The sequence below is a fragment of the Rana temporaria genome, chromosome 7, assembly GCF_905171775.1.
Source record: "Rana temporaria chromosome 7, aRanTem1.1, whole genome shotgun sequence".
NCBI lineage: Eukaryota > Metazoa > Chordata > Amphibia > Anura > Ranidae > Rana > Rana temporaria.
Genome location: NC_053495.1, coordinates 154,240,520 through 154,384,698, shown reverse-complemented (window position 1 = coordinate 154,384,698; position 144,179 = coordinate 154,240,520). Strand labels below are relative to the sequence as shown.

The following is a 144,179-nucleotide window of genomic DNA, read 5'->3' as shown; positions in this document are numbered from 1 at the left end:
ACGCCGAAACACGTTCTGCCACTGTCTGTGTACTCATTGCTATGGCAAAATAAAACACTTGAGGATTATGGAGTTGCCAGCTGTCTTTTTCTGATGTCCAAGAGTTTGAAATATTGGGGTACTTTTCTGCATAATTGGGCTTGCAGTATTTTTTACTGTACAGTACTAAACAGACCTTGGGACTTTGGGACCTTCCTTCCCTCACTGCTCTCAAGGAGTATATTTATGACATTTACTAGCTAGAGAAAATATGTTTTATATTTTTTTAATCAATATATTAATAATGTAGCTTTTCATGCTACAAGTAGTGATTTTTTTAAAGTAATTCCATAGTTGCCACCAGTTCTAAACATTTCTTGAGACACTTTCCTGTTCTTGTCTTGATACTAAATTGCAAACCATGAGCGTAGAAGAAATTGGGAACAGTTCTGAAGTGGTGGGAAAACAGGTCTTTCAACCTATGTAATGGGGTTTAGGGAGAAAGAAATTCTCAGCCCTTATGTTTAAGATTATAGGCAAAATTAGAGCCACGATAGCTGACTCAGAATGGAGGGCCACAAGTGTGTTTTCATGCCTGTAATTGCTTCTGCGCAGTCCACTGAGGTTAAGGAGGACTGTGCCCTTTCCTTATTTGAGGAGACACAGTTATTACTCCAAAACGTAAGGATACCATCTCTGTCCTTACTGATGAAGTTTGCTCATGCCTAGATTGAGAGCTGCCTGCATTGGCTACACCTAAAGTGACTAGATTGGGTCCTCTAAAGAGCCTTCATTCTGTTAGAACCTTTCCAGTTGCATTTGGCCCTGTATGGTGATTGCCCTAATCAGGAAAGGTCTTTGTTCAGTGTAGCGTAGGCAATCCGCGCTACCCCCAACAAAACAAAGTGCACATGTGCAAAAAAAGAGAAAAAATTAAAAGCTGATAAGTAATTTGATTAAATATGTGAAGGTGCTGCACCTGACTAAAAAAGCCTAAATGTTGGGCTTGTGAATTATGTAAAGAAAATAAAGGTAAGTGTGCAACCAAATTGAAACAATAAAAATTGTTATGCAAATGTCCTTATTCCAATAATGGAATATACTGTACGTGATAAGAATTAATAAAAGTGTCCTTGTGGTATCACACCGATGCGGAGGCTTTGTCCTCTGTCTATTAGCAAGGATGATGCACGTAACTTAAACACAGTTCCACGGACAAGTGTAATAAATGGCCGCTTACCAGATCCGTCGGGTCCCCAAGAGGATAATAAGGGCTCTGCACAGAGATGTCCTCAGCTGGTTCCAAGTAATCCCTCCCGGTCCGCTCCTCTGTTGGAAATCCGGAGACAGTGCTTCTACTTTCTCAGAGAGTGGGATCAACCTCAGGAGATGGTATGGGAACGTGTGGATAGAGAGGAAAAAAAGTGCTTCATAGTGCAGTATTTGGGTAAAAAACTTTTACTTTATTCCACTCAATGGAAAAAGAACTGACATCTAAAAAGGCTTCATAGATACAAAGTGTCAACTTGGAAGCACAAAAATCAAACCAGCTTCAGCTCAGGCCGATCAGCTGGGGGCGTGGTGACATCAGCAGCTATTGCTCCACCCGACGCTGCGTTTCTCCCTATTGGGCATCGACTCGGAAAGGAGGCCTCCTGTAACGCTTCTCCCAGGAGAGCCGGGCCCTGGGATCCATCGCCCTGGTCACATTTCTATACCACAGGTTGTTCTTGAAGGCCTGGCAGGACTCCATGATGGGTGAAGATTGGGTCACTGTGCTAATTCCAGTAGTACCCTGCGGCGGGAATGGTAAGTTAAGAAGATCCTTTTGGACTACTTTTAATGAATAGTTGATGTCTTGCCTGTATTCTCTCCTACAACTAGAGGGTGTAAAGTAGCATACCTGGTGTCAGCATCCCATGCCTGCCTGGTTGAAGGTCTGTCAGCAGCGCTTGTGGAGGAGTTCTGCCTTCCCTCTCAGTTCATCAGCCTCCTAAGGAAGGGGAGGGAGAGTTTGGTCCCACCAGCAGTCTTCCCCCCTCCCCCCCTGGGATCCCTGTGTGGATCGCCGCTTGCGCACGTGTGAAAATAATCTCTTGTTTGAAAAGAGACGCCACAGGGGCGGAGAGCAGCGCTGAGGGCGTGCACGTGTTTCAGCGTGCACGTTGACCTATGGCGCATACGTGAACCGCCATTTTTATCAATTTAAGCCGTGTGTGTACAGATGTGCGATGGAGAGACACAGACACTATTCACAGGGCATGTAAGCGCTGGGGTGCTGGGGACAGGCATTTTCAAGACTCATTTGTTTAGCATCTGAGCTGTGGCATTTGATAGCAGCATATTAAGATTGCTTAGACTGAGCTCAGCAATAGATGCATAATAACTAGTACCTCTGCTTTGTGCCTAGGACTATGTATTCCCGAAGGAGAGGGTCAAGAACAGGGAGAAGGGGTGCAAAAGCGCAGCGGTCAAGCTCTGGGAACCCTAGCCGCGCCTATAATACCTGAAACGGTTGATCAAGCTAAACTCTTGTCAGGCATTGTAGTTACCTCCAACACCCCAGCCTCTGCATATGTCACTAAAGATGACTTGGCTATGGCTCTGGTTGGTTTGGAGGGTAAATTGGCTAGTCTGATCACGTCCACCTCCCAGTCTGGAAAAAAACATGACAGGTCCCCTTCCCCTGCTCCTGGGCCATCGGCTGCAGATCAGGAGTGAGTATAGGATTTGGATATGCCTCTAGAGGACACATTGGAAGGGCAGGAGGAGAGTTCCTCATTAGAGGGCTCAGCCCCAGAGGAAGCCTCCACAACCTCACAGTCTCAAAGGTTGTTAATTCAATCGCTCACTGAGTCAGTACGTATTGGTTATAAATTGCCCTTAACAGAGTTGGCTGAGGCTCCCTTTTCCTCTCTGGGTTCTCTAAGGCCTCCTAAGGGGGCACATGCTTTTTCTATGCACCCGGTGCTGGAACAGCTTATTTATGCTGACTGAGAACATCCAGACAGACATTTTAAACCCCAAATATCTCCTCTGGCCTCCCATGTAGGGAGTCTGATCGGCTACTTTCCTGACTGCTTAGGGCCCGGTAAAATAGAGGCAAAAGCGGAAGTCATGACATACTCATAGCTAGGGATGAGCCAAACACCCCCCCCCGCTCGGTTTGCACCAGAACCTTCGAACGGACCGAACGTTCGCGCGAACATTTAGAACCCCATTGAAGTCTATGGGACTCGAACGTTCGAATTCAAAAGTGCTAATTTTAAAGGCTAATATGCAAGTTATTGTCGTAAAACGGGTTTGAGAACCCGGGTCTTGCCCCAGGGAATATGTATCAATGGAAAAAAAAAGTTTTTAAAACGGTCGTTTTTTCTGGAGCAGTGATTTTAATGATGCTCCCCCCAGGTCATTACCAGACCTTTTGGCCCTATATACTTTTAACAGCAGTATACAGGCGGTACAAACAAGACAGGGACTGTAGGTTTGTTGTTAAGTATAATCTGTTTGTTATTTTGAACTGGTAATTTTTTAAAGTGTAGCTCCAGCCAAAAAATCTATTTTTTAAGCTTTTTGGAAAACATAGAGAGGGGTTATCACCCCATGTAACATTTGTTTTGCTGTCTGTGCGCATCTGTTCAGAAGATTGCAGCTCACTTTCTGCCCCAATGACAAATGATTTTTTGAAAATTTGGGTTTTTTGGTTCCCCTCGGCCTCCTGACTGTGATTTAAAGGTTCAACTTCACATCTATGCGATGCATTAGAGTATGTGCCTTGCTGCAGAACAGCCTATTAATTTGAGAATGAACTGCCTGCCACCCCTCAATAGCACCAAAGTGCATGGGCCTTTTTTTCATTTTATTTTTTAATGCCGCTGCATCAAAATGCATGGTGCTTTTGTTAGCATGCATTTTTATTTATGATATTTTTTTTATTTACACACATTATATAAATAAAAAAAATATCAAAAAAATAAAAATGTATGCTAACAAAAGCACCATGCATTTTGATGCAGCGGCATTAAAAAATAAAATAAAAAAAGGCCCATGCACGTTGGTGCTATTGAGGGGTGACAGGCAGTTCATTCTCAAATTAATAGGCTGTTCTGCAGCAAGGCACATACTCTGTGCGTGTAAATAAAATAAAAAATCACAAAAATGCATGCTAACAAAAGCACCATGCATTTTTTTGAGAATCGTGATAGAATCCCGATCTTCATTATAAGCAAAAGAATTGTGATTCTCATTTTTCCCAGAATCGTGCAGCTCTACTGCCTTTAGGAATTAATATGAGAAACGTCAGCAAATCTATTGACGTAGCTTTAGGTGCACACAGTACAGAGGACACAGACAGTACACCACGTGAAAATACTGCAGCTAGCACAATCACCTGCCTGCCTGTCAGTAAATTAGGAAGAGTGGATCTAGCTAAACTCAATACAGTGTATGAATATATATACAACACCTGGGATGCATATATATCCTCTACACACTGTAACTCTAACTGACTAGCCTGCCTGCCTGCCTGCTCTATCTAACTCCAAAAAATGACATTCTCTCTCTCTCTGTCTCCCTCTGTAAACCACAACACACTACACAAGGCCGACTTCCAGGCAGCATTATATAGTGTGGGGCGTGTACTAAACCCCCTGAGCCATAATTGGCCAAAGCCACCCTGGCTTTGGCCAATTATGGCTCTCTGTTTTTTGCATGCTGTGATTGGCCAAGCATGCGGGTCATAGTGCATGCTTGGCCAATCATCAGCCAGCAATGCACTGCGATGCCGCAGTGAATTATGGGCCGTGACACGCCACTTGAATTTGGCGCGAACGGCCCAAAACGTTTGTAATTTGATGAACGATCGAACATATGATGTTCGAGTCGAACATGAGTTCGACTCGAATACAAAGCTCATCCCTACTCATCGCTCCTGGTTTGCGGGGTCACAGAGAGAGAGGAACAACATTAGCTCCTCTCTCTCTATTCAGTGCAGCCATTGTCCCCAGCCACAGTGTTCCTGGGCTCTACTGTCCAATCGCAGGCGGCGGCAGAGGCAGGAGGCGGGTGGGACCCCCTTCCACCACCCACAGAAGTTATCAAGTGGCTATTTAGCCCTGTCATTGTTCTGCTCTCCTCTATGGGGGGATCGGATAAACACGGGCCGTCTGTCCGTGTTCACTCGATCCGATCTGCAGACGGATGGAAAAATAGGGGTTTCCTGCGTCTGCAGAATTGGAGGAATGCGGAACCGGGCGAGATCGGGTGTCAGCGGATGTTCATCCAGTGACACCCGCGATCTCATCTGTACACGGATGGATGAAAAAGCGGACATACGGTCTGCCCGTGTTAAAGAGCCCTTATAGTTCCACAACAGCTTAAGGGCCATCAGTTTGACACCTGTGAGTTAATCCATCCAGTCAGTCATTGCTTTCCTCTATCCAGGAGACATCCTGGCCTCTGTGGACATCAAGGATGCCTACTTGCATGTCCCCATCTTCCTGGCAGATCAATGCTACCTGCATTTTGCTGTGGGCAGACAACATTAACAATTTGTTGCTCTTTCCTTTTTTACCTTTCCACTGTACCTTGGGTTTTCACCAAAGTACTAGCACCGTGCACACAAATCTGAATAACCTTCTGAGGAAACAGTCAGCTTAGGTTTTGTCAGCTAATGTCCAACACACTGCAGACCCTACAGAGATTTGATCCTACTTTTTTTAGGTCAATGCTGTAATGACACAACCTTGTCCAAGGTTTTCTTCTCCCTGCACAAACTCCAATTCTTTACCTTCCATGTTTGGATTCTGCAGTCCAAGAGCCTTCCAACCACCTGTTTTGTCATGAGGGTCTTCAGACTGATGGTGTCCTCTTTCAAGGCAGTTCCATATGGCCAGTATCACTTTGAACTGTTGCAACACAACAGTCTTGCAACGTGGAACAAGAGGGTGACATTTTTAGATCATCCTATATTCCTGATCAGCAGGACCAAGCTTGCTTTGGCATTGTGGGTCACAAGTGCCTTGGCAGTGTCTTCTATTGACAGTCAGGTAGGCCCTAGCATTTGCGGCTCAAAGAGAAGTGGACTAGATTCTGGCTTGGACAAGATTTAATATCCAGCCGTGACCGCTATGCACATCTTAGGCATGAAAAATTGGCAGTAGAACTTACTCAGTTGCACTTACTCACTCCGGAGAGTGGTCTATTCACCCAGAGGTAAGGCAGGGGATGCCAGTAACAAACTGAACAGATTTGTCTCAAGATCTGGGGATCCTCCTAAGGACCCTAGATTTGTTTTGAGATCTAAAGATCCTCCTAGAGCATCCACGACCTTCGCCGCATATGCTGCAGGGAATCTGTGGGATCAGCTCAACCTGATCCATGCCTTTTCTCCTCTGAAGCTTTTTGTTGCCTATTCCACAGGATTGAAATGGATGGCAATTTGGAGGTGGTGCTCAGACCTTGTCAGGCCCCTTGAATACTCTCCATGAGCCTTATCAGATCATCCTCTCTCCCAAAGGCTGGCTTACTACTCTGCTTCTTAGTTGTTGGCTTTAACAATTACTCAGTTAAAGCGGTGGTTCACCCTAAAAAAACTTTTTTTTCCCTAGCATACCATCAAGCATACTAGCGCGATCTACAGTACGCCTTTATTTATTTTTTTGGCGCCGTACTCACAGTTTACTGCCGTAGTGAAGTTTCAGATTCCCCGCGGGGAATGGGCGTTCCTATGCACAGGGAAGATGATTGACGGCCGGCTATGGCGCGTCACGCTTCCCGAAGATAGCCGAAATAGGACTTGCCTCTTCACGGCGCCTGCGCAGTCAGCACCGATGTCTGTGCGCAGGCGCCGTATAGCGCCGTGAAGAGGCAAGTCCTATTTCGGCTATCTTCGGGAAGTGTGAAACACTGCTTTAAGGCCTAGACCCATAGGGAAAGGGGCTTATCAGATTTAGCTACCCCTAAGCTCTTGAAAGCTAGGAACTCAACTTCTCACTAAGTCTACAATGTCACTTGGAAAACAAACATATTTCTATTGGTGCAGGACACTGAAATTCCATCTCAGGAAGCTCTCCAGTTTGGTCTGGATCAGAATTTGGCCTCCAGTACTATTACGGGTAAAATCTTGGCTTTAAAGCAGAAGTAAACTCTGCAGTCCCTATGGTGCTTTTTGATCTATATCCTTCTAATTACTTTTTAGCAAGCATTACATAGTCTAATTCATCCACAATCGCCTATTACTTGAAATTTTTTCAAACTTTAAAAAATGTTGTTTTTCAGGATAAGGCAGTGCCATCTTCAGTACTGTTTTCTGAGTCCGCTTAGAATATAATTTACGCCCTTTCATGTTTCCCTTTGCCATAATCTTGCGCATGTGTGATTCAACGTTACTGTGAAAACCGAGCGCTGCCACTCATAGTCGACTTCACCTTTTACCCAATCTGGATATATGTGTGCCTTTCGGTCCTGCTGCAGCTGATCGCTGCTCTAGGATGCAGTATGATTGCCAAGGTTTACTCCCCATGTGACATCACATGGTCACATGGGGAGGATCAGGATGCTAGGAAACACTCTGCAGTCTTGCGAGCTTTAATAGCTGCACTACTGAAGGAGGAAATCCCGTTCACGTGACCCTCTCAATGGGCAGACTGCACACAGAGTGTGCCGTGAATCAAGGAAAGGGAAGCACAAGTTTCAGTGACGTCATTAAACAAAACAGGATGGATTACACCAAATCAAAACAAGTAAGCAATCATTAGTGTTTTTTATGAGGATTACAATACAATAAAGGTGTGTGGGAGAGTTTACAACCACTTTAAGGGTTCTTTTTTCAGAGACTGTATGTTCCCCAGTGACCCAGTATGATTTCACCATGGCCCCTTTGGTTCTTCAAAGACCACCCTTTGAAAGTATCAAGGATATTCCTCTATCTGTTCTTACTTGCAAGCTTACCTTCTGCATGGCAAGTTTTTGAATTGCTGGACTAAAACTTTAAAGAACGCCTTCTTGTGCTGCACATGGACAACGTTGTTTTGAGGCCCAGAGCCTTTTCTTCTCAAGGTTATTCTTTCTTTCATCTCAACCTCGCTGTTGAGCCACCTTAGTTTCCTTGTTGGCTTTTGTAGTTTCATTTAGCCCTTGTTTGCTCGGTTGCCCACCTGTCACTTGGACTACTTTTGGACCCAATATTCTGGAATACTTATCCTGTGTCCAGTAATGTACTCCAAAAAAAAAGGATTTTAAGTCAAAAAGCCTATTTTTTTGTACCTGCAGAAAATGTTCTTACCATGAACAAGGAAACTAATGCAGCCACCACATCTAAGGAATGCTAAGCTACAATAGTTAAAAAAATATGTGTTTGGATTAAGTTGAAATTGGGCTAGGTAAACATGACCTGTTAGATCTTCATTAAAGGGCAAGAACTATTATTTTTAAAGTACCTATAAAATGGCAGCTACTCACAGTTTTTTTTGTTTTATCTATTTTCAAATGATGTCCATTTACATGACAAATAGAGAATTAAACCCACGTGAAGCTTTTAACTAACAGATAGTCTCTCTGCTCTCTCTGCTCAGGGAAATGAACATAAAGGCTCTAGTTGGAGTCCTAACGCTGCTCTGCTTTTGGCAGTCACTCACCAAAATGTATTATCTCAAAGGTAACAGGCAGTAATAAGCAGTTAAAGGCAGACTTAGAACCACAAAGTGCAGTCTGGCTTGGTTAAAATTATGTTGCTACAAGGTGCCCTGAGAGCATCTGAATTGTAGTCATCTACACTATGTGATTTCCAGGATTCAGCAATAGCATTAATGTTAGATGCCTCTCAAGGGGGTGATGTAGGCACCTATGGCATTGTTGAATTGTGCTGTGGGCCTTATTTACATACTGCAGGTTCCCAGGGTTGCTTCCTGGGTATACATGTACTTGAGACATCGGCAAATGTATCCAATAATATGCTTGTATGTAATCAATCATGATAATAAGGTTCATGTTTTCACAACAGTTGTACAAAATGTGTAATTGGATAGTACTGGGATTACATCTCAAAAATGTATTGCATTTTCATAATACTTTGAATGCTTGCTATGGGACATTATTGTATTATAGTCTCCAACTAATTTAACCAATTCTCTAGACAATTGTATGCATGTGAATAAAGATCTATTCAATGATGAAAGGTTGTGGGTGTTTTGTGTGGTTCTTTATCCTGATTCTAATGTCAGTTTCCTTACAAAGCTCATGCACCCCAATAAATACAAAACACAGGACTGCAGTAAATACGTCTCTATAAAATCAAATTGGCCACTGCTACAGTATCATCTGCCTTTGTGCCAGTACACCTAACATAGCAAACTACATTTTATCACAGGCAAAGAGTAGACCATAAAGTGGTCCCTTTAAAAGATCAAGCATTGTGGGTTTCAGCCACCTGTGATCTGCTATGGTACACATATATGGCCACATAGTTTCTGATGCAATTTATATGCCACACTTGCTACTGAAGAACTAAATATACTTACTACAAAGAACTCAAAACAGTGAATTGATATTTGCTCTGCATTACCGAATCCTAGGAACCATGTCAACATATGACTGCAATGAGATTTACATTCGTTAATACATAAAAATAGTTTTAGATAAAAATCATAGAATGCAGTAGGTGATTTAAATTTCCATTTGAGAGATAGTGGTTTTCATATAATAGAGTTTATCATACTTCCATCTGTCATCATTTTCCTATTCTTTACCTATAATGTTATTTGTTTTTAGAGAAAGAACTGGACTTGGGAGGTGTTGTGTATATTAGCAACTTATTGATAGCATTATTCTGCCTGATGTAACATTTGTAGGTTATGACTGTAGCTACATAGCAATAAACTCAGTGACCTACCTACCAGGCTTGCACTGTGAGTAGGGATTCAAACATATCTTGGGTTATTTTTCTGCTTTTGTAGGGGGCCACAGTATGTTTCCTGAAATAAGCAATTTAATGACCTTGGGACCTTTGGGCCTTCCTTCCCCCATTCCACTTGAAGTGAATATTTATGATATTTAATAGCTAGTGAGAGTTTTAGACTTTTTCCATTATTCCATATACATGGATTTCCATGCTACAAGTAGCAACTTTGGAAAGTAAATTCATAGTTGCCAAAATTCCTAAACATTTCCTGGGATATTTTCCACTTCTCATGCCCTGAGAGTAGAAGAATATAGGAAAGGTTTTAAGGTTGCAGTAAAACAGTGGCAGGTCTTTCAGGCTATGTATTAGGCAGAAATGAGGGGTTCATATTAAGAGTGAGTTTACAAATTTAAGAAAGTTTAGACGCTGAATCCTAACCCAATAAAAGTCAGTGGGAGCTGAATCTTAGAAGACAGAAATAATAATTTTCTGGGTTAATAGATAATATAATTTGTCACTGCATTTGGTGACATGTTTTTAATGTAGTGGTAGTAAGAATTACTTAAATTTGCTCCATGTGCCAGTAATGCTATCAACACTGGTGCAAATGCTCGTCGCTGTACGTTGGCTCCTTTAAGTGGGATAGCAGGCGCGCGTGTGCTCATATTAAAAATAGCAGAGATGATAAAATACTGCCAAAAGAAAGGTCTATTTGTGGGGAAAAAAGGACGTCAATTTTGTTTTGGTACAGAGTCACACGACCGTGCAATTGTCAGTTAAAGTGATGAAGTGCTGTATCGCAAAAAATGGCCTGGTCATTGAGCAGATAAATCTTCTGGGGCTGAAGTGGTTAAGTTTGTTGCAGGTAGGTCTTAAGGTGATTATAAAGGTTGTAATTTAAAACATATATATACAGTGCCTTGCGAAAGTATTTGGCCCCCTTGAACTTTGCGACCTTTTGCCACATTTCAGGCTTCAAACATAAAGATATAAAACTGTAATTTTTTTTTTTTTTGTTTACAAAAGTTTTATTTGGAAGACAAGAAATACAACGGTTACATAAATTGCATGACATAGATACAGAGATGGTGAGATTTATGGGTACAGGATATACATGAGTATACAGTAATGAAGATTGCTAAGCCATCTATTCGACAGGAGGGTTCGGAAAATGGGTAAGTATGTGGGGCAAAAGGGAGTTATCTAGGCTGAATAGAAGGTGTAGACCAGTAAGACCATTTTTCGTTAAATTTCTGCATTCTATCAAACAGTGTATAATGTATTCTTTCTGATAGTCTAATCATTTCCATTCTGGATTCGACCTGGGACCAAGGTAGGTTTTGGGATCTCCAATTAAAGGCTATCATCCAGTGGATGGAGCTGATCAGGGAGTGGATTAGCCCATTGCAGGGGAGAGGGATGTCTGGAACAGTGTCAAACAATAAACAAATCTGGGGTGATAGGGTGATTCTCTTTTTTAGAACGCTTTCAAGTCTGGTAACCATAGCACTCCAAACTTGGTCTAGATGCTTGCAGCTCCAAAAAATGTGGAGGAAATCGCCCTCCTCCGGACAGCCCCTGAAGCAACCCGAGGGGGATGCAGGATAGAAGGAATGAATTTTAGATGGAGTCATATACCATCTAGTTAGAAGCTTCAGGGGTGATTCTCTATATGCTGCTGCACATGTACTTTTACGGAGGTTGTCTATCATGTTGGACCAGGACTCCACAGATATTGTGCAGTTTAAGTCAGCCTCCCATCGCAGCATGGGACCTGACTTTTCTGATTGGGTCAAGTTATTGAGGTAGTTATACATTTTAGAGATCAGACCCTTGTCTCTAGAAGAAGAGATGCAGATATGCTCAAACAATGTACTAGGGGGTACAGTAGGCAATGAGTAGTGTCTAGTATAAAAGTCTTGGATTAAAGAGTACTGAGGGAGTTCCGAGAGGGGGAGGTCGAACCTGGTCTGTAGAGAGGAGAAAGGGACAAATTTGGCGTTGAAAGTGAGAGATTTTAAAGTGGTGAGGTTATGGTTGATCCACTGGTGGAATAGAGTGGTGTCAAGGAATGCCTCAGGGAATCTAGGTTCTCCTAAGAAGGAGGCCAGTGGGGGGACACTGAGGAGAGTTTAAATTTAGTTTTAAGTCTATTCCACAACTGGATTGATTGAGCAACAATCGTGTTGAGCTTGGGAAGCGTGTGGTGTGGCTTTGAGTTAGTCCATAGAATGCCTTTGAGGTTAATAGGGTGAGATGGAGGCCGACTTAAACCTCAGCCAGGGGATACTATCATCCGGGGAGGACCACTGTGCCATGTGAATCAGTCTGGAGGCTACAAAGTATAGCCATAGGTGCGGGAGTCCTAATCCTCCTTCGCGTTGGGATCTATGCATTGTGGAGTATCCACATCTAGGTTTCTTGTTGTTATAAATAAATTTATTGATTTCACGCTGTAATGCCTCCAGTCTGGTTTTAGGGACGTTAATTGGTAAAGATCTAAAAAAATATAATAGTTTAGGGAGGATAGACATCTTAAATGCACAGATCCTACCCAGAAACGAAATATGATACGTAGACCAAATTTTCAACAATGCGCTGATTTGGGAAAAAAGGGGGAGGTAGTTGGATTTATACAATAGATTATGGGAGGCTGTGATATTTACGCCGAGGTATTTAAGTGATATAGGGGACCATATAAAATTGAAGTTTTTTTGTAATTCACTTAACAGGTCTGGGGGCAGTTAATGGGGAGAATGGAGCATTTGTTGGTATTAACCTGCAGGCCAGAAAGTTTGTGGAATGTGTGAAGTTCTGAAAGAAGATTAGGGATCGAAATAAGTGGGTCAGAAAGGGAAAGTAGGGCATCATCGGCATATAGACTAAGTTTAAATTCATATGGGCCCTTAATGTAACCTTTAATATTAGTATTGTGTCTTATGGCGTGAGCCAGAGGTTCAATGGCCAGGGCAAAAAGGAGGGGGGAAAGGGGGCAGCCCTGCCTAGTGCCCCTGCTCAGGGGGAAGAATTCCGAATTGTTTCCAGGGATTTTTATTCTGGTTTGAGGGAAGTGGTATAGGGCGTTAAAGCCATGAATGAATTTGTCTGAGATACCGAATCTAGGCAGGAGGTGATTTAAGTAGGACCAGTTTACACTATCGAATGCCTTGTATATGTCAAGGCTAAGAAAACATAGAGGGCGGGAAGAGAGGTTGGCGTCCTGGATCAGATTAGTAACCAATCTGATGTTGTCCACTATTTGCCTACCTGGGATAAAGCCAGTTTGATCTGTGTGGATCAATGATGTGATAACAGAGGCCAATCTATTCGCGAGCAATCTGCCGAACAGTTTGAGGTCATTGTTGAGAACCGAAATAGGGCGGAAATTTTGTGGGAGGGAATGGTCTTTCTGTGGTTTAGGTATAAGGGATAGGTTAGCAAGTAACATTTCTGTGGGGAAATAACCACCATGCAGGATGTGATTGAACATTTTGGAGAGGCTAGGGGTTAGGAGAGATGTATATTTCTTGTAATATGTGGTTGAAAAACCATCGGGGCCAGGGGCGGTTGAGGTTTTAAGGGATTTTATTATGTTAGAAATTTCTTCTGTGGTGCATGGTTCATTAAGGGAGGAAATTTGTGAGTCAGTGAGTTTTGGTAAGTTAAGGGAGTTCAACCACTCTAAGGTGGAGGGAGGAGGGTTTGTTTTAGGGCCTGAAAGGAGGTTCTCGTAGAAAGACGAGAAAATCTGGAGTACATCCCGTGGGTGGGTTACCATATTTCCATTATTGTCTCGGAGTTTGTATACATGGGGGGGTTTAATGTCATGTTTCAGCTTCCTGGCAAACATTGCCGAAGAAGAATTGCCATGGAGTAGAAATTTTGCTTTGGAAAATCTAAGGGATCGTTCAGTGTCCTCTGATAAGATTGTATTTAAGGCTTGGCGTTTAGAGAGTATGGATTGTGTTATTTCTGGAGAGGGGTTACTGCCTAGCTTGTTGTAAAGATCCCCTAGTTCCTTGGTGAGGCTTTTAATTTCCATTAGTTTGGATTTTTTTTTAGCTGTGGCAATATTGATTATATGGCCTCTCATGACGGCCTTGTGGGCTGCCCAGACCGAGGTTGGCAGCACTTCGTCAGAGGTATTGTCCTGGAAGTATTCTTCTATATGTGTATAGATTTGTTGAAAGGTTGTTGGGTCCGAAAGAAGGGAGTCGTTGAGACGCCAATTAAAGGAAGTAGGGGGCATCCCCACCTGGGAAGTCTGAAATTCTACTAAATTATGGTCGGACCATGGGCAAGGGTGGATGAAGGCTTTAGATGAGTTCGCTAAAAGCATAGGAGTGCAGAATATGTAGTCTAAACGTGCATAGCAGTCATGTGGATGTGAATAGTGAGTGTATTCTTTGATTCCTATATTGTGTGCCCTCCAAGAGTCAATCAGTTGGAGTTTACTGAGGGAACGATTTAAGGATTTGGGAAATGCTTTAGAAGAGGGTAATACTCTGCTTCTGTCTAGCGCTGGGTGAGACGCTAAGTTGAAGTCTCCTCCAATTATCATGTGAGGTGAACTGTATTGGTCAAGAGTGTCTAAAAAGTTGGTAAAAAAGGCTGATTGAGCTTCATTGGGAGCATAGACCGAGGCAATAGTGACATTACGTCTGTCAATGGAACCCTAGTATTAAAAATCTGCTATCAGTATCTTTGTATATGTTTTGTATTTCAAAAATTATATTATTTCTGATGAAGATGGCTACTCCTCTGGATTTGTTGGCATATGTTGTATAGTGGAATTGGTTGAATGATTTGTCAAAATATTGTGGGTGACTGGCCGCGGAAAAATGGGTCTCCTGCACTAATATAATATCTGCCCCCAATCTCTTGTAGTGTTTAAAGGCCTTTTTACGTTTGTTGGGGGAGTTGAAGCCTTGTACGTTGTGTGAGAAAATTTTAAGACCCATCTTTAGGTAGTCTGAAATTGCTAAGTGAGGGGGGAGTGATCGGTTTAAGGGGGGTATTGTCATCAACATTGAGGTGGGGGGTCCAGAAAAAAAAATTCCGGTATATCCTTATTATCGCAACAATGATAGGGAGTCTAAAAAGGGCGCCAGGCACCCATACCATTATAAGGTGATGGGAGGTGTGTCATTTCTGAAAAGAATAACGTTTTGTACCATATCTACCAGGCCCGGACTGGGACAAAAAATAGGCCCGGGCATTTTTAGACTGAGCAGCCCGGTCACTGGGGGGGGGTTGTCGACTTTCATGGGGGTGGCTGGTGTCGGTCCTCCACACTGTAATGGGCAGGGACACTGATATAAAGGGGACTGCACTGCAAAGGGGCCCTGCTATGATTACATTGCCCCTTTACAGTGCAGTCCCATTTTTATCACAGTGTCCCAGTCCTATTTTGGCCATAAAATGCTAGTACTCTCTGTCTCCTATTGTCCCCACACTGCCCCGTGACACTGACCTGCTCTCTCTCTGGTGGTGCTGGACAGCATGGCGCTCTCTCTGGTGGTGCGGGTACAGCGTGGCTCTCTCTGGTGGTGCGGGTACAGCATGGCTCTCTCTCTGGTGGTGCGGGTACAGCATGGCTCTCTCTCTGGTGGTGCGGGTACAGCATGGCTCTCTCTCTGGTGGTGCGGGTACAGCATGGCTCTCTCTCTGGTGGTGCATGTACAGCATGGCTCGCTCTGGTGGTGAGGGTACATTGTGGCTCTCTCTGCTGCGGGTACAGCGTGGCTCTCTCTCTGGTGGCGCGGGTACAGCGTGGCTCTTTCTGGTGGCGCAGGTACAGGGTGGCTCTCTCTGGTGGCGCAGGTACAGCGTGGCTCTCTCTGTTGGCGCGGGTACAGCATGGCTCTCTCTGGTGGCGCAGGCACAGCGTGGCTCTCTCTGGTGGCGCAGGCACAGCATGGCTCTCTCTGGTGGCGCAGGCACAGCGTGGCTCTCTGGTGGTGCAGGCACAGCGTGGCTCTCTCTGGTGGTGCAGGCACAGCGTGGCGCTCTCTGGTGGCGTGGGCACAGCGTGGCGCTCTCTGGTGTTGTGCAGGTACAGCGTGGCACTCTCTGGTGTTGTGCGGGTAAAGCGTGTCGCTATCTGGTGGTGCGGGTACAGCGTGGTTCTCTCTCTGGTGGCGCGGGTACAGCGTGGCTCTTTCTGGTGGCGCAGGTACAGCGTGGCTCTCTCTGGTGGCGCAGGTACAGCGTGGCTCTCTCTGGTGGCGCGGGCACAGTGTGGCTTTCTCTGGTGGCGCAGGCACAGCGTGGCTCTCTCTGGTGGTGCAGGCACAGCGTGGCGCTCTCTGGTGTTGTGCGGGTACAGCGTGGCGCTCTCTGGTGTTGTGCGGGTAAAGCGTGTCGCTATCTGGTGGTGCGGGTACAGCGTGTCGCTATCTGGTGGTGCGGGTACAGCGTGGCGCTCTCTGGTGGTGCAGGTACAGCTTGGCGCTCTCTGGTGGTGAGGGTAAAGTGTGGCACTCTCTGGTGATGCTGGGGCTATTTGTTCCCCTAGCACAGTCCTCTTTCTTTTTCCATGTCTCCTGTAGTAGCTGCTCAGCCTATTTCCTGGTTTTCTCTTTCCCCCCAACAGAGTGCATGCTGGGGACTGTAGTCTGCTCCCCACTGATAACAACTGGGCCACCTATCTCTGGGACTACATTTCCCATGATGCCCTCTCGTTTTCTGTGATTGGTCTCCGCTGTGGCCAATGGGGAGGGGAGAAGAACGGGCTGGAAATACTTCTCTTTTCATGCTGCCGACATGAGGAGAAGGAGAGGGGGGGCCAGCGGGGGAAACATTCCGGACTGCAGCCTGCAGCTCTCCCCACCTGTGCGGACGCTCATGGCTGGACGAGGAGGAGTGGAGAGCGGAACTGTCAGCGCGGCTCTGAGGCTGAGCTGTGTGTGAGAGAGACACACAGCCCAGCCCATGCAGCCGCTAGTTCCGCCAGATTTGACAGGTATGGCCGCATAGCGGTAGGCGAGCGGCAGCCGCGGCCTGTGTTAACCCTGTCCAGGCCGCGGTCGTCGCTTATCTCCCGCTGTGCGGCCTGATCGGCAACATGTCACGGAGCGGGTGGCCGCAGCCCACCGGGCATTTGCCCGGTCTGCCCTATGGCCAGTCCGGGCCTGATATCTACTAAAAATCATACATAGAGATATAACATGTCTTCCATAGTTTAAAAATTTTAAGTGCGATGCCCTATGGGCCAAAATATTAACAACAAAAAAATACAAAAGTAGGAGGCATGGGGATTGCGAGTCGCCCAGCCTAGACAAAATACCTGAAGGACTACATAGTCCTAATTCTCCCTGCAGGGCCAGCGACCCCCCCCTATGCGGGGTGGGGCAGCAAGCCACACAGGCAGAACGGGGGTCAAACCAACGACGACGGATGAACCAGGCGGATATATAAAAAGGATAAAACATTATCTGGATGGTGCAAGAAATGGAGAAAAAGAAATACAAATAAACTATTCAGCATAATTAGTGTACGAAGATATATACTGAAACCTTCATTGAAACTAGACAAACAAAAACTGCAGTCTTATTGATAAGTAGCCAAAAGAAAATTGACCGTCTGTGCTTGAACATGGTCGGTGTGGGATTTATGGGCCAGTGTGTAGAAATGGGTCACAGGCCACCTCAAAAAAAGAAAAAAGAGAAAAAAAAAATTCAAGATTAAAGTCCCTCTTCATTCCACCCAGCTCAAGGGTATGGTGGAAGCAGCCTGTATAGGAGAAGCCCCTGGATGGGCCCAGTGTAACAGTACAATTGCTGCCTCCATGAGGAGAGGGGTTTGTAGCTGTGAGGGTAAAAGGGGTTAAAGATGTCCTTTATGAAAAAAAAAAAAAAAAAAAAAAAAAAAATGAAAATATGGAAAACCCAACAAAAAAAAACAGTGGATCCGTGAGGCACTTAATGTAATGGTATAACACCGTCTTCAGCAACAGAAAGTCGGGGATGACTTGGAGATCTCGCCTTATTGCAAATGCAATGATCCAAAGGGTTTTGAAGAACTTGTTAACGCCGTGCATAGGGGCCAGCACTGTGAAAAAAACAAAAAAAACAAAGAAAAAAAACAAAAGAACAAAATGTGTAGTAGAACCGGACTGCAGTCAATTGAAAGAGAGGAGCATGAACCACAAGTAAGCAGCGTGTAAAGCTCTGATAAGCTAGGAGACCTGTTCCCGAATAGAACGCAGCTGCCATCTTCTGTCTTCTCTCTGATTACGCCTGGAAGATGGGGTAGACCAAATAGGTGATGATCTGGGGGTGACAGGAAGACGCTGGGATGGTTGTTGTTCTAGCAGGCCAAGCTTGACTAACAGCTCCTCTCCCTCAATGACATTGTACACTATGTACGTTGTGCCATTATGCATTATTGATAGCTTGAAGGGGAAGCCCCATCTGTATTTGATCCTGGCTGTCTGGAGAATGCTTGTAACCTCTTTCATCCTGCGTCTGCGATCTAAAGTTGCAGGGGAGATATCATGGTATATCTGCAATCTAATTCCATCCAGCTCAATGCGGGGGGAGTTTCTGGAGGCTCTCATAATATCCTCTTTAGTGACAAAGTCTCTCATGCACATTATCACATCCCTGGGGGGGTTTTCTGGTGTTGGTTTAGGCCTAAGAGCTCTATGCATTCTGTCACATGCAAATGCTGACAATGGTTTGTCAGGGACTAGGCCATGAAAGAGCTTATTTATGGCTTGAGGTAAATCTGTGATAGATTCTGGGATACCACGCACTCTTATATTATTGCGTCTGTTTCTGTTGTCCAAATCCTCTATGTGGGCTTGCATAAAGGAAAAGCTATCAGCCAGGGTCTCATAATCTTTCCTGAGATCATTATGTGCAAGAGCTAGTTCATCATGCTTGGTTTCAAGTATGTCTGTGCGTCCTCCAATGTTAGCAATCTCCTGGGAGAGAGCATTAGTAGATTTGTGGAGCTCCTGTTCTAACTTATCTACAAGTTTTTCATAGATGGCAGTCAGGCTAGCGTCCAGATCAGCCTTAGAAAGTGGCTGTGTGTACTCACTGTTAGGAGCAGGGAACGCTGGGTTGTGTATGGAGCTGTTGCCTGAGGCCGCATGGTGACCGGCGCCATTTTGGGTCATCTTCTCCACCGTGAGAAGAAAGTTTGTCAGCGAGTGCTGGGAGCGGCGATTTCACCCTTTTTTGCTGGATGGCATGCACCGGGATGTCCCTCGGGGGTGATGGGGTGTTTTGAGCCGTTTCGGTGAGGGAATAGCCCCGGGAATCCTGCCTGGACAGCCTGGTCAGACGGAGCTCTGCTCAGCTACGTCTGTCCCGCATCACGTCGCGCATGCGCCCCCCAACTGTAATTTTTTTTGAAGAATCAACAACAAGTGGGACACAATCATGAAGTGTAACAAAATGTATTGGATATTTCAAACTTTTTTAACAAATAAAAAACGGAAAAATTGGTATCTCTATTGATTAGAGCGTACAAACTGTTCTTCATATTCTCTAGTAATGATCTCAAAAAAGAACATTGGAAATCACCCATAATAGTAGATGGTACCCAACTATACCACACAGATTTTTTTTTTTTTTAATTCACACATCCCCCGCATATTGATCCTATGCCACAATAACAATATTACCCCCTTATCAAAGGGTTTAATGACCATCCCTAAGCTCTTGGAAGTTAAGAACTTCTACTTCTCACAAAGTCTACCATCTCACTTGGAAAACAAACATATTTCTCCTGGTGCAGGACTCTGAAATTCCATCTCAGGAAGCTCTCCAGTCTGGTCTGTATCAGAAAATTGCCTCCAGTACTATTACGGGTAAAATCTTGGTTTTAAAGTGGAAGTAAACTCTGCAGTCCCTATGGTGCTTTGGATATATTTTGTTCTAATTACTTTTAAAGGGGTTGTAAAGGTTTGTTTTTTATTTTCTAAAAAGGTTCCTTTAAGCTAGTGCAATGTTGGTTCACTTACCTTTTCCTTCGATTTCCCTTCTAGCTTAAAAGGAAACTATTTAGAAAATAAAAAATGAACCTTTACTACCCCTTTAAACATGTATTTCATGGTCTAATCCAGCCACAATTGCCTATTACTAACTTATTTTTCAAAGTTTGAAAAATGTTGTCTTTCAGGACAAGGCGGTGCCATCTTCAGTACTATTTTCTGAGTCTGCTTAGAATATAATTTGCGCTCTTTCATGTTTCTATTTGCCATAATCTTATGCATGTGCGATTCGACGTTACTGCAGCAACCGAGCGCCACCACTCATAGCCGACCTCTTTTACATCGTTTTCGTGCTTTATATTTCTAGAGCCGTTCTGGGTATATGTGTGCCTTTCAGTCCTGCTGCAGCTGATCGCTGCTCTTGGATACAGTACGATTGCCAAGGTTTACTCCCCATGTGACATCACATGGGGTTGACCAGGATTCTAGGAAACATTTTGCAGTCTCGCAAGCTCTAATAGCTGTGCCACTGGGAGGAGAAATCCCATTCATGACACCTTGTCAATGGGCGGACTGCACACAGAGCATGCCCTGAATCAAGGAAAGGGAAGTGCATGTGTTAGTGACATCGTTAAACAAAACGGAATGGATTACAACAAAACAGAATGAGGAAGGAGACAGTTACAAGCAGCAATCATTAGTGTTTTTTTTATAAGGATTACATTACAATAAAGGTGTGTGGGAGAGTTTACAACCACTTTAATGGTTCTTTTTTCAGAGACTATATGTTCCGCAGTGACCCAATAGAATTTCACCCTGGTCCTGTTGGTTCTGCACCTTTGAAAGTATTAAGGTTATTCTTATATCTTAGGCCCTGTACACACGGGCGGATATCCGATGAAAACGGTCCGCCGGACCGTTTTCATCGGATATGTCCGCTGGCGGATTTTGATGTGATGGCTGTACACACCATCAGATCAAAATCCCTGTGGAAAACATCCGCTGTGACGTGGCCGCGCCGTCGCCGCGACGATGATGCGGCGACGTGCGCGACTCTGGAAGGTAAATACTTCCACGCATGCGTCGAATCATTTCGACGCATGCGAGGGATGGGGATCGGACGGACTTATCCGGTGAGTCTGTACAGACGACCGGATAAGTCCGAAGGACAGGTTTCCAGCGGATAGATTTCTTAGCATGCTAAGACATTTTTATCCACTGGAAAACCGTCGGCTGGACAAATGTCCGCTTGAAAATGTCCGCTAGGCCCTACACACGACCGGATCTATCTGCTGGAACTGATCCGCGGATAAATCCCAGCGGACAGATCCGGTCGTGTGTACGGGGCCTTACTCGTAAGCTTACTTTCTGCATGGCAAGTTTCTGAGTTGCTGGACTAAAACTTTAAAGAACCCCTTCTTGTGCTGCACATGGACAAAGTTGTTTTTGAGGCCCAAGGCCCTTTCTTCTCAAGGTGATTCTTTCTTTTATCCCAACCTGGCTGTTGAGCCACCTTAGTTTCCTTGTTGGCTTTTGTGGTTTCATTTAGCCCTTGTTTGTTCTGTTGCCCACCTGTCAGTTGGACTACTTTTGGATGTCTTAATTTTTTGGAATACTTATCCTGTGTCACGTACAGTAATGTACTCCAAGAAGAGGATTTTACATCAAAAAGCCAATTTTTTTGTAACTGCAGAAAATGTTCTTACCATGAACAGGGGAAAAAAGGCAGACACCATATCTAAGGAATGCTAAGCTACAATAGTTTAAAAAAAATGTGTTTGGTTTAAGTTGAAATTGGGCTAGGTTAACATGATCTGTTAGATCTTCATTAAAGGCCTACAGTTTTAAGTTTCAACAAAAGTTGTCAGACTTTCCTTGAAGGGGGACCCATTGTACTAGAAAAGTAGGTTTCTCAAAGTGCAAGAACTATTAATTTTAAAGTATCTATAAAATGGCAGCTACTCAAAGTTTTTTTTTGTTTTTTTTGTTTTATCTATTTTCAAATGATGTCCATTTACATGACAAATAGAGAATTCAACCCACGTGAAGCTTTTAACTAACAGATAGCCTCTCTGCTCTCTCTGCTCAGGGAAATTAACATTAGGGATGAGCTTTGAGTTCGAGTCGAACTCATGTTCGACTCGAACATTGCCTGTTCGCCGAACAGCGAACAATTTGGGGTGTTCGCGGCAAGTTTGAAAAGCCACAGAACACCCTGTAAAAGTCTATGGGAGAAATCTAAAGTGCTAATTTTATAGGCTTATATGCAAGTTATTATCATAAAAAGTGTTTGGGGACCTGGGTCCTGCCCCAGGGGACCTGTATCAATGCGAAAAAAAAAGTTTTAAAACTGCAATTTTTTTTAGGAGCAGTGAATAATGCTTAAAGTGAAAAATTCCTTTAACTTTTGTACCTAGGGGGTGTGTAAGGTATGCCTGTAAAGCAGCGCTTGTTTCCCATGCTTAGAAATGTCCCTGCACAAAGTGTCATTTCTGAAGAAAAAAAAGTCATTTAAAACCACTCGCGACTATAATGAATTGTCGGCTCCCGGCAATACAGGGAAAAGGCATTGAATGTCATTGAGAATAAAAAATGTGTGGGGGTCCCCCCAAATTCAATTACCAGGACCTTCAGGTCTGGTATGGATATTAAGGGGAACTCTTTTTTATCAATGACTTTTCTCTGTATTGCCAGGAGCCGACAATTCATTATAGCTGCGAATAATTTTAAATTACTTTTTTTCCTTCAGAAATGACACTTTATGTAGGGACAGTTCTAAGTACAGGAAACAAGCCCTACTTCACAGGCATACTATACACCCCCCTAGGTATGAAATTTAAAGGAATATTTCACTTATATTGTTTCACTTTAAGCATTATTAAAATCACTGCTCCCGATATAAAACTAACTTGCATATTAGCCTTTAAAATTAGCACTTTAGATTTCAAATGTTCGAGTCCCATAGACTTTAATGGGGTTCTAAAGTTCACACAAACTTTTAGTCTGTTCGCAGGTTCTAGTGCAAACCGAACAGGGTTTTTTTCGGCCCATCCCTAATTAACATAAAGGCTCTAGTTGGAGTCCTAACGCTGCTCTGCTTTTGGCAGTCACTCACCAAAATGTATTATCTCAAAGGTAACATGCAGTAATAAGCAGTTAAAGGCAGACTTAGAACCACAAAGTGCAGTCTGGCTTGGTTAAAATGATGTTGCTGCAGGGTGCCCTGAGAGAATCTGAATTGTAGAATCAACTACAATATGTGATTTCCAGGATTCAGCAATAGCATTACATCTCACTGCGTAATGTTAGATGCCTCTCAAGGGGGTGATGTAGGCACCTATAGCATTGTTGAATTTTGGTGTGGGCCTTCTTAAATGGAAACGTTTCCAATCGTTGCAATTTACATACTGCAGATTCACAGGGTTGCTTCCTGGGTATACATGTACTTGAGACATCGGCAAATGTATAAAATAATAAGCTTGTATGTAATCAATTAAGATAATAAGGTTCATGTTTTCACAAAAGTTGTACTAAAATCATACTAAATGTGTAATTGGATAGTACTGGCATTACATCTCTGTATTATAGTCTCCAACTAATTTAACTAGTCCTCTAGACAATTGTATGCATGTGAATAAAGATCTATTCAATGATCAAAGGTTGTGGGTGTTTTGTGTGGTTCTTTATCCCGATTCTAATGTCAGTTCCCTTACAAAGCTATTGCACCCCAATAAGTACAAAACACAGGACTGCAGAAAATAAGTCTCTATATAATCATATTGGCCACTGCTACAGTATCATCTGCCTTTGTGCCAGTACACCTTATGTGTTGTTTTTCATATATGAATGACCGGAGGTCTTATGTACTGGATTATCATATCTTAGTGATATACATTTTCAGCCCAATCAGGTAATAAAATATGAACATACCCTGCTGGATGAAAGGTCGGATCTGGTGGCAAATGATCAAGACAACATAGCAAACTACATTTTATCACAGGCAATGAGTAGACCATAAAGTGGTCCCTTTAAAAGATCAAGCATTATGGGTTTTAGCCACCTGTGATCTGCTACGGTACACATATATGGCCACATAGTTTCTGATGCAATTTATATGCTGCACTTGGTACTGAATAGCTAAATATACTTTCTACAAAGAACTCAAAACAGTGAATTGATATTTGCTCTGCATTACCGAATTCTAGGAACCATGTCAACATATGACCTAAATGAGATTTACATTTGTAAATACATAAAAATAGGTTTAGATAAAAATCATAGAATGCAGTAGGTGATTTAAATTTACATTTGAGGAATAGTGGTTTTCATATAATAGAGTTTATCATACTTCCATCTGTCATCATTTTCCTATTCTTTACCTATGATGTTATTTGTTTTTAGAGAAAGAACTGGACTTGGGAGGTGTTGTGTATATTAGCAACTTATTGATAGCATTATTCTGCCTGATGTAACATTTGTAGGTTATGACTCTAGTTAAATACATAGCAATAAACTCAATGACCTACCTACCGGGCTTCCTCTGTGAGTAAGGATTAACAAATATCTTAGGTTATTTTTCTGCTTTTGTAGGGGTCCACAGTATGTTTCTTGAAATAGGCAATTTAATGACCTTGGGATCTTTGGGCCTTCCTTCCTCTATTCCACTTGAAGTGAATATTTATGATATTTACTAGCTAGTGAGAGTTTTAGACCTTTTTCCATGTATTATTAACATGGATTTCCATGCTACAAGTGGCAACTTTGGAAAGTAAATTCATAGTTGGCAATATTCCTAAAAAATTTCCTGGGATACTTTCCACTTCTCATGTCCTGAGAGTAGAAGAATATAGGAAATGTTTTAAGGTTGCAGTAAAACAGTGGCAGACCTTTCAGGCTATGTATTAGGTAGAAATGAGGGGTTCATATTAAGGGTGAGTTTACAAAGAGTGAGTTTTGAAGACAGTAATAATAAATTTCTGGGGTAATAGATAATATAATTTGTCACTGCATTGGTAACATGTTTTTAATGTAGTGGTAGTAAGAATTACTTGAATTTGCTCCATGTGTCAGTAATGCTATTAACACTGGTGCAAATGCTCGTCGCTGTACGTTGGCTCCTTTAAGTGGGATAGCAGGCGCGCATGTGCTCATGATAAAAATAGCAGAGATGATCAAATACTGCCAAAAGAAAGGTCTATTTGTGGGGAAACAAGGACATCAATTTTGTTTCGGTAAAGAGTCACACGACTGCGCAATTGTCAGTTAAAGCGATGCAGTGCTGTATTGCAAAAAATGGCCTGGTCATTGAGCAGATAAATCTTCTGGGGCTGAAGTGGTTAAGCTAGTTGCAGGTAGGTCTTAAGGTGATTCTAAAGGTTGTAATTTAAAAAATATATATATATGTAGCGCTACCCCAGAAGGAGCCGCTGATTGTTTTGGGATCGGCGTATTAAGTTACCCTGCAGTGTGTCTAGGGGTGATAGAAGTGAGTCAAAACAGTGAGCGAATGTCCAGTCATCAAATGGATTTTCTTGAATGCTTTATTCCAAGGCCCAACACGGGCAACATCAACATAAGGCAGGATAGGAAAGGTTGATGAAGCATAGAAAGAACGAAAGTATCAGGCCTTAGATATGAAGAGAGCAATCCTGCTCTCAGTAACAGTGAAATCAGTTCGTCGCCACTCTAGCCAGAGTGAATGAAGTGCCCCCGGACAGACCTCTGCCACAAGCCTGGCAGCCGAAGTGTCAATTGTAGATCGCTGGGAGGAAACAGGCCTCTGCCACAGGCTTAGGAATTTAATGAGCGATGGTTGGATTGAGCGTATCCTCCCCGAAAATTTAGTTAGAGTTACCGGTAGACAGCTGCACTGTACCTGTCAGTATTTCGGTAACCAGACTCCTGATGGTTTGTTCAGAACTCCTGGATAACCTCTCTCTGGGTCCTCCCTGAGCTGATACCCCACCGCGCAGCCTTCAGCCTAGGATCTTCCTAGTAAAGTTCAGGACCCAGCAAGTCGCTGTGGCCCCTTTCAACGTCTGGATGGAGCTCCGCATGGTGCGCAACTCTGGCCAGGCAGGCCATGGTGGCAGGGTCCATGGATGCGCGCACCCCAACTCAGACCCCGCAAAGAGAGACGAATCAATGGTGTCTGCCACAGATATACCCCTCCCCAGCATGCCCAGCGAAGGAAAACTCCTCTAATTGGCTGCTGGGGAAAAGTGGCTCTGTCAGAACCTCTCTAGCGCCAACTGTCACCATGGGGTGGGATCGCACCCCTGGAATGCAGACTGACCCAAAGGACAGTTCCGGAATGACAGCAGCACAAATTTAACAAATCGTGAATGGGAGCAAAAATGAACTCTCCCATTCCCCACTAACTTTAGTGTAGTGCCCGTACTGAAAGTAAGGGGGTGCTACATGTATATTCTTATCTGTTTTGTGCAATAGTTTCTTTATCACATCTCACATCAAATCAATTTGTTGATTATACTTAACGATAGGATGGATTTTCCTGAAATCTTAATTTTTCTCGCCCTGAAATCGAATCGTTTTGTGGTCTGATTTTTTCCCTGTAATAGGCACCCTTGAGGGTTTTTTTTTTTACTAATGCCACGTACACACGATCAGAAGTTCCGACAAGAAAACCGTGGATTTTTTCTGACGGAATGTTGACTCAAACTTGTGTTGCATACACACGATCACACAAATCTTGTCGAAAATTCTGACCGTCAAGAACGCTGTGACATACAAGACGTACTACGACCCGAGATCAATGAAGTTCAATAGGCAGTTCGGCTCTTCTGCTTGATTCTGAGCATGCATGTTTTTTTATGCATTGGAATTGCATACAGACTAGTGGATTTTCCAATAGGAATTTTTTTCGTCGGAAAAATAGAGAACCGGCTATCAATCTTTTGTTGGTGGAAATTACGACAGCAAAAGTCTGATGTAGCCCACACACGGTCGGAATTTCTGACCAAAAGCTTGCGACTGACTTTTCTTGTCGGAATTTCCGATCGTGTGTTCGCGGCATAAGTCCTCAACTCAGGAATCAATCCCTGTATTTCCTTGCTGGAAAATCAGGCATCATCTGTACAATTCTTCCTGACTCTAAAGTACTGACGTGTGGGGATCTCTCTAATGACAAGACAAGGATGTGCACTATGACTTTACAATAAGGAATCCTGCAGTGGATATCTGATAGAGGCCAGTGGAGATAACCCCACTAGCATCTTTGAAAATGATTAGGTCCAAAAAGAGTAGTGATTGAAAACTCCAATTTAAAGTAAAGGTTAAATTAAAGTCACTAGTATTAATTGTCTCCACATACTCAAATAGCAAGGCTTCAGGACCCACCCCAAAGATCAAAATGTCTATTATGTACCTCTGCAAGAGAGAAATATGACGGAGGTACATAGACAAATGCTCAAAAGAGAAGATGGACCACTCCCACCCCCCAAGTACAGGTTTGTGCATTATGGGGGACATATCATCCCCATTGCCACACCCTGTACCTGGAGGTAGTGGGAGCCATCAAGCATAAATACGCTGTGTGTTAGAATAAACTTTGAGAGTTCAACAACAAAATTGCTATAATGTGTGGACTCTGCACTTCTTTCCTTCAAAAAAGACATGATCGTGTTGATTACATTTGAATGAGGGATGTTGGAATATAGTGCCTCAACATCAATTGAGACTGAAATTGTCTCCTCATCTGCATGTAAAATGTTCAAAATCATTAGTAAGTGAATTGTATCCTTCAAATATGAAGGTAAGCTCTACATATAGGTGTGTAAATAGTCATCGTAAAAAAGTTTGCTTGCGCTATGAGTCAAACTTTGTATACCTGAAACGATTGTTCTGCCTGGAGGCGCCTTCATATTTTTATGAGTTTTCGGGAGTGCATAAAAGGTGGGGGTAGTAGAATGTTTAACTTTCAAGAAGTCTCTGGTAGGGGGGTGTGGCCGACCGGAGCTGAAGATGGCAACTAAGCTTCAGAGCTCGGCAGCCCAGAGAGAACATCGACGCAGCAACAGCCCTCTCAGCTACTTCATCCACCGCCATCCTTGCTCCTAAAGCACCCAGGACCACAGGAGACATGTCCAGGAAGAGGCTGACCGAATACAAGTCTCAGAAACTGACGGAGTTCTCCTTCAAGCCGGCGGGAAAGGTCAGTGAAATCAAAGATGGCACCGGCCAGGCCACGCGGCGGGACTCATAGACGGACCTCCCGGATGATATTCCGGAGGGATCGGGCAGCCAGTATCCCCCTGTACCCTCCGATCACTCTCCTGACAGAGACCCCCTCACCAGCAGCCCAGCAAAAGCTAAAATGCGGCTTGACACACCGCCAAAAGGGCCGGCCCCGCCATTATTGAGGCCGCGGCTTTCAATCCCCTCCTTTCCAACCAGGCCTTACACTCATCAATGTCCTCTTTCCCCACCTCAGGCCAACCTGTACTGGATTCAACGCTAAAGGATATGCTCCTGTCTCTGCAGTCCTCCCTAATGACTGATCTCTCCTCACTCTTCACTAAGATCACCTCAGATATCCATTCTCTGGATGACAGAGTAACACACATAGAAAGAAGCATGAATGAATGTGCCTCCACAGTAAACAGAGTCATTGATGTGTATGATGATGTCAGAGAGGAACAAACATGGATGCACCTCAAGCTGGCCAATTTAGAAGACAGATCTCGCAGGAATAATGTAAAACTCAGAGGTGTTCCTGAATCCATATTGCCTGCAGACCTACCCAAGTACGCAAAATAACTCATGCATATCATAGTCCCAGAGGCACCACCCTGTGACATAATAATTGATAGGATCCACAGGATCGCAAAGCCTTCCCATCTTGCTGCCACTGTACCCAGAGATGTACTGATGCGAGTACACTTCTTCCACATCATAGAAAGACTCATGTTTGGATTTAAGGCTAAAACGCCCCTGCCCGCCCCCTATGCGGGTATCCAACTCTTTCCAGACCTCTCCAAATATACCCCCCAGCTGTGGAGACAAATGAGCCCAGTCACCAAAGGCCTTCAAAATCACAACATTCAATACAAATGGAGGTACCCGGCTTCGCTGCTCATCACCAATAACGGAAAATCCAACGTAGTCACCAATCTTAATAAGGGTCTTCACCTCCTACACACCTGGGGTATCCTGCCTGATCCCCCCAACCCACTCCCACCTCGCAGTGATCGCTCCCGTCATTTTAGACTGTTATTACCCCCTGACGGAGGTCGCAGCTGAGTTCAGCTCCACCTCCTCTCTTGTACTACCTTTCAACGTTGGTACTCCAAAAGCTTTGCCACTCAGCTAACTGCTCAGACTCTTTTTTTTTTCTTCCCTATTTTTCCTTTTGTTTTGGTTTTATTGCTTTGTCAGTTTATACTCCGCATTGACACTGCTTCAATTTTTTCTCTGTTGTAACATATTGTTTTATCCGCAGCTTCCATTCTGTAGACGGGTCCTGGTCCTTCGCTGGTCTCCCCTCTCCTTCTTGTCTTCACATGCTCGTTAGCTCCTGTATCAAACCACCTAACTGTAAGTGTTTTGCCTTTCGATTTACCTGCATTGAACACCCGAGATGCCACTCAACATTCTATCACTTAACGTCAATGGGCTTAATCACCCGGCTAAATTGCATTCACACTGGAAAACCATTGAGGCTCTTCACAGTGACATTGTCTTTATTCAGGAGACTTATCTCCTTCAATCTGACACACATTTCTGCAACAACCTTCAATTCCCCCACATCTACCATGCCCACTACCAAGTCCAAAGGATAGCGGTCAACGGCACTACTGACTTCCAGTCCCTTAATGTAACCCTAGATCCTGAAGGCTGCTACATCATTTTGGTTTGCACCATCAACAAAAAACAGCGTTCACTCTTATAAACTTGTATGCCCCCGAATACCCGCCAGAGGAAGTTTCTCCACAAAGTTTTAAGTACAGCCAAACCTTTACAAAAAGGTCACCTGGTACTAGGAGGGGACTTCAACCTCGCTCCCGATTTCCTCATGGACACCACGTCTGCAGCTAGAAGGCGAGATTCCCCGCTGAAAAAAAAAATTCTTCCCACAACTTGTTTGATGTCTGGAGATGTCATCACGGAACTGAGAAAGACTTCACCTTTTTTTCCCCTAGACATAACTCTTAGGCCCTGTACACACGATCAGTCCATCCGATGAGAACGGTCCGAAGGACCGTTCTCATCGGTTAACCGATGAAGCAGACTGATGGTCTGATGTGCCTACACACCATCAGTTAAAAAAACGATCAAGTCCAACGTGGTGACGTAAAACACAATGACGTGCAGAGAAAAATGAAGTTCAATGCTTCCAAGCATGCGTCGACTTGATTCTGAGCATGCACGGGTTTTGAACCGATGCTTTTGCATACTAACCATCGGTTTTGACCTATCGGTTAGGCGTCCATCGGTTGAATTTTAAAGCAAGTTCTAAATTTTTGGACCGAAGGATAACTGACCGATGGGGCCCACACACGGTCGGTTTGGACCGATGAAACTGAACTTCAGTCCATTTTCAACGGTTTTGTCCGATTGTGTGTACAGGGCCTTACTCGCGTATTGATTTGTTCCTAACGGACAAAAGGCTTTTGCAACAAATCTCTGCCTCAGCGATCCACACCGCCACATGGTCAGACCATGCCCCAATCTCGATCACCATTGAAAACTCCAAACGCCCCCACAACACTTTTATGTGGAGAGCAAATAATTACATATTACAACATGAGGAATATGCACTAGAGATTGCTGACCAGATCAAAGAATTCTTTACACTTAACAAAGGCTCAGTGTCTGGCCCTGATGTGGTGTGGAGAGCGCACAAGGCTTACATGAGGGGTATATTGATGAAAATTGGCTCTATACACAAAAAGAAGAGGACGCAGCGCATTGATGAGATTACATCTCAGATAACATCTCTAGAATCGCAAAACAAAACCAATTCCCAATCCTCACTGCTCGACCAACTAATGTCCCTCTGATGGGAACTCCGAACAATACTCCTTCACTCCTATGAACACCTTCAAAGAAAAGTAAAAGCTACTGCTTATTCCACGTCCAATAAGGCTGGAAAAAGACTTGCACAATTCATTAAAAGTAGGCGTTCCAAGACCAATATTTCACAACTTTTCCACCCGCACACTAACAAATCTCTGACGAACCCGCAAGACATAGCCAATGCATTTAGCAACTACTATAAAGATCTATATAACCTAAATCAAGACCCTCACACTCCGCAGCCTACACAAGATGACGTTAACCATTTTCTCCAACACATTCAACTGCCCACCCTGACTACTGAACAAGTCTCATCCCTAAATGCCCCGTTATCTAACCAGGAGATACTACTGACTATTAAATCACTGCCTACAGGCAAAGCTCCTGGGCCGGATGGTCTTTCGGGAGAATATTACAAACAATTCTCTGACCACTTAATTCCACACATGACCGAGATGTTCAACAGCGCTGCCTCCTCTTCCCACTTCGCACCTGAATCTCTAAATGCTCTAGTAGTAACGATACCAAAACCAGGGAAGGAGCCGACCGTACCCTCAAAACTTCCGTCCAATATCCCTACTTAACCTAGACTTGAAAATATATGCCAAGGCAATAGCAAATAGGCTAATAGATATCATGCCCACCCTCATTCACAGAGACCAAACTGGTTTTACTAAAGGCAGACAGGCATCGGATGCCACTAGAAGATTGATCAATCTGATCCACCATGCAAAGATGACTGGGACGCCTTCTCTGCTCCTTTCTTTGGATGCAGAGAAGACGTTCGACAGAGTACACTGGTCTTATCTCAGATCGGTGCTCCAAAAATTTGGCTTCCATGGATTTATTCTTAACGCCATTATGGCACTATACTCAACCCCTTCGGCCCAAGTGTTCACAGCAGATATGACTTCCCGTCCATTCCCCATCACTAATGGTACACGACAAGGTTGCCCCTTATCCCCTCTCATTTTTAACTTACTCATGGAACCCCTAGCAGCACAGATCAGAGTCACCCCCTCCATCTCAGGAATGCAAATTGGACACACCTCCTCACTCCAGGTCCCATTAAAAAAAAGGCAGAAGTTGTACTTTGTGCAAAATGTGGAGGTGGAATCAGGGGCGGGCCATGGGTGGGGTCTGACAGGGGGCCCTTACTTTATTTTGTCGGGGGGCCCTGAGTGTTGTCTGTCCGCCCTTGCCTGTGTGCCAATTAGGGAGGTTCACCCCCTCTGACTGTTCTTTTTTCCATTATAAGTGAAAGGAAAAGAAAATCCCAAAGTTTTTGTTGTCACTAGAACAGGAATAGAGGTCAAATCTTCCAATGGTGACCCTGGTGTCACCAGTGATTACCTCACTTTGGAGGGATATCCTTTCAGTTCCTGTTTGATTGTTACAGTTTTAGAAAATATAGTAATTAACCCCTTGCCACCCAGGCCAATTCTGACACTTCTCTCCTAGATGTAAAAATCATCATTTATATAAATTGTTTTAGCAGACACCCTAGGGAATAAAATGGTGGTTGTTGCAACTTTTTATGTTACACAGTGGGAAAGAAACTGTTTCATGAATAAATAAAAAAACACTGAAGTTAGCCAGAATTTTTGTATACTCTAAAAGATGATGTAACGCCAAGTAAATAGATACTTAACATGTCACGCTTTACAATTGCGCACACTTGTGGAATGGTTCTAAACTTCAGTACTTAAAAATCAAAATGTTTTACAGGTTACATGTTTAGAGGTACAGAGGAGGTCTAGTGCTCGAATTATTGCTCTCGCTCTAATGATCATGGTGTATGTAACCTGTGTATATCTGGCTCTGATACTAGCCAGTGCCTCACCAGCCACTGACCTCACCACACGTCCCTGACCCAAATCTTAAAAATACATTTGGACAGGGCTATACGAATGCCATAGCTGTGCTGCTTTACTTCACAGCTGCAACTTTGTTTTTTTGTAATTTCTTTAGCTGCAGCATCTTTAACTCAGCCTGCAGAGTTTGATAGGCAGCATCCATTGGTATACCCTCCATACTCCTCTCCTGTACATAGTGCCCGCTGTTATACCCTCCACATTCCTCTCCCTCACCTGCAGATACTTCTCACTTTTATACCATCCATACTCCTCCCCTAGGCCTCTTACCCACAAAAACAGTTCTTTAAAATTATATTGAATATCCTCAATGTTACCAGCTCTAGAATGGGCACACTTTTGTTAGTTCAACTAAAGGAAATCTTCTCAGTCCTCATATTCTTCTGCCCATTATTATTACTCATTTAATTTTGGGATTACTATTGTGATGTATAGAGGAACATAGGGGATGTCAGCTAACCTACACAAATCATGCAGGCATAGGACACACCTCTTGCCTTCATCACTTCTTCACTTGCACAGATCTGCATGGTTTGAAGTCGTCACCATATTTTGAACTTTGTCAACACCAAAGTTTGATCACTCTAAGGACAGAAAGTCTTTGCATTTTTGCACCTGTTTTGAATTGCCTGCATATAGACTTTAATAGTGTGCTTATGAGGACATTCCTGTCAGAGTCCAACCTTCTCTCTGTAAGCAAGGCCTAGTGCACATAATTATTATTCTGAACACAATCTCACAGTTTTGACTTTCATCTTTTACTTGTAGCACTACCCCAGAGGAGCTGCTGAATTTTTGGGTGGGGTGTTACCTCTTGGCTCCTCCAAAATTCCTAGGGGTGATTGATGTATAGTACATCTAGTAGAAGTAAAAAGAATGTCCAGACAGGTGCTGTTTGCAGTGCTCTTTATTACCCAGCCGGGTAAAAACAGTAAACTTGTGGCGAGGAAAGTAAAGCTGAGGAAGATAGGAGAATAGCAGATTCAGGCGTAATGGTTGGAAACAGTCCTGCTCCCAAACGTAACACTTCTTAGCACCACTCCCGACAGAGTGGGTTTAGTGTCCCCGGACAGGCCTCTATCACTGACCTGACAGCCGGAGTATCACTCTGACAATTGTAGGAATAAGTCTCTGCCACAGACCCTCCTAGGTGAACTTGGATTTGGGAGAAAGTCTCTGCCACAGACCCCTCTCAATGAGCCTCAGAATATACCTCTGCCACAGGTCCCCTCTGGGTTGAATTCCTGGAGATATGCCTCCTGAATTGAGTTACATCTGGATCTCCTATAGCTTGTCGCTCAGGTACCGACTGACAGGTGATCAGTCCCACAGTATCCGGCTACCTGTGATCCCCGGTGGTTTCATGCAAGCCCTATTGGACTGCCAGCCTCTCAATGGTGCTCCTCAGACCAATTCCCCCACTGAACAGCACACAGCTTGGGATCTTCGAAAGAGGGAACCCAGTCGCTCACTGGATCCCCATCGCTGGTTCAGATGCTCTTGGCCAACATTGTCCCGGAACACCGCATGGCACGCACGCCCCGGCCAGGTAGGCCATAGCGCCTGGGTGCCGTGATGTGGCCCCTAAAGGTGGGTGCCACACTCGATGAAGAAGGAACCAGAACCAATGGCGTCTGCCCCATAAATACCCCTCCCCAGCATGCACAGCGAGGACAAACCCCCGTGATTGGCTGCTGGAAAAAGAGCACCCAAACCTTGACTCCACTGCTGCCACCTGCAGCACCGGGGCTGGAAGAACACCCCAATACAGCAGAATGGACTCACAGAACAGCCAAGCTGAGACAGAGACTGCATAATTGCTCTAACAATCAGGATCAGAGTTTAACTACACTCTGATCTACACATAAATTTAGATAGCACTAGTACTATATAGTACATAGGCGCTACATACTTATTTCTCAGGTTAAAATAGTTAACATTTTTGCTGTTTTCTGCAGACAGATGTGCATTTGCTGCTGCCTGATGTTGTAGATTCCCTGATACATACATATACATCTTCAACATTGAAAAAAACTGCGCCAACTCAATATAGCCAGCTGTGATGCCGGAACAAGGTAAATAAATTGATCAAGGTGAAACAGTCCTAAAAAATGTCCCAGTGATAATGAAGCAATAAATGTAGCAATAAATGGTATTCAGCTGGAAACTGACAACACCGCAGTGCAGGATAAAATCATCAGTGAAACCGCCACCACATAGACAGCCTCTTACCAGATCGATAAGAGGGAATAGCCTTAAGCAGATTTAACCGCACAGTGATAGCACTGGGTCCGGGGGAATCCAGATCCAATCCTCCACAGGAAAAAAACAGCTCCCAGGGGAATCCAGATCCAATCCTCCACAGGAAAAAAACAGCTGCCCCTTCACTCGGAAGTTCCATGGGTCACCAGAACAGAAAACAGGCCATAGCGTGATACCGTTTAGGGGTTTTTATTTCAGTAAAAAAGATTGTACTTACAATTAAGCAGAATCATAAAAACGCTTAAAATTGGTGCCGGCCGGCAACGGAGGAGCCCTTCCTCATTCAAAATGAGCACGGTGGCGTCACTAAGCGCATGTCCAGACGCGTTTCGTCATAGGTTGACGTTTTCAATGGGGATGGGCTAGACAGTGACACACCGCTATTTATACCAAACCTCGTTCTGACATGCAAGGAGAGGCCTGAACATAAACCGCCATCTTAAAAAGCATTGTTTTAGAAAAGGAGTCCCCTCTCTACGAGGGCTTATTGCACCTAATGTTCTTAATCCTCCAGTCTCTACTATGTTTTTTTTTTACCAGCTTTCAGGTTTTTACCAATGTAGGAGGTGTAGGGTGTGTTCAATTAATTCCTGTACAAATAGGAGGTCTACGTCCTTTGTATGTACTGCCACTCAAAAAACACATACTATAAAGCCCCTTATCACTTGTGCCACTGAGGGAGTGGTCTACATGCTGCAGTGCCCATGTGGCCTGCAGTATGTGGGCCGGACTAAGTGTCCACTTAAATTACGTCTCAATGAGCACATCACTAATATCCTTACTGGTTTCAAAAACCATTCAGTGTCTAAGCATTACTTCCTGGAGCATGACCGGGACCCCACCGGGACCATGTTCTTGGGGATTGATAAATATAAACCTAATTGGAGGGGTAGTTCCTTGGTGAGAGAGATCTCAAAATGTGAAATGGCCTGGATATACTGATTAAAATCATATACCCCCATGGTCTCAATATAGACACTGATGTGAATGCTTTTATAAACAATGCTTGAGGTATTTTTTATGTATTGTTATGTTATATGCTTGATTTTTGACCTGGTTGTGATATGCAGGGACTGGCTGTTTTTTGGTAAACCACCAAGCGTTTTGAAAAGTTTGTTTTTCTCAAAGAATATATTTTTCTGCCATGTCCTTCCTGTTCTTTCCTGTTTTTCACTTATAATTGGATCTTGGGCACTTCGCACGGGGAGTCAGTTCCCCCCCTGTTTTCTGAAGTTTTTTTGTCACTATTTTTTATTTATTTATAGCCCATTGGTCATTCACATATTTTTCTATACATAATATTTTCAGTGGCGGTTATTTAATTCTGGCCATCACTACACTTTTATTGCACTAAATAATGATTTTTTTCTAAAATGAATGAATTTTTTCTAATACAATCTCTGATTGATCAGTATTAGGCTGGGACACATTTTTTCTTACATTTATATTTATATCTCACACAATATATATATATATATATATATATATATATATATATATATATATACATATTTTATTATTTTCACGGATATTATCTATCTTTATACAGTATTTGTATCAACTTGATTTTTATATTGACATTTAGGTGTTGTCATATATTTTCCTCCCACTAGGGGTCGGTTAGAACGTTGTATGGAATACCACCTTTTGGTTTACTATTTCATACCAAATAATATTTTTTGGTCGTTTTTATAACTTGTTTTAAAACTTGTTTATAATAATAATTTTTACTTCACCTTTTTTATAGTGGTGTGGTACCGAATGTTGTCTCACACACATTTGGGATGCCTATTCATTGTTTATTATCTATTGTCTTACGCCTACCTTGTGACTTAGGTGAAAATTTCTATCTTCCCAGTCCGATGTGGGCAAGTTTTGCCATTTTTCCCTCAGTTAAGATGGTGGTTTATGTTCAGGCCTCTCCTTGCATGTCAGAACGAGGTTTGGTATAAAAAGCGGTGTGTCACTGTCTAGCCCATCCCCATTGAAAACGTCAACCTATAACAAAACGCGCCTGGGACGTGCGCTCAGTGACGCTACCGTGCTCATTTTGAATGAGGAAGGACTCCTCCGTTGCCGGCCGGCACCAGTTTTAAACGTTTTTATGATTCTGCTTAATTGTAAGTAAAATCTTTTTTACTGAAATAAAAACCCCTAAACGGTATCACGCTATGGCCTGTTTTCTGTTCTGGTGACCCACGGAACTTCCGAGTGAAGGGGCAGCTGTTTTTTTCCTGTGGAAGATTGGATCTGGATTCCCCTGGCAGCTGTTTTTTTCCTGTGGAGGATTGGATCTGGATTCCCCTGGACCCGGTGCTATCACTGTGCGGTTAAATCTGCTTAAGGCTATTCCCTCTTATCGATCTGGTAAGAGGCTGTCTATGTGGTGGCGGTTTCACTGATGATTTTATCCTGCACTGCTGTGTTGTCAGTTTCCAGCTGAATACCATTTATTGCTACATTTATTGCTTCATTATCACTGGGACATTTTTTAGGACTGTTTCACCTTGATCAATTTATTTACCTTGTTCTGGCTTCACAGCTGGCTATATTGAGTGGGCTAAGTTTTTTTCTTTTTTCTATTTGTATTTATGTGTGTATGCACTATTTACTGCCGCCTTCTGGTTTAGCATACCAATTTTTTATTAATTTATATTCTTGGGTTAGCGCAAAGTTTCTTGTCTCCACATCTTCAACATTCCAACCACTAATGACCAACTTAGTCTGTTAGTACTGAAAGCCATACTAGTTGAGCAAAACAATTCTTGTATCGCTACACAGAAAAGGCATTTTCTTTGAATTGCCTTACAGGCATTACAGAACAGGACCAGTGCTTAAAGAAGACATGTCTGCACACAAAATAAAATGTTCTACAGTTGTTTGAGGCATACCTGAGCAATACATACTAGATTTGTTGCATTCTAAATAGGTAACACTTTCATGTTTGGTTCACCCCTTTTTGTTTTCTCTAAATATGCTTGTTCGGTCACATGCTCAGAAAAGTTGACCTTAGAAGTAGAAATGTGTTTCTGCATGCTTATTTTTACCTAACCAGAGGCTGATCCTGATTTTAACAGCCTATAATCTCCTTTGGGAACCTGTTTTTCTTTTGTTTAACCTTTTCACTCTCCTGACTTATAGATAACATTTTAGAAGGCATGCAAGTGCCTTGGTAGCAGAAAATATATTATTATTTGAAATTCCTCTGTAAAATGTATGTGTACTAGTGTAGTACCTGCTTTCTGTAAATGTTGGCACTTACTTCAGCACTGTCAGATGCCATTTTTTAAGGGTTGTGTTTGGCTTGCTGCCTGCCAAAGTGGTGATATGCTTACAATGCAAAGACTGGTAAGCTTACCCCAAAACAAACTCTACACATTTTCTACTTCTGGAGGACATCGTGGGGTAGATTCACAAAGAGATATGACGGCGTATCTCCTGATACGCCGTCGTATTTCTGAGATCCGACGGTCGGATCTATGCGACTGATTCATAAGAATCAGTTACGCATAGATCTCCCTTAGATCCGACAGGTGTACGTGACTTACACCGTCGGATCTAAGGCTGCAATCTTCCACTGTCCGCTAGGTGGCGTTTCGTGTTTTACTCGCAACGAATATGCAAATGAGGAGATACGCCGATTCAGAAACGAACGCCCGCCCGTTGCTTTTTTTTACATCGTTTGCGTTCGGCTTTTTCCGGCGAATAGTTACCCTTGCTATATGAGGGGTAGCTAATGTTAAGTATGGCCGTCATTCCCGCGCCGAGTTTAGAATTTTCACGTAGTTTGCGTAAGTCGGTCGCGAATACGGATGGCCGTAATTTACGTTCACGCCGAAAACAATGACGTCCTAGCGACATCATTTGGAGCATGCGCAGTTAAATCGGCGCAGGGACGCGCCTGATTTAAATTGTACACTCCCCCTAGCCGCGGAATTTGAATTCCGCCGGGGGAGTTACGATCCGCCGTCGCAAGTTTGGAGGCAAGTGCTTTGTGAATACTGCACTAGCCTCGCAAAATTGCGCTGGCGGATCGTAATTCAGATAGATTAGCGGATCTAAAGATCCGCTAATCTATGTGAATCTACCCCCGTGTATCTGTGCTACATTTTGATTGCCAAACTTTGATCTAGGGAACAACATCGGAAATGGGGCACTGCTGCTAGAGGACATCACTATGTCACAGCATACTTGTTGTACAAGTGGACAATTCACAACTTGTGGCAGGTGACATGGCAAGTGGACAATCCACAACTTGTGGCAGGTGACGTGGCAAGTGGACAATCCACAACTTGTGGCAAGCGACATGCTCAATACAAGTACGCTGCTGCTACTCACTCCGGTCTCACAAAATGGCTGAAATATTTAATAATACTGCTTTGAGCTTAGGGAGGGTCCTTATACAGGTGGTTCTCAAAAAATTAGCATATTGTGATAAAGTTCATTATTTTCTGTAATGTACTGATAAACATTAGACTTTCATATATTTTAGATTCATTACACACAACTGAAGTAGTTCAAGCCTTTTATTGTTTTAATATTGATGATTTTGGCATACAGCTCATGAAAACCCAAAATTCCTATCTCAAAAAATTAGCATATCATGAAAAGGTTCTCTAAACGAGCTCTTAACCTAATCATCTGAATCAACTAATTAACTCTGAACACCTGCAAAAGATTCCTGAGGCTTTTAAAAACTCCCAGCCTGGTTCATTACTCCAAACCGCAATCATGGGTAAGACTGCTGACCTGACTGCTGTCCAGAAGGCCATCATTGACACCCTCAAGCAAGAGGGTAAGACACAGAAAGAAATTTCTGAACGAATAGGCTGTTCCCAGAGTGCTGTATCAAGGCACCTCAGTGGGAAGTCTGTGGGAAGGAAAAAGTGTGGCAGAAAACGCTGCACAACGAGAAGAGGTGACCGGACCCTGAGGAAGATTGTGGATAAGGACCGATTCCAGACCTTGGGGGACCTGCGGAAGCAGTGGACTGAGTCTGGAGTAGAAACATCCAAAGCCACCGTGTACAGGCGTGTGCAGGAAATGGGCTACAGGTGCCGCATTCCCCAGGTCAAGCCACCTTTAAACCAGAAACAGCGGCAGAAGCGCCTGACCTGAGCTACAGAGAAGCAACACTGGACTGTTGCTCAGTGGTCCAAAGTACTTTTTTCGGATGAAAGCAAATTTTGCATGTCATTCGGTAATCAAGGTGCCAGAGTCTGGAGGAAGACTGGGGAGAGGGAAATGCCAAAATGCCTGAAGTCCAGTGTCAAGTATCCACAGTCAGTGATGGTCTGGGGTGCCATGTCAGCTGCTGGTGTTGGTCCACTGTGTTCTATCAAGGGCAGGGTGAATGCAGCTAGCTATCAGGAGATTTTGGAGCACTTCATGCTTCCATCTGCTGAAAAGCTTTATGGAGATGAAGATTTTATTTTTCAGCACGACCTGGCACCTGCTCACAGTGCCAAAACCACTGGTAAATGGTTTACTGACCATGGTATTACTGTGCTCAATTGGCCTGCCAACTCTCCTGACCTGAACCCCATAGAGAATCTGTGGGATATTGGGAAGAGAAAGTTGAGAGACGCAAGACCCAATACTCTGGATGAGCTTAAGGCCGCTACCGAAGCATCCTGGGCCTCCATAACACCTCAGCAGTGCCACAGGCTGATTGCCTCCATGCCACGCCGCATTGAAGCAGTCATTTCTGCAAAAGGATTCCCGACCAAGTATTGAGTGCATAACTGAACATAATTTTTTGAAGGTTGACTTTTTTTTTTATTAAAAACACTTTTCTTTTATTGGTCGGATGAAATATGCTAATTTTTTGAGATAGGAATTTGGGGTTTTCATGAGCTGTATGCCAAAATCATCAATATTAAAACAATAAAAAGGCTTGAACTACTTCAGTTGTGTGTAATGAATCTAAAATATATGAAAGTCTAATGTTTATCAGTACATTACAGAAAATAATGAACTTTATCACAATATGCTATTTTTTTGAGAACCACCTGTATATATAGATAAGACAGATATGAAAGCACATATGGATATATATATATATATATATATATATATATATATATATAATGAGCAAATTTCAGTTAAAAGTGGTAAAGTGGAGCAATCATCAAGGGGGACACCAGAGCTTCTGGGAATGTGGGGGCTCTGGTGGCCAGAGACCACTTTCCGCAGAAAGAATACACTAAGGTAAGGGGGGGGGGGTGGTGTGTTACTGATATAAGGGGGAAACTTTATATCAGTGCCCCCTTACATCAGTGGCCCCCCTCAGACTGGCTTGGCTGCACTGATGCTGACCTCCTCTCAGGTGCAAGAGATCAATGCATCTAATGCAACCTATTAGTGTCCACCTAATGCAGCCACACCTATGCAATGCCCACTTAATGCAGCCCCACCTATGCAGTGCCCACCTAATGCAGCCCCACCTATGCAGTATAAAACAAGTGTAACCCACATTTGCAGTGCCCACCTAATGCAGCCCACCTGCGCAGTGCCCACCTAATGCTACTCACCTGTCCAGTGCCCACCTAATGCAGCCCACCTAATACAGCCCACTTAAAATGTATCCCACCTAAAATGCAGTCCACCTAATGCTGCTCAGCTGTTCAGTGCCCACCTAATGCAGCCCACCTAAAATGCAACACCCCTAATGCAGCCCACCTAAAATGCAACACATGTAATGCAGCCCACCTAAAATGCAACACATGTAATGCAGCCCACCTAAAATGCAACACATGTAATGCAGCCCACCTAAAATGCAACACATGTAATGCAGCCCACCTAAAATGCAACACACCTAATGCAGTGCCCACCAGTACCTGGTTCACGATCTCCTCATGAAACTTGGATTTCTTTTTTTTTTCATATTTAAATCTTTTATTTTCTTTTTCTTTTATGGTAAGGTTCACAGAAGGTTAACATATCTTATACAATGGATACATAATCATATAGTTCTTATCACTACACACTTATGATGGGCTAGCAAATAAACAGGTGGGGATTCAGAAACTTAAGAATAAACCAAAAGCAGTACCTCCCCGGTCCTCTTGCTCTATTCCCAAGCCCGCCTGCCTTTTATCAGTAACTTATTTTCCCGTTTCCTAGTACCACTGTATTGACCTCACACTTCTTCCTCCCCTCTGTTCCCTTGTCCATTCCTATACCCCACCTAACCCCCCCTTAAACCTAGAATCAACATAATCCTCAACAAAACAACAACCAAAAAAAAAAGAGAAAACCCCGCCAACCCCCTCCCCTCCTCTCCCTCCCCTACCTCGCCGGAGACGGACGGATCCTCCCTTACTTCAACCCTTCGGCCTCTCCCTTTTCACTTCTACCCAAAAAGGAATCTTCTCTCCCCTATCTATTCCACCAGTAATCTCTTCCCCTCTTCCGTACTCATAAACTGATTCCAACCTGTCCAAGTTTCTACATACTGTTCCCTTTTGTTCCGGGCTGAGAGGATCAGGTCTTCTATAGCTCCAGTCTCTCTCACTCTATTGAGCCATCTCGCAATAGAGGGTGATCTACTGTCTCTCCATTGTAATGTTATTCCATTTCTGGCAGTATTTATCATGTGACATATCACCATCTTTTTGTACTCTCGCACTGGGATTTGTGAGCAATGGAGCAGAAAAAAAGCTGGATCCTCCTGAATCTGGTGCTCCGTAAATTTTTGAACAATTCTCTGGACTTCCTTCCAGTAATCTCTTACTTTTGCACAGGACCAAAATATATGCAGCAAAGTTCCCTGCTCCACACCACATCTCCAACAATACTCTGAGTAGCCTTTAAAAAATTTATGTAACCTTACTGGTGTATAATACCATTGGAACAATAATTTATAATTGGATTCCTGTATTCGCGTAGATATTGAGGAGTTTAGTGCTAAGTGAATTATGTGTTTACGTTGAGTCTGTGAGAAATTTCTCCCCAGATCTCTTTCCCATTTCCCCAGTCCCGGCAACTCAAAATCCTCCTGAGGGGAATTCAATAGTCTATACATCTTTGAGCTCACTCTTTGTATTGGTTCCTCCTCGTCGCAGTATTGTTCAAATTTTGTTAGTTGTCGCCGAAAATTAGATGGTTGTCCCAGGGATCTTAAAAAGTTGCTTATTTGAAATGCTTGCCAAAAGGATAACTCATAATTCCCTCCTCTCTTTGTTAGGGCCTCCAATGATGGCCACATACCAGTTTGCAGAAAATGTGATACCTGTACTTTACCCCTTTGTTTTAATTTATTAAAAACTGCTCCTGCTGTACCTGGTATGAAGCCTGGGTTCCCTAATATAGGGAACAGGGGAGAACACTTCGATGAGAATTTTGGATTTTTACATATTTTAGCTGCGATTGACAACGTTGGGCCAATTATGGGATGTTTCTTCATCTTACTTGGCAATAACTTATAACACCAAGGGGCTCTACTTAGTGTTATTGGACAGGTCTGCTGTTCTACCTCAACCCACCTTTTATAGTGTCCGTTTCTACACCAGTCTATCAATCTCGTCAAATGTGCCGCTTGATAATATTTGGCAATATCCGGGACTGCCATCCCCCCAAAACACTTGGGTAACCTCATCACCTCTTTCTTAATTCTTGCCTTTTTCCCTGCCCAGATGAATTTCATCAGGAGGGCACTAATTTGCCGTAGGAAGGCCGATGGTATCAATATCGGCAGTGTTTGAAACAAATACGTAATCTTTGGCAAGATGCTCATCTTGACTATATTATTTCTGCCGAACCATGAATGTAGTCCATGTTGCCATTTCTCTAGTAGCATTCTTATTGAAGTAAGAAGAGGTGGAAAATTTATTTTAAAAACTTCTTTTATGTTTGCTGGAATCAGGGTACCCAAGTATTTTAGCGCAGTCTTCCACTTAAAACCAAAGTTTTGTTGTATAATTGACTGTTTCTGGGGTGTCATTGACACACTCATTGCTTCAGATTTTGCTTGGTTTATTTTTAGGTTGGAGAGCTCTCCGAATTTAGCGATTTCTTTGACGAGATTGGGAAGAGATACGTGAGGGTTTGATATAGTAAACAGCAAGTCATCTGCAAATGCGGTTATTTTATGCCTTCTCCCCCCTATCTGTATACCCTGTATATCCGGATTTTGGCGTATTTTATTTAATAAGGGCTCCAAAGATAGCACAAATAGTAGCGGTGACAGGGGACATCCCTGGCGCGTTCCGTTTGTGATTTGGAAAGTTTTAGAGAACATCCCGTTAACTCTCACTGAGGCACGTGGGTCTGTATAAACACTTCCTATCCACCTTAACATATTCTCCCCCAGGCCCACGTGTCTCAGTACTGAGAACAGGAAATTCCAGCTCACTCTATCAAAAGCCTTCTCGGCATCAGTATTTAGGAACACGCAAGGGATGTCCCCGTCAGTGGCCTCCTGCACCAGATTAAGAACCCTTATTGTACCATCTCTTGCCTCCCGTGTAGGTACGAATCCGACTTGATCCATATCGACTAGCTCGGGTAACCATACTTGGATCCGTCTTGCTAGTAACTTCGTAAAGAGTTTTAAATCAGAGTTTAACAATGAAATCGGCCTATAGCTGCCGCACTCCGCCGGATCTTTCCCATCTTTGGGAATGACTATAATTTGAGCTAGTAATGCGTCCGGCAGGAACCCAGCCGTCTGGCCTACTGCATTGAGAAACTCTGCTAACTGCCCTCTCAGTAGTGTTACAAATTCTTTATAGTATCTTATCGTATAGCCATCCGGTCCCGGGGCTTTCCCTTCCTTCATAGTTTTTAACGTTGCCTCTATTTCTTCTATCGAGATGGGGGTGTCTAAACTGGCCTGAGCTATTGATGGTAACCTAGCTAAGTCCATTGCTGAAAGATATTCTTCTATTTTGGGTGGGGCTACTGGTAGCTGTGCCAAATTATATAGAGAGGAATAATATCTCCCAAACTCCTCCACTATCTCCTTTGGCGTACGTTTTAATTGTCCCTCCTTCCCTTTGATTTGCGGGACATACGTTTGTTGACTCTTCTCTTTCAATTTCCCAGCTAGTAGTTTACTACACTTGTCTCCAAATTCGTAATTTATTTTCCTTCCCCTTTGTATTATTGCTTTGGCCTTATAGCGTAAGATCTCTGTCAACTGCCTTCTCAGGTGGCTCAATTCTCTGCCTGTTTGAGGGGTATGTGTCTTTTTATGTTGTAGTTCTAATTCCTGGATCTCTGTTAGTAAATTTTTAACCTGCTGTTCTCGCTTCCTTTTTAGAATCGATCCATGTCTGATAAGGACCCCCCTGATCACCGCTTTGTGCGCTTCCCACACCATCCCTAGATTACTCCCGGGGGTAGCATTCATTTGGAAATATTCTGTAATTTCCCGAGCAACATCTTCTCTCACTTCCCTATTCTGCAAGAGGCTTTCATTTAGACGCCACCTTCTCTCCTGTGCAAGCCCTATGCCAGATAGTGAGATACGCAGGCTAACTGGGGCATGATCCGACCATGTAATACTACCAATGGACACCTCCTTCACAGAGGAGATCAGATAGTGAGGTATCATGAAGAGATCTATCCTGGAGTACACCTGGTGGGGATTGGAGAAAAAGGTGTAGTCCCTCTCTTCCCCATGTAACATCCTCCATGCATCCACCAGCTGGATTTCGTACAGTCTACGTAGGACCTCCCGTCTGACCCCCTCTGTGATAGACGAAATTCCCCTTGAGGTATCTATCTTTGGATTCAGGGGGATATTAAAATCCCCCCCCAAAATCAATTTGCCTTCTGAAAACTCCATCAATTCTTTGAGAGTCTTCCTCATAAAGGTATCTTGATGTACATTAGGCACATACACTGTAGCTAAAGTCACTTTTGTTTCTCCTATCTTCCCTTTTAAAAAAAGGTATCTCCCTTTTGGGTCTCGATAGCAATTTTCTAATGTCCATGGGATCCTATTAGAAATCAAAATAGAGACCCCCTTGGATTTTGCTTCCTGGTTCCCTGCGTGGTAGGCCGAAGGGAAGAACCTATTTTGCAATAGTGGGAGCCCCCCCGTCCTAAAGTGAGTCTCCTGTATGTAAGCAATATCTGTCTCTGAATGTCGCAAATCGTTCAGCAACATCCTGCGTTTTTCTGGGACATTAAGTCCCTTTGCGTTCAGGGAGGTTATTTTTAATCCCTCCATCTCCGACGTTGAGGGGAAGGGAGAGAAAGTGGAAACGAAGAATAAGAGAGAAAAAAAAAAAAAAAAAAAAAAAGGGGGAGAGAAACCCCCCCCAAAAAAAATACCAACCCCTCCCCCCCCCCAAAAAAAAAAAAAAAAAAAAAAAAAAAAAAAACCCTAGAAAAAAATAAATTCCCCTAATAACTCGACAACCAACCCCTACTTGGCCGCACAAGTCAGTAAAGCTTCTTGCTTTATACACTCAATTCCCAACCTATAATTGAGTGTTGGCCTATTGAGGGGTTAGGGTAGAGAGCAGCTGAGTCAGAGCGGACTCTCCGTCCGTAGCCCACCTATTTATATATATATATATATAAACAATTTAATAGCATTATTCATTCTGTCCCATCAAACCACAAACAAAAAAAAAAAGAAAAACCCCCTCAGGGGGAAAAGACCCAATATCTTCATTAAATCATACGCCTCCTTTTCCTCTCGTCTCCCCTAATTTCCCCTCTCCTCCTTCCCCCCTCTCATCACCCTCCGCCCCCCTCCCCCTCTCCTCCTCCCCCTCCTCTCTCCACCTGCCTCTCATATCTCTCATTACCCATATTTCTTAACCATCCTCTGAGTACTATTCCTATTCCTGTGACTCCATCTCCTCTCAGTGTAAAAAAAAAAAAAAAAAAAAAAAAAGGGCTATCTTACCATTTACATTTAGCCAGTTAGAGGGGTCCCCCCTAATCCCCCATGTGACCTAATTATTTCCAGTGTCCGTGTTCAAATAACATCACAATCCCCTACTCCTCCCTCCCCTCATCTATCTATCTATCGTGTACCTCCCCCCTCGCTCTTACTAGCTAGGTGGGGGGGTCTCCTCTACGCCCATTAGTACCCACTTGTGTCCAGTGTCCTGTGATAGTGTACAATAACATCATTGCCCCCCTCCCACCCTCCCCCAATAGTATATCTCCCCCCTCCCACCTACCAGACCCCCCACCCCCCGCCCCTCCCTACCCTCCCATTTCGAGGTAAATCTCCCAATAGGGACATATTCCCATTTCTTATCCCCAAATCTCAACCAAACCAAAAAAGAAAAAAAAAAAGGGGTGATTCATAATGTGCTGTGATTTATCCCTTAGTGGCCTACCCCCGCCCTCCCCCTACCAATTATTAGAATTATTAATATTATTACTATATCATTGTACCAACTCATTCCTATCTTCCCCCCCTCCCCCCTCCCCCAACCCCTACAACTAGCCAATATCCAATGTAATAATCACCCAACATTTAAAGTCCATTCAATTACATTATATCATATATCGTAATTTTGGTCACATCTTAAAGCGGTGGTTCACCCTCCTTAACAACAGTACAGCACTACATTCGGCACAGCAGCGCGAGCCACAGCACGCCCGACCGCATCCCCCTACCCCCGCACCCACAGCGCCACCGCACATCCAGGACTCCGACTCCCGCGGGGAATGGGCGTGCCCATGGAGAGGGTGGGTGACCGACGGCATGAAACTTGGATTTCAATTACCCGCCCAGGCGGCCGTTGTAAGAAATTACTGCCTTCTGTGACACACGTCACACTGATTCAATGCCCCATTGGATAATTTTTTCGTCAATCACAGATGCCGGTCTAGGGAGCGGGACTTTCTTACAGCGCTGCCAAACAGTTCAGACACAGAGCAGGAGCCGAGAGAACGCTGCTATATGTGTGTGTCACACACACACACACACACACACACACACACACACACACAGAAGATGGAGTGCAGGAGGACAGCCACAGTGCTCAAAGAGGCCCCAGACCAAGCAGCCATCCGGGATATTTCCCAATATCCCGGTAGGCCAGTCCAGCCCTGGGTGAATGAAGCAAGAAGGGAATGAAGGAAAGGCATCTATATGCTACTGGAATGGGAGCATTCAAGAAAACGTGTTACTTTGCCCAACATCCTATACATAGGATAAAATTGTTCAATGATACAAATGCTTCTTTCATGATCTCACTGTACATAATAGCCAGAAACCTTGGAGATTAGGTTATCCAGAGGGCATCTACAGACTAGACATTCCCATTAGAAAAGCATTGTTAACCTCCCTAGCGGTATTCCCGAGTGTGGCTCGGGGTGAATTTTCAGTACCAAAAGCGGTAACCCCGAGCCATACTCGGGATCTCATTGCAGAATCCTGGTACAGTTCTTACTTACCTTGTCCCCTGGATCCTGCGATGTCTCCCTGCTGTGTGTGCGAGCCTCCATGTCTCACTCGATTCCCAGTGCCAAGCTCCGTTCCCTGCGAGCGTTGCAATGCACGGGGACGGAGCTCAGTGCCAAATTCAAAAAGTGAAAATATATATATATATATATATATACACATACAGTACACTGTAATCTTACAGATAAATACACACCCCCTTAGTCCCTAGTGGTTAGTCCAGTGCCCTGCATGTATTTTCATATTATAAAGACTGTTCTTTCTGTCTGAAAACTGGAGATTGCCCATAGCAACCAAAAAGTGTCCATTTACATCAAAAGTGGTTTTAGACCAGCTAGAAAACAGCGATAATAAATTAGAATCACTTGCAGAATTGAGCGATAGTGATTAGTGGGGAAATTCATTAAACACTTTTGCATTTGCCTGACGAAGAGGTCCTGTGCGACCTCGAAACATTGCTGTTTTTGATCGTTTCTATGCATTAATGAATTTTTGGACGTTTTTTTAAATGATCCTCTGTGTGCTGGCGAATATGTTTGCATGATTGCCTTTCCGGTTCCCAACTGGTAATCACTTCAGCACCCTCCTTTCTTATCGGCCATTTTCCAGGAAGGTGTGCAATTGGAATATTTCTGTACTGGACTACAGACTAAGATCTTGCTCTGAAATGCATTTGTCCATCTGCCCCGTCTGCTCAGTTGTTCTTGTTGCTGCACCATTCTCCTCAGGCTAGCAGGGGGAAAGCCAGGTCACCTAAAGCCTATAGGTGTTTGCAGTTTAGTAAGACAGTAATTTCTGCAGATACCAACGTCCTATGTGTGTGGCATTCCATACCTGTTGGAACGAGACACTTGAAAGATCCTGGGAGTTGGCAATGCGTTTTGGCTTAAATAGTGAGGATTCTACAGAGACCAGTGCCTCCTCCATTCCCAGCTGATTTTTTCTGCAGCACCTATTTAGTTCTCAGCCCATTCTCGGAATGTGTGCAATGTGAATATTGATAGAATTTTCCATCCACTGATACCAACAATGGGGCGCTATTTCTCCCACTGACATAAGGGCATTTTCTACTCACTGACCTCTAAAAGTATGAAGGACAGTAAACTACTAATTTCTTTAAAAACTTTTGGAGACCCTTGTTCTAGGGTTACAATGCCGAGCATTGTTCCTCAAAGCAGCACTTTTGTATGTATCCGAAAAGGGGCGTATTACATTTTACTGTATGTAGTTGGGCTGCCGTGCATAATTCATTAACCCAAACCCGACAAAGGAAGATTTTTTTTTTTAATTCACTTCAGTATTCCGTACTGTAATGTGTTTTTAAACAAACATGTATTTACTGGAAGACGAACACAGAAGGAGTTACACTACTTTGAAAAATAGAATTTAGCCCCATCAATACAGTTTATAAGATGAGATGTCCCCCTATAAACCGCATTACCAGTAGTTTTGTATGTTTGTGTTACTGATTGCATTTATATGCACAAATGTATGTGACCAAAAGCGTAACTGAGACAAGTCTATCGGTAAAAGCATAGAAACCATAATAAAGAATTAAAATATGGGGTTGATTTACTAAAACTGGAGAATGCAAAATCTGGTGCAGCTGTGCATGGTAGTGAATCAGCTTCAGCCTAGCCGGGTTCACATATGCGCAGCCCCAATTTCGCGCCTGAGGTCCAGTGCATTTCTGTTCACCAATTTAGTACTGATATTTTGCCTGAATTCGCACCAGAACTGGACCACAAAAAAAAATGCACAGGACCCTTTTGCAATCTGCTCCCATTGAAAGCCGGACACACTTGCCTGTCATTCGAATTGGATGCACTGAAAAACGCATCCAATTCGCACATATGTGAACCCAACCTTGAGCTTTGACAAAAAAATATAAAGAAAAAAAAAACCCTGTAAGCTGACTGGTTTCTATGCAGAACTGCATCAGATTTTGAACTCTCCAGTTTTAGTAAATCAACCCCTAGGTCTTAAAAAATAATAAGCAGGGACATGTGCCTAAATTTTTAATGTGCTAAAAAATAAATAAATAAATATTAGAATCTACACAGATTATTTTTATAAAACAAAGTTCAAGGTTTATATAAAAACTTAAGTACAATTTTGACATGATTTTTGTAAATACAGTCATCTGTCCCAGTGTTTACTCATTCATGCTAAAATATCAGTCATTGTAAACACTTTACATGCATTCTGAACAATGAAAATGCGTCTGAACACATTGGATATGGACATTGGTTATTTACAAATGAAGATGTAGCAAGCCATTAGCTTATGAGAGTAGAAGCAAATTATTGTAAACAGTCTTTTGGCAAATAAAAATTATCCTTCCAAATAGCAGTTCTTATACTACGATTGTCCAATGCCCACCAGTAGGGCTATAAGAAAGGCCACATTTCCAGCGATGAAAACAATGAGGACACTTGTTTCAGGCTGCAAATACAGAATAAAGTAAATTATTAAATGTTGAATGTGTGGCTGTTCCTTGAATGGCTAATTTGGAATGATTGTACATTTAATTTAAAGTGGTATTAATCCCAGGGCCGCCATCAGGGGGGTACAGGCAGTACACCTGTAAGGGGCCCAGAGGTCCCCAGGGGCCCGGATGGCAACCCCCTTTAAAAAGTTTTTTTTTTTAGGGGTCCGGAGGTCCCCAGGGGTTTGAAGGCCCCCAGGGCCCTGGATGGCAACCCCCCCCCTTTTTTTTATAAAAAAATTTTTTTTTTTCTAATATATTTTTTTATTAAAGGGCCCATTATAAGGACACTTTATTTCTTCTTTTTTTTGTAAAGGCCCCCCCCCCGCTTCTCAATTTCAGGCGGCAGCACCCCCCCCCCTCTGGTTCTCTGCTCCAGGGTGCCCATGCCTGAAGCTGTGTAAGGGGCCCCATAATTCCTGATGGCTGCCCTGATTAATCCCAAAAGCAAAATTGCAATATATAGCAGCTTACCAATCAGATGTGGTAGCTGCATTAGTTTCCTTTTCGTTTTTTTTTCTCTCTGCTTTCACCTGGTGATCTGACCAGTAACACACGTCCTGTATTTAAGTACCTACTCTCTGGATGTCCCCTGAAAACAAAATATGTTGGGTGGGGACGTCGCCACACATGTGAATGCGATAGTGTGGCATTTTTGTACTCTCTATGCCATTTGTTTTAATGCACAAGTAGCTTTTTATTTAAAAAAAGTGATTGTTTAACGTTAATGCACTGTAGTCCCTCTGTTCTTTCTGGGGCCATACTGTTGTCTTTGACCCATGGGGTGCTGGTGACATTGTTTCCAAAGGGGCTTAGCGGAGGATATGCTTGTTATGTGATCCTTGGCGGTCCAATTACATTTAGACATGTTTGGCACTTGTTACTCACATGACACATGGACTAGTATTAACATTATGCTTATGTTTTTGATATTTGATACACTTTGTCACTAAAGTTTGGTATTTTTATAGTATACCATTGTATTTTTTTTATTATATGTATTAAATTGACTTCCCAGAGCATCAGGACATGTGAGCTATTCGCTGGCTGAGCCCTCCCTTTCCGATCTTGCAGCATCTCAGTACCAATTGCTGATGCCCGTCACAGTCCCCTGCCTCAGAACTCCTCTGCCTGCTCAGAATACCCTGTTCTCACGATGTGCTGCAAGGCTATGGGGTAGGCATCCTCTTTGTGGACAGGCTTCTCTTTCTTTGACAGCTGATGAGGAGTCACCCCCTTACATTAAAACAAATCACCAGGACAGCTGCCCATCCTGTTCCCCACCTGCCCCAGCCCTACAGGTCATAATTTTGAGAACGTGAACATATCAGATTATGTTGTATGGAACTACTCCATCTAACCCAACACAACAAGTATGCAACTCCGAGATGTAAATTACTGTAGCAAAAATTACAATGTTTTTTTTTCTATTGAAAACAGATACCGGTAACTTACCCTTATACTATCATTTTCATACACACCTGAAAGACAGTAAATAAACACATAAAATTTAAGCCTTAATATGTTATCTTTATATTATTAGTTCACACTAATCCAAAATCCCTTATGCTGGCCACATGATGATTTTTAGATAATGATCCAGATGCTGCAATATCTTTTGTTCAATTTATCATTTTAGCTTTGCAAAATAGAACAACAAATTCAAACACTCCTTGTTTGATGATAATTGGTTAAGGTTAACTACTCAAAAGGAAATAAAATGGTTTGAATAATAGATTCTTGTTGCATACAGATTTTACAGATCTGTTTATGAGTAGATGAGAGGACAGGCATCTTACCGCTTTTCATTCTTGGGGACATTTACCATCTAAAATGCAGTGATCTTATTTATGAAATTAACAAGGAACTAGTGATTAGAAAATCTGTCCAGGTTTGGTTTGCAAACAGTTTTCACAATTTTGACTTGAAGTCTGAGCAATTGTGGCCAACTTTATTGAAGTCTATGGAGGTGCAAACCCTACTCAATTCTGGCCAATTGTATAGATAATAAGCAAGATATTGCCAACGAATAAATGATAAATGTGCATGGGAAGCTGGGCACTGCCAGATAGGACATGTACCCATGTCAGATTACATGTGCTTTTCAGGGTGACTTTGAAAATGTTCAAATACTTTAAATGGCAGGCTTGGAGAATGGTTTAAAGCTGTACATGGTATTCCAGAACAGCCAATTTTACAATGACTTCTGCAGCAGCAACCCCAACCTGTTTTGCTTTTTTTTTTTTTTAACTAAAATCAAAGCTTTCAGGTAATTTTAGAAGCAGGTATTAACCCTGTAGACGTATCAGCTGTGAAAGAAGATTTAAAGGCCTTCGAAGTGTTTTCTTAAAAAAAAAAAAAGCCAAAGCAGGTATAGTCTGGTAAAAATTGCCCAATGGCATCACAGTTTGATACCATAGTTTGTTAACTCCTTTTTATCATCACACATAAAAAAAAACAACAACAACATTTCTATCATTTGAGGCCTGGTTCAAAAGTCCAGGAACCAGCATAAGGTTAAATATAACTAAGTGCAGAAGTCTTTTTTGGTTTCAGAGCAGTGAGGTATGAGAACAATTGCCTGTTTTTTTTTTTTTTTCTTTTTTTATGGTTGTCTGTGCCCCCATTAGGTAGTGTCAATCTTATTGTCCCATTTTCCGTTATCGCTAAAAGTGAAATAAAATTCAAAATTTTGAGTTGTCACCAGAATAGAGGGGACATCTTCCTTTTACAAAAGTTTTATTGTCATACAAACCGACAGTACAGGTATACAATGAATTGTTAAAGTATACAGTATACAAAGCTAATCTGGACCCGAAAGCCCTCATCCGCATGGGGGAAGCATGAGCCATGATTTTATGCTATATTCAAATAAAATGTAAAATGAAGAGTCCTTAGGACCAGGTGGTCTAGAACCCAGGCCATGCCTAGCTGACTGTAAACCTGCAGTATGAATGTACAATACACAATAGAACCTGAAGGATAGCATCCTCTAGAGAGGGAGAGAAAAAAAAAAAAAGAAGAAAAAAATTAAAATAAAAGAATGGAGCAGAGCAAGAAGGCAAAGAGAGAGGAAAAGAAGAGGGGAGTAGGAGGTCCACGGGGTGAGCGCAGGAGGAGTCTTTTAATGATAGTAATGCAGTGTCAAACCTAGAAGGGTGATAGTATGTGATTAAGGGGTGCCAAACCTTAAGAAATTTGTCATGCGTGTCAGAAAGGACAGCCGTTAGTTTCTCGTTATCCATGACATTGTTCAGGCGGTTTTTGACTGCCTCAAAGCTAAGTGTGGGGGTTTTCCCATGCTCTCGCAATTGTCAACCTAGTTTCTAGGGATAGCGTACCCCCCCCCCCACCCAGAGATCACAATAGCTCCACAGGAGGGATTCCCCCCCATCACCAGGGAATCATTTGTACCAAATCAGCAGGTAATAATGTAGACTACAAAACAGACAGATAAGAAAAGGTACAGTAATTCTAGGAAAAGGATAAAAATATAAATAGATGTAAGTGTGTTTGGCACATGAAACAAAAACGAATTTCTAAGACACGCTTGTGTGAGCACCAGAATGATAGGCATGTACAAATTGCCATACCAAAGTGTCAGGAACTACCAGAAGGATATAATGCTCAGGAAATATCTTTATTTGCTGCCTTGTGAAGCCAAAGGCCTATGTGTGCCTGAGCCGATTTATTTTATTTAGACAAACAGGTGGCAGACACACTAGCAATCGCTTCTCCATTGTTAGCAAGAGTGATAGTATGAACATATTATGAACGAATCCTGTAGGAAATAAAGAAAATTGTAAAAATACAAAAACAATGCTTTCAATACAAAAAGAGCTGGCCCCACAAGCTAGTTTTGAGCGTCCTACAAATTATAACAAATGGTTAGTGCTTCATCATCGTAGTTTTAGCAGGCTTTAAGGAATCCATATGACACTTACTTTCTTTTTTCAAGTTTGCCATAATCTCCAGGATGATATAAAAAAGAACCTCCCATGCAAAAAATCCACCCATAACCTTAGGCATCCAATTGTTGGAGGTTGTGTCTATCAGAATCAGCCCAAGAAAGATGGTGGCCACTACAGAAAAAGATCAAGTTTATGATAATTAGCACAGGGTGTTATTTAACAACACTAATCAGTTTACTAAAAAAAAACAAAAAAAACGTATTCTTCGTGTGAAGATTACTACACTCTTACCTGCAAGCACTTTTATAACCAGTGCATTGAGTCTGTGTCCCCAGTTGAAGATTTGGCGCCTGCAATTATAACAGATGAAAATAAGCATGACAATAATACAGTTTTCTTAATTGCTTTGAGGTTCTTTCATTGCCTTTAAAGAAGAGTGTTCTGGAAGCAAAAGACAGGTGGAGGGCAAAGGACTGTTCAACATTGCTTGTGCTCTTCCAGCAGCTGATCTTTCCCTATTACTGACTTTCAGAGCCTTGATCTGTATTGCGTCTTTGTGTGGGCTTTGCTTCCTCATGTCAGAGCCTCCAGGAGAACAGTGAGCAGCCCAGTAGCAGAATCACCAAATCTCCTGAGACTATTGCAAGCCATACATTATACAACCGATGCTTGAGGGAAAGAAAATTGCTGGATTCCCTCATCACAGTGTTGATAGGGGAATCCCTTTCGCTGCGCTATTTTATACTGACAGCAGGAGGTTTCCCAGCCACCAGAATACAATAATCATTGTAGGTAGCTTTTTATACAGTGACCCATAGATGGATCGAAATTACAATCAGTTGTTGCTGAACAAGCTAAATAGCTAAATTTTGATCTGTCTGTGGTTGGCCTATTAGTGGAAGCAGTGCCTAAATCTGGCCATACACTCAGTTTTTTTAGTTCAGCCTGCAGACTGAACATAAGAAAATCTAAAAAGAATCCTCAATTCCTGCTATACAGCAAATAAATTCTTTCCAAATCAGACAATGTGATTGTCTGCATTTGTTTCCACATTTTGTCTCTCATAGTTGAGGTATACCCATGATGACAATTACAGGCCTCTCTCATCTTTTTAGGTGGAAGAATTTGCACAATTGGTGGCGGACTAAATACTTTTTTGCCCCACTGTATGTTAGTAGGGATGAGCTTCACGTTCGTATCGAACTAACATTCGCCATGAACATTGCATGTTCGATCGTTCGTCGAATTACGAACGTTATGGGCCGTTCATGCCATATTTGAGTGGCGTGTCACGGCCCATAATTCACTGCAGCATCGCAGTGCATTTCTGGCTGATGACTGGCCAAGCATGCACTATGACCCGCATGCTTTGGCCAATCACAGTGCGCAAAAAATGGAGAGCCATAATTGGCCAAAGCCAGGGTGGCTTTGGCCAATTATGGCTCGGGGGGTTTAGTACACTTCCCACACTATATAAGGCCGCCTGGAAGTCGGCCTTGTGTAGTGTGTTGCGGTGGTTAAGACAGAGAGAGTGTCATTTTTTGAGTTAGATAGAGCAGGCAGGCAGGCTAGTCAGTTATAGTTACAGTGTGTAGAGGATACATATGCATCCCAGGTGTTGTATATATATTTATACACTGTATTGAGTTTAGCTAGATCCGCTCTTCCTAATATACCGACAGGCAGGCAGGTGATTGTGCTAGCTGCAGTATTTTCACTTAGTGTACTGTGTCCTTTGCACAGTGTGCACCTAAAGCTATGTCAATACATTTGCTGGTGTTCTCATATTAATACCACAGAGTATTAGCTCCAACTAGAGTATCTGTGAGGGGTTGCAGTGTTGTGGCACCAACACTAGTGCCCAAGGCCCAATTTTTTTGCCCCTGTTTAACAGGGGCGTGTAAATACAATTTTTGATGCAATACTTTGCAGCAGGGTTCATTAGTGCGCTCCAACTAGAGTATCTGTGAGGGGTTGCCGTGTTGTGCAACCAGTGCCTAAGGCCCAATTTGTCTGCCCCTTCAACAGGGGCATGCAATTACAATTCTTGATCTAATATTTCACAGCAGGGCCCATTCCTGCGCCCACCAAGAGTAACTGAGGGCTTACAGTGTCGTGGCACCAGCACCACCACCACCAAAGTCCCAATTTGTCTGCCCCTGTTCAACAGGGGCATTTAATTACAATTCTTGATTTAATATTTTACAGCAGGGCCCATTCCTGCACCCACCAAGAGTAACTGTGAGGACTTACAGTGTTGTGGCACCAGCACCAAAGGCCCAATTTTTCTACCACTGTTCAACAATGGCATGCAATTACAATTCTTGATATAATAGTTCACAGCAGGGCGTTCCAGCGCCCACCAAGACTAACTGAGGGCTTACAGTGTTGTGGCAACACCAAAACCTAGGGCCCAAATGTCTGTAGAGTATATACGGCAGGCCTCTACTTTCAAACATCCAACTTACAAACAACTCCTACTTGCAAACGGAAGGAGACAACAGGAAGTGAGAGGAAATCTACCCCTACTAAGGGAAATTCTCTTCTATAAAAGAAGTGTCCCCTGTCCACTGATGCTTTATCACCAATCCTTGTTTCACTAAAAAATCCAAATTTTCAAAAAATCATTTGTCATTGGGACAAAAAGTGAGGTGCAATCTTCTGAACAGATGCGCACAGACAGCAAAACAAATGTTACAGGGGTGATAACCCTTCTCCATGTTTTCCAAAAAGCTTAAAAATAGATTTTTTGGCTGGAGCTACACTTTAAAAAAGTACCAGTTCAAAATTACAAACAGATTCTACTTAACAACAAACCTACAGTCCCTGTCTTGTTTGCACCGCCTGTATACTGCTGTTCAAAGTATATAGGGCCAAAGGGGCTGGTAATGACCTGAGGAGAGGGGGGGGGGGGAAACCCATGCCATTTTTCTCAATGATTTTCATTCATATTGCAGGGACCAGACATTACATTTAAGCCGCAAGAAGTTTTAAATTACTTTTTTCTTATAGCAATGTCATTTTGTGCAGGGACAGTTCTAAACACGTGCCACTTCACAGGCATACTATAGACACCCAGCAGGTACGATATTTAAAGGAATTTTTCAAATTTTTCTTCACTTTAAGCATCATTAAAATCACTGCTCCCAAAAAAAAACGTCAGTTTTTAAAACTTTTTTTCCCATTGATACATGTTCCCTGGGGCAAAACCCGGGTCCCCAAACCCGTTTTAGGACAATAACTTGCATATTTGACTTTCAAATTCGCACTTTTGATTTTGAACGTTTGAGTCCCATAGACTTCAATGGGGTTCCAACGTTTGCGCGAACGATCGGACCGTTTGAAGGTTCTGGTGCGAACCGAATGGGGGGGGTGTTCGGCTCATCCCTAGTTTTTAGGCCCTCATACTACCCCAAAGTATTTCTACAAGGCTATAAGCCAGTCAGAACTTCAGCTGATTGGCAATTTCTTCCACAAAATTACTGTATCTGCAACATATTTCAGCATGTATACATATACAATATAAAATGAGCATGTTTGGAGTGGAGATTGGTTGGGAATCAGATTTTTATATAGCTTAGGTTATATTGGTATGTTAGCTAGCTTGCTCATATTACATTCAGGATCAGGATAAAAACATGGATGACAGATGCCATACCTCCCAACTTTTTGAGATGGGAACAAAGGACACTTATTAGCAAACGTATGTAGGCATAGGACTCCCCCTTAAAAGGAGAATTAACTATGTGAAAAAAAAAAATTGTTAACCCAAAAGTGCTTCTTTTTACCACTACTATTCCTTTATATTGGCTTTTGAAATTAACAAATGTAGAAATTGGATGAAAGGTTTAGCTCTGGGAAATACTTTTTGAAAGATAAAAAGTGCATATTTTATATACAACTATACAGATCAGACCAAAATGAGGGACATATGAGAAGGAAAGAGGGACAGAGGGACCTTGTTCCAAATCAGGGACAGCCCCTCAAAATCAAGGACAGTTGGGAGCTATGCAGCTACTGTTTGTGTAACAATGTTTACATCCTTTAAAACACTTTTCTTCTTTAGGCTATTGCTTTAACCATGGGAAATGTGTAGAGTCAGGAGATGGAAACATTTACCTTTTACTCTTTGGGTCTGGACGGAACATTGCAGCAATTGGTTGAAAGAATGACAGGATCATTACAATGCATCCAAGAACAGGATGGGCCCCTGCATCCTAAAGAATAAAAATGTTCAGTTATATCCTTGGCTGCCATCATATGCTTATGTAACTTGTTAAACTTAAAGAGGAACTGTGGTCTGCTCACATAATGTGTAATAAAAACATCTTCTGAAGCTCCCCTTTAACCAATTTGCATATTTTATATATACACCATGATTCTGTGCTTGCCAAATATGTGGCAGAAATCTCACTCCACCGAGTCTGGCTGCAACCATTTTAACTGTGGGCAGCTGAAGTTGCTGCCTATTCACAGCCTGGATTTTCACAGAGGCACACCTCCTGCTCTGCAGCTCTCATTGGCCCTCTTATAACTCATCCTCCCTCCTTTCCTGGAAAACTCTCACGAGAGTTAGAGAGCTGTGCATTATGTCATAAGCCTAGGCCAGTGATGGTGAACCATGGCACCCCAGATGTTTTGCAATTACATTTCTCATGATGCTCAACTATACTGCAGAGTGCATGAGCATCATGGGACATGTAGTTTCAAAACATCTGGGGTGCCAAGGTTCACCATCACTGCCCTAGGCTTATTACCAGACAAGAAACAGGAAGTGGGCTTAATAAGGCATTTACTGGCAAAAAATAAATAAATGTCCAAAGTTAAAACAAGGGCAGAAGATTTAATAGATGGAAAGATGAAAAAATTACTGAAAGATGAAAAATTAAAGAGTCAGAACTAAAAACCTACTAGGTAGTCAACCCTGTCTTATATGTTTTAAGCCTGGTACATATGATGAAATTATGGGACGAATAATCATCCATTTTTTGCATGCTAGCCTCATCAAAAATCAAGAGGTTTCTGAACTTTCTCGTACGACAGAATACAACCAGAATTGATGAATTATCTTGAATTGTTTTGTGATTTATTCTAATGCATAGTCTTGCTCTTACAATTTTTCCAAAAACTAAAACAGTACTAAAGTAAACAAAAATTAGACTGGGTGCTCACGATAAAAATATTTTAGCCTGCACCTTTAGTTTTGGTCGTACAACAAGTTGGAATCAGCTGTCGAAAGCACTATACTAACGATCAGATAATCACTCGATTGTTCGACCTACAATATATTTCTTCCAATCTCATGTGTACTGGCCTTTAGGCTCCATTCACACTTGTGCGACTTGTCATGAATCTTTGGACATCAAAGTTGCATGACAAGTCGGTCCTCATATTTTCTAATAATAACTATTCATATGTGCATGACTTAAAGTTGCAGCAACTTCAAAAGTAGTTTATTCACTACTTTTGTCTGACTTTCATACAACTTGGAGGGCCATAGACTTCAATGTTAACCTAATGTTGCACGAAAGTTGTACCTGAATATTATACAATGCAACGTTTGTTCAACAGTTGTCTATTATAACTGATTAAAGCAAAAGTCGTATTCAAGTTGCACCCATTCAAATTTGCGTCAAAGTTGCACTCCAAAGTGGGCACAACTTTGGAGTCATACAAGTGTGAATGGAGTCTTAGGCTGGCCATACATGTACTTCTTTTCAATTCTGTACAATTTTCCTTTAGATTTACCTTAAAGTGATTGTAAAGTCTCGGTTTTGCACAGAGCAGCCTGGATCCTCCTGGCCCCTCCCTCCTATTGAGTGCCCCCACAGCAAGCAGTTTGCTATGGTGTCACCTGAGCCGATTCGCAGAAATGTCACAATGATCAAAGTGTCAGTAAAAGAACTTTGCAAGCTGGTTGGGTGAAGAAGCTTGGTCTATAACATTGCATTTTGCAGGAATATTTATTTACTGTTCCTACAATGATTACTGATTTGAGACTTCAACACCCAAAAACATTCTAAGACGTAAATAGAAATAATATGGTACATTAATTGCATCTACATATTTTTTTTACATTGGTCAGTAACTAAAAGCTTCATTCACAGCAGTGTTGTAGGAATGAGTGCAAAAATGTATGCTTTCCTGCAACACACAAAATGGCACTGCCCCTTCATAAAGGTACAGAACCCACACATCTTTCAAATGTGTGCACGTTCATGCACCTTTTTCTCACACATAAGGAAGCCAATTGAAAATGCCGGTTCTAATCGCCAACACACAAAAATGTGCAGACGTAAAAAAAAAAAAAAAAGATACCTTCACAGTGTGAACGGAGCCCAAGGAAAATACAATATTTTATATCTTCAAGAGAAGATATTTTTTAGCAATTACAGAAATTTTCTGTTGATAATGCGAGAAATGCCAGGCTCTTTTCACTTCTTGTAAAATATACTGGGAGCAAAATAAAAAAATAAAAAAAAAGGGAAGAAAACTAAAGAACACTATTGCCGGCACCCCATTTGTAAACTAGTAACCTGCAATTTATTACTATTTTTCTTTTGGTTTAGATACACTATAACTCTTACTATGGCGGTAGACTTTCAAAACGAACCCAAAGGTAAAATGGTTTTAATCAAGTAGAAAATACATACCCCACTCCATCCAGAAACCTCAGCAAAGACCATGATAAATGCTATTATGGTTAGAACTACAGTCAAAATCATCAAGAAGAAGTGAGTCTGCAAATAAAATAAAAAAAGTAACAATTACAGCCTAACAACTAAGACAGCATTAAGTTTAAATGTGAAATTAATAGTAATTTATTTATAATTTCAAATAAAGCTTTACTTTCTCAAAACATGTAAAAAACAGTTAAATTATAATTCATAAATTATGATTCATGGAAATGGGAGGTCAGCGCTGGGTTAATGAAAGGGTAAATACCAAGTCAATCCAACAAGAGAAGTAATAAAATGAAGAGAAAAGTTTATTTTCTGGCGGTAGAATTGTCAGATTTTTAATGCTGAAAGCGGTACATTGTTTTGCATAGAAATTTGGCATTTTATATTGTAGGCCTGCAATTCTTTGGAACACACTTAGGCTGCATTCACACTATAACGCGGCGTATTTTGCCACGACAAATTGCGGCGTATTGTACCGCGATTTGCCGCGACAAAACGGGTCTTTTTTTTTTTTTACAACACATTGTTGTCTATGCCAAACGACGAAAGCCGCCTGAAAAAAAGGGTCCGGGACTTGTTTTCAGGCGGCAGGCGTACGGCGTTTTGCGGCGTTCGGCGTGAGATGTGAACCATCTCCATAGACAAGAATGTAAAATCACCCCTCCAGCGGTACGAGCGTCGGGCGTAAATACGCAAAGGTGTGAATGCAGCCAAGTATGGGTTAAGTGTGACCTTATATGTGTTTCTAACTGCAGGGGGCGGGGCGGGGCTGGACGTGCGACGTCAGTGATAGTCTTTTCCTATATCAGGGAACAGACGATCACTGACATTGCCATAATGAAGACCGGGGAAGGTGTGTTTACACCTCTCCCCGTTCTTCAGCTCCGGTGACCGATTGCAGGACACCGGTGGCGATCAGGTCCCGCAAGTGCACTCACGGAGCTTCGGACCTGTCGCTCGCGACCCCCACGACTTGGCACTTAAAGAGGACCTACAGGTATGTTCTTGTGCCTAGCCGTTCCATTCTGCCATCGTATATCGGCATGAAGGGGTCCTTAAGGGGTTAATATATGTTTGTGCTCATAAGTTTACATACACTGGCAGAATTTATGATTTCTTTGCCATTTTTCAGAGAAAATAAATGATAACACAAAAATTTTTCACTCATGGTTAGACTGAAGCCATTTATTATCAATCAACTGTGTTTACTCTTTAAATCATAATGGCAACAGAAACTACCCAAATGACCATGATCAAAAGTTTACATACCCTGGTGATTTTGGCCTGATAACATGCACACGAGTTTACACAAAGGTGTTTGAATGGCTATCAAAGGTAACCATCCTCACCTGTGATCTTTTTGCTTGTAATTAGTGTGTATATATATAAAAGGTCAATGAGTTTCTGGACTCCTGACAGACCCTTGCATCTTTTATCCAGTGCTGCACTGACGTTTCTGGATTCTGAGTCATGGGGAAAGCAAAATAATTGTCAAAGGATCTGTGGGAAAAGGTAGTTGAACTGTATAAAACAGGAAAGGGATCTAAAAAGATATCCAAGGAATTGAGAATGCCAATCAGCAGCGTTCAAACTCTAAATCAAGAAGTGGAAAATTAGGGGTTCTATTGAAACCAAACCACGGTCAGGTAGACCAACTAAAATTTCAGCCACAACTGCTAGGAAAATTGTTTGGGATGCAAATAAAAACCCACAAATAACTTCAGGTGAAATACAGGACTCTCTGAAAACATCATTGAGCGCTAACCTTCTAACATGATCTACGGTTTAGCGCTTGAGGACCTTTTCTTTTGTTAAGGTAGGTTTGTAGGCAGCATAAAAGACTTTCTTAAAAATTTGTGTCATGATCAGATATTTTATAATTCACTTGATGCCAGTTCATGAACCAGTTCATGGTTCTTAGGCATGGATCAGGAGAATGCACAGCTAAGGTGCTGCAAAAAAAATAAAAATACCTTATTTCTACAGATTTTGGCCACCTGTCCTCCATTTTGCATTGTAATGCCGCCTACACACGATTGGACATTCCGACAACAAAATTTGTGGATTTTTTTCCCTGCGAATGTTGTCAGAAATTGCTAACGTCAAGAACGCAGTGATGTACAACACTACGACGAACCAAGAAAAATGAAGTTCAACGATTCCGAGCACGCGTAGGATTTTTGTGCGTTGAATTGTGTACACACGGTCAAAATTTTCGACAACAACTTTTGTTGTCGGAAAATTTAAGAACCAGCTCTCAAACATTTGTTGTCGGAAATCCCTACAGCAAATGTCCGAAGGAGCATAAACACGGTCGGATTTTCCATCAACAAGCTCACATCAAACATTTGTTGTCGGAAATTGCGACCGTGTGTACGCAGCATTAGCCTTCTAAAAGTGCTGCTAGTTCTAAGGCAGAACTCATCTTTGCATCATCTATAATGAGAAGGTTTCTTCAGACATAGCACCGTTTTTAGGAATCGGGTAATGGTAGCCTCTAGCTCTGGATGGGGACTCAGGTGTGCAAGATAACACTTACCCTTTCGTTTAAATAGGGCTTTCAAGAGTGGTAACCACACTCGTTATTGTCTGATTTCAAAAGTAAATTGTTTAATCATAACTTGATTATAGCAGATATTCAAAATTTTGAAAAGGTTTGTTAAAGGGCTTAAGTAAAAAAATAAATCTAAAGCAGCTTATAGGATTAATGTGCTTGTGCAGATAAACCTTTTGAGAATAGGGAAAACAGAGTTCAGAGGACTTAGAACAGGTAAGCCTTAGAAATCTCTTCATGGCAGATTGTAACAAAGGCATACCCTGCTTTAAATATCGCTAATAGTAGTAACATAAAAACTTTCTGAAAAGCATTCATATACTGACACTAGCACAGGCCATCACTTACTTTGTATTATACATCTTTTATATGTTGCCACCTCGTGGTCTTTTGGTTTGCTAGCTGCAACTCTAAAAACAAGCCCTTTAAGATTAGGAATCCTAAAGCTTTGTAGAAGGAGATTGAACATATTGGATTTAGTCTCACAGAACCCACATGGGAATGACGGGTAACACCCATATAGAGATTATGGACTTCCATGTCTGCTACGTGGCTTATGTCCTAGCAAATTGCTATTTGGAACACTTCCAATTCTTCTATGGGAAATCAGTGAGATTTATCCAAATATCTAAATTGTGCAGGGCTATATATGACAGGCATCGGTAATGTGGTCAGACAGTGAGAGCATACATGGCACAAAAATTATCTTTTGAGCATGATTTTAAAGGGGTTGTAAAGGTAAAAAAATAAAAATAAAAAATCCTAAATAGCTTCCTTTACCTTAGTGCAGTAGTCCTCCACTTACCTCATCCTTCGATTTTGCTTTAAAATGTCCTTATTCCTTCTGAGAAATCCTCACTTCCTGTTCTTCTGTCTGTAACTCCACACAGTAATGCAAGGCTTTCTCCCTGGTGTGGAGTGTCGTGCCCCCCCTCCCCTGGAAAACAGGAGAGTCAGGATGCTCTCTACGTTGCATATAGAGAAAGGAGCTGTGTGTTAGTGGGCGTCCTGACTCTCCTGTATTCCAGGGGAGGGGGTCGAGCACGACACTCCACACCAGGGAGAAAGCCTTGCATTACTGTGTGGAGTTACAGACAGAAGAACAGGAAGTGAGGATTTCTCAGAAGAAATAAGGACATTTAAAAGAAAAATGGAAGGATGAGGTAAGTGAAGGAGGACTGCACTAAGGTAAAGGAAGCTATTTAGAAAAAAAAAATGATATATATATATATATATATATATATATATATATATATATATATATATATATATATATATATATATATATATATATATATCTCTCCTTTACAACCCCTTTAAATCAGTGGTTACATTTCAATTCAATTTAGTTTATATATTTTTAATCTGTGTGTTTTTTCGAAAGTTGCTTATTACATTTATTACTGCTGGACAATGGGTTTTCCAGAAATTAGCTTTTTTTACATTAAAATAACTGTCTTTGAATAAAATCTTGTATGGGGCCATCTGAATGAAGGGTGGAGGAAGAGGATGACTTCCTGCTCATGTGTCTACATAAAGTGTCAGCTGTAACTATTGAGCTCTATAAAACAGGCTATTTTAACCACTTCAATACCGGCGTATAGACATAGGACATCCACAAGGTGGCTCTGCTATCCTGGGTGGACGTCATATGATGTCCTCGGGCCTCCCGCTACGATGTCAGCCAGGTACCCGCGATCGGCAGTTACAGAGCCAGGAACGTGGATCTCTGTGTGTAAACCGCCATTACTAGTAAAAAAAAAAAAAAAAACACACAACATAAATCGATCCCCTAGGCCTATTTTGTAGGCGCTATAACTTTCACGCAAACCAATCACTATACGCTTATTGCAAATTTTTTACCAAAAATATGTAGAGGAGTACATATTCGGCCTAAACTGAAAAAAAAAAATGGGATAATTATTATAGCAAAAAGTAAAACATTTTTTTTTTTTTTTCTTCAAAATTGGTCACTTTTTTGTTTACAGCACAAAAAATACAAAAACTGCAGAGATGATCAAATGCCACCAAAAGAAAGCTCCATTTGTGGGGGGGGGGAATAAACACGTCAATTTTGTTTGGGAGCCACATCGCATGACCGAGCAATTGTCATTCAAAGCGTGACCGTGCTGAAAGCTGAAAATTGGCCTGGGCAGGAAGGGGGTGAAAATGCCCAGCAGGGGCGGACTGACCATTGAGTCACTCGGGCACTGCCCGAGGGCCCCATGCCACTAGGGGGCCCCATCAGGGTTGCCAGGCTCAGTAAAACCAGGGACAGTATGTAAAAATCTGTTTTTTTTTAGATCTGTCCCTGATATGTCCGAAACTGACGAGCTTTTAATGTGAATATCCCAAGATTTTAGCTGCCCTGCCTCTGCACTGCCTCCTGGCGTGGTGGCCATCTGTAAGCCAGAGGGGCCCCATAATCTTCTATTGCCCGGGGGCCCCATGAGTTGTCAGTCCGCCCCTGATGCCCAGTATTGAAGTGGTTAAAAAGGACTTAAGAAGATCATTTGAACTTGAGCTAGGAGTTCAATCTCCTAGCTACATAATAAAATTATTCCAATTCAAAATTCTATATTTACCTGACCAACTTTGATTTGTATTTTTTATTTTTATTTCTGACCATAATAAATTAAGAAAAAAATGCAACTTCAATGATGGAGCCTTTCCCTGTTTTTTGTGAGGTCAGGCACTAATGTGGACGAGAAGTAAGGATGAGCTCCAGCGTGTTTGCATGGTACACGTGCAGAGCCCGCCAGGAAGTCTGCATGGCGCTGCGCCAATCACAGCCTGGGAGACATTTCCCGATCTCTGCAGCCGAGCATCGGGAAATGTCTCCCTGCCTGTGATTAGCGCAGCGCCATGCAGACTTCCTGCCAGGCTCTGCACGTGTACCATGCGAACACGCTGGAGCTCATCCATAACGAGAAGGCCTGGCTCACAGTCCAATTCATCCCAAAGTTGTGCCTAGTTTCCACTGAGTGGAACGGTTCGGGTCGGTACAGTTTGGAACAGTTAGAATGGTACGGTCTATTCTGGTGAGTGTTTCCACTGCAAATCGGACCGTCAGGGGCCATACAGAGTTTAGAAAAAATGCCTAGCGTGTCCACCAATCAGTGGACTGTATTGTAGCTCCGCCCTAACCAAACCGTTCCATTTTGTATGGCCCCACATCTGAAGCAGGACCCAGAATGGTGCGGTATGGTTCGGTTTTATGGCACACTTTCATAATGGAAACTAAAATAGCGTAACGAACCGATCCGCTCAGTGGAAACGAGGCATTGGTCTATCAGGTTGAGGTTAGAAGAACTCTGTGCAGTCCTCCACCCCTACTATGTCAATTTAGTTTTTGGCTGGGCTGTAGTTTGCTTAGACTGATTGTATCGTTTTTCACCTGGTCCCCCCCCCCCCCCCCCAGCATAAATTGGCTTATGATTTCTCAAGCCTCATATACACATACGGGTTTCCCAGCAGACTTTTTACCTCTGGAAAACCTGTGGGGGAAACCGAGAACATGATCGGTAACTTTTTCCCCCGACAGACGACCGGGTTTCCCGACAGTAAAACTGCCATTAAAGCTTTGGTTGGGAAACCCAGCCGTGTGTATGCTCCACCGCAGTCTTTTCCCATAGGAAAACTGCCAGCTTAAAGGATGCGCTGAAGTTTGGGTATGTGCTTGTAGTGTTGCTGTCTCAGCTTAAATGTTCTGACACTGAAGCTGGACATTGATCTGGAGAGTCTGAATGATCTGCTATGGTATCTGGGATTCCTAACCCTCATCTACTTACCCCTCCTCCCCCTTGAGCCATAGACTCAGCCCTGGAGTGAAATGCTAGCCCACCCCTGCTTCTGGAGGTGCTATCCTGCCTTTAGGTTGTCAGAGAGGTGCAACAGTTAGATACAACTGAAAATTTTTTTTCCAGTGGCAATAGACCGATATGCAACAAAAACATAATAACTAAATTAAATGTATGTCTTATCCATGAGAGATATGAATGAAAGCACATTATTCAGAAATTGCCCATGGTTATCTAAGAGCCAGTGTGCTTAATGTTGCCAAGTTACTAGCTGCCTCTAGAGAATGCAGGTGTTGATAAAGCACTGAAAGACGCGTCAGTGAGTAACACCTTAGATGCTAAGTGCACCACATGAGATGTGTTCTATAATAAATTATGTGCAAGCAGTATATACCTCTATTCCCCAGAGAGAGACAACACATAGGTAGCCAAAAAAAAAAAAAAAAATGGATGATATTTCAAAGTACCATTTTATTAAAAAAATCTGCTAATGATCACATACCTAAAATATATACCTTATCACATAGCCAAGAAAAAAAAAGTATTATAATACAACAGAGCTGATAAAAGTTATTAAACATATACCACTTGGACACAAAGAAGAAAGCCATAACATTAATAGGATTATTCAATTTAAATGCACAGACAGATCCTATAATGCCCCTCCAGCCAATAAAGCATTTAAAGCGGTAGTTCCCCCTCCAAAAAAGTTTTACCCTTGGTCTGATGCTCATTTTGTCTAGGGGAATCTGCTAGCTGTTTTAAAATCGACGCTGTACTTACCGTTGTAGAGAGCGATCTTCTCCGTCGCTTCCGGGTTTGGTCTTCGGGACTGGGCGTACCTTCTTGATTGACAGTCTTCCGAGAGGCTTCCGATGGTCGCATCCATCGCCTCACGATTTTCCGAAAGTAGCCGAACGTCGGTGCGCAGGCATTCGGCTTCTTTCGGCTACTCGTGACGCGATGGATGCGACCGTCGGGAAGCCTGTCAATCAAGAAGGAACGCCCCCACTCCCGAAGACCCATACCCGGAAGCGACGGCGAAGATCGCTCTCTACAACGGTAAGTACAGCGTCGATTTTAAAACAACTAGCCGATTCCCCTAGACAAAATGAGCATCAGACTAAGGGTAAAACTTTTTTGGAGGGGGGAACTACCGCTTTAAGCTCACCTTTCAGGGAAAAATATATGTACAGAAAAATAAAATGTTAATGTATTAATTTTCCCAGCAGGAACCTGCAAAGCATTGCACCTGCGAACAGTGGCTTGTGAGTGCAATATCAGGCTCCTGCAGATTCTCTCTAGCTTTCTTATCCATACCTCTTTTCAGGTTTTCAGTTTGAAAGCTGGAGGAAGTGAATGAACTATTAGACCCCTTTCACACTGGGGCGTTTTTCAGGTGCTTTTGGGCTAAAAATAGCACCTGTAAAGCGCCTGAAAAACACCTCTGCATTCCCAGTGTGAAAGCCAGAGTGCTTTTACACTGGGGCGATGCGCTGGCAGAACGTTAAAAAATGTCCTGCAAGCAGCATCTTTGGGGGGTGGAGGAGCAGTGTACACACCGCTCCTGCTCATTGAAATGAAGGGGCACTGCTGCCAAAGCGCCTGCAAAGTGCCTTTGCAGTGGTGCTACACGGGGGTATTTAACCCTTTATTCGCCCACTAGCGGCCAAATAGCGGGTCTTAGGGTGTGAAAGAGGTCTAATGCCGCGTACACACGATCGGTCCATCCGATGAGAACGGACCGATTTCATCGGTTAACCGATGAAGCTGACTGATGATCAGTCTTGCCTACACACCATCAGTTAAAAAAAACGATCGTGTCAGAACGCGGTGACGTGAAACACAACGACGCGCTGAAAAAAAATGAAGTTCAATGCTTCCAAGCATGCGTCGACTTGATTCTGAGAATGCGTGGATTTTTAACCGATGGACGTGCCTACAAACGTTTTTTTTCTATCGGTTAGGAATCCATCGGTTAAATTTAAAACAAGATTGCTTTTTTTTAACCTATGGATAAATAACCGATGGGGCCTACACACGATCGGTTTGGTCCGATGAAAACGGTCCATAAGAACATTCTCATCGGTTTAACCGATCGTGTGTACGCGGCATTAGAGTGTTCATAAGCACTCTCGTAGTTCATCAAGAGCTACAAGCTGTCTGCTGCGGTGGAAGACTAGACTTGTAGTTTATTTATTCACAGATCTCTGAATTAAAGACGGAGCTGTGTGGGCAGAACTCCACACAGCCATGCTTTTTTTAAATGTAACAGTAGCAGTGAAGAAGAATATCCCCAGTCTGCTGACACAGGGAAGATGGGGGGTAATGGGGTGCTGCTGGAACATGTTACAGCCTAAATATGGGTGTAACCTGTGACGTGTTTCAAAAGGTGAACCTTTCCTATATTTGTAGAGTGGGGATTTCCAGGTCAGAAGCTATAGTTGCCTAATTAAAATTTTGATCATGACCAGTAAGTGACTTAGGCAGACGCGACGTAACCAAAGTATCGTCAGACTCGACGTGGTGGTGAGATCCCAGCTGGTAGAGCATTTGCAGTTTCTATATGACTGCCAGTTACGATTTGATTTTTGCAAAACTTGGTGTGTTCAAGGGCATTTGATCACTTTTGATATTTATTTGCCATTTTATTCAATGGTGTTAATTACAAATATTTTTTCACAGCGCTACTAATAATTAAACACTTTGTTATTTATTTATTCATACGGTGATAGTTAAAAAGTCAGGAGGTACACTACAGTCCAAAGCCAACCGCAGGAAGTGCTGGTTAGGATGGGAGCCCATCCTGGCACCAAGCTTCAATATAGAAGAAAATATGTCCATGAGTCGGACATCATGAAGCAGACCCATATAAAAAAAAGTGAATGGCAGCCTCAGGCCGGGCTCTGGCCAGGCCACTCTTATAGGGTCTGCTTCTTTAAGTGTGGCTCACGGGCACATTTCTGCTATACTGTGATAGTTATTTGATATCAAAGATCTGCACACAGCAGGTCCTAAAGAGGACCTAGGGAGTCCTCTAAAAACACTACTGCCAAACTTCTGTTATGTACAAACATTTTGGCTACCAATGATTGACTACAATGTGAGTGATCCGAAACATAGATACAAAATGTGTCCAACATAAAGAAGGTCTCATGGTTATAAATTGTAATGATTTTAAGTCTGATTGTTGGTACAGGTTTGGAATTTGTTAGAAGCTCCTTTGGAGGACTTCTCCAGGGTGCAGATGTTTGATATTAAAATCAAATAAATGTAAATCTTCCACCTCGCAATCCTCACTGTGGTAAAAGGGGTTGTAAAGGGTTGTTTTTAATTTACTAACTAGGTTCCTTTAAGCTTGTGCATTGTTGGTTCACTTACCTTTTCCTTCAATTTCCCTTCTAAATGTTTTTCTTTGTCTGAATTTCTCACTTCCTGTTCCAGTAAGCTGTTCTGGCTGACTAAACACTGCTCGGATGATGGGGGCAAGCTTACTGAGGAGAAACAGGAAGTGAGAAATTCAGACAAAGAAAAAAAAAACATTTAAAAAGGGAAAATTTAAGGAAAAAGGTAAGTGAACCAACAATGCACTTGCTTAAATGAACCTATTTAGAAAAAAAACAAAAAAAACAAAAACACCTTTAAGCTATTCAGAGTGAAATGCATTAGAGGCTGGAGGGGTAGGTGGATTTGTCTGTGCACTGAATGGATTACTTACATTTTTGTAAAGTGTTTATAATGGAGAACAGTTTCCTTTTTTCCCCAAGTGATAGGTTTGTAATGCCTACAGTGGGCTCCTGGAGAGCTGGCACCAATTAGTCGGGAGGGGGCACAGTGTTTAGAGCAGGAGGAGTGAACTCTTATTTTTTAATCCCCAATTAAAGATACTCTATTGTGCTTTAGATTAAATTACACATTCAATTTACATGGCATGTTAAAAGAAAAATTGTATGATTACCAGGGAACTCTGGGGATGCCATGGATTTTTAAGATGTTTATATCAATTTCCTTTAGTTATAACCATGTTACCTCTTCAGACTAGTATAGTATGCCTTTAATATTGTGCTATGTAGTGTAGAACAAAAGGTGGACACTGTTTGGCTGTGCTGCACACCTGCTCAATAGCAAGTCAAAAAGGTACCCTACAAGGTACATACACAGACAGTATAATACACACTGTGTAGTGTATTAATTCAGGGTCTTTGTGTAGTCTTACCTGGTACCATATGGCCTTCCCAAATATTGGTTTGCCAGCGGCACTTTTCATATAGCGAGCCATGATCATCCCAATACCACCAGTAGTCATCCAGGCAATGAGCATTAGTGCACCTAAGAAACAGACAGACATTCTATGAGATACAATATACACCTTGTTATAACTTATATAGATGCTCAAACAATTAACCATCAGCAACTGGAACCTCATGTTCTTTGTAAATGTTGTGAATTACTGTAATATGTTTGTGTATATGTTTGTGATGTACAGTATATACTCTGAAAAAACATTGTCTGTTCTAATAAAATACTATATGCAACTGCTATTGTAGATTGTAAGAGAAAAATGTGGATTTACAGGCACTTCTCTGAAGCTTTCTTCCCTATGGAATTATGGCTGTTTTTTCTCACCACACTACCAATTTGCCACCCCAAAACCAATGTTCCAACAAAGGGGAAAACTCTAGATAATTTTTCTGCCTGTATTGTGTACAATAATGACTTGATACACAACCAATAATTGGAGTTTTGACTCCAATCCCTTCTGGAACACACTATTGCAAACACTAGGGCAATGTAACCAACGAGCCATCCTGTGCCAACATATGAGATGAGGTCTTCAAATTATCTAAAGGTACAGTAACCTTTTACAATGGCATGTCAATGACGAGGGCCAATTGACACATACAATATAAAATCTCTCATTTTCCAACTACTGCTGCCATATGCGATTAGCTGTTTTTTGAAAGGATCAACTAAGTGGATGATTACCATAGGCTTGAGCAAAGGCTGCGCCATGTGCGCCTGGGTGCACCCTAATCACTCTGTGTGCGCCTGGGTGCACCCCCTACTGTCCAGGCTTCCCCTCGTGTTGGGCTCCCACCCCAGTGCTGCTGCCTTACCACCTTTCCTCTCTTGTTCACCACGGCTGCTACGGGGGGGAAGTTTAAGGATGGAGAATGGGGGAAGGAGCTAATCAATATGTAATTTACTGGCCCCTTCCTTTTCTAAATGAACACAGTGCTCACTCACTGTGTTCAATCATAACTGAAGCATAGTAAACAGTTTACTATGCCTAAGTTTGTGAATGAACAGGAAGCCGCTCAGCACAGAGCATGTCCCATTTATTCACTGTCCAGTGCAGCTGTGGCTGTAGAGAAAGGCATTTGTGTTTGAGCTTTGGGGTGCACACCCTAATGCAATGGGCTGCACACACCTATGATGATTACACTCCAATCTTGCACTTTGTGAGCTGAAGATAGTGGGAGGATTTTTGGAAATACCCCATTACTTTACTACTCTGAACATTGCCCCAGAGGAAACAGGTTTATCCTATGCCATAACTGGAACTAAAATAAAAAAAACAACATTAATGAAGGGACAATTGAACTCTCACCATGACCAAGAACTAAAGGGCTCGATCCACTTGCTGCAACAGTCACATTGGAAATTGACACCATATCAACTGTAGTTGTGGATATCAAGGTCTTGGTGTGTTTCTCAATTTGTCCTGTTTGCAATGGATTAGAATTGAAAAATTACATACAATATATTAGTAAATTTGAGAGATATAATTTCCAGGTCAAAACTTTTAAATGCTGTCTACGTATTGATTAGGGAGAGTTTCCCTCACTTCCTCATAGGCATCAACAGAAAGTAAATGGAGCTCTCCAAACAAGTTTAATGCCGCGTACACATGGTCGGAATCTCCAACAGCAAATGTTTGAGAGCTGGTTCTCAATTTTTCCCCCAACAACAAATAGTCTCTATGCAATTCCAACGCACAAAAATCCTACGCATGCTTGAAACCAATTTGACGCATGCTCTTCGTAGTGTTGTACGTGACCGCGTTCTTGATGTTTGGAATTTACGACAACATTTGAGTGACCGTGTGTATGCAAGACAAGTTTGAGCCAACATTCCGTCTGAAAAAAATCCACAGCAAATATAAGGACAGATTTTACGTTACCACCCTATAACACTTGGATTCAATTTAGTTTGCTGTAGAACCAGATGGATTCAGATCTGAGTACAGAGCCCAAAAGTATGATAAAAAAGAAAAAATAGCACAGAGGAGATGCATCAATTGAATGGACTATGCATTGGTTGAACTTTAGATACACGCGTTTTATACTTACCACTAGCAATTGATGGGCCACTGACTAGAAAAATGTAAAAGCTTGAATTGGCACTAGATCGTTGCTGAGTAGAAATGCTACTCTGAGTAATAAAGGAACATTTCAATACACCATTTATATAGGATGTGACAATATTCCCTGCTGTATTCTGAAATAAAAAAAAAAAAAAAAAAAAAGCTACATTAAAAAAGGTTAGAACTTCAGACTGAACATTTTTGAAGCTTTGTCAAATAAACACTTACCGAGTTGCTGAGTTGAGGAGCCACAGTTCCTGTGGTGTACCCATGCTGTACTAGAATGTTTCCTGATGAGTTTGTGGTACAGATATAAACATCATCATTGCCCTGGAAATGAAAATAAGTCATATGTAGTACAGGTGAACGTATGAGAAATTTGCCAATTACTGTATTATGGAGAAATTGAGGAGTTCTGGACTCTATGATTTGTGAGGAGAGGTATGTGAAGATTGGTTGGCAGCTCTTTGGTCCCAGGGAACCTTTTTTAGGATGTCTCTTTGGAACTGTGACAAGAAATTGGAAGATAAAAAAAAAAAAGAAAAAAAAAAAAAGAAGAAGAGCTTTCCACTGGAAATACCAGGATAGGCTTTGTATTCAACAATAAGGGCCAGATTCAGGTAGAAGTGCGGCCGCGTAACGTATCGTAGATACGTTACACCGCCGCAAGTTTTCATCGCAAGTGCCTGATTCACAAAGCACTTGCGATGAAAACTACGCCGGCGGCCTCCGGTGTAAGCCCGCGTAATTTAAATGGGCGTGTGCCATTTAAATTAGGCGCGCTCCCGCGCCGGACCTACTGCGCATGCTCAGTTTCGGAATTCCTGCCGTGCTTTGCGCGCAGTGACGTAATTTTTTCGAACGTCGACGCGCGTAGAGTAATTCCGTATTCCCGGACGGCTTACGCAAACAACGTTAGTTTTAAAATTTCGACGCGGGAACGACGGCCATACTTTATACAGCAATACGATTGCTGTGTAAAGTTAGGGCAGGTCAAATAACGACTAAAATTGCGACGGGAAACTTGACTATGGACGACGTAGCGAACGCGAAAATCCGTTGTGGATCCGCCGTAACTGCTAATTTGCATACCCGACGCTGGAATACGACGCAAACTCCACCCAGCGGCGGCCGCGGTATTGCATCCTAAGATCCGACAGTGTAAAACAATTACACCTGTCGGATCTTAGGGCTAGCTATGCGTAACTGATTCTATGAATCAGTCGCATAGTTAGAAACAGAGATACGATGGCGTATCAGGAGATATGCCGTTGTATCTCTTTTGTGAATCTGGCCCTATGTACCTAGGGATCGACCAATATCGTTTTTTTCAGGGCCGATACCGATATTTCGGCTGCCTTTAAGCCGATAATCTGTACATTTCAATTTTTTGATTTTTACACCAAGCTGAGTGGTGGAAGGTGGTAGGAGGGGGAGGAAGTCAAGGGCTACAGGGATCCTTCATCAGGGACTGGAATATTACACTGTTAGAGTCTGAACTGGGCTCAGTAAAAATAAATAGTTGCCGGAAACAGTGTATATTTCTTGTTTCAGCTCACCTGCCAAGTGGAATGTTGGAAAGAAATTAGAAAACAAAGGGTTGATTTACTAAAACTGGAGAGTGCAAAATCTGGTGCAGCTGTGCATGGTATCCAGCTTCTAAGGTCAGGTTGTTCAATTAAGCTTCGACAATAAAAACCTGGAAGCTCATTGGTTTCTTTGCAGAGCTGCCCCAGATTTTGCACTCTACAGTCTTCGTAAATCAAAGACATAACTCCACTGGTAAAAGAGCAGAATACATTTTGTGTTCAACAAGTGCCAATGTATTTTGGGTCTACATATAACTATGGTTCTAGTCTGGATTGAGTTCAGGGATCAAGGGAACAAATAGTTGCCAATGACTGTGTAAATTACCTGTTTCAGCTCAATTTTGGCTACCAACAGCAAGAACAGGCATTATACAGGCCCATGCACGTATTTTTTTTTTTACTGCTTCACTGCTTCAGCCCAGTCCAAACGTATCTACTATTACAACCTTGAGTACATGGTGCAAGGTGCCGCTTCCATTTTTACAAAAACTGCATTTTAATATGCTCATATTTAAATTGTCAACGTCTGGTGTTTAAAAAGCAACGTATTTTTTCAAAAAAAGAACTTATGTTCCAAAAAAAAGGCAGCTTTTTGTAAACGGAGCTTAGAACTAATTGTTTTAGCTCTTGGGACTAACACAAGAAGCTTGTCAACACAGACCTTCATCAAAAAATTCCACCCAAAAATTGAACTTCCACTGTCTGGATTCCTCCCCCCCCCCTCCGGTGTCACATTTGGCACCTTTCAGGGGGGAGCAGATGCCCAACACAGGTATTTGCTCCCACTCCTACTGCAGTATCCGCGCTGATCTATGCCATGTCTGGCCCCTAGGCCATCTTCTGGGACCACTCAGAACGCGCAGCATGACTCGCGAATGTGCAGTAGGGAACCAGGCTGTGAAGCCGCAAGGCTTCACTTCCCAATTCCCTTACTGAAGATGCCGGCATCTCCACCCGGGAGCAGAGGGACGTGTCGGCTTTGGGTGAGGACATCGCAGGCGCCCTGGACAGGCAAGTGTCCTTAAATTAAAAAGTCAGCAGCTGTAGTATTTGTAGCTGCTGACTTACTTTTTTGGGGGGGTTTTCGGCGGAAATTTTGCTTTAAGCTTTTACTACATTGACTGAAAATGGTTAAATAGTTCTTTGGATGAAAACACCAAGGTCTTTTGTAAACACAGTGCTTATTTTTTTCCATTTAGCATGCTGAATTAAAAAAAATTGTCAGTTCCTTTTAAAAACAGCATCAGAAACCATTTATTATGCCGCGTACACACGATAATTTTTTGGCATGAAAAAAAACGTTGTTTTTCAAAAACATCATTTAAAATGATCGTGTGTGGGCTTCACATCATTTTTCAGGTTCTGAAAAAAAACTACAAAAAATGCAGCATGTTCGAATTTTTTTTTATTAACGTAATTTTAAACGATGTCGTTTTTTGGGTTGTAAAAAATGATCGTGTGTGGGCTAGAACGACGTAAAGAAACCCGCGCATGCTCAGAATCAAGTGAGACGGGAGCGCTCGTTCTGGTAAAACTACCGTTCATAATGGGAGTAAGCGCATTCATCACACTGTAACAGACGAAAAAGCGCAAATGGTCTTTTACCAACACGGAATCAGCTAAAGCAGCCCAAAGGCGAATGGAACTTCCCCTTTATAGTGCTGTTGTACGTCACCGCGCTTTGCTAGATCATTTTTTTAAAACGATGGTGTGTAGGCAACATCGTTTTAGTGATAAAGTTGAAAAACTACGTTTTTTTTTCATGCTGAAAAATGATCGTGTGTACGCGGCATTATTCTTAAATTATTCCTAAATCCTGAAAAAATAATTAAAACTAAAAAGCAGCTTTTAGTACACGAAGTCTGGGAAAAAAATCTGCAGATTACTTTTTTTTTCCTTCAACATTCAACCTCTCTTTTCAGTACCATTAGTATTTTTATGACTGAAAAATTCAGCTTTTACTACACGATCGTGGATATAATATTTATAATTGGCATTTACTCTGGCCACTTTTAGGTGATCCCTAAGGCCTCATACACACGACCGTTTTCCTCGACAAAATCCATCAAGAAACTTGGTGGCAGAGCTTTTTTCCCTGAGGAAAACGGCCGTGTGTATGTTTTTGGTCGAGAAAACTGTTGTGGATCTCGACGAGAGAACAAGTTCTCTTTTTTCTCGTCGGGAGTCTCAATTTCCCTGTCGTGTTTCTCGTCGTGCTGGTTTAAAACGAGAAACACGTTCGCGTGTATGCTTAGAAACCCGCGCATTCTCAGAATAAAGTATGAGACGGGAGCGCACCTTCAGTAAAAGTAGCGTTCGTAATGGAGATAGCACATTTGTCACGCTGTAACAGACTGAAAAGCGCAAATCATCTCTTACCAAACTTTTACTGAACACGCAGTAACATGAGATTAGTAAAAGCAGCCCCAAGGGTTGTGCCAGTGGAATCTAACTTCCCTTTTATAGTGCCGTTGTACATCACCGTGTTTGAGAACAACGAGATTTTGTCTTGACAGTGTTTACGCAAAGAAAGTTTGTCAAGATTCTCGACAAGCCTGATAAGGAACTCGTCGAGGAAAACGATGTTTCATTTACGACGAGTTCCTCGGTCGTGTGTACGAGGCCTGAAAACTCATCTGCTTAGGGAAGTCCATTACACCTTCACCTAACTGAAATTTTTAATTCTTCCATGAGCTCATCTCACAGTTATTAACTTTTGTACCCCCTGTCCCACCCCATTAAATTGTAAGCTCTTAGGAGCATGACCCTTTTAACCCTCTTGTATTTTATTGTATTGTAACTGTACTGTCTCACTTTATATTGTAAAGTATTGCTCAAATTGTAGGTGCTAGATAAATTCTGACTAATAATAATAATAATAGTTTGATACCAGGACTTCAACAGCCATGCATTCTGTTAGGACAACATTTTAGGACTTTAATAAAACGCAGGAACAGATGTTCAGCTCCTGGGACTTAAACAGCAGCAGATTTCATCAAATTCGCCAAACAGTTCAACTTCTAAAACAAGGATTCTGGGAAGGAAATGTCAAAAAAGTTGGGACTTCACATACTATATATCTAAACCAAAGAACAAGCATTTAAGCTTGCAAGTCCTTAGATGACTGCATTTGTTTTATTGTTTCAGCCTAATTTTATTTTCTGCAAAGAAAGAAAATGCTTGCTGATACTGCTAGAAATCTCCCTTGTAATTTTCTGTGCACTGGACTGACTTATTAAATAAAGAATCCCAGTAATTTGACGTTTTATAAATCTGCTTGCTTATAAGGGGTTAAGTCCAATGAAGTGCACGCCACCATCTAACTATTTACATTTTTACAGCTTTTGCTGTACTCCCAGCATTCTAACAGAAAAGAGGAGGCTGCTGAGCGACTGGCGACCCCTTCTCTCCGCTGTCCATTCAGATTTGTATATGGTCAGAGGTGGACTGACAACTCATGGGGCCCCCAGGCAATAGATGATTATGGGGCCCCTGGGCTTACAGATGGCCACCACGCCAGGAGGCCGTTTAGAGGCAGGGCAGCTAAAATCTCAGGATTTTCACATCAAAAGCATGTCGGTTTCGGACATATCAGGGACAGATGTAAAAAAAAAAAAAAGATTTTTACATACTGTCCCTGGTTTTATTGAGCCTGGCAACCCTGATGGGGCCCCCTAGTGGAATGGGGCCCTCGGGCAGTGCCCGAGAGTCCCAATGGTCAGTCCGCCCCTGTATATGGTCTTAAATGATAGAAAGCCTTTTGTGATGGACAAGACAGAGGGGCTACAATCAACTCTGCAGCCTGTATCCCAGACCCAAAAGTTTCATATTTGGAGCACCGGAAATATATAGTGTTAGCTATACTCCCAGCACTTAAAGTGGATTCATGAAATTTGGGCTGGGTACATACACCATCTCACAAAAGTGAGTACACCCCTCACATTTTTGTAAATATTTATTATACTTATCTTTTCATGTGACAACACTGAAGAAATGACACTGTGCTACAATGAAAAGTAGGTGTAAAACTTGTATAACAGTAAATTTGCTGTCCCCTCACAATAACTCACACAACCATTAATGTCTAAACCACTGGCAAAAAAAAAAGTGAGTACACCCCTATGTGAAAATGTCCAAATTGGGCCCAATTAGCCATTTTCCCTCCCCGGTGTCATTTGACTTGTTAGTGTTACAAGGTCTCAGGTGTGATTGGGGAGCAGGTGTTATCGCTCTCACTCTCCAATACTGATCACTGGAAGTTCAATCTGGCATCTCATGGCAAAGAACTCTCTGAAAATAAAAAAATAAATGTTACTCTACATAAAGATGGCCTAGGCTATAAAAAGATTGCCAAGACCCTGAAACTGAGCTGTAGCATGGTGGCCAAGATCATACAGCAGTTTACAAGGACAGGTTCCACTCAGAAGAGGCCTCTGCATGGTCGACCAAAGAAATTGAGTGCACATGCTCAGCGTCATATCCAGAGGTCTTTGGGACATAGACGTACTAGTGCTGCCAGCATTGCTGCAGAGGTTGAAGGGGTGGAGGGTGGGTGTCAGCCTGTCAGTGCTCAGACCATACACTGCACACTGCATCAAATTGGTCTGCATGGCTGTCTCTAAAAGGAACCCTCTTCTAAAGATGATGCATAAGAAAGCCTGAAAACAGTTTGCTGAAGACAAGCAAACTAAGGATTACTGGAACCATGTCCTGTGGTCTGATGAGACCAAGATAAACTTATTTGGTTCAGATGGAGTCAAGCGTGTGTGGCAGCAACCAGGTGAGGAGTACAAAGACAAGTGTGTCTTGCCTACAGTCAAGCATGGTGGTGGGAGTGTCATGGTCTGGGGCTGCATAAGGGCGGCCAGCTCTGGGGAGCTACAGTTCATTGAGGGAACCATGAATGCCAACATGTACTGTGACATACTGAAGCAGAGCATGATCCCCTCCCTGGAGACTGGGCCACAGGGCAGTATTCCAACATGATAACGACCCCAAACACACCTCCAAGATGACCACTGCCTTGCTAAAGAAGCAGAGGTTAAAGGTGATGTACTTGTCAAGCATGTGTCTATACCTAAACCCTATTGAGCATCTTTGGGGCATCCTCAAATGGAAGGTGGAGGGGGACGAGGTCTTCAACATCCACCAGCTCTGTGATGGCATGATGAAGGGGTTGAAGAGGACTCCAGTGGCAGCCTGTGAAGCTCTGGTGAACTCCATGCCCAAGAGGGTTAAAAATGGAAGTAAACCATCGTTTTTAGCCAAGGAAGCTACCATCTTGGCCTCCGTTTATTCTACAACTGCCATGATGCTGCACACATGATCAGTTATGACTCCAGACATTGGATGGTTTAACAGTTTGGTTGCGAGCACAACCAATGGGAGTGTTACATTTCTGGCACGTGCCGAAAAGTTAACCATTTTATGGATATGTTTAAGTCAGTGCTGGAAAGGAATGATGGCCACACAAAATATTGACACTTTGGGACAAATTGGACATATTCACTTAGGGGTGTATTCACTTTTGTTGTCAGCGGTTTAGACATTAATGGCTGTGTGTTGAGTTAGTTTGAGGGGGAAAGCAAAATTTACACTGTTGTACAAGCTGTACACTCACTACTTTACATTGTAGCAAAGTGTAATTTCTTCAGTGTTGTCACATGAAGATATAATAAACAATTTACAAAAATGTGAGGGGCGTACTCACTTTTGTGAGATACTGTATATCTGTAGTATTTCCTTATCTCTCTTCAAATCCCCAGGTCCCGTGGCTTTCTCCTGATCTTTTCTTCTGTTATCAGCATAACTTCTCCATCAACGGAGAAAAAAAAAAAAAAAAAACAGGCTGAATTTTGTGTCAGGGTGGGCGCTATAAACAGATTAGCAGAGTTGGTCTAGTTACAGCACAGCTCTGAAAGTATCTGCCCATGTGGAGAAGTGGTGCGCGATTGCCTCAAATCAGCCAGCTTTGTTGTATGCCCAGACTTCACTGCCAGTGCTGAATAGGAAGAAAAATCTAATACAATGTGCACTTTCTAAAGAATATATAAATCTGAAGACAGCAGATATGCATGTAAGACTTAAGTAGGGGGATTTGTATCATCCCTGTGTATCATATGAGGCTGTTCACTTCATACTAGGGTATATGTAAGGTTTACATCCACTTTAAGGGGATATAAAAAAATTATACATTTTAATGAAAAAGAGTAAGGCAATAGTTATTTGCTCTGTACAATGATATTGCTCAGAGCAGTCCCTTAGATCCTTTTTGGCAGTTTCCCACTGGTGCTGTCCACTTCTCCCTCCTCAGGAAGCGAGGTGCTAAGAAAGCACCCCTGCATACGCACTTTTGAGCCAGGCTTTGTGCATCCATAGACACCCACAGCAGCAGTAACCAAAGCCTCAACTCACTCCTCACAGGAGTTTGTCATGGCACTGGAGGGAGCAATAGGCTTTTGCTGCTGTCAGTCAAAGTCATCTAGAGCCCAGGGCGAGCATTCCAAATTGCGCCCCCCCCCCCAAGATGTATGAGCATTATGTGTCAGCAAAAATAACCCCCCCCCCCAAATTTCCCCTCCTAGAACAATTCTTAGCTCTGCGCCCCCCACAATCATAAATCCCCTCCTCCCCAATCTCCTTGTGGTGCCCCCAAACCTCACGATACCACAGTGCCCAGGGCAGCCTCCCCTCCTGCCCACCCCTCTATCTCCCATGAGACCAGGAAGAGAGAAGAGTGGTGCTGCAGCTGAGACAGCGCTGGATCAGTGACAGGAGTCAGGTAAGTGTTCACGGATGGAGGATGGTAAAAGTAGTAGTAGGGCGTTTTTTTTTTTAACCTTATTGCAAAGAATGCACCAAGGTAAAAACAAATTGGACATTAGAACCATTTTAACCCCTTATAAGCCATATTTATAAAACCAATGTAATTCATTGAGTTTCTCAGCCTTCACAGTCATCTTCTGTGAATTACAGAATACAGGCAGTCCCCGAGTACCGAACACAATAAGGACCAGGGCTGGACTGGCCATTGGGACTACTGGGAGATTCCCGGTGGGCCGATGGCTCAGTGGGCCGGTCAGAGGTCTGCGGCGATCTACACGACAATCGCCGACAGCTGGCTCTTGATGAGTAGATCGAGATTTAGCCACTTAGCCAGCATGCAGAGTAGCGCAGGCAGGAAGCGTGTGTAATAAGTTCTCTCTCATCATATGTCTCACTGCGGCTGCTCCCTGCCCCCGGCAGCCCCTCTTCTCTTCTCGTCCATCCCCATTTGCTTGTGACATCATCTGGGATGGACGAGAAGAGAGGAGGCTGGTAAACAATGTGCCCTGATGTGCACCCCGTGCCTGTGTCCTGATGTGCCCTGTGCCCCGTGTCCTGATGTGCCCTGTGCCCTGATTTGCTATGTGCCCCGATGTGCCCTGTGCCCTGATGTGCCCTGATGTGCTATGTCCCCCATGCCCTGATGTGCTATGTGCACCTTGCCCTGATGTGCTATATGCCCTGATGTGCTATGTTCCCTGATGTGCAATGTTCCCTGATGTGCCCCGCGCCCTGATGTGCACCGTGCCCTGATGTGCCCTGTGTCCTGATGTTTTCCCCCCATGCCCCGATGTGCTGTGCCTCAATGTGGTGTGCTGTGATGGGCCCTGATGTGCTGTGCCCTGTACCCTGATGTGATGTGCCCTGTTCGTGTTGTGCCCTGATGTGCACTGTGCCCTGTACCCTGATGTGCTGTGCCCTGATGTGCCGAGTTCTGTACCGTACCCTGATGTGCTCTGTACCCTGATGTGTTGTGCCCTGGGCCGGTCTAGATGAAGTCCAGGGCCACATTTTTGTCCCAGTCCAGCACTGATAAGGACTGTAGGTTTGTTCGGAAGTCGCAACACTGCATTTGCAAGTGCAACTTCAGGTCGGAACACTGCATTGGTAAGTGTAACTTCTGCCTGTGCATGGATGTGGGATGTTCTGGCGGCTTGTTATTTTATCTGGGGCTCTTCTGGCCATGCAGTACTGCAATGTGAGATGTGTCCGGAGGTGCTCAGAGGTATCCAGGAACAGCGTGGAGCACAAGTGGCTGGCATTTGAGGCCGTTCCTAAGTAGGAGTTGTTCGTAACTCGGGGACTGCCTGTACCATGTTGTCCAGAGCAGGATATTGTGACAATGCTGCTCATTTATAGATAAAAAAACGCAAGGAGTGTGCATTGTCACCCTAGGAGAGGAAGTGTGTTACTGGTAGGATCAACAGATGAAAATATAAAAGGAAAAAGTCTGAAAAAAACAACCAGTCACTGCATTCAAGTATCGTCAAGCTGCATTATATTACATCTTTGTTGTTGGGTATAGGTATACACAAGTGGGCCTACATGCTTAAGGGGTCTGCCAGCCATTCATGTATTACACCCTCTCCCACCATCTCCCTTTCCTCACAGGTGTAGTGGCTTTTTATGTGGGGAGGCACCATTAACTTCACCTCTGATGATCTGCTGTTGCAGTTGTTTCCTAGGTAAAAAAGGGGACCTAAGGGATTATAAGTGACAATAAGCACACATTGGCTTGTGATGACACACATTTCTTCATAGTAAAAAAAGGTCAGATGGTTTTGTCCATTTGTGGCAATATAGGCTAGTAAATACTGTTCTATATTTCTAAAGTTGTTCTTACCATCATTGTATCATATGAAAATCCAATAGCCACATATCCTGAAGTTGGCCCACTTATTTCAAACACATAGCCAATGCCATCACTGGAGGCAGACGAGGACATGAAAAGACAACCACTGTCATTTGGACTGCAGTTCACTGGATCACTCAGGCAAGTCTTCTGAGTACCACAGGTGATATTGGACATCTGGGACTTTAGGAATAAAAGAAGAAGAGAGTGTCACACTTTACATTGACAAAAATACAGTTTTAGACAGACATTCCCTGAGTTACAAACATCCGACTTACATATGACTCATACCCAAGCCAGTGTGATGTCACGCTGGTCCTGGAAACCGCCGGAAAGGGCATCTTGCTGATGCCTACTATCCAGCGGACCTGTCAGCAATCCTACATCACTGCATGACCAGTTAACACTTCCCTATGCTATCTAAAACATAATAAATTTTTGGGCTGGAGTTGCACTTAAAAATTTACAGTTCCAACTTCCATACAACCGATGGGGCCCACACAAGATCGGTTTGTCCGATGAAAACGGTCCATCGGTCTGTTTTCATCGGACAAACCGATCATGTGTGCAGGGCTTTACTGTAAGTTAGACTGACCACAAAATCAGTACAGTATGTAGTGTTGCCTCAGTGCCCAGCAATAGCAACCAATAATGACATAACTGATCAGTTCCAATACAACTTACTGTTAAAATTATGTCACTTTTAACTCCAGTCCAGAAGGTAGAATAATCTTGTAATACAGTTGCTCTGAAAAAAAAAAAGTGTAAGGTTATGCTCAGGAAAAAGCCTAGCAATACCTTGGTCTTCACATACTGTACCTTTGTTCTTGTTCATGCTAACAGCACTAAAACAATGATTAAAGTGGTTGTATACCCTCTGATACAACTTGCACCTACAGGTAAGCCTACATTAAGACTTACCTGTATTTGCTTGCAATATCTCCTTAACCTATATGGTCAAGGAGATATTTGCAGAAAACCCGGCACCGTTGTCTACGGCGACCAATTCAAATTGTGTGTGAAGAATAGCTGGTGGTTAAGGAGCGGGTGGGGAAGCCAGTCACCACATCCTCAAAAAACAATGACTCATCAGCTGTCAGCAGGTTTCCTCGTGAGAACTAAAATGTAAACAAAAGAGGCCCTTCCAGTCTAGTATGGATTTTAAGGGGAACAAAGAAATGCAAAAAAAGAAAAAAAAGCCCCCCCCCCCAAAAAATCCATAATAGAACTTTACCTGAGCATGCAGTCCGGGAGGCCAGACAAGGAGGGGAATGAGCTCTGCCTCCCCACCCCAAAGCACCTTGTCCCCATGTTGATAGGGACAAGGGCCTCTTCCCCACAACTAAAAAGCGATGATTGTAGGCAGGGGGCTTATCAGAATCTGGAAGCTCTTGTTAACAAGGGGGCATTCAGATCCTCATCCCCCAATGTGAATGAGTATGGGGTACATAGTACCCATTCACCGGAAAAGCGAGTAAAAACACAAAACACGTTTTTGAAAATGTATTAGATTATTAACAAAGTCTCCTAGGTATAGATCCATCGTCAACCACAATGCCCTTCGCACCCATAAAAAAAAAAAAACACACACCCTATGTCCTTTTCAAACGCTCCAGTTGTCTGACATTTTTTTAATATAGATCAGGTGTGGAGTCTCCCCTAGCATGCCCCTGACGGTGATGTCACGAGGGGGCAGGGTCACCCAATGACATCGGCTGAATCCACCCTAAGCCATTGAAGAAATGTCAGATGGAGGAGCAGACAGTTGGGAGGAGCCTCTGACGAGGCTGACGTTATCCCCCCCCCCTTTTACGGCGTGCCGGAAGGCGTCACGATTGATGATAGAGCTACTTTACAAAAAAAAAGGATTTGTCAAAAACTTGTGTTGTGTCTTTACTCACGTTTTGGTGAATGGGTAGGTGTATTATGTACCCCATACTCATTCCCATAGGGAGTGGGCCAGTAGCCACTAGCAATAATCATTGTGCTCTCCTGACGGGGATGGCTTCCTCTGACCCCCAGCTACGGGCTCCCATCACTGTGTTTACGGGGGAATTAAGCAATTTTATTTTCTGGTCGCAGGAAAGAAAAGAAAAAGAAGAAGAAAAAAAATTAATCAAAAGGGTCATTCTATGGGTCAGCCTAAAGGGCTTGGTTGGCAAAAAAATATGGGAGCGCATCCAGAAACGTTCCCCATGCAGCATATTGGCTGAATAGTGAACACATTGGGGGATGCAGGAACTGTCTCAGCTGTTTCTGAATAATCAGACTCCTATTTGTGTTGCAAGCCCTATAGCCAAACAAAGTCAAAATGTTTCAGCCATTTTTGACCAAGAGTTTGCCCTGTTAAATAGTGTACATACTGCTTGAGAAGATATTTACACTGGTCACTTCAATCATTGCTAGTTTATACAAGCCATTAAACAGAAAAAGGAGCACCACACCTCTGCAAACCAGAGTGGTGATTACATTATTTTTGCAGTGACGTAAATGATAGCAGATTTCTATAAAATGTTAAAGGTTATCCAATATCACAAAAGCATCAGGTCATTACTGTAATCTCATAAGTGTTTACATTAAAGAAACACTAAACTCTTTAAAAAGAGAAATTCAAGTAGTATTCTTAACTAAAAAAAAAAAAAAAAAAATAATACTTTCATCCCCTTTTCTCCATTACCCTACATGTTCCCTCTCCTACCTTCTCTTACTTAAAGTGGAGTTCCACCCATTTTTTTATGTATGTCTGTGCTGCATGCCCTAATCTCATAGTGTTCAGAATGGACATTTTTTATTTATTTTGTTGCTTGTAAATACCTTTATTTTGTAGTCCTTCATTACTTCCTCCTCCCTATTAGCCTAGGCTATTAAGTCACAAGGCTATTCGCAAGGGTTTCTGGGATAGGTATCATGTATCCCAGTAGTCCTTGCAAATAGCCTATTTGCATAGAGAAGGGGCGGCAACTTCCTCTGACACTCCCGTTGCTATGGAAACCTGACTGAAACCTATTACATCGCTTGTGCAGCACTGAGCATGTGCGAGATCTGCAAGGCTGAAATCCAGGAAGTCATACAGTCTGGCTTCATGATGCCCACACTTAAGATGGCCACGGTCTATTTCTAGATTATAAACTAACTAAATGCTCTAACAACCTAACAAAACAGACCTTTACAGACTAACTTTACTAGACTACATTAAGCTTGTGTATTACAGGGGTATTTATATTTAAAAAAAGTGAAATTGTGGGTGGAACTCCCCTTTAAAAACTGAAAACCCCCCACCTAATAAGCTTATTGCCTAAACCCATCTGCACCACAATATCATCGTCCCTTGAGGTAATGTCAAAGTGTAACCCTGTGGCGGCTGCTCATGCAGGGAGCAGGGGTGCTGCCCCCCTAATTTGGGCACCAGACACATAGATTCCAATGTTTTTTTATATATATATATATATATATATATATATATATATATATATATATATATATATATATATATATATATATATATATATACACACACACACACAAGCACATGATTATAGTCTGAGGCTCCAATTGGCTTAAAAAAAAGGGTGGGCTCGGGGCACAGAGCACTGGGCTGGAGTCCACCCAGTTGTGCGACATTAGCAAATTAATATTCGCTAAGGTCTTTCCGTTTCTCCTCCTGACCAATCAGGAAGTGAGTCCCTCAACCCGATTGGCCGGGAATCCCAAGTGCCGACTGGCTGGGAGGAGAAGCGACCGCTGGGAAGCAGTGACCTGGATGGGGCAAGTACCGTAGTTTGGGCTGGTGGGGGATATGATCGGCATGTGATATGGTGATCGAGCAAAAGGGGGGGGCGCCTCAACCCCTCCCCCAAAAAAAAAATTGAGCACCAGCCGCCATTGGTGTAACCCATTGTACACATCTCCATATTAGCATTTTCAACTGAAGAGCTTTGGCCAACTTGGAAAACAGCTATGATATTGAATGCTGACCTAGCCACACATACACATATATAAATAAACTAGCTGAATACCCGGCGTTGCCTGGTCTTCCTATCTTAACCTTTTGGGGAGGAAAATCATAGTAATATAAATATACCCATCTTTTATATAAGGGTGTAGGTAAGGGTTAATTTAACTGTCATATATTTTTATTTGGCATATAAGTAATATGTGTACGGCCCCATACACACGAGAGGATTTATCCGCAGATACGGTCCAGCGGACCGTATCCGCGGATAAATCCTCTCGAGGATTTCAGCAGATTTCTATGCGATGGCGTGTACACACCATCGCATTGAAATCCGCGCTGAAATCCTGGCGATGACGTGTCGCGCCGTCGCCGCTTTTATGACGCGGCGACGGGCGCGACGCTGTCATATAAGGAATTCCACGCATGCGTCAAATCATTACGACGCGTGCGGGGAATCCCTTTGGACGGATGGATCCGGTGAGTCTGTACAGACGAGCGGATCCATCCGTGGGATCCGATTCCAGCAGATAGATATTCTGTGCATGTCGACAAATATTTATCTGCTGGAATTCGGAAATATCCGCCGGAGTGTACACACCATAGAATCTATCCGCAGAAACCCATTCGATGGGATTTATCTGCGGATAGATTCTATCGTGTGTACGGGGCCTACCAGGTATTATTGAAATATCTCTAGGCGTACAGAAGTTATGTGGGAACATACATTTCCCATTGATTTGCATGGGACTTTAAACAAAAACCCCGACCCTCACAAATGGGGGTAGTTAAGGGATAAATTAACTATCCTATAGTTTAAGTGGACATTTAAGTAACATGTGACCAAGTGTTATCGAAATATGTACAGCCGTTTGGAAGTTATGAAGTAACATGTATTTCCCAAAGAGTTGAATGGGACTTTAAAGGAAAACCCCGACCATGGCAAATGGGGGTGGGTAAGGGTTAAACCACCTATCCTATGTTTGTTGCTGACATATAAGTAACATGTGTAACAAGTTTCATGTTAATATCTTTAGCCGTTTGGACGTGATGCTGGAACATACATACACACACTGAGTTATATATATATATATATATATATATATATATATATATATATATATATATAGATAAAATGTACAGATACATTTTGATTCCTGTGCACCAATCAAAAGGGTATTGCTCAGTGGACTGCAACTTTGGACTTGGAATATGAATGTTAGGTTATATTGCAAGACTGTTGGCCTACATTTTTATTGCATATAATACAATTTACATCTTGCATACTTTTACTAAATTAATTGAGAATACTTTATTGCTCTCTTCCAAATCTCCATTTTTTTTTTTTTTGTGGTGAGGATCTGACTTGAGGGTGGCTACATTCGTCCTCCATGGTCCTGCATGTACAAATATAGTCACCCTCTCCTGCTTGCTCACAATGTGCACTAGAGGTTTTGTAGTGTGCAGTAATGCATGTCAAAGTATTATTATAAAACAGAAAAACATTTTTTTTTCTTACTGAATAAAAATAGTTCAACATAACCCGAAAGACGTTCAGCCAAGTCTGCAAACCTCGGTTTTACTTTCAGGCAACCAGTAGTATATCCCAGCATTAAATTAAGTTAGAACAAAGAAATTTAGCATGGTGCATTCAATTTACGGCTTTTTCTAAAATTAGATTTTCCCATAGTTCAGGCTCAGCGCCAGATTTTCCCCCAATTGTGGCGCTAACCACAATCTACCACCACAAATGTTACCTTGTAGTTTTGTGTCACAATAAATACATGTAAATAAAATGAATAGCTCTTGGGGAAAAAAAAAAAAAAAAGAAGGGGTCTCTTTTCCACCACTTTGATTATCAAGTTCAATGTTATGTATTTATTGTGATACAAAACACAGAGAAGCACAGGATACAATGTGTGGTGCTAGATTGTGGTTAGCGCCCATTTGTTTTATTTTGCTACTAGACACACATGAGAGTGTTAATGGGTGGAGACAGCTTTAAAGTGGTTGTAAAGGCAGAAGTTTTTTGTTTTTTTAAATAACACACACTTTAAAGGAATTAAGGTGGCCACTATAGCAGCTCACAAGTTTCAAGTACTGTACACACTAATATATATTACACACACACACACATTACAATTATAACTTGATTCCCCTATACCTACGTGAAGCGCACAGGTCCTGCTCCTTGGGGTGCTGTCCACACAGCCGTCACAGACTGTTTAAGATTACTGTCGGTATGGCTGGCAGCTTTATTCTGCATAGAAAAAATAAAAATAAAATAAGAGTTCAATTATGCAAACCTTAACAGCAAACTTCTTATTTGCTCCCTTTGGTCTTTTTACCATTTAACCACTTAACCCCCGGACCATATTGCTGCCCAAAGACCAGAGGACATTTTGCGATTCGGGACTGCGCCGCTTTAACTGACAATTGCGCGGTCGTGCGACGTGGCTCCCAAACAAAATTGGCGTCCTTTTTTTCCCACAAATAGAGCTTTCTTTTGGTGGTATTTGATCACCTCTGCGGTTTTTATTTTTTGCGCTATAAACAAAAATAGAGCGACAATTTTTAAAAAAATTAATATTTTTTACTTTTTGCTATAATAAATATCCCCCAAAAATATATAAAAAAAAACATTTTTTTTCCTCAGTTTAGGCCGATACGTATTCGTCTACATATTTTTCGTAAAAAAAAAAAAAAAATCGCAATAAGCGTTTATTGATTGGTTTGCGCAAAAGTTATAGCGTTTACAAAATAGGGGGTATTTTTATGGTATTTTTATTAATATATTTTTTTACTAGTAATGGCGGCGATCAGCGATTTTTTTTCGGTACTGCGACATTATGGCGGACACTTCGGACACTTTTGACACATTTTTGGGACCATTGGCATTTTTATAGCGAGCCGTGCTATAAAAATGCATTGGATTACTATAAAAATGCCACTGGCAGTGAAGGGGTTAACACTAGGGGGCGGGGAAGGGGTTAAGTATGTTCCCTGGGTGTGTTCTTACTGTGGGGGGGTTCATACATTGTATGAACAGAGGATCAGCATTTCCCCTGCTGACAGGACCGAGAGCTGTGTGTTTACACACACAGCTCCCGGTCCCCGCTCTGTAACGAGCGATCGCGTGTGCCCGGCGGCGATCGCGCCCGCCGGGCACACGCACGGGAGTCGGGGGCGAGCGGCGGTGCGCACGCGCCCCCTAGTGGCGGCTCAAAGAGCCGCCGTATAGCTACGGGCTCTCGCCCAGGAGAGCCGACCTGCCGCCGTATAATGACGGTGCGCGGTCGGCTAGTGGTTAAGCATTTTGACATATCCGTTTGATAAATGTAAAACATGTGTAGCGCCTGGTTACTTTCCAGAACCGGTGCTAGTGTAAATTTAGAGGGGGTCAGAGAGTTAAGTAACTCTGACCATGTTAATTGGTTCAAATTTAAGCCTCTGTCTCAGCTTTGGCTGTGCTGTGGGTCATTCTGCCTTTTCTGGGGTGCTGATCACACCCCAGGCCAAACAGGTGGCAGCAGTGGAGTCAAGGTTTGAGTACTTTTTCTCATCAGGAGGAGTTTCCATCGCTGTGCATTTATGAGGCAGACGCCATTTTCTGGGTCTTCTCCTTGTGTTAACTCAGACTGCAGATTTTGACAAGTGGCACCCCCTGACAAACTTACCCATTGAGTTTAATGGGGCCACACCACAACCATGAAAAGTCCAGAGGGTGGTGGTAGGCATTACTGCCTGAAGAGCCCTAATATTTGTATACTGTAGTCTTCAAACTTATGATCATCTATGAGCAAGGCAAAAATTCACAGTTTATTACCCTAACGTCACTTTAACCACTTCAGCCCCGGAAGGATTTACCCCCTTCCTGACCAAGTCCTTTTTTTGCGATACGGCACTGCATCGCTTTAATTGACAATTGCGCGGTCGTGCGACATTGTGCAAAAACAAAAATTTACATAATTCCCCCCCCCCCCCCCCACAAATAGAGCTTTTTGGTGGTATTTCATCACCTCTGCGGTTTTTATTTTTTACGCTATAAACAGGAAAAAAAAAAAACACAATTTTGAAAAAATATAAAGCAAATTTTTTTGCTATAATAAAATATTATATTATATAATCTTCCCAGACGACAAGGATCCAGGGTAGGGCTGCTACTCCTTGCTCCAGCTACTCCTCGCCGTTTCTTCTCCTCCAGGCGAAGTAGTAGGTCCCGAGACCCAATTGGCCATTAGTCCTATGACTTTTAATATTCGCTATTGTCACACAACTGGCACTGCGCCCTGATCCCACCCTTTTATTTTAAGCCAATTGGAGCTTCAGGTCCTAATCAAGTGCCCAAAAAAAAAAAAAACAGACACACAAACACACACACACACACACACACAATTGAAATCCATGCGTCCCATGCCCTGCATGTAGATTAGGGGGGGTGGCGCCCCTGTGCTGCTTATGAATGGGCTGCCACTGATTACAAGCATGCAAATTGAGGCACATTTAACACCTAGTTATGCAGCCTGAATATTATATTGACAGCACACAGCTATTCATATTATCAAAACATGAAGCTACAGTACATGTCAAATTTGACAGGAATTAAAGCACTTCAACTCCTTCCATTCAAGTCTATGGTAATGCCCATAAACACGCCGGCATGCGTTTGTGGTGTGTTAGGTCTTGTTCATAACAAAATAGGCATCTGGGGTGCGTTTTTAAACACCCGTCAAACGTTTGGAGAGCATTTTCAACAAAAGTGCCAAACAATGCTCATTAACGCGTTTGTTCAGCAATAATATTTTTAGCAAGTGTGAAGGCCATAGTTGTACTTAAAATTAAGAATGTTCAGTTGAGCTGTAATAAAAAAAAAAAAAAAACACCACACACGACGTTCACTTATGGAAAGAATAACAAAAAAAAAAAAAAAGGAAAAAAGCTTACCGCTCCTGTGTTGCAAGATAGTATGCGAACATTGTTATTTGTAGTGCTGAACGTTCCAGTTATCCCATTTCCTCCCATTAATCGAACTTCTAAAAGGAATCCTTTAAAACCTTGTGATCCACTGCTTTTTATGGTTACTAAATGGAATGAAGTAGAAAGATTAGTGACCATCTGGAAACACACACTGGGGTCGATTTACTTAAAATGTATCTATGGTCAAAATGTAATCATATAATCCTTTCCACATTTTATTTCAATTAGGTCTACCTTACTCCTATTAATATGAGCAATCTTGAAGTTTGTAATCTTATTTTGTGAAGACCCACACATACACATTTGCTGCCTTGAATTCTTTGACAAATAATCACTTAGCAGGGCAGTGTCACACATTTCACAGAGCCTGCATTCTGAACTACAAATGTGCTAAGAGGAGGAGTTTCAAGAGGCGGAGTCAGGACAGGAATCACTCCTTGCAGGTAGAAAGGCACCATAGCTCCCAACTGTCCCAGATTTGGAACAGTCCCTCTGTTCCTCTTTCCTCCTCATTTGTCCCTGATTTTGGTCTGATCTATATAGTTCTAAATAAAATGCACTGTTTATCTTTTAAAATGCGTTTCCCAGTGCTAAACCTTCCATCCAATTTCTAAGTTTCTGCATTGGTAAAAAGCCAGTATAAAACAGAATAGTAGTGAGAAAAAAAAATGCCCTTGTGGATTTAACCAATCTTTTTTTATATACAATTTTCCTTTGATATGGGGGGCATGTCCTATGCCTACATACTTTTGTCAATAGGTGTCCCACATTCCCATCTCAAAATGTTGGGAGAAATGGTAAACAGAAGAGGGGAAGCTGCAAAGCCATAATGAGTCAACTGAAGTGATCCCCCCCCCCCTATGGACGCTGACTGTATGAGACGGGAGTGCCCCCGCAAGGTAACCCCCTCGGGAGACAGCTTCCCAGAGGGTGTTAGCTATTGCGGGAAGGAGCCAAGACAGCTGCCGAGGGACCCCAGAACAGAAGGATTGGGGCCACTCTGTGCAAAGAGAACTGCACAGTGGAGGCAAGTATGACATGTTTGTGATTTAAAAAATAATCCTTTACAACCCCTTTAAGGTGAAAAACCATGGGACTTTACAACTCCTTTTAGTATGTCAATCCTGTTAAAGATCAGAGGCTATTCAAGTTGCAAAATGTTTGTAAATCAGGTTCAGCAGTGTTTACTAATGAAGTAAAAAAAAAAAAAAATACTCCAGCGCTAGTAGGTACAGTAATACCTCGCATTGCGAGTAACACAGTTAACAAGTAGTGCTTTCTGTGCCAATTCATAATAATTTTTGCACATACAGTACTTTATGGAACAGAAAGCCCTTTACTGAGCATTTGAAAATAGTTGCCATTCTACACTAATTGCACTTTAATGATTTTACTTGAAGATTATAGTAAATAGCTTATTGCGCAGGCAGTTTATTCTTGTGTTTACTTTGAACATCCAATTAGGTTTTATAAAAAAAGATTTTTACATTTCCCTTGCATGACTGACAGAGCCGGAGTTTGCGGGCCCCGGAAGAAAGAGGGGTGAAAAAAAGAAAAAAAAAAAAAAAAAAAAAAAGAAGATGGGGGGCGCTCGCTGCAAGCGAGGAAGATGGGGACAAATAACAGGCTTCTCCTGCAGGGAAGTGTCACATAATGGGCTACTATGCAATGCACAGTAGCCCATTATGCTTTACCTTTGCAGGGAAACAAAGAGGAAGTAAAACTCATCATAAACTCCCTCTTTAAGGCCTCAAGAGAAGCCCGGAGTAAAGGAATAAAATGGATAGGCGGAGGGGTGGCATGACTAGGGAAACAGGGTACGTGATGAGAGTGAGTGTAGGATTGGTGTAGTTAGTGTGGAAGGGGGCTGAAGGGAATAAATAGGTTGGGACTCCTCCCCCGGACAACACGGCGTGAGGGAAAGTTCCCACCCTCCCCTATTTAAGTGGTTAGGATTGTGGTATGTTTGTTTTCTTTTTGTTTCCATGGACAGGTTTGGGACAGTATGATGTTGTGGCAGTTGTGGGTGTCTGGTCTTTGCAGGGGAAGGATGATACCTCAGGAAGAAAAGTTCAGGACCTGTCGTTGGTATGGGTCCTGATGGTAGGCTTACAGTTAACGGTGGTTTAGCTGGAAGCATTGGTAATGGGTGCACTGCGGTCATGGTTGTCTGAGCCAGCATGTCGGCTTGAGGCCTATTAACAGATTTGAGAGGTACCGCAGTGCAATAGTTTACACACAGGGTAATCGAGGTTCCTGCAAAGATCGACACTAGTAGATGTTTATGTTCAATTGTTAATTTAAATAGTAGTGTTAATAAATAAGGCTTCTACGGCTAAGGCTGCTACGGCCTATATTTTTTCTAACTCTGTGTGGTTTCGTTTACTTAGGTTGAGGGGTTGGGATGTAAAGGGGTTAATAAAAGGTACATCGGTTATACAATAGTCATGCACACTGGACATTAAAAAAAAAAAAAAAAAAAAAAAAAAAAAACACAACACGGCAGTAGAGTTAGCTGTAGAAACCTGTAGCGTTCTTTAGCAAAACTATACTCCCACAAAAGCTTATGGCTTAAAAACGCTGAATAGAGTTAAACTTTTATCATAGTTAGAGCGTTTTTAAAAAGTCCTCTTAAAACCCAGCCAGAAAACACCCCTTCCAAAAAAAAAACTGCTGATAACAGCCTACGTGTGCATGAACACATAGGATAACATGGGGAGTTTACTGGATGCAAAAAAAAAAAAAAGTGAAACATCTGAAGCCAAAAACAGCAGCTGTAAAAAAATCCAGTGTGTGCGAGGCCTAAAGAGTAAAGTACAACTATTGTGCAGCACTGCAAAATGGGGCACAAAGCCTTAAAGGAGTTGTAAAGGAAAAATGACTGTTTACAGGGTATAGAGACATAATAGTTAACTGATTCCTTTTAAAATGTATTAAAAATAGATAAAAATCAATCATATAATGTACCTACAGTTTCGTTTTTGCATCTACTTTCGTTTTTGCAGCTAGTTTCGCTTTTGCATGTTATCCTGCCTGTGTGCATGTACAGAGCCATAGAGCAGTGATGGTTTGGAAAATGAAACTAGAATCTCCCAGTACTGTGGTCATCAGGAAACAGACAACCAGGAAGTGTCCAGAACAGAGAACAATTACAGCAACATCAGACCAAAAAACGAACAATGAGGACATGAAACCAGGACTGCAGTAAGGTAAAGGAAGCTATTTAGCTAAAGAAAAATAATTTAGTGACCATTTAAGAAGTAGAGAGAGACAGCAAGGGAGACCTGCTACCTGTAAAACAACGTTAATAATAAAAAAATATATAATAAGAATAATAATAATATCTGAATTGACACATAAACCAGGCCAATTTGCAAATTGTGAATTTATTTGCCTGCATATTGGTATTATGTGGTATTCGAATTTGCTTTAACTGAGTCATGCAATTAAAGAACGCAGAGTGCAGAATGATTGCAGCTCAACATAAAAACCTTGTAAAACCTGTTTTGCATCTCCTCCATCCCCCACATTGTGTGGCAGCCATGAGAATGTTCCTGTGAGGTCATGCAGTTTTTCACAATAGTAGATATGTTACCACTTCAGGGAGTAGCCGATGAAAGATGCTGTGTGGGGACATGCGACTATTTATTTTCCCATTCTGTAACAATTCCTGAAACCTGCAGATCTGTTGGCGTTTCCCCTGAGTGAAGGTTTCATTACCCGTCAGCTACATATGATAAACCTGAAACCAGCTGTTCTCTGCCTAGTAAAGCATTTTTCATCACACAGATGCAGTTTATCTGGGATTACACTCTTATTAAAGAAGAGACCTGTATTAACCTAATCAGCTTGTTGGTGTTTATTGGTAATGCGTTGTACACAACTGACAGCGAAATGTATTCAATGACATGTCAGTATTCAGCCAAAGGAAGTGTGACTTGTCTATGAATTGGAAAGGTATAATCATTATTATATGAATTGGAAAGGTATAATCATTATTATATTGACATTGCAGGCGCTAAAAATGTCATGTTTATGGCAGGCTCCGAAAAAATAAGACACTAAAGGGCGCAAAACACCTAGTGCATTACCTTCAAGAACCTTAACCGCTTGCCTCACACGCTTATACGTCGGCAAAATGGCACGGGGAGGAAAAGTATATATACAGTACAGACCAAAAGTTTGGACACACCTTCTCATTCAAAGACCTTTCTTTATTTTCACGACTATGACAATTGTAGATTCACACTGAAGGCATCAAAACTATGAATTAACACATGTGGAATTATACCAAACAAAAAAGTGTGAAACAACTGAAAATATATTTCATATTTAGGTTCTTCAAAGTAGCCACCTTTTGCAGCAGACACATCTCTAGAACTGTTAAGAGGAGACTGTGTGAATCAGGCCCTTATGGTAGAATATCTGCTAGGAAACCACTGCTAAAGAAAGGCAACAAGCAGAAGAGACTTGTTGGGGCTAAAGAACACAAGGAATGGACATTCGACCAGTGGAAATCTGTGCTTTGGTCTGATGAGTCCAAACTTGAGATCTTTGGTTCCAACCCCCGTGTCTTTGTGCGACGCAGAAAAGGTGAACGGATGGACTCTACATGCCTAGTTCCCACCGTGAAGCATGGAGGAGGAGGTGTGATGGTGCTTTGCTGGTGACACTGTTGGGGATTTAATCAAAATTGAAGGCATACTGACCCAGCATGGCTACCACAGCATCTTGCAGCGGCATGCTATTCCATCCGGTTTGCATTTAGTTGGACCATCATTTATTTTTCAACAGGACAATGACCCCAAACACACCTCCAGGCTGTGTAAGGGCTATTTGACCAAGAAGGAGAGTGATGGGGTGCTGCGCCAGGTGACTACCTCTTGAAGCTCATCAAGAGAATGCCAAGCAGTAATCAAAGCAAAAGGTGGCAACTTTGAAGAACCTAGAATATGAAATATATTTTCAGTGGTTTCACACTTTTTTGTTATGTATAATTCCACATGTGTTAATTCATAGTTTTGATGCCTTCAGTGTGAATCTACAATTTTCATAGTCATGAAAATAAAGAAAACTCTTTAAATGAAAAGGCGTGTCCAAACTTTTGGTCTGTACTGTAGGTGTCCGCCATAATGTTGCAGTCATGATAAAAAAAAAAACACCACAGTAAAGTTAGCTCAATTTGTTTGTATATGTGTATCTTACACGTGTGTTTTATTTGCTGCACGAGCTCGCCGGGACGGGGTGATTTAATTTTTATTCGATTTTTTTACATTGTCACTTTAACAAAAATAAAAATAAACATTTGATGACTTATATTGCTGTCAAAGGGATGTAAACATTGGGGAACCCCAAATCCCTTCCTTGCACTTCAAAGTAAAAAGATCGCCAAAAACTGCAATTCTGAATACTGTATTATTATTTTTTTAACCGCGCCATTGGCAGCCAAGTAAACCAGAAGCGACATTGCTTCTGCGTTTACACTACAGAGACTGGATCAAAGCCTGCGGATTGGGCAACCCAGTGGGACGGGAGGCCCGGGAAGAGCGGCAGAAGGGGGCGCACACACCCCCTCTCGCTCTTCTGGGATAACAGCCGAGTGGCCTTTAGCTGCATCGGTTGTTATCCCTATAGAGCTGACCGCCCGCTCTAAAAAAAAAAAAAAAAGAAGGGGTACCGGATGATGCATGCATCATCCCGATTTAACCCCTTAAAGCCGAGCCCACATACGGTCAGCGGGAAGGAGTTAAGATAAAAAGCCTTCTGTGTCCAGCAGACCCCCCACAGCCCACTAAAAATGACCAGAGCCCCATCTATCCAGTGATGTTGTATGAGAGATTTGGCTGTCCAGACTCTCCCTCCTCATTGGCTGAGACAGCAGCGAAGCGCCATTGCCTCCCGCTGCTATCGAAAGTCAATGAAAAAAAAAGAGGGCGGAGCTGTGGCTTGGCTCAGGTTCACCCATAGCAAGCTGCTTGCTGTCGAGGCACTCAACAGGAGGGGAGGTGCCTGGAGCGCTGAAGAGGGACCCAAGAAGAGTAGGATCTGGGAAAGAAGAAAGAAACACGGACTTTATTATCACTTTACTATTCACACTGGCTTTGCTAGTATAATTTGTATCTTTTTTCTTTATTAAAGCTTGAAGGTAATGCACTAGCACATCTCACAACTTTGAGATGGGAACAAAAGGACATTAGCAAGAGTATGTAGGCATAGGACACTCAAAAGAGAATTATACATAAAAATATAAATATATGATGATTAGTTAAACCCACAAGTGCTTATTTGCCACTACAATTCCTTTATACTGCTTTGAAGTTTACAAATTTAGAAATTGGATGAAAGGTTTAGCACTGAGAAACACTTTTTGAAAGATAAATAATGCAATTTATATAAAACTATATTAGACATGTGCAGACTGGAATATTTTGTTTCGTTTCTTAGTTTTCGTTTGGAAAATAAATTTATTTAGTTACTCCCGAAAATCGTTTCGATTTATTTAGTTTTTCGTTGGGGAATAGCTTTCGTCCGAAAATCCAATAATACTTGGTTTCTGTCAAATGGTCAAAAGAATATTCGCCGGAACGTCAAATCTTTTTGGTTTCTGTCGAATGGTCAAAAGAATATTCGACGAAACGTCGAATCTTTACGTCAAATCGTACATTTCCGTTCCAATATTCCGCCTACAAAAATTCTAATGTTGTATGACTAGTAATAATGTCGAATCTATTCTCTATAATGTCGAATCTATTTTCTCATAAAGCAAAATCTATTCTCTGTAATGTCGAATCTATTATTTCTATAGTGTCGAATCTTTTCTCTATGATGTCGAATCTTTTCCCTATAATGTCTAATCTCTCTATATCAAATTTTTACCGCAACGAAAACGAAAATAAAGCATTTTTTATGTCGGATCTTTCGGTTTTCATTTCTTGCACTTTCGTTATTGTTTGTTAAAACGATAACGAAAAAACCTGATTTTCGGACGAAAATGCATTCTAACGAAAACGAATGCACATGTCTAAACTATATACATCAAGTTCCCGGGACCCCCAAGCACACTGTCAACGTATATGTGTGCGGCGGTCAGCAAGTGGTTAACAACCAAACACAAGTTGACCTAAAACCATTCATCGTTCCTTTAACAATTGTACTAATTGTTCACATCATTAATTTTAATTAACCTGCATCTCAAGCCAAAAACTGTTTTCCAATTTTTGGATAGAGTGGAGAAGGGTTATAACCCCTGTCAGATTTGTATAGCTATCTGGAGCTCAAAGAGATTTACCCACACTTCCTGTTTGGCCAACAATGATTTGCCAGACAGGAAGTGAGGGGAATCCTTCACCAGTAGTAGGGGATTGAATCCATGACAATTTTTATCTATGTCCCCGTTTCCTACCTTCCTGTCTGTGAAAAATTGTTGGTAAATCTCCAATGGATCAAATATTTGGATTTGTGCAGCACTATATATTGCCATTTATAACAAATGCATATACCAAACATTATCATGTGTAAATAAATTATTAAAACTGTGCAATAAAGTTTGATCTTTTTTTTTTTTTTCAAAACTAAAGTGCAATAAAGTTGTGATCAGCAAAAAACATGTGCACTCTTTCCTTGTAATCTTCTTTGGAACCAGTGAATACCTCCTTCATTACCACCACAATGTGCCATATGCATTTGTGAATCTGCTCACCTTAATACTGACCTCCGGATTTTATACACTTCCAGACCCATGGGTAAAAACACCAATCCGCTGCCATCCAAGATGATAATTCCAAATCATGTGTCCCTCAAAAGCAATAAAACTCAATTTAAAAGAAGTTCGGCCAAAGCTTGTTTGGCTGTACTTCTCCTATGGACCACAGGACTGCAGTTTGTTTTGCACTTCTGTGACCTGTTTTCAGCAGACGGCAGGCTGAAGCCCGCTGTCGGCTGATGTCACAGAGCCAATCCAGGCTCGGGCTAACAATTCTGATGCCAATATTTTGTTGAGCGTTGACATTATTAAATGAAATCTCCACTGGAGCATTGGATGGCAGTAAACATCAGACAGGAGTTCCAATCGTTCCCCACACTAAAAAAAGATTATGGCGTGACATACACTTTAAATTGACAGGCTACAAAAAAAAAACATTTCATGTCACTATATTTACACAACAGCAACAAATTAGTTAAATATTTTCCACAGAGGTGAGCTCAACTGGCTCTGCATCCCATAACAGTAGTAGCTCTACAATGGCTGCACAGGGGGTGTGCCAGGTGTGCCTGGGCACACCCTAATCACTCTGGGTGGAGCCAATTCCTCCTACTGCCTGGGTTCCCCCAATGCCCCCTACTGCCTGGGTTCCCCCTGTATGTGATTTACCGACCCCTTTTCAAAATAAACACACTCACTGTTTTTATTCACAACTGACGCATAATAAACGGTTTTTACTATGCTTCAGTTTGTAAATGAACAGGAAGCCACTCAGCACAGAGCACTTCCTAGTCATTCACTGTCCAGTGCAACTGAGGCTGCAGAGAAAGGGTCCTTTCACACGGGCTGGCCCTTTTTTGGCAGACCTGAACGGGCGCTCTGTGCTTCTCTATGGAGCCACGGATGTCATCAGTGACATGCCTGCTGACATCTGACCCGCCAAAGTGTGATGGAGAAAACCCCATTTTTCGATCCGTCTGGCGGATCAGATGACAACAGACTCTACTGTAATAGATTTATCCCTAGTCTAATTCCAGGATACATGTTCTATTCTGCCGCTGAGCCAAATTCATGATGTGAGCATGCATGCAGAAGGGATTACACTGCTTCAGTCTCCATCATCAACTCCAACAGGAAACCCTTTATTGCCAAAGTGACATAAGCAAACGTCATCACATTCGAGTGCATCCCATTGGCTCATCCACATATGGTCTTCTCTCGTTACATCTCTTTCTGGCCAAGAGGCAAGCATTCCAGGGCTTTCAGTCGCCATATTCCCTTTGCTTGGTGGGAGGGGGAATCAGTGGGTTGAAAAGAACATCTGTTTTTTTTTTTTTTTTTTAATATCTTGGTCAAGAAAAATACCACTGTCTTGTCACGTGAATACTGAAATACACACACACACACACACACCAACAAGAAAGAAAATAAATAAAAGTAAAGTATTATTTGAGTGGTTAAAAGAGAAAGATAACAGACATTTTATTTAGCTCCATCACACTACGGACCGTCGTCAATCGGTCCCCCATAGGGGAGAGTGGCGATCTGACAGGTCGGTCCCTGCACAGTGTGCAGAGACAGACCTGTCATCTGACTGCTCAGCGAGGATCGACAAAGCGATCCCCACTGAGCAAAGTGGAGCCCGGACATGGACAGCCCCGTGTGAAAGGGCCCAAAGACATGTGCGTTTCTGCTTTGGGATGCACACCCTAATACAATAGACTGCACACACCTATGAATAGCTGCATACGCATTGGCTATAGCTCACACCATATTGTTGCTGTATGGACATATTTTCTAATACGGACAGCAAAGTACAATGCCCCACAACAACCAATGTTTGCCTATTACAGTAAAATTTGATACTGTTCACATAACACTTGCGCTCTACACTGCTTTATTCAACATCATACTGGCTTATTAAAAAACGGGAAAATTTGCATTTGGACTTTGCTACAGACAGCTTTTCATGCAATATTATTATTAAAGCCATTACCTGTTATATTATCACCAGGCATAAATGTGTTAGTAGATGCTGTGATGACATAAGGGGCTGCTGAAGACTGGGGAATAGCCTTCCCATGTATTGGAAGCATGGTGTCACACGAAGCACTTATTAGTCCACTTGGATACCCAAATACAGCAACCAGACACCCAGCAATATAAAAGAACAGCAAAAATGTGTGTGCCATGTCTTCCTGGAAATACATAGAATTCAAAATGTTATTAATAGATAACAACCCTCAGATACTTGTTAAAACATGGAATAAAAATAGTTACAACATACTGCAATATAGTGATAAGGAAAAGTGTCATAATGCCAGTAGTCTAAGTTGGCTGGTCAACTGATCCGACTTATCTTGACAGCCTTAATAGATCTGGCAATTGACATGAATTAGAACAGGTATTTGTTTTCTCTTTTATTTAAACGTGTATGATGTAACATGGTTCATAGATTTCAAGGGTGCATTTATAAAAAATCAAAATGCTGAGCTATTCATCCCATGAAACTCCCATTAATCCCATGAAACGTCATTTACATTTGATTGGTGTGAATTTATTATTAGGCAATTATCAAATAATATTCAATTATACTGAATCAGAAAAATACTGCTTTACGACCACTAGATGGAGCTGATGTTCATAGTATTTGTTTACTATGGTTGTCGGCTGCATCTGCCGGTCATAATGCAATCTACTTTAAAAAAAAAAAAAGATGAAAAAAAAAATTGCCTAACAATATTTAAAAAGTTGACAGGATGAATATCTCTCTTTTTTTGTTAAATACACACATAAATATTTTGTTTCCAAGCTTTAAACAATGTCATTTGTTTATGTGTCAATTGGGGACGAAGAAGAAAAAAAAAAAAAAGAAAGAAAGAGAAAAAAAAAGAAAGAAAGAAAGAGAAAAAAAAAGAAAGAAAGAAAGAGAAAAAAAAGAAAGAAAGAAAGAAAGAGAAAAAAAAGAAAGAAAGAAAGAAAGAGAAAAAAAAGAAAGAGAAAAAAAGAAAGAAAAAAAGAGAAAGAGAAAAAAAGAAAGAAAGAAAGAAAGAAAGAAAGAGAAAAAAAAGAAAGAAAGAAAGGAAAAAAAAAAAAAAAAAAGAAAGAAAGAAAGAAAGAAAGAAAGAAAGAAAGAAAGAAAGAAAGAAAGAAAGAAAGAAAGAAAGAAAAGAAAAAAAGAAAGAGACAAGAAAAAAAAAAGGAGAAGAAAAAGAGAAAAGAAAAAAAAAAAAAAAAAAAAAAAAAGAGAAAAAAGGAAGAGAAAAGAAAAAAAAAAAAAGAGAAAAGAAAAGAAGAGAAAGGAGAAAAAAAGAAAGAAAAGGAACATCCTCTGCAACAGAAATTAAATTTTTGGTGAGATATGCCCACTGCTAAAAAGGCATGTAGACCATGCAATTTTCCTCATTATAGCCCTGCAGGTGCAGCAGCTGATTGATTATAAAATCACTCCCATGAACATGAATTTTCCCCCATGGACACAGACAGATATTTGTTTAGAACAAAAAACAAAAAAGTAAGACTCTGCAACAAAGTTTGCAATGCACATAGATCACCCAGAGGGGAATGTTTTTTTCTCAACAAGTGGAGTCACTCTTCAAATCAATCAGTGGAGCAAGAACTGGTGCTGCCAATCGTGGGGGGGGTGGGGGAAATCAGAGAAAACACATCTAGGGTGCCTATGGACAACTGCAAAAACCTTGGGTAGTAACCACTTTAAGACTTTGAGGTACAATGACTAATAGGACTATATGCTGAGAAAGTAGTGTCCGATTATCCTGGGTACTTCGTCTCGCAGAGCATTGTACTGCAGCGTATGTTCAGGACCAGCATAAAGGGCTGTGATGTGCTGCCAGCGGTCACCGATTTCATGCCAGTTAATGTAAAGTCCCTTTCATCCTGAGAGTCATTACCAAACACAAACCTGGGCCACACATACCTTAGCACTTCAGGTGACTACTTCACCCCTTTTATCCCAGAAACGTGCGACCCCCATTAGAAGTCCAGCAAAGGAGGGTGGACCCCTACATCTGTAAACACATTAGGATTGATCTACTAAAGGACCAGAGGCTGTTCATTTAGCACAGTTTCCTTCAAAGTGAATGTCAACTACAGTCATGTTAAATGCCCAATTACATAAAGAAAATTTTAAAACAAATATGGACTACCAAAAACTACTTATGTGGTGTTCAGAGTCTACCTGAATATGTATACTGTAGATTGGATAGTTTAGAGGTCTTTATATTACATCTTTAAAAAAAGAAAAAAGAAATCTAAAAGTTCATTGTGCAAAAATTGTGAAGTATATGAGGACCTCAAGGCAGAACAAATTGGAAAATGTCTCTCTGACATCAGTAGAATATACACTATACCAACAGTATTGGGACACCCGCCTTTACATTCACATGGACTTTAACCACTTCAATACAGGGCTTTAAAACCCACCTCCATACCGGGCCTATTCTGGCACTTCTCTCCTACATGTACAAATCATCATTCTTTTGCTAGAAAATTACTCAGAACCCCCAAACATTATATATGTTTTTTTAGCAGACACCCTAGGGAATAAAATGGCAGTCATTGCAACTTTTTATCTTGCACGGTATTTGCGCAATGATTTTTCAAACGCCTTTTTTTTGTAAAAAAAATGGTTTCATGAATTAAAAAACAAAACAGTAAAGTTAGCCCAATTTTTTAGTAAAATATGAAAGATGATGTTACACCGAGTAAATAGATACTGAACATGTCATGCTTTATAATTGCGCACACTCGTGGAATGGCACCAAACTTCGTTACTTAAAAATCTCCATAGGCGACACTTTAAAATGTTTACAGGTTACCAGTTTAGAGTTACAGAGGAGGTCTAGTGCTAGAATTGTTGCACACGCTCTAACGCACGTGGTGACACCTCACATGTGTGGTTTGAACGACGTTTACATACGTGGGCGGGAATTACGTGTGCGTTTGCTTCTGAGCGCAAGCTACCGGGGACAGGGGAGATTTTTTTTTTTTTTTTTTTTTTACTTATTTATTTCACTTTAAAAAAAAAAAAAAATATTCGATCGCTTTTATTCCTATTACAATGAATGTAAACATCCCTTGTAATAAGTAAAGTGTGTGACAGGTCCTCTTTAAGAAGAGATGCGGGGTCAATAAGACCCCACATCTCTCCTCCAGGCTGGAAAGAATGAGATTGTGAAAAAAAAAAAAAAAATCACAGATCTCATTCTTACTAGCCACAATTGTGGTTTGTTTACTTACGGGTATCCGGGCGTGACGTCATCACATCGTGCCCGGGCCTCCGATGGTCATAGAGATGACTGGTGACCATCTGGTCACCAGTCATCTCTATGCTGCACATCTGGCGGACGGCGCTCATCTCTCCGGGCCCCCGATGGGACGGGAGAGCCCAGAAAAACACTGGATGGCGGCAGGAGGGGGGGGGGGGATGTCCCGTCCCGCCGCCTGTAAGAACGATCAAGAATGATCATTCTTACGGTGCGCAGGATCGCCGCCGAAAGAAAATTATATCTGAATGATGCCTCTAGGTGCAGGCATCATTCAGATATCCCCGCACAAAGTACAGGACGTCATATGAGGTCCACCCGGGATAACAGATCCCCTTTTTGGACGTCATTTGACGGCATGCGGGTTTAAAGTGGTTAAAGACATCCCAGTCCTATAGGTAGATTCAGGTACAAGAGCCTACAGTTACGGTGGCGTAGCTTAGCGTGTTTAGGCTACGCCGCCGTAAGTTAGCTAGGCAAGTACATGATTCACAATGTACTTGCCTGCTAAGTTACGACGGCGTAGCCTAAATCGGCGGACGTACGGGTGCCTAATTCAAATGTGTTGGAGGGGGGGGTGTTTTATGATAATGAGGCTTGACCTCACGTTTTGTACGTTTTTTTTTACTGCGCATGCGCCTACATTTCCCAGTGTGCATTGCGGCTAAGTACGCCGCACGGGCCTATTGATTTTGATGTGGACGTAAACGATGTAAATCCCGATTCGCGGACGACTTACGCAAACAACGTAAAAAATTTGAATCTCGCGGCGGGAACGGAGGCCAAACTTTAGCATTGTTATTCCACTAGGGCCTAGCTCTAACTTTACGCGGCCTATCTCTTACGTAAACGGCGTAAAAGTACTGCGTCGGCCGGGCGTACGTACGTGAATCGGCGTATCAACTAATTTACATATTCTACGTCGACCGCAATGGAAGCGCCACCTAGCGGCCATCCGAAATATTGCAATCTAAGATAGGAAGGCGCAAGCAGTTCTATCTTAGATATGTTTAAGCGTATCTCTGTTTGAGCATACGCTTAAACATAAGTCAGCGTAGATTCTGAGTTAGGTCGGCTTATCTACTGATAAGTCGGCCTAACTCTTTCTGAATCTACCTACTAGTCTGTAGGGTTCAATGTTGAGTTGCCCCACCCTTTGCAGCTATAACAGCTTCCACTCTTCTGGGAAGGCTGTTCACAAGGTTTAGGAGTGTGTCTATGGGAAGGTTTGACCATTCTTCCAGAAACGTATTTGTGAGGTCAGGCACTGATGTGGATGAAACAAATTCATCCCAAAGGTATTCTATTGGATCGAGGTCAGGACTCATATTGGGTTGGGGGGCCAGTCAAGTTCTTCCACCCCAAACTCACTCATCCATGTCTTTATGGACCTTGCTTTGTGCACTGGTGCGCAGTCATGTTGGAACAGGAAGGGGCCATCCCCAAACTGTTTGCACAAAGTTGGGAGCATGAAATGGTCTTGGTATACAGAATCCTTAAGAGTTCCCTTCACAGGAACTAAGGGGCCAAGCCCAACCCCTGAAAAACAACCCCACACCAAAATCCCCCCCTCCACCAAATGATTTGAACCAGTACACAAAGCAAGGTCTTCAAAAGACATGGATAAGCGAGTTTGGGGTGGAGGAACTTGACTGGCCTGCACAGAGTCCTGTCTTCAAACAGATAGAACACCTTTGGGATGGATAATTTAGAGCAGAGACTGCAAGCCAGGCCTTCTCATCCAACATCAGTGCCTGACCTCACAAATGCACTTCTATAAGAATGGTCAAACATTCCCATAGACACTCCAGGAAGTGAAAGGAAATCTCTGCAATGGTACAGGGATGGTAAAAAAAACAAACACATACAGGGGCTATAACCCTCCCTTACACTATCCAAAAATATGACCCAGACAAACATTTGTGGAAGCCATATTACCACATCAGTGCACTAGCTTTCATGTGTGCCAAGAAGCTCTGTAAAAATAAAAATGTGTGCAGCCCCAATGCCCAAAAAAGTGCAGGAGCTTGTTTGGCATGCGTTGGAAAGCCCATTCAAATAAATGCGCTGTCCTATGTGTGTAGCATTAAATGAATGTTGATGCGATGCAGAGATCTAACCTAAAATACATGTGATCTAGAACTAGGGTTGCCACCGTGTTCCTTTAAATCCGAACTCATATGAATCACACAGGTTCTGAAGCTAATTCTAATGCAGATAAGGCACAAAGTTTAATTACCACCTTAATCAGCCACAGAACCTGTGTAAATAATATGTTATTTGGGTTTAAGGTCTGATTCACACCTATGCATTTTTACTGTGCTTTTTGCAGATTTGCACTACAGTCCATTTACATGGATTCCAATGGAACACGTTCTGTAGAGCAAATCTGCAAAATGCATAGGTGTGAATCAAGCCTAAGGCCCGATTCACACCTATGCTTTTTTAGTGCTTTTTGCAGATTTGTACTACAGCTTGTGTTCCATTGGAAACCATGGCAAATAGACTGTAATTAGGGTTGCCACCTCATCCCTTTAAAAACAGAACACATACGAATTACACAGGTTCTGAGGCTAATTTAATTTAGATAAGGCTCCACTTCAGTTCAATTACCACCTTAATCAGCCACAGAACCTGTGTAATTCATATGTGTTCTGTTTTAAAGGGATGAGGTGGCAACCCTAACTGTAAAGAAAGGCACGGAGCAACGCAGTTGGGGGAGGGGCCGCATGACAGGGAGGGACCGGAGTGACGATTGGTCAGGGGGAAGTAGAGGATGGGCTGGCCGGGCAGAGGGGCGGGGTCGGCAGAAGGGTCTGGCGTGGAGGAAGTGACGTGGGTCACTCCTCCATTTTACAGCCGAGAAGAAGCTTCCCACCCACCCTCCCTAGTTTTAGGCAGGCTAGCGGGCGTGTTTTTGGGTCTCGGTAAGACGAAAAAGTCTGGTAGTTGGGGTAAGATAAAGTTTGTACCCATACGTAGTATGGGAGGTTATGGTGTACCTTTTGGTTGGCGGGTGTTAACCAGGAAGGGGTTAAAGGGTTAAGGTCACTGAGGACGGTTATACTGCCTCCGAGTCGGTGTCTTGCGGCTGAGGCCTAGGTTAGAAGTATTTGTCCCAGTGTCCAAGTTCGAGAGGGGTGGTCCTTTTGACCACCAGGGGGTTTTGATAGGGTATATATAGTTATTTAAAAGCTATTTAAAACAGTTATTTATGGTAATGTTATTGGTTTAATAAAGAAGGCCGGAAGGCCAATTTTACTCCACAATGTGGTCTTTGGCACTATTGGGGTTAGTGGGGTAGTACAGAAAGGGGGGTGTTAACATGGGGGGTTTAAGGGGTTAAGTGGTCACTAAGATCGGTCCTTAACATGTCATGCAAATCTGAAAAATGCAAAAAGCACTAAAAATGTATAGGTGTTAATCAGGCCTAAAGGGATGAGGGATGAGGTGGCAACTCCATCTAGAACATTAAACTATTTTCCCAGCTATGGGGCATACATATAAAAATGTGCAACAAGCAGGCTCACCTGGAGGCGACCCTTTTCTTTTTTTGGGTTCCCTCACACCAGCAACTAGTGCCGAGAGACACAGTGCCAATTTCGGCGCATCGCATGGTTTGAAATCTAGTGATATATCAATACTGTTTAAAATGACTAGATGCAGTACTTTTATTTTCCAGCACGCACCACAGTGGCGTGAACTAACACCATAAGAAAACATTTGTTTGCTCTAAAGCGGGGGTCTCTAAACTTTCTAAACAAAGGGCCAGTTTACTGTTCTTCAGACTTTAGGTGGGCCGGACTGTGGCCAGTGGGAGTAGAAAAAACCCTGGTATCAGTGGAAGTAAACAATGCCCCATCATTGGTTTTAGTGAGAGGAATAGCACCCCATCATTGGTATCAGTGGGAGATATAGTGCCCCATTGTTGGTTTCAGTGGGAATAATAGTGCCCCATTGTTGATATCAGTGGGAGGAATAGCATCCCATCATTGGGAGATATGGTGCCCTATTGTTGGTATCAGTGGGAAAAATTGCACCCCATTGTTGATATCAGTGGGAATAATATCACCCCATCATTGGCATCAGTGGAAGGAATAGTGCCCCACCACTGGTGTCAGTGGAAGGAATAGTATCCCATCATTAGTGTCAGTTGTGGATGAAATAGTGCCCCAAGGGCCACATAGAGGCAAGCAAAGGGCCAAATCAATCCCCAGGGCCACCGTGTGGAGACCACTGCTCTCAAAAAGGTACAGCAACACACAAGAAGATCAGCAATCATCCTTCCAAGGTATGCAAGTCTGCACCAAAAATCAAACAAGCAACAATGCCAGCCCATCAGATCTGTTTAAAACAAGCAAATAGGGAATGGTGCATAAAAGGTTTTTATTGTACACATTTGCAAATGTATGCATCAAAAAATCAGTTTTTAACCTGAGTATTTGAAACTGATTAGTTTTTGTGTTTTTTTTTTTTTCTGGTCGAGCTTTTAAAATGGTCACATTTAGACTCCATTCACACAGCAGTCAGGAGGTGATAAAAAAACAGGGGTTTGATCTTTTTTTTTTTTTTGGTGCCCCATTTCAACGTGGTGGGGCAACTTTAATGCCACGTACGCACGATAATTTTTCGGCATGAAAAAAACGTTGTTTTTCCAAAAACGTCATTTAAAATGATCGTGTGTGGGCTTCACATCATTTTTCAGGTTCTGAAAAACGACAAAAAAAAAAAGAAATTCAAACATTTTTTAACGTAGTTTTAAACAATGTCGTTTTTCGGGTTGTAAAAAATGATAGTGTGTGGGCTAAAACGACGTAAAAAACCCACGCATGCTCAGAAGCAAGTTATGAGACGGGAGCGCTCGTTCTGGTAAAACTACCATTCATAATGGAGTAAGCACATTCATCACGCTGTAACAGACAAAAAAGCGTGAATCGTCTTTTACTAACACGGAATCAGCTAAAGCAGCCCCAAGGCAAATAGAACTTCCCCTTAAGGCCGGAATCACACTAGTGCGTTGCGTTTTGGAGCTCCGTTGTCTTTCCAAATTTCTATATAAGGTGTTCTGCGGATCAACTGCGCTTTAGCTGCGGATTAGGTGTGAATTTGGAGACCTGGGAGAGGGGAGGGGGAGGGGGGAAGTGTATTGAGCTGAATGAGAGAAATACTGAAGAGAAATGAACACATCTGCGAATTCAGCTGCGTACCCTTAGAAGATAATGGGCCTGAATTCGCACCTGAGCGGCACCGCAATGCCTAAAAGATGTACACGGTTTGGCGGCAATGCGCAGTGCGAATGCATCGCACATATGTGAACCAGCCTCATTGAAAACAATGTATTTTGAAATGTTCTGCGAATTGGATGCGGTTTAATCCGCACTCAATTCGCATAGGTGTGAACCTGGCCTTAGAGTGCCGTCATACGTGTTGTACGTCACCGCGCTTTGCTAGATCATTTTTTAAAAACGGTGGTGTGTGGGCAACATCGTTTTAATGATGAAGTTGGGAAAACTTAGTTTTTTCGACATGCTGAAAAAAAAAAAAAAAATGTCATGCTGAAAAATGATCGTGTGTACGCGGCATTACACTATGCAAAGTTTGACAGGTGGCACTGCCTGTCTAACTCCCCCATGTAAGTAAATGGGGTGCACCATAACCAGGAGCCAATTACTTGTCCCGCAATGAAAATAGCCATTTGGCAATTAAAAAAACAGAAATCAGGAGTCAACAGTTTCACCTCCTGCAAACCTCCCTTCACTGTCTCTATAAAGAGATCCCCAGCAATAAACACTACAGCGAATGTGAAATGAGTCCTACTGGTTGCACAGGTTTTCCTGAAACAGTCAGGTCTGTTACATCTCTTCTTCTGAACATTTTTAAATGCTGCCAATAAACACAAACCACATATAAAGGCTTACCTGGAATCCTGCGTCGCTGATCTTTAATTATGTGGACGGTCAGTCATACAGCGCGATGTTGAACACTGAAAAAGGAGACAGATATTTAAGTCATACGGCAGCAGTGTTGTCTCAGTCATAAGTACTTGTAGAAAAGACGTGCAGGTTGTACCAATTATCCTTCACATGACAGGGAGTGGTGTATGTAAATGACGGTGTGATGCGTGTGCTGCCTGTATAGAATTCTTGCCTCCTTTCACAACTTGTTTCTTCATTGGAAGCGTTTAAATTAAACTGGCTAGACCTCCATGGTGCCTGGTAACAGAGCATACAGTACATAACGATAAAGTACCGTATTTATCTTCATATAACGCCCCCCGGCGTATAGCGCACACCCCCAACCTAGAAGGAAAATTCCTGGAAAAAAAAGAAATACTTACAGTTTGGATGCCCCTCGTCGGTGTCCGGTCCGGCGTCCTTCTGCGGCCATCGTGGTATCCTCCCCGCTGTGTTTTTCAGCCGATCCCCGCTTCCCGCGATGTGTTTGAACCACTCCGCCGACATATACCGAGCGCAGTACACTCGGGCAGGCTCGGCTCCTCTCGCGTAAAGGACGTACAGGACGCACAGGACGTGACCGCGAGCTGAGCCGAGCCTGCCCGACTATACCCGAGTGTACTGCGCTCGGTATATGTCGGCGGAGTGGTTCAAACAAAACGCGGGAAGTGGGTATGGGCGTATATCGCGCACCCACGATTTTGCCCTGATTTTAAGGGCAAAAAAGTGTGCAGTATACGCCGATAAATACGGTAAATTGGAACCCAACAAAAGTCCAACAGTTCTAGCCAGAATATAAAATTATAAATCCAAAGTGCTGTATAGAATTTATAGAAACATAGAAAAGTGATGGCAGAAAAAAGACCAAGTGGTCCATCGAGTTTTAGGCTCCATTCACACTAATGCGTTTTTTTATGCGCTTTGCAGGAATGCAGGGGATTTTTTTAACATGGTTTCCTATGGAACATGTTCACATCAATGCTTTTTTGTGCCTCTGCGTTTTTGGAAAGGGTTCGGGGACTTTTTTTCCTGCAAAAAGCAGCGTTTTGCATGTAATAGAATTCAATGGACCCGCATCCAAAACGCAAGTACCGTGTTTTTATCTCGATTTTGACGCGATTTGCATTTTTTTTTACCTGTTTATAGCTGGTTGTTAAAGGAAATGTAAAAAAATAAAAATTGTCGCAAATTGAGGTAAAATCGCGGCTAAAACGGGTGTGTCGAAAAACGCAGCTAGCACGGCAAAAAGCACTGAAAAAACGCTCAAAAGCAACATGCATAGGTGGGAATCGAGCCTGAGGCCCCTTTCACACCAGCGGACCGTATGTCTTTTTCATCCATCTGTTTACGGATAAAAAAGGGACATACATGTATCATGCGCTGACACCCAATCTCGTCACTGTCCGGTATTTTCCGATTCTGCAGACGGAGATAATTCCTATTTTTCCATCCGTCTGCAGAGCGCATCGGGTGAACACGGACAGACGGTCCGTGTTCATCCGATCCCCCCATAGGGGAGAGCGAAGATCTGACAGGGTGTGGGACAGTGTGCAGGGACTGCCCTGTCATCTGCCGGCTCAGCGGGGATTAACGGAGCGAGCAGGGGCGGACTGACAACTCATGGGGCCCCCAGGCTTATAGGTGGCCGTCATGCCAGGAGTAAGTAACAAACAAAATAACATATAGAGTACAGCAGTCAGAATGAGTGCCACGCTCACATCAGAGTCCTCCCTTACATCAAAGTCCCAACATTCTCCCTATACACCACAGTCCTACCTTATGGCAGAGCCCCCCAGTCTATCACCTTCCATCAGTGTCACCTTACACACACACACACACATACTTGCCAACTGTCCCGTTTTTGCCGGGACATTCACGGGATTAAGACCTTTGTCCCGGTCTTATCGATTCCCGTGGAATGTCCCGGGAAATCGTTTTTGTCCTGATTTTTATTTTTACAGATTTGTATTATTTTTTTCCCCCGCCGCTAGAGGTCCGCGGCACTGGTGAATTCTGTCTCCGTCGCCATTTTACAGAAGACCAGCTAATAGGGGAAGAAACAAGAGGCGGAGCCCGGGTGGCTCGATTGTAATAGAAATGGAGCTCCATTTCTATTGGCCGCTTTCTTGCCACCCGGGCTCCGCCTCTTGTTTCTGTAAACACAGTGACCATGCTGAGCGGTGCTGAGGCCCGATGGAGAGTCCTGGGTCCCAGCGCTGCGCTATCCCTGTCTGAGAGTGAGACTCTGCTGTCTCACTCTCACTGGCTGCCTCTTATCACATTGTGCCGCCCGGAGAGTAAGTGACAGTCTGAGCAAGCAACTCTCCGGGTGGCTGCACGCCCACAGGCATGTTCGGGGGGGGGGGGGGGTCTGTACTCCTGGGGGGTGAATTGTCCTGGGGGGGTCTGTACAGTTGGAGGGGGGATGAATTTTCCTGGGGGGGGGTCTGTACAGATGGACGGGGGGTGAATTGTCCTGGGGGGGTCTGTACAGATGGGGGGTTATCTTGGGGGGGGGTCTGTACTCCTGGGGCTGGTTTGTCCAGGGGGGTCTGTACTGATGGAGGGAGGGGTTGGTTTATCCTGACGAGGGTCTATACTGATGGAGGGGGGTCTGTAATGAGGGAGGACTATGGGGGGAGGGGGGTAACGCCATGTTTGTCCGGCACCGGGTGATACCAACCCTAGTGACACCACTGGTAACTGGGGACAGCTGATGTAAGGAGGGACTCTACTGGGGACACCTGATGTAAGGAGGGACTCCGCTGGGAATGTCTGATGTAAGGATGGACTCCGCTGGGGGCACCTGATGTAAGGATGCATTCTGCTGGGGGCACCTGATGTAAGGACAGACACTGCTGGGGGCACCTGATGTAAGGACGGACTCTGCTGGGGGCACCTGATGTAAGGACGGACTCTGCTGGGGGCACCTGATGTAAGGACGGACACTGCTGGGGGCACCTGATGTAAGGACGGACACTGCTGGGGGCACCTGATGTAAGGAGGGACTCTGCTGGGGGCACCTGATGTAAGGATGCATTCTGCTGGGGGCACCTGATGTAAGGATGCATTCTGCTGGGGGCACCTGATGTAAGGACGGACACTGCTGGGGGCACCTGATGTAAGGACGGACACTGCTGGGGGCACCTGATGTAAGGAGGGACTCTGCTGGGGGCACCTGATGTAAGGACAGACACTGCTGGGGGCACCTGATGTAAGGATGCATTCTGCTGGGGGCACCTGATGTAAGGATGCATTCTGCTGGGGGCACCTGATGTAAGGACGGACCCTGCTGGGAGCACCTGATGTAAGGACGGATTCTGCTGGGGGCACCTGATGTAAGGACGGACACTGCTGGGGGCACCTGATGTAAGGAGGGACTCTGCTGGGGGCACCTGATGTAAGGACGGACACTGCTGGGGGCACCTGATGTAAGGAGGGACTCTGCTGGGGGCACCTGATGTAAGGACGGACACTGCTGGGGGCACCTGATGTAAGGACGGACTCTGCTGGGGGCACCTGATGTAAGGACGCATTCTGCTGGGGGCACCTGATGTAAGGACGGTCTCTTCTGGGGGCACCTGATGGCATCTGGTGGCAGGTGACATGGCAGATGACACGCTCAGGGCTTCCAATGATTCAGCATTATGGTGAGTTGAATAATTTCATTCTTTATTACAAAGTAAAAATAGAAATAATGCGCTTCAATCACTCTGACACCATAACAACCATGGTGCCGGGATGATTGAAGCGCTAACACCAGGTATTTGGATTATCTATGTCTGCTAATTTGTTAAACTTTCTGGAATGCACATATTTATATTGTGGTGTAGGATCTGGGCCTGCTTTCTTTCTTTCTTTCTTTCTTTCTTTCTTTCTTTCTTTCTTTCTTTCTTTCTTTCTTTCTTTCTTTCTTTCTTTCTTTCTTTCTTTCTCCCTCCATCATCTCAGACTCTAACCACACCCCCTTCCAAGCCATGCCCATTCAAGCCACGCCCACTATCCCATGTAAACCATGCTTATTTTTCGCTTTGCGCACCACATTTTTCTATTACGCGATGCCACGCCCACAAATGAATGCCCCGCCCCTAATTATAACAAGGCTCCACCTACATGCAAAAAAGTGTCCCGGGTTTTTTTTTTGCAATGTTGGCAACTATGACACACACCCTTGCTTGATGTGGCAGGCAGCTGGCAGGAAAAGGCCTTTAAATTAGAAAAATAAAAATCCACTTGTTGCAGGGTCTGAACTGCGCAAGTGAGTCTTAGAGCCAGCGGAATAGTGAACTGCTGTGGTTGGCTTCAGATCGGGCAGTAGGGCATGTGAATAAAAGCCAGTCTGGGGGGGGGGGGTGACCTTGGGCCAGGGGCTCAGAGCTAAACAGGAACCCCATACAACCCAGGTGGTCGCCTGAACAGGAGCAGGAGAGGACAACTGGGAATACTGCCGGGCAAGTCTCCAGGGAGGTATCCATCAGGTGTCCGTGAGGGCAGGGCCAGTGCAAGTTCTTTTTACACCCTAGGCAAAACCTAATTTTGCGCCCCCCCCCCTCCCATTGACTCCACCCCTGACTCCACTCCCATAATTGTGAAGTGGAAGGAAAATGATATTCAATTTTTTTTACAAATATGTGAAAAGTGTAGCGTGCATTTGTATTCAGCCCCCGAGTCAATACTTTGTAGAATCACCTTTCGTTGCAGTTACAGCTACCAGCATTTTTGGGGATGTCTCTCCTGTTCTGTCAGGAGAGGAGAGACATATTGTTTGTTCCTACTAAGAAGGAACAATGATATGTCTCCTCCTCCAGTCAGTCCTATTCCCTCACAGTGTGAACACACCTAGGGACCACACATTTAATCCCTTGAACGCCTCCTAGTGTTAACCTCTTCCCAGCCAGTGACATTTACACAGTAATCAGTGCATTTTTATAGCAGTGATCGCTGTATAAATGTCAATGGTCCCAAAAAAATTGTCAAAAGTGTCCAATATGTCCGCCGCAATGTCACAGTACCGCTAAAAATCACAGACCACTGTCATTACTAGTAAAAAAAATAAAAAATAAAAATTCCATAAATCTTCACCATATAACTTTTGCGCAAACCAATCAATATACACTTGTCATGAACAGGTGTGACCAGAACCGTGTGAACAACAGAGGAAACCAAATGTATATAAAGTGAATAATTATGTTTATTAAAGATAAGTGATATAAATATACAAACACCTCCAATACTAAACAGTGACAACCAACCAGACAGTGACCCACAAATAACTATATACAATAGAAGGGGAATACCGGAATCATAAACATAGCCTTGCCAGGGTCATATACAGGAGATCAGCAGATGGTGGCAAGGAACAGGACTGGACTGGGAGAAGGTGGATGGGATCAGGCTGCAGGGAAGGGATGCAGGGTAACAGGAGGGTTAGGATCAGGATCAGATTCACAGATACATCGGGTAACAGGATCAGGTACATAGGGTAACAGGTACAGATCAGGGCGCAAGGAAGATACCAAGGCAAGTGTGAATGGTTGCCGGGTATTAATACACACACCTGTAATTAGCCTCAGGTGACACCTGATCGAGGAGGTGATGTCTGCTCCATACTGCCAGGAGACACCCGCTGGTGGACATCGATACTGCGGCCCCAGGATCTAACACTGCCACCAGCAGGAGAAACCTTTGACAGTTCCAGACTGTTAGGAGACACCCGATGGTGGACATCAGTACTGCAATCCAAAGAACTGCAGCGCCACCAGCAGGTGAAGCCTTTTTTTGACAACGCTTATATATCAAATACCACCAAAAGAAAGCTCTACTTGTGGGGAAAAAAATAACGTAATTTTTGTTTAAAGACAGGTCGCACGACCGCGCAATTGTCAGTAAAGCGACGCAGCGCCATATCGCAAATAATGGCCTGCTCATTAAGCAGCCAAATCTTCTGGTCTTTAAGTGGTTAAATTACACACAGGTGGACTCTGTTTACTAATTAGGTGACTTCTGAAGGCAATTGGTTCTACTAGTTTGGGGTATCTGAGTAAAGGGGGCTGAATACTAATGCACACCACACTTTTCACATATTTGTAAAAAAATGTTAAAAACCATTTATCATTTTCCTTCCACTTCCATAATAATGTTCCACTTTGTGTTGGTCTATCATATAAAATACTTTAACTTTTTTGGTTGCAACATGACAAAATGTGTAACATTTCAAGAGGTATAAATACTTTTTCAAGGCACTGTAGTGTATGCATATACTATCATTTATTCATCAGTGCAGCCTATCAGTGCCCATCAGTGCCACCCATCAGCGCACCCCATCAGTGAAGAAGAAGAAAATTACTTATTTCCAAAATTTTATACAGAAACTACGGAAAATCGTTTTTTTCAAAGTTTGGTACTTTTTTGTTTAGCGGTAGTGATTAAATACCACCAAAAGAAGGCTCTGATTGTGTGACAAAAATTAAAAAAAATTCCATATGGGTACAGTTTTGCTTGACCACACAATTTTCATTCAAAGTGCGACAAACTGAAAGCTGAAAATTGGCCTGGGCAGGAAGGGGGTAAAAGTGCCCAGTATTGAAGTGGTTAAGGCTCATTTCTACTTACTGTAATCTGCGGTACCACAAATCATGACAACGCAACATTCTCATGTTAGTACATTCCAGTGTCATAAGCTTTTTTCTGGCCCTTGGGGCACCATTTAATCCATGGATACCAATAATGGGGCATAATTCCTCCCACTGATACCAATGATGGGGCACAGTTCCTCCCAATGACATCTGGGATGGGGCACTCTTTTTTAGAAGAAGGACACCAATGGGGCACAATTCCTCCCAATGACACCAATGGGCCACAATTCCTCCCAATGACACCAATGATGGGGCATTATTTCTCTCAATGACACCAACAGGGCCCATTGTCATGGAGAGAGGAACAGCGAGAATAAAAACAACTTTATTCTCACAAAAGTAGGCAACCCACAGAATAGTAGGTAGAAAGAGCATTGTGTAGGCTACGCTCGCCCACCTTGAACAAGGTAGTAATGTCATCTCCGCCTTCCGAGTGTACCTGAGCCACCAGGAATCGCTGGGAGCCACCAGCCCAGCCAGAACCATCTGTTTTACACCCATCAGCGGCACTGTTCCCTGAGCAAAGCGTACGACTACTATGCATACAATGCGCTTTTTACCTATTCTGTGAGAATGAAGTTTACTGCTGCACATGGAGAATGTTGCTCCTCTCTATTTTTCTCCTCAGAGTACCTTCTAGCCCATTTTAGAGTTTGCAGCCATTGAGACCAGCAACTGTGGGGCCGCGTACACACGGTCGGTCCAAACCGATGAGAATGGTCCGACGGACGGTTTTCATTGGTTCACCGATGAAGTGGCCTGATGGTCTGATGTGTGTACACACCATCAGTTCAAAATCCGATCGGGTCAGAACGCGGTGACGTAAAACACACGACGTGCTGAAAAAAACAACGTTCAATGCTTCCAAGCATGCTTCGACTTGATTCTGAGCATGCGCGGGTTTTGAACCGATGCTTTTGTGTACTAACCATCGGTTTGGACCGATCGGGCAGCGGTCCATCGGTTCGATTTTGAAGCATGTTTTAAAATTTTGGACCGAAGGAAAACAGACCGATGGGCTATACACACGGTCGGTTTGGACCGATGAAACTGAACCTCGGTCCATTCTCAACGGTTTTGTCCGACTGTGTGTACGCGGGCTGGGAGTTTAATACACATACCCATCATTGAACTGTATGGACATTTCCCATTGCCTGCTTATTATTTATTCATGTTTTGGCCATCACCTACACCAGCTTCCTCTTTAGTGCAACAATATTGTCTGTGTCTTTCATTAGGGCCCAATGACACCAATGATGGGGCACAATTACCCTCATTGAAAAAAAGGGATCTTATTTTTTCCCACCAAAGTCGGGACCTTTTCTACTCCCACTGTCAGGAAAGGCACAGCCGTGCAACAAGAATTGCATGGCAGACACACGCACACACGTGCGCCTGTCACCAATGTTGGTGCCAAAGGGGCTATTTAAAGGGTCACTAAAGGAAAAAAATTTTTTAGCTGAAATGACTGTTTACAGGGCACAGAGACATAATAGTTAACTGATTCCTTTTAAAAATGATTAAAAATAGATAAAAAAACAATCATATAATGTGCCTGCAGTGTAGTTTCGTTTTTGCTGTTGTTTGCTGGTTCTCTGATGTACAGAGAGCCACTAGAGGGCAGTCAGCCAATAGAGAGCAGTGATACTTTGTCTAAAACTCCTCAGCACCAATCCAGTTTCGTTTTACACACAGCTCCTTGATTAGTGACCACCGTGAGAAATCTCCCAGTACTGTGGTTATCAGGAAACAGGCAACCAGGAAGTGTCCAGAACAGAGAGGATTTACAGCAACATCAAAGCAAAAACGAACCATGAGCACATGAAACCAGGACTGCAGCAAGGTAAAGGAAGCTATTTAGCTAAAAAAAAAAATTCCTTTAGTGACCCTTTAAAGTAAGTGCACCAAAGACTTTTTGCTGTTTGGCTCTCCAGCTTCTGTGTGCTCTGACCTGTTATCTGTGCTGACCTCTGATCTTGATCTGGCTTGTTCTCTCCAACGCTGTCTGCTTGATACCCGAACCCGGCTTGCTTTGGACTTCTCTTCTGCCTGCTGCTCTGCCCGAACTTTACCGACCCGGCTTGCCTGACCCTGCATCTGCTCTTCCAGCCTGCTACAGCTCTGCAAATCACATCTGGTTCTTGCTCCTGCTGCAATCTCAGCCTGCCACAGTTCTGGTCTGCCTAACCTTTACCGATCTGCCTGCTGCATATCCAGCCACGGACAACCAGCCATACTGAATACTGGATTAATCCTAGGCACTCCTACGTCACCGTGCTTCTGTGGCTGCTGTCTCAACTTCAGTGGCCCACAAGCCGGTGGGGTACGAGAGGCTCTCCTCTACACGTCAGGCTCACGAACCAGGAACGTAACACTCACTGACCACTGTCCTCTGAAGGACAGGAAATTGGCCCTATGTTTAGAAAATTTGGAGACCCCTACCTTAAAGGAAGGCACTTCCAATGCACCTGTGTTCAACGCTGTATCCCGGCCTAGGCCAACAAGCCCCAGGCCTAGGGCAGCACTTTGCAGGGGGGCAGCACGGAAAGAGTCCCCGCCGGCTTGTGCTACACTGTTAGGCCCCATTCACACCTGAGCGTTTTGTAGCTTGAAGCCTGAAGCTACAAAACGCTGGAGGGGAAAATATTTATTATTCTCTATGGAGATGGTTCACATCTCCACTTCAAAACACCCAAAGCCAGAAGTTCCAAAACGCCTGAAGCTCAAACAAGTTCTGGGAAATTTTTTAGGCAGATTTTGGTGTTTTTCTGCTTTTAACATTGGTAACCCTTTAGACCTGTCCAAAATCACAGAAAAACGCAGTGAAAAACGCGGTAAAAATGCAAAAATCGTGGCAAAACATAGTAAAAAACACTGCAAAAATCGCGGAAAACACTACGCTCAGGTGTGGATGCAGCTTTAGTGTAACGCAAGCTGCTTATAATTTTGACTGTCCTATTAGTCTGGACCACAAATCTTCCTCACTGTGCAATATGTTTTCTGTTGCACCATTGACATTGCTATTTCTTCTTGGTCCTCGCCATATAATTATCAGAAATTATAGGCAACACTTTTTTTTTTAATTTTGGATAGAGTAAGGGAGGGTTATAGCCCCAGTCAGTTTATTTTTTACCATCCCTGACCCATTGCAGAGATTTCCCTTCACTTCCTGCCCCATAGCCAAACAGGAAGACAGAGGAAATCTATGCAAATTAAGGGAATTCACCCCCCAGGCCCTAACAACTAGTGTCCCCACCGGTGGGTCTTACTTCCTGTCAAGACCACACTTCAGGGTGTGGCCTTTACAGGAAGGGGTGGGTCATATTTAAATTATGGGGTGCACGAGTTTAGTCAGGCCTAGGGCAGCACAAAACCTAAATACACTACTGCCAGTGCCCCACAATGCATGGTAACCACTAGTGTGCATTGTGGTGAACTGTATGAGCAAAACTTCAAGTCTGTTTTCTGGTCCGTTTAGGTGCCTTGCATTCAAATAATTGGTTGCCCTTAAGCAACACATGTTTATTCATGACCCAATGCTTGTTTATGTGCGTGCTTTAATGCACTACATTGTTCCACACAGATGTAAATGGGGCAACACCCATACTGAACGTGTTGAGTAATCTTAATGTACATTGGTCTTATATGGCCTCTGCCATTGATCCCATTTTGAAAATTGTCTGGCAAACTCTTGTAAATTAAAAAACGCTGCAAAAATCTCGAAAAACGCTACGCTCAGGTGTGAATGCAGCCTTAGTGTAACGTAAGCTGCTTATAATTTTGACTGTCCTATCAGTCTGGACCACAAATCTTCCTCACTGTTCTATATGTTTTCTGTTGCACCATTGACATTGTTATATCTTCTTGGTCCTCGCCATAAAATTAGCAGAATTATAGGCAACACTTTTTTTTAAATTGTGGATAGAGTAAGGGAGGGTTAGAGCCCCAGTCAGTTTATTTTTTACCATCCCTGACCCATTGCAGAGATTTCCCTTCACTTCCTGCCCCATAGCCAAACAGGAAGAGAGAGGAAATCTATGCAAATTAAGGGACTTCACCCCCCCCCCCCCCCCAGGCCCTAAGAACTAGTGTCTAGACATGTGCAGACTGGAATATTTTGTTTAGTTTTTTCGTTTTCGTTTGGAAAATAAATTTATTTAGTTACTCCCGAAAATCGTTTTGATTTATTTCGTTTTTCGTTGGGGAATAGCTTTCGTCCGAAAATCCAATAATACTTGGTTTCTGTCGAATGGTCAAAAGAATATTCGCCGGAACGTCGAATCTTTGTTGGTTTCTGTCTAATGGTCAAAAAATATTCAACGTCAATTTAAAACAAAAATGACGTGCGGTTCCCCCTAAATATCCATAACCAGACCCTTCAGGTCTGGTATGGATATTCAGGGGAACCCCGCCGTCAATTTAAAACAAAAATGACGTGCGGTTCCCCCTAAATATCCATAACCAGACCCGTTATCCGAGCACGTTGACCTGGCCGGCCGCAGAAAAGAGGGGGGGACAGAGTGCGCCCCCCCCCCTCTCCTGAACCGCACCAGGCCACATGCCCTCAACATGGGGAGGATGTCCCCATGTTGATGGGGACAAGGGTCTCATCCCCACAATCCTTGCCCGGTGGTTGTGGGGGTATGCGGGCGGGAGGTTTATCAGAATCTGGAAGACCCCTTTAACAAAGGGGACCCCCAGATCCTGACCCCCCCCTGTGTGAAATGGTAATGGGGTACACTGTACCCCTACCATTTCACGAAGGAAGTGTAAAGTATTGTACAAAAACACACTGACACCATAGAATAAAGTCCTGTAATAAAAAAAAAAAAAAACACTCGTTCCCGGCTTCCTGCGTTGTCCTGATCCTGCGACGGCTGATCTCCCGCGATGAGAAGATCCTGCGACGGCCGGGTGATCTCCGATCCAGCGATGTGAAGATCCATCCGGAGCGCAGCATCCCCGACCTCCTCATTGCCGGACACAGCCCAGCGGAATGACGCGCTGGAGCTGTGACATTACTTATATAGAGGAGGCAGGGCCACCCGTCACGTGACCCTGCCCCCTCTGACGTACCCTCTGCTACGTCACTGGCAAAGCCCATAGTCTTCCCTCTTCTTGGGCTTCCCTAGTGACGTAGCAGAGGGTACGTCAGAGGGGGCGGGGTCACGTGACGGGTGGCCCTGCCTCCTCTATATAAGTAATGTCACAGCTCCAGCACGTTCCAGTTATAACAAAAAAAACTTGACTTTAGTATCACTTTAAGGCCCTGGCCCCCAGGCTGCATTCTGCCCCTTTCTACAGAAGGCATTCTAGGCAATCTTCCCACCGGGATTGTTGTGAACTGTTGTTGCATTGCTTTTAATACAAGTTTATCACTGTATCCGAGTGTGAATTATTTTTGCCGCACCCCACTACACCTCATCTACAAGTCCTCAAATATTTTAGAGCTGCTATATTGATTGAAAGATTCAGAAGCTTTTTTGTGAAAATCTATATCTGGAGAAAAGGTATTGATTTTCTCAGAAACAGAATGAGCAGTCACTCTGATCTCAGATATGAGAGTGTCCAAACTGTAAAATGAGTATATAACCTGTCCCCAGAGAGGCAATGCTCTTGTGGACATCGCTGGATCTAGAGGGGGCTCAGGTAAGTAAGTAAGGGGGGCATCACATACTAGCACATTATGTTAAACTTACCTTAAAATTAAGCTCTTCCAGCGCCGAGATGTCAGCGCTGCAGGTGCTCTCATCTTCACCCATCTTGCTTCCGAGTTCATAGACTCTGGCTTTGTTATATAGTTACATAGTAGGTGAGGTTGAAAACAGACACAAGTCCAACCTATGTGTGTAATTATATGTTAGTATTACATTGTATATCCCTGTATGTTGTGGTCGTTCAGGTGCTTATCTAATGGTTTTTGAAACTATTGATGCTCCCCGCTCATACCACCACCTGTGGAAGTGAATTCCACATCCTTGCTGCTCTTACAGTAAAGAACCCTCTACGCAGTCTAAGGTTAAACCAATTTTCTTCTAATCTTAATGAGTGGCCATGTGTCTTATTAAACTCCCTTCCACTGAAAAGTTTAATTCCCAGTGTGGGGTTACCAGTATGGTATTTGTAAATTAAAATCATATCCCCTCTCAAGCATCTCTTCTTCAGAGAGAATAAGTTCAGTGCTCGTAACCTTCCTTCATAACTAATATCCTCCAGTCCCTTTATTAGCTTTGCTGCCCTTCTCTGTACTCGCTCCATTTCCAGTACGTCCGTCCTGAGGCCTGGTCATATTTCTGGTTCATTGATGACATCCTTCTCCTATGGATAGTAGTATGAATATGCTACTAGAATTTATCTCCCACCTCAATAATAATGACAGGGGTAACAAATAACAGTGCGAGTCTAGCACCCAGGGGGTGCACTTTCTGGATTTGGACATTAGGGTAACCAATGGTTCTCCTTCTACCATCAGCTATTTCAAGAAGACTGAGACTAGTTTTCATCATCACCCATCATGGTTAAGAGGGGTTCTGAAAGGCTCAGATGGCACTGTACCATGGTGGGTGTTTACTATTTACAGGAGCAAGTCTTGAAACAGATCTCTGGAAAAGGGATGGAGCAAAACAGCATTGGATGACACTATTGTGAAAGTGCGGGTAAGGATATGGAACTATTGCTATCCAGTAATAGGAATAGGCCCACTGAAACTGATCTCTAATTGTTTTATTACTCTGAACAACATTGGGTGCTTGAGGGTATTATTAAGAGACACTGGCCCATTTTAAAAGACTGGTGCCATAATGGGCCCTTGTTTACCTCCTATGGTGGAATATAGTGGAGTACCGTACTTGAGAAATGTTATTGCCCCCAATGTCAGACCTCTCTAAGAACTCTTTCATGACTTGAAATCCCTCCCCCCCCCCTTGTAGGAAGTGTGCTGTTTTGTCAATTTTGTTAATTCTTTTCAAGGGAGAAAACTTACTAGCTTTCAGTCCTAAATGGGTTTAACAGACATTACATTCATCATGTGCCCGAATAAAGAATGTGGTGTATTTGATACAATGTTCTTGTGGGTATCAATATGTAGGGTGCACAGTGAGGATGTTGCAGACCAGACTCAAGGAGCACATTGCTTATATTAGGTCTGGGTTTTCTAATTACAGTGTACCTAAACAGGTGCCACGGTAAGAACCCTGGGGGCACACTATTCATGCCCATTGATAAATAATCCCCCTACTGGAGGAGTAGTAACGTTAGGAGCGAGATCTCGCATCTTGAAACGAGATGGATTTATCAGCTGAAAACATATGTCCCATTCGGCTTGATACATATACATATACACACACACTCACACACACATACACTGTATAAAAATAAGAGTGATAGTGTAGCTGACTCCGTTTAGTCAATTCCCCTGAAGACATCATTCTTTGATGAAACGTGCAATGAGCAGGGCCTATACACGACGCCTTTACGTTATCTTGCTGCCAGAGATTGCCCGCTTGGGAAACCGCTCTGTGCATCTTTTAATGCAATTGTACTGTGGAAAAATATGTAAGTGCATTTATATTATTAAACATACAGATTTTTTAAACAGATTTCACTATGAAATGTTGTTTTCTTGCTTTGCATTACATTGCTGGGAGATTCCGCAGTAAGGGGGATGAGGAGTGACATGAAGACATCCTGTTTTTTTTTTTTTGCGCAATTGACCATTTAATATTGTCCACACTATGTGGCAAGGAGCCCACCTTATTTTATATCACTGGTGATATCACTTTGTTTGATATCACTGTGGTGATCAGCATTGGATGTAACAACTATGTATTACTTGGATTGATACTATTTATTGGCTAAGTGCAGCAAATTACTTTTTTTTTTTTTAATGAATTGGAACTTGTTTTTAGGATTTGAATATTGTCCCCCCCCACCCCACACTAATTGTATTATGTTGGTGCATTTCTTATAAAATGTAAATTTGAATGTCACAGTTCTGCACTTTATGAATTGAGATTGTTAATATTAATGTTTTATGCACATCAAGTACGGTATATTTTCTATTATGTTGTAATAATTTAGTTCCACATTATTTGATTTATTTATGCACTAATTTAGTATCACAGATTTTGATGTAGGCTGCTTTTATGTGTTAAAATCTTCCCCAGCACAGAATTATTTTTAGTTTTTATATTTTATTAAACCGTGTGAAGTACTTAAAAAGTGTCCGCAAGTATAGGGAAGTAGTGGTTGAATAATCCCAGATATAGCTACATATTCTGAAATGATCAAATCCCCCCATTAATATAATTCGCAAAATTATATACAGTACAGACCAAAAGTTTGGACACACCTTCTCATTCAAAGAGTTTTCTTTATTTTAATGACTATGAAAATTGTAGATTCACACTGAAGGCATCAAAACTATGAATTAACACATGTGGAATTATACATAACAAAAAAGTGTGAAACAACTGAAAATATATTTCATATTCTAGGTTCTTCAAAGTAGCCACCTTTGGCTTTAATTACTGCTTTGCGCACTCTTGGCATTCTCTTGATGAGCTTCAAGAGGTAGTCACCTGGCGCAGCACCCCATCACTCTCCTTCTTGGTCAAATAGCCCTTACACAGCCTGGAGGTGTGTTTGGGGTCATTGTCCTGTTGAAAAATAAATGATGGTCCAACTAAACGCAAACCGGATGGAATAGCATGCCGCTGCAAGATGCTGTGGTAGCCATGCTGGTTCAGTATGCCTTCAATTTTGAATAAATCCCCAACAGTGTCACCAGCAAAGCACCCCCACACCATCACACCTCCTCCTCCATGCTTCACGGTGGGAACCAGGCATGTAGAGTCCATCCGTTCACCTTTTCTGCGTCGCACAAAGACACGGGGGTTGGAACCAAAGATCTCAAGTTTGGACTCATCAGACCAAAGCACAGATTTCCACTGGTCTAATGTCCATTCCTTGTGTTCTTTAGCCCAAACAAGTCTCTTCTGCTTGTTGCCTTTCTTTAGCAGTGGTTTCCTAGCAGATATTCTACCATGAAGGCCTGATTCACACAGTCTCCTCTTAACAGTTCTAGAGATGTGTCTGCTGCAAAAGGTGGCTACTTTGAAGAACCTAGAATATGAAATTTATTTTCAGTTGTTTCACACTTTTTTGTTAGGTATAATTCCACATGTGTTAATTCATAGTTGTGATGCCTTCAGTGTGAATCTACAATTTTCATAGTCATGAAAATAAAGAAAACTCTTTGAATGAGAAGGTGTGTCCAAACTTTTGGTCTGTACTGTATATATATATATATATATATATATATATATATATATATATATATATATAGCAAGATATCATCTTTTTCTTGTTATATAACAGACTACCATGTGCTGATTAAGAAGGATCTCATCTCTCTCCTGTGGCCGATTTGTGTTTTAACCACCTGCTGCTTACTTTTGTCCTAAAACTGCAGAGAATGTTGGGAAATTGAGTGCAAGGAGAGAATAGACTCCATTTCCCCTGTCTTGTTATAGACTACATTACCCAGAGAGAAACTGTACAATCCCAGGGCACGGCCTGCTGGGAGAGGTAATTTAAGGGAGAGGACGTGCTTGGCGCGATCTCTCTGGACCGCCTCTTCAACTCAGGAGGACACCTGTGCGAGGTGTCTTCCCGGAAGTCTAGGCTGGAATTGCGGCCTATCTACGCCTGGGCAGAGCGCCATTGAGAGAGAGACAGAACCTCTGACGGAGTACCCCTGCAACTTGTCTGAGAACCGGAGGCTGTCTTCAAGGAGGATTGCGATCGGAGATCGTGGACGGAGTGATTCTGTAGGACAAGGCCTGAACTGATCGGGTGAGACGGGCACCTGCCCAAGCATATTGACTGCCTTGCAGGACGGTGGATTGTTGCTATTCATCACTGTCTAACTGTTCAAGATATTTCCACCAGTTACTATTTTTCCCCTTGGATTACAAATTTTGTTTTTTCTCTCTTTGCGCGCCAACGCATGCCAACGCATGCGTGCACGAACTGTTAAGATCATTTATATTGAGGTTTAGCCTGGCCCGCCAAACCACGTTAGTTAGTCATATTACTAAAAGACTATGGGGCAGATACTCGTAGCTTTGCGCCGGGCGCAGCATATCTATCTAAGATACACTACACCGCCGTAACTTATCTTTTTTTTTTAATCCTCAAAGAATTTGCACCGTAAGTTACGGCGGCGTAGTGTATCTCTGGCGGCGTAAGGGCGCGTAATTCAAATGGAAGTAATGGGGGCGTGTTTTATGTAAATACGTTGTGACCCGACGTAAACAACGTTTTTTTTAAACTGCGCATGCGCCGTCCATGGGGGTATCCCAGTGCGCATGCTCGAAATTAAACCGGAACAGCCAATGTTTACGACGGTGACGTCATTCTACACAAATTCCTATTCGCGAACGACTTACGCAAAGGATGTAAAAATTTCTAAATTATACGCGGGAACGACGGCCATACTTAACATTGAGTACGCCACAGAATAGCAGCTTTAACTATATGCCGGAAAAAGCCGAACGCAAACGACGGAAAAAAATGCGCCGGACGTACGTTCGTGGATCGCCGTAAATAGCTAATTTGCATACTCGACGCAGAATTCAATGGAATTCGACGGAAATGCCACCTAGCGGCCGCCGAAAAATAGCAGCTTAGATCCGATGGCGTACTAAGACGTACGCCTGTCTGATCTATCCAGATGCCGTCGTATCTTGTTTTGAGGATTCAAAACAAAGATACGACGCGGGAAATTTCAAATTACGCCGGCGTATCAATAGATACGCCGGCGTAATATCTTTGTGGATCTGCCCCTATCTATTTAGTTGTTGCATATTGGTGATATTGACTCTTATACTCGTTGATCGAGTGATTGGTTCTATCACACTGAGTATTGTTACTAGTGAGAGCTGGGTGAGGCCTGGCAAGGAGGTACCTCAGTATAGATACTTCATTGAGGGAATCCCCTTGCTGCGTGCTTACACAGGTCTGCATAGCCATAATTAAGGTGTACTTACAGTATTTGTTATTTCTGTTTCTGACCCTTGCAGGGCTCTGCAAGCTGTCTTTTATTGTTTTACCTGTGTTTCTCTTGCTTTATTATTTCAAGTAAAGGGTTACTGTACATTGTTTAAGCTGGAATTTGTGTACAGTCTTTCTGTCATCCTGTGGGATCCATACCACTCAAGGTAACATTTCATTTACATAATTTACTGTGGTGTGTTGGGATATTGTGCCCTCCAACAAACTATTGGGGTTCCCAATTCCCATTATACCAGTTGTGCCAAGGGAGGGTTTTGAGACAATTTCAGGGGTTGGCAACCAGAGAGTAGACCCAAAACAAACCAGAAGCTCCTTCGGGGGTAGTGCTACACATACATATATACATTTTTTATATTGTATATACACACACACACACACACATATATGAAATGGAAAAAAATAAAAACAGACAAAGAAAACCCAAGTAATATCCCAATTACCTATCAGGCTTACTTTCTAAGATCATACTTCAAAATGCTGCGGAGACAGTCTATTGGATGTTATATCTTTTCTGTCACGGATAAAAAATTTAAAAAAAGGAGAAGTATTACACTATATTAGATTTGTCAAAAATGGGCCAAAGTTAATGCAATCATTGAGTCAGGCAGGAAAGGTAGCATGCAGTTTTTGGATCCACCTGACTTTAACCTGGTGGATCCAATGCGCTGGTCAAAGTCAAAGATGTACCCTAGCCAAGGCAAGAAACTATAAGGAGTCCAAACGGCATGTTTCTTAAGAGAGAGTCTCCCAATTGGGCTTGCCAAGTTAGCACCTTTAATGTTGGCAACATGTTCTTTAAATCGTTGCCAAAACATTCTGCGTTTTTTGTCCACATAAAAGGCATTGCTGCCACAGGTAAGCAGATATAAAACGCCTATAGTTTCACAGTTTACAAAGGCCTGGATTCAAGAAGCAATTGCGCCTGTGTAACCATAGTTACACAGCGCAATTGCTTACTTGCCCCGGCGTAACGAATGCTCCTGATTCAGGAACCTCGTTACGCCGACTGCAGCCTAAAATATGCGCGGCATAAGGCTCTTATGCCCGCATATCTTAGGCTGCATTCTTGCGATGGCCGCTAGGTGGCGTTCCCGTTGTGCTCAGCGTATAGTATGCAAATTGCATACTAACGCCGATTCACAACGTTACGCGAGCCCTGCGTATGCAGTTTATGTAGTTTCCGTACCGCGTCTTTCGCGTAAGGCTGCCCCTGCTATTAGCAGGGGCAGCCAATGTTACGTATACCCGTCGTTCCCGCGTCGCGAAATTTCAAATTTACGTAGTTTGCGTAAGTGATTTGTGAATGGCGCTGGACGCCATTCACGTTCACTTTGAAGCAAATGACATCCTTGCAACGTCATTTGCCACAATGCACGTCGGGAAAGTTTCTCGACGGAGCATGCGCTCTACGATCGCCGCGGGAACGCGCCTAATTTAAATGATTCCCACCCGCTACTGGATCATTTAAATTGCGCGCGCTTACGCAGGGCAATTTTAAAGAGCGCACACGCAATTTACAGAGCTACTGCTCCGTGAATCGTGGGTAGCGCAGTAAATTTGCGGGGGCGCAGGGCAAAAACGGTGCCCTGCGCCTACGTAAAAAATGCGCAAGGCTACCTGAATCTACCCCAAAGTGTTTAGGGAAATTTTTTATCAATCCCAACATTACTGTGCCTTTTTGTTACCACACCTAAAACGTCCCCTTGGGGCGTGCTCCACATGGATCCTGTCCCTTTGTTCTATCAAATTGGCTCTGTATCAGGATATGCTTCAGTGGACGATCACGTCTGAAGGTCAGACACGGGCCATCATCCACAAACTGTCTGATGATATTATCATCAGTCAATAGGTGCCAGCGCTTCTGCATTATTGCCCTATATCTATTACTATTTTTTCTTGTGTCTGGACACTGATATCACCGCCCATGGGTACTCGCGGTTTGTGATTAGCCACCGGAGACAATTGGCAATACAAAAAAATGTATTACTTTAGTGTCGGGGAGACACTTATAACATGAGTGGATTTATATTCTTTTAAGTAAAGTTTATTATAAAAACGTTATTACACTATGAAAGCCTTCCTCTCTCTGTTTCACTTGTGTGGCCGTGACCTACATGAGAGCCTGTAATTGCAAGAGATGATAGTGGGAGCCAATACCCTGGAGATTTAACTCTGGAAATTTTAAAAAGCCCAGCAACTGGTTTATAATCTGACCAGCAAATATTTTTTGGCGAGTTATTATAGAGAGGATGGAAGAAGGATCATATCGGGGGTCGCTTTTAGTGATTCAAGCACTTTAAGAAGAGGATTTCTACATTTATTTGAACTGGATTCTCTGGGAGACTTTTCCTTGGGTCACTGAGTGGACTAAAATTTTGCACTTTGTGTAGTATTTTGCACTTTTTTTGCAAGAATTTTGAGCGGTGATATTAGTATATTGCAGCGTTTGATAAATATATACATTTTTTACACTGGTATATTTTTCACAGCGATGTCATTTTTGATTGCTATATGATTAATGCACTTTTTTATTTTATTTAACACATTTAAGGTTTATAATTGCACATATAGAAGTGTATATTTTTCAATAATTAGTATTAGTATTTAGATATTGAGTTTAGGATTACAAACTAGCACCGCTTGCTTTTCCTTTTCAAAGATTAGTATATCCTCACCTGATGAACCTGTCTCTCAGGAGGCTGGCTTGTGTTTCAAAGTCTACATCATTGGAACAGATTCTGCGAAGTCGCAGATACTTTCCCAAAGGGATTCCTTTTATAACACGTTTGGGATGAGCACTTCCCGCATGTAACAATGAGTTTCCCGCAGTAGGTTTTCTGAAGAGATTATATAACTGTGTGAAATCAATCAGTGCAATCAAATTCTAAACAATTAAAGTGGTTGTAAAGGAAATAATTTTTTCCCTAAATAGCTTCCTTTACCTTAGTGCAGACCTCCTTCAATTACCTCATCCTTTGATTTTGCTTTTAGATGTCCTTATTTCTTCTGAGAAATGCTCACTTCCTGTTCTTCTGTCTGTAACTCACCACCGTAATGCGAGGCTTTCTTTCTGGTGTGGAGAACGCCTCTTAAAGGGGGAGGGGGCGAGCAGGAGTGTCAAGACGCCCACTAACACACAGCTCCTTTCTCTATCTGCAAAGTAGAGAGTGTCCTGACTTGCCTGCTCGCCCCCTCCCCCCTCAAGAGGCTTTCTCCACACCAGGAAGAGAGCCTTGCATTACAGTGGTGGTGAGTAAGGCCTAGTACACACGATGGGTTAACCAGAGGACAACGGTCTGAAGGACCGTTTTCATCAGTCCAAACCGATCGTGTGTAGGCCCCATAGGTTATTTAACCTTAGGTTAAAAAAATGAGAACTTGCTTTAAAATTTAACCTATGGATTGGTAACCGATAGGTCAAAACCGATCGTTAGTATGCAAAACCATCGGTTAAAAACCTGCGCATTCTCAGAATCAAGTCGACGCATGCTTTGGAGCATTGAACTTTTTTCAACACGTTGTTGTGTTTTACGTCACCGCGTTCTGACACGATCAGACTGATGGTGTGTATGCACGACGGACCATCAGTCAGCTTCATAGGTTAACCTAAGATAACGGTCCTTCAGACCGTTGTCCTCTGGTTAACCTATCGTGTGTACAAGGCCTTACAGACAGAAGAACAGGAAGTGAGCATTTCTCAGAAGAAATAAGGACATTTAAAAGCAAAATCGAAGGATGAGGTAAGTGAAGGAATACTGTACTAAGATAAAGGAAGCTATTTAGGGGAAAAAGTAGCTGCTATCAAAGTGTTTTCACTCCCCCTTTAAAAAAAAAAAAAAAAAAAAAAAAAAGCATAAATAAAGCAGTGCTGAGCTACTAAAAATACAATGTGCATAAACAATACAATAAAGACATGAACTAAATATTCCAGTTCATGGAAAAGGATGAGTAAAACAGGTGACCGAAAACAATCCACCATTTGTTAAAGATGATCCAAATAAACTGTGCTTGTGCTCTCCTCCACTTTTGTATTAGGCTGCTCACCTTACAATTTGACCCCTGTTTCGCCAGCAGGTCAAATAAAGCTATTCCCCTCTGGGGATATCACAAGGGACTGACGTAAAGCTGACACTGGAAGTCCTCAATTCCGTACATTTCCTCTAAGTGGTTGACAAGCTCTCCAAGTGTGCAACAATCAGCATATGTATAAAAACAGAACAGCGGGATACAGAGCTCTCCGTTTAAAACCAATTTATTCCCACAAAAGGTGAGTCAAACATACTCACAAGTAAGGCACTACAAGCCGTGCTAGCTGTACAGGTATAGATACAAATCAAACTGGATAGCCACGGTGTGACTCATCTTTTTTGGGAATAAATTGGTTTTAAAACGGAGGGCACTAGATCTCGCCGTGTATGGAATGGAGGACTTCCGGTGTCAGCTTCCAACTGTTGACTATTGTTGGGCAAATGGCACGGCCCGAACATGAATTTGGGCTGAACATTGGCTGATCGCCCATTTGACGAACACCCAAATTGTCGTAGTGTTCGATCACTTGTTCGGCCTGCCGAGCACCTCACAATGCACAGCACAGTGCATTGGAAGCCTTGATTGGCTGAAGCAATGAAGGATTTGCCCAATGAGGGCACAGAACACTGTCAGAGCCATGATTGGCACACACACACACAAACAAATCCGTCATGCTTAAAAATAATAGCATAAAAAGCTAATTTATGATCCTTATCAGGAAACAAAGTTGTATTCATTCTGGGTGCCTTGTATAGAGTAATAGGAATGGGTTTCGTATGGAAAAGATGGAGATACATACTGAATAACTGGAAGGAAGAGATATTAATACACATCTTAATTGGCACAGATTCTATCCAAAGGCCTATATCTGCCACCAAATATAGTGGCTATTATGGAGAACCATTATATATATATATATATATATATATATATATATATATATATATATATATATATATATATATATATATATATTGTAATGTTGGGGTGATTTAGCATCTGGGTAGAGCATACCAGTGAGCAGCAGAGTCCACGCCAGTTGTGCTTTTTAAGGGTTTGTTGACCCACTTTTATTAAAAGAAAGAAAAACGTCCATCCAGACTTTCCCACGCAGGGGGTTTCAAGTTTCTACAGCAATAAAGAAATGGTCAAACGAAAATGCCAAGCCACCTGGCTTTCTTCAGAAATACAGCCCCCTAGGCTTACACTTCAGCCCTCTTGGCCACATACCAAAGTACTTGTACAAATCACTGTACCTTCTCTCAGCTTCTGTGCTGCACAGCCCACAGCTTTGGGTCCTCTGTCTATACCATGCAGACCTGCATGCTTCTCCCTTGCTTGCCTGGACTCCTCGGGAGTGTGGAGTCCAGAACACTGGTCTTGATTCTACTATAAGCCCAGGACCCACCTGCTCAATCAACCAGCCAGACTCCTGGCTGTTTCCAAAACCCGGTCCCAGGATTGGAGATTCCTGCCTATTTGAGAGTCCTGGGCGACCATTACCAGGACAGGGAACTGGACTATCACATACCCCCCCTTTGTTTCGATCCAGAGGGAGGAACACCAGCACCCATCATCATGGTTGGGACACCTCTGTGCTGGCTCTCAGCCACATAGTACAAAAAATATATGGGGGTGGTGGCGCTGTCTGTGTATGCCCTGTGTGACCAGGGTGTGATCTGGCTACTTAGCCTAAAAGTGATCCTGACGCTCAATTGATGAGGATCATATAATATCAGGTGAATACCACAAATCAGTGTATTAAAGTGAAAGCTAGATGGCCACTAAATGGCGGTAATGGGTGCCTCCGATAAGACTAATATAGTCAGAGTGTGTGAGTGCAAATGCACAAAAATTGTAACCAGCTAGTTAGTAGCAAGACATAACAGTAATAATATAGTAAAAAATAATAATAAAATGGTATAATTTACAATCAAGTATAACCACTACCCAATATGTAAAGTGAGTAATTATGTGCAGTAAACCAACCCAGAAAAGGGTTTAGAGTGTAGCGTCCACCAATATATAAAGAGGGTGGTTCTAATTGGTAAACCAAAAATAATACAGTTAAGTCGTCCAAAAATAGCAAAATGCTGAGTGACTAGTATAGTGTGACCACCGTCTGTTAAATGTGAATCAAAAAATAATAATGACAAAAATATTTTTCATTCGGACGGTGTCATCTAAATGTCTAACTGGGTGAACAAACACAAATCAATATAGTGATATGATTAAAACATCCACAGATAGCAACAAATAATTGTGACAGCCATCTGTTGGGAATGAGTCACAGAGAGTCCTTCCACCTAAAGGCAATAAATGAGTGACAACATGAAACAGTTCATTCAGAGGGTGTCATCTTAGTGGCTTGATGGGTGAACAATCTTAGTACTTCAGGTGCATTCGCTGTGGCTCCGGTGCTCCCCCTTATGTGTCCCCACTCACCAGAGTTGAACACCCCTACAGGGGTAACCAGCATAGATAGGATATCCACCAGATATTGTACGGCTTCAGCCTCCAGGCAATGGATTTCCTGACGTTCCCTTTGGATCCACAGTAAGATTGAGTTGCTGTGTTTATACACCTCCAAAAACAAAAAGGACAGAAGATCCCATAGCGTAGTACAGTTGAAAAAATAGCCCAAGGCTAGGTTTATTGGCGTTGCCAGCAGTAATGACAAATATGCAGAGAGTAACAGGGGATAAGTTGTAAAAAGTAAAAATAAATAAATGCAAAAAATATGTAAAAAAACAGACGGTGGTCACACTATACTGCTCACTCAGCATTTTGCTATTTTTGGACGACTTAACTGTATTATTTTTGGTTTACCAATTAGAACCACCCTCTTTATATATTGGTGGACGCTACACTCTAAACCCTTTTCTGGGTTGGTTTACTGCACATAATTACTCACTTTACATATTGGGTAGTGGTTATACTTGATTGTAAATTATACCATTTTATTATTATTTTTTTACTATATTATTACTGTTATGTCTTGCTACTAACTAGCTGGTTACAATTTTTGTGCATTTGCACTCACACACTCTGACTATATTAGTCTTATCGGAGGCACCCATTACCGCCATTTAGTGGCCATCTAGCTTTCACTTTAATACACTGATTTGTGGTATTCACCTGATATTATATGATCCTCATCAATTGAGCGTCAGGATCACTTTTAGGCTAAGTAGCCAGATCACACCCTGGTCACACAGGGCATACACAGACAGCGCCACCACCCCCATATATTTTTTGTATTTTGTATTATTTATGTTTACCTTGGTAAACATGGTTTAGGGGGGGCAGCAGTCTGTTCATATATACCTTCCTTATCCCCACCTTACATACGCGCAGGTTTTGCTTCCTTTTTTCTCAGCCACATAGGCCCAACCTTTTTTCCGGGTGTGCTTCCAGGTACGTCCCACCCTGGATCTTAACCAGCTATATTTCCCTACACTCAGCCTTCTCCCTCTTCTTTTGGGGTTCCATAAGCACTTCCTCTTTTAAAATTTAAACAGGGCACCCCTGGTCTTTCTACCAACCCTTCTGCCTCCACGCTTCAGGTTCCCAGGTTTCCCAATACCTTTGGACACTACACTGTCATGTACCTTTAACAAATTATTTGGTTCATCATTGATATACATATTCAAACCAACTTTACACCTCTCAATGTTGCAAAAGTCACCAATGCCTTTTTTTTCAGTATTTGCTAGGGCAGAGTCTGCAGAGGGCACACATACCAGAGGGTTGCCATCACCAACGGGAACCTCAGAGGACGTCACTTCCCCGGGGTTCACCCTCTCTGCAGGCAGCTGTCCTACCACTTGACTTGTTCTGATGCCATCTGTATTTTTATCCATCTGAAGAGACAAGTTCTCTTCTGATCCACATACAATTTTTACTGCACTTATCTGTTTGTCACCTAAACCAAACATTGAACTGGGGACCCCAGTCTCTTTAACCATCTTCGGTTGGGCCCCAGTTAGGATTTCTGCTGCTTTCTGGTCCACATTTGGCCCTTCCATCTCATGTGATAGTACCACTGGTACAGCATACACGCCCTTCACCGACAACTGACCAGTACCATCTTGAACCATAGCAGCAGAAATGCCTTCTACCTGGCTGTTAGGTGGTGAAACCTCAGACACTTTCTTTTTGCCAAAGCCTCTCCCATAAACCTCTTGTACAGGAAGTAACCCATCAGCATACCTAGAGGCAACTTTTAACACTAGTAATACAGTCATAAATAAACCATTTTTGTCTTGTCTTCCTTTGTGCTGTACCACCTGCCACTCAGGGGTCCACCTAATGGTACTCCGCAGTACCAGACTGTCTGACTGTGGTGGAGACACCCCAGTATAGACTGGCTGTACATCCCAAAGTTTAAGCATCTCCTTTAACACTTTTGTTAGAAAGCATACCCTTGGCTTCGGATTGAAGTCCTCCCTGGGGACTTTCCTGACACTGGGAATGCAGACAGACTCACTTGCTGAGACGAGAGAGGTTGCAAGGTTTAATGAAACCTTCTCCCAGCTGGAGACGACCACAGCCTGGTGCTCTACCAGAGCGCTGCCAGGTGCTTGACTCACACTCAACTTCTCAGGTTCAGCACCAATGAACTGCTTCACATTACCATTGACAACATCACTTTGACACGCTACGTCAGCATCATTTTTGTAGGTTGCGGACAAAGTGTCTGCTGTGTGCTCGCCCTTATATTGTCCATATTTCTCACGAGGGTTAACCCCTGCAGCAGCCACCGCGCCCTCTGGTATAAGCTGTTCTGCCATCCCTCCTACTGGCACAGCAGAAACTTTGTCCACCTTACTTTTATGCATGAAAGCCTCATCTATCAGGGACATTAGATTTTTACCCCAACTATCCCAATCTGTTGTAGCTGTGCTCCATTCATCGGCGCTCCTTAGCCCTGATCCATCCGCCCAAGGACACACATTAGAACAGATGGGTTTAGTTGCAGATTCGTTACCCAAATTACAAATCATGGCAGACTTCGGTAACACATGTTCTAGCACCACAGGTTGCAATACACCACCACCTTGCTCGGGCGGCGCTTCATAAGCCTCACACACCTTTGAATTTTTCACATGTTGTTTTAACCCATCATTTACCTGCACATTCTTAGTACTAGCAGCTTGCACTAACACATTACCATTACACGGTACAGTTCCACTCTGTCCCACCAGAGTGACATACCAGTTGTCCATGGCAACCTCCGACTTCAATACATGAAGTTCCCTGGAGATTTCTGGGGACAACTGTGCAGTCTTACCTTCAGTTGCTACAGGCAACGGCCCATTTGTGACAACAGCTTTTGCTCTGAAAGAACCTGGGGTTTTCCCAACAGCAGCAAACTTTTCATTAACCATAACACTTATAGCATTTTTAGTTTTTGCAGGCTGTCCTAGCCCACTGCCTACTTGAGACTGGCAGACATTAGACACAACACTTTTAGTCATCAATACAGGTTCTGTTTGGACTTTAACCCCTGCATTCCCACTTTGTAGGGAGAAGTAATCTTCAAGCACACATTTAGTGGCCCCACTAACTGGAGTCACTCTCACATCATCATGGACAGACTCGTAACCAGTTCTTTTATACCTGCAATCAGCAGTCCCAGACATCATTTCATTAAAGAAAGTCTTACCCACCGCAGTAGTTGGGGGTCACCATCTTCATTTGAGTACGTTGTCTTAAACAGTCCTCAGCCGCACATTTACTGGCCAACTCCCCCTGGTGGCCATGGGATGAAATCGCACCCCCTGCAGACACAACAGAAAACTCCTCCTTGTTGCCAGGGGTGACGGCAAATATATTTTTACAGGAAACTGGCTCAGCATCATTATCTCCAGGTGCACCCCAGAATCTAGGGCAAGACAACATTTCGTGCCCCAGCTGGCCACATTCCAGACATGGAACAGGGCGACTTTTCTCCAGTGCGTTTCTCTCCTGATGATTCCCAGCTGGCAAGAACGCACAGGGCTCTTTGTGGGGACGTTGAGGCAAATCTCTCCTGCAGCTCCTCTCTCCAGGCACAACTTCCACTCTTGTTGTCATGGGAGATCGCACTCTCCCTGCAGAGCTTTGCTGGTTCTCTCCAACATGCTGTATTGGCTCCTTCGGAAGCCACTTGTCACGAACCTTGCAGGCAAGCACACCCCATGGTCCACAGACAGCCCGACTGGTCTCCTCTGTGTTGCTATGGGCAACCACTCTCCGTTCTGGATTTGGGTCAGCCTCTCTTTTGGCACATAACATAGGCTTCGCAGACCTTTGTTTTGCTAGGTAGCTTTGCATTGGAGCCAGGGACAAAGGGCACTTTGAGACTGCATGCCCCCACTCGCTGCACCGCAAACAGCGCACTTTGTTTCCTGTCTTGTCAGGGTTTCCCACACTGCATCTGTTGGACCCTGTCTCAAGCTGTGTCACTTTCACAATTTTCACAACAGCTGCTGGTCTAACTGCAGCAGTGTTGCCAGGGGCAACAACACCCCTCTCCCAGGCATGGACATTTGGCAGATCTCTATTTTTATCAAAGGTTGGCTTCGCTTCCACTTTAGCTTGGTCCAATCCTGCCAGGTGTCGCTTGCACCAATCCACTGCAGATTCAAACGCTGTTGGATGCTCCACATTAGCCGTCTGTGCACTCATTGCACCAGGGTTGCTAGGGACAACAGCAGCCCTCTTTTCCCTTGGAAAACTCTGTTCGGGTATGTATGGGGTTCGATCAGGCGGTAACAACCCCTCCAGCCTCAGAGCTCTATCTATCATCTCAGCCATCCTTGCTTCTTTTTGGCGTCTTGATTGCCCCATACTCACAATCACTCCCAAAAAAATTTGCACAGTTCAGCAACAAATTAGAGCACTGTCTCTTTAAGGCTAATCACCTTTCTCTTGCAGGTTCTCCTCACCTGCGCACACACAGGTTATGCAGTTTCTGGCAATAGCTCACTGGTATTTGCAAGGATCTTCAGTCCATGCCCGCATTCGAGCACCAATTGTAATGTTGGGGTGATTTAGCATCTGGGTAGAGCATACCAGTGAGCAGCAGAGTCCACACCAGTTGTGCTTTTTAAGGGTTTGTTGACCCACTTTTATTAAAAGAAAGAAAAACGTCCATCCAGACTTTCCCACGCAGGGGGTTTCATGTTTCTACAGCAATAAAGAAATGGTCAAACGAAAATGCCAAGCCACCTGGCTTTCTTCAGAAATACAGCCCCCTAGGCTTACACTTCAGCCCTCTTGGCCACGTACCAAAGTACTTGTACAAATCACTGTACCTTCTCTCAGCTTCTGTGCTGCACAGCCCACAGCTTTGGGTCCTCTGTCTATACCATGCAGACCTGCATGCTTCTCCCTTGCTTGCCTGGACTCCTCGGGAGTGTGGAGTCCAGAACACTGGTCTTGATTCTACTATAAGCCCAGGACCCACCTGCTCAATCAACCAGCCAGACTCCTGGCTGTTTCCAAAACCCGGTCCCAGGATTGGAGATTCCTGCCTATTTGAGAGTCCTGGGCGACCATTACCAGGACAGGGAACTGGACTATCACAATATATATATATATATATATATATATATATATATATATATATATATATATATATATATATATATATATATATATATATCGTACCCCATGATTTACAATGAGTACCATTCATATCTGTGCAACTTCAAGTAGCATCGCCCGGCCAATAACAGACTGATGTCTGGGAAGTGATTCTGTTATCCTGACTGGGCTTCCATGGGGCACACAGTGTGGCGATTGCGAGTACGGCTTGTCAGTCTGACATGCTGCATCTCCGATCATGATAAGGACCCTCTGTCAGAGGCTTCTTACCATGTGATCAGCTGTGACCAATCACAGTTGATCATTGCGTGAACCAGGAAGTGCCGATAAACGGCAATCCTAAGTTCTCGCTCACATAGAGATGATCTGTGGCTCTCCCTGTCAAAGGGTGGTCTCTGCACATTGATTATCAGCACAGCCCCCTCAGATGTGCCAATCACCTGCTAATCAGTGCTCAGCATTGTCCCCATAATAAAAGACTGCCAGTACCCACGAGTGACAGAGCCCACCGCAGTGCCAATCAGAGCCCACCACAGTGCCAATCAGAGCCCAGCAGTATCACGTGTCAGTAATTTATCAGTACCTCATCATCAGTACCGCCTATCAGTGCCCATCACTGCCGCCTGTCAGTGCCCATCACTGCCGCCTGTTAGTGCCAATCAATTCTACATATCAGTGCCACCTCATCAGTGCCCATCAGTTTGTGTAGCAAAAAATAAAACCCCAGAGGTGATCAAATACCACCAAAAGAAAGCTCTATTTGTTGGAAGAAAATAATAAAAATGTAGTTTGGGTACAGTGTTGCATAACCGCACAATTGTCATTCAAAGTGCGACAGTGCTGAAAGCTGAACATTGTCCTGGGCAGGAAGGGAGGAAAGTGCCTGGTATTGAAGTGGTTAAAGTGAGACAGCACTGAAAGCTGAAAATTGGCCTGGTCAGGAAGGGGGTATAATTGCCCAATAAGCAAGTGGATAACCACTTAAGCCCCGGACCATTTTGCTGGCCAAATTTTTTCATAGGACTGACATATTTTGTCAATAAATGTAATGTAATAATGTTCAAGCAACGATCACTAATAAATCCCTTCAATTTGATGCTTTTCATGGTTGGCTAGTAACAAATTGTGCAAAATAAACACTTTCAAATGTCAATGGACCGGGGTCACACTTGCACATCAAGAAAAGAAAAAGGGATTGTCATAATTACGTAATGATTTGTCACTGAACAAACCATATAATCGCATGCATTTATAGCTTGTAAGTGATTGATTATTTTGATAGATTAAGTATATATTTTTCTAGTTAGAAATGTAACATGGTATGACATGTTTTATGGTTATTCAGTCAAACAAACTACACTCCTTTGTGTTCTTTTTCAAGACTCATTTTTAGACATACCTATAACCCCTTCCTGCCCCGAGGTCCCTTTAAAAAGTTCTAAAATGACAGGGGAAAGGGGGGCGAAAATGATTGGTCAATTATGTTGCCACTATGATTGGCTATTGATCATTAGCGGGTACACAGCCTGGTCTCTGTGATGGGAGTGCGCAGTGAAGGTGCTCTCACAGAAACCTTTGCATCCCATTGATGCACATGTGTGGCCTGTGGGCATTAACTCAAAAAACAGCTACAGCGTGGGCCTCCCAAAAGCACGCCCCCTGAGTTCGCATCCGATGGGGGTCTGTGATCACTGTGTCCTACCAGATCAAGTTAAAGTGCCAATCACAGCAGCCCTTTACCATGTGATCAGCTGTGTCAAATCACAGCTGATCACATGTAAACAAACACACAGTATGAGGAAAGAGTCGGTATCTGGCAATTCTGACAGGGCACATTTACATGGATAATCAGGGTACTGATCCTTAGTGCCCTGATTATCAGTGCAGCCCCATCAGTGCCGCCTCATCTGTGCCCATCAGTGAAGGAGAAAAAAATGTTTTTTGCTAAATATATTTTTTCTTGTTTTAATCTTTGGTCTTTTTTCGTTTGTTTAGCAAAAAATAAAAAAAAATTGGAAATTAATCATTAAGTAAAGCTCTGTCTCAAGAAAAAAAAAAAAAAGACACCAGCATAACAGCGCACTTGTCATTCAAAGTGTGATAGCACTGAAAACTGAAAATTGGCCTGCGCAGGAAGGGAGTGAAAGTGCTCAGTATTACAGTGATAAAAGCCCACCCTTTTGCCGCAGCAATTATTTGTTAGGCGGTCATAAAGTGACTAATGTTCATGCAGATAAAACACTATAAACTATCCAGTTTATTTATTCAGAGCTTCTTACCTGCTTAATGCTTTACATAAAAAAAAGGTTGCAAAGTGGAGCCTCTACACAGACATACTGTATTTGGATGCTTTAGACCTTTGAGGGAAATCACTAAAGTCCTAACGATGCTTTTCTGGCGGCAGTTCCTGCGCCTAACGTAGGCAAGAATTTGCACCAGTTTTAGTAAAATTCAGGAATGATGGAGGCAAGTGTACATAGCACCACGTCCCAATATATAGCACATATGCCAATAAAGAAAAAACTAAGGT

The 144,179-nt window shown here is 42.8% G+C and overlaps 1 protein-coding gene across 1 annotated transcript; it reads right to left on the bottom strand.

Moving 5' to 3' along the window:
* Positions 1 to 50,441: 50,441 nt before the first annotated feature.
* LOC120945783 (putative ferric-chelate reductase 1) lies at positions 50,442 to 112,426 on the bottom strand. The gene is made up of 16 exons (XM_040360186.1): positions 112,281 to 112,426; positions 103,074 to 103,275; positions 93,343 to 93,479; positions 90,567 to 90,658; positions 85,131 to 85,194; positions 84,438 to 84,629; positions 74,409 to 74,510; positions 74,167 to 74,314; positions 73,425 to 73,538; positions 72,030 to 72,142; positions 61,430 to 61,516; positions 58,896 to 58,993; positions 55,068 to 55,126; positions 54,810 to 54,947; positions 52,321 to 52,346; positions 50,442 to 50,822 (listed from the first exon to the last, which is right to left on the bottom strand). The coding sequence occupies exons 2-16, from the start codon at positions 103,267 to 103,269 to the stop codon at positions 50,739 to 50,741; spliced, it is 1,650 nt and encodes a 549-aa protein (XP_040216120.1). The 5' UTR covers positions 103,270 to 103,275; positions 112,281 to 112,426; the 3' UTR covers positions 50,442 to 50,738.
* Between the last annotated feature and the right edge of the window lie 31,753 nt (positions 112,427 to 144,179).

Coding starts and splice junctions, on each gene's coding strand:
- LOC120945783 (XM_040360186.1), bottom strand. CDS start 103,269: ATGGCACACACATTTTTGCTGTTCTTTTATATTGCTGGGTGTCTGGTT. Junction 73,539..74,166: donor TGGCCCATCAATTGCTAGTG/GTAAGTATAAAA, acceptor CATTGCAAACAG/GACAAATTGAGAAACACACC. Junction 58,994..61,429: donor AGGTTTCTGGATGGAGTGGG/GTATGTATTTTC, acceptor TTTATTCTTTAG/GATGCAGGGGCCCATCCTGT.